The 144,179-nt window shown below is 34.4% G+C and overlaps 6 protein-coding genes across 6 annotated transcripts; 4 read left to right on the top strand and 2 right to left on the bottom strand.

Annotated features, from left to right (window-relative positions):
- The first annotated feature begins 62,725 nt into the window (after positions 1 to 62,725).
- Positions 62,726 to 66,377, top strand: LOC133338773 (isoleucine--tRNA ligase, mitochondrial). Its single transcript, XM_061546878.1, has 13 exons — positions 62,726 to 62,887; positions 62,948 to 63,067; positions 63,138 to 63,297; positions 63,362 to 63,569; positions 63,634 to 63,944; positions 64,002 to 64,174; positions 64,225 to 64,467; positions 64,614 to 64,780; positions 64,834 to 65,136; positions 65,198 to 65,314; positions 65,378 to 65,600; positions 65,660 to 65,894; positions 65,953 to 66,377. The coding sequence occupies exons 1-13, from the start codon at positions 62,726 to 62,728 to the stop codon at positions 66,375 to 66,377; spliced, it is 2,847 nt and encodes a 948-aa protein (XP_061402862.1).
- A 50-nt stretch (positions 66,378 to 66,427) lies between these two features.
- Positions 66,428 to 68,704, bottom strand: LOC133338772 (integrator complex subunit 9). Its single transcript, XM_061546877.1, has 6 exons — positions 68,696 to 68,704; positions 67,793 to 68,636; positions 67,422 to 67,735; positions 67,247 to 67,349; positions 66,982 to 67,181; positions 66,428 to 66,928 (listed from the first exon to the last, which is right to left on the bottom strand). The coding sequence occupies exons 1-6, from the start codon at positions 68,702 to 68,704 to the stop codon at positions 66,428 to 66,430; spliced, it is 1,971 nt and encodes a 656-aa protein (XP_061402861.1).
- Positions 68,705 to 73,910: 5,206 nt separating this feature from the next.
- Positions 73,911 to 75,784, top strand: LOC133338771 (ATP synthase subunit beta, mitochondrial). Its single transcript, XM_061546876.1, has 5 exons — positions 73,911 to 74,039; positions 74,100 to 74,369; positions 74,573 to 75,026; positions 75,086 to 75,372; positions 75,503 to 75,784. Exons 1-5 carry the CDS (start codon positions 73,995 to 73,997, stop codon positions 75,782 to 75,784), a joined length of 1,338 nt encoding a protein of 445 aa, XP_061402860.1. The 5' UTR covers positions 73,911 to 73,994.
- Positions 75,785 to 108,660: 32,876 nt separating this feature from the next.
- Positions 108,661 to 109,771, top strand: LOC133338770 (uncharacterized). Its single transcript, XM_061546875.1, has 2 exons — positions 108,661 to 109,466; positions 109,531 to 109,771. Exons 1-2 carry the CDS (start codon positions 108,661 to 108,663, stop codon positions 109,769 to 109,771), a joined length of 1,047 nt encoding a protein of 348 aa, XP_061402859.1.
- Positions 109,772 to 111,236: 1,465 nt separating this feature from the next.
- Positions 111,237 to 114,625, top strand: LOC133338769 (uncharacterized; the record flags this gene model as incomplete). Its single annotated transcript, XM_061546874.1, has 5 exons — positions 111,237 to 112,042; positions 112,107 to 112,398; positions 113,116 to 113,231; positions 114,439 to 114,516; positions 114,577 to 114,625. Coding segments are annotated over exons 1-5 (1,341 nt in total), but the record flags the coding sequence as incomplete, so codon positions are not given.
- A 954-nt stretch (positions 114,626 to 115,579) lies between these two features.
- LOC133338776 (H(+)/Cl(-) exchange transporter 5) lies at positions 115,580 to 143,165 on the bottom strand. The gene is made up of 11 exons (XM_061546880.1): positions 143,028 to 143,165; positions 139,128 to 139,443; positions 118,037 to 118,380; positions 117,350 to 117,982; positions 117,068 to 117,285; positions 116,786 to 117,000; positions 116,468 to 116,718; positions 116,307 to 116,407; positions 116,086 to 116,249; positions 115,785 to 115,998; positions 115,580 to 115,708 (listed from the first exon to the last, which is right to left on the bottom strand). The coding sequence occupies exons 1-11, from the start codon at positions 143,112 to 143,114 to the stop codon at positions 115,618 to 115,620; spliced, it is 2,634 nt and encodes an 877-aa protein (XP_061402864.1). The 5' UTR covers positions 143,115 to 143,165; the 3' UTR covers positions 115,580 to 115,617.
- Positions 143,166 to 144,179: the final 1,014 nt, after the last annotated feature.

Genomic DNA, 144,179 nt, shown 5'->3' with positions numbered 1-144,179 from the left:
TAATCACACTAGCGTCTAAACGAATTGAGATAGATCGCCAAAATGTTGCATAGAGTCGTCTTTTATCTGCAGGCAGGTCAAGTTCGAAGATGGGCTATATCGGTCCACGTTTAGGCATAGCTCCCATATAAGGGTACCCCCCAATTTTCGGTATTTTGAGGTTCTTGAGCGCGTTTTTCAATCGAATTTGCTGAAATTTGGTACTTTGAGTTCTTATTGGGTACCAAATCTTCGCACTAAAAATTATAAATATAGGTCCATTTTTGCAGGTAGCCCCCATATAAAGATACCCCCAATTTTCGGTATTTTGAGGTTCTTGAGCGCATTTTTCTTCCGAACTCGCTGAAATTTTTTACATTTTGTTCTTATTGGGTGCCAAATATCTCCACTAAAAATTATAAATATAGGCCCAGTCTTTCTTGTAGCCCCCATATAAGGATACCCCCAATTTTCGCTATTTTGAGGTTCTTGAGCACCCTTTTCAACCGAATTCGCTGAAATATGTTATTTTGTAGTCGTATATGGTAACAAATTTCCCTAAAAAACGTATCAATATTCAACCCCTTTTTGGGGTAGTCCCCATATAACCCCCTTTTAAAACCCTTCAACACACTGTGGTACAGGGTATTATGTCTTTGTGCATATGTTTGTAACAGGCAAAAGGAAACGAGGTAGACACATGGTTCCTTTTGAAAATATGCATAGAATCAATTTTTAAGTCGATTTTTGCATGTCCGTCCATGTTAAATTGTAAACAAAGTACAGGTCGCATTTATTATCCGATTTGGATGAAATTTGGCACATCTCACTTGTTTGGCTCAAGGACGAAACCTATTGAAATTGGGAAAATCGGTTCAGATTTAGATATAGCTCCCATATATATTTTCGACCCATTTAATGAAAATGGTGTACCAAAGTCCCCATATATCTTTCGATTTGCATGAAATTGTGCATAGCATAATGAATTAGGTCTAGAATGATGTGTGTTAAGTTTCCTGGAAATCGGTCCAAATTTAGATATAGCTCCCATATATATTTTCGTCTGATTTAATGTAAATGGTCCACCATGTAAATGGTGTACTGAACTAGGTCTAGAATGATGTGTGTTAAGTTTCGTGAAAATCGGTTCAGATTTAGGTATAGCTCCCATATATATTTTCGTCCGATTTAATGTAAATGTTGCACCAAAGTCCCTGTATATCTTTCGATTTGCACGAAATTTGGTATAGCGTAATGAATTAGGTCTAGAATTATGTGTGTTAAGTTTCGTTAAAATCTGTTCAGATTTAGATATGGCTCCTATAAATTTTTTCTTCCGAGTGTATGTAAAGTGTGTACTAAAGACCCAAAGATTGTCTGATTGCCACACAATTTGAACTGTAGTTAATATAAGATAATCTCTGGCAAGTCTCATTGAAATCGGTTCAGATTTTTATATTGCTTCTAAAAGTATATTTTCGTCCGATTTTACACATAATTGACACAAATTTTGCACAACGTACTGAAGTTAGTATAACCTAGAAGTTGGATATAAATGCTTCGTCAAGGTGGGTACAATCGGCACAAAATTTTCACTACGTAAAATAATTTGTGGCAAGTTTAGTTGAAATCGGTTTAGATTTAGATTTATCAAAGAGCCAAAAGTTGGGCCGTTTGCGACAAACTTTTGCACAATGTACTGAATTTAGTATAGCGTACCGTGTGCTATGTATAATAAGAATCGGTTCAGATTTAGATATAGCACCCATATATAGTTTCATCCGATTTTAAATAAATGGTTCACCAAAGACCCAAAGGTAGACCGATTGACACAAAATTTTGCACAACGTACTGAATTTAATATAATCTACCGTGTGGAAAGTTTTGAAATCGGTTCAGATTTGGATAGACCTCCTATATATATTTTCTCCCGATTTTAAGTACATAATGCATATAACTTAACCTTTGACAAGTTTCAATGAAATCGGTTTAGATTTCGAAATCGAAATTTAGTGTAGGTTGCAGAATGACATGTTTATGGATCCATTTTCATGTTAATGGTCCTTCAAAAATTCGACGTCTGTTATGATTCATCTGTTGAATATACCCCAAGTGGTGAAGGGTATCATATAGTCGGCCCCGTCCGACTTTACTACTTTCCTTACTGGTTTATATTAAAATAGTTATGCAATTTGTTCCGCGTTTTGGGTTTTGTTCTAAAACTCTGTTGTAATCATATTACCTGCGGAGGATATTGAGATATAATTAGAACGTAAGGTTCGATAATGAACTATATATGAACTATAACCCGTATTTAGGCCTAGCCCCTGTATGGGAGGTATCGGAAGGAGCGCACTAAACTTTTAAGAGGCAATATCGCTTCGAGCTCCTCCACGTAACACGCGTAACTACATTCCACTTAAACTTCCTTTAGCTAAATCGAATTATGAATTAAATGATCCCTTTCGTGCTATATGTGAGGTTTATAATAAGCTTTATAATTGTATGCCATTTTACGACTCTGTAGATGCAATAAAAAATGCAATCCTTCGTATGTAGTTGATTGTTGTTTTGTCCTTATTCGTAGTAAATACATATATGTCCGGCTGAAAATGTTTATAGCCGGTAGTTTTCCTACCATCATATCCCTCCATAGTCCGGACTATGGGGTGTACTTGCTCCTCTCGTTATGAGGAGGTGGCCCGCAACCAACTAAAAAAAAGATATTCCAGGTCCAACATTATATATATTTGTCTAAAAAAATGTTATTGCTTTATATTTCAAAAAAGTCTAAACTGCGAATAAAAATTACTTGGCGGGTAATGTGGACCTGTATGTGTGGGTAAATAGGATCAGTAAGTTAAAGGTAGGTTGTGGATTGGTTGTGATAAATTTCAATTTATTGCACTCATTGGTAACAATGAATGCAAAAATATATGAGTTCATGTTTTGGAATAGCCCCCATTTAAGGGTACCGCGCCATTTGCGGTATTTTGAAAGTCCTCGCTTCATTATCCAACCGAAGCACCTGCAATTTCGCGTATCGAGTTTTCAGAGGATAGAATACCACCTCGCATAGTAAATGCGCTCATGTTTCCAACTCGTCCTCATGAAAAGGTTCCACTTTTTATAGTGGTCCACATTACCCGACATTGAATATTTTTATTTAAAAATAATTATTGGCTTCAAAAATGAATAAAAATTAAAAATCATCGATTGCAATTACAGCTAAACGTATATTTTTGTGTTCGACTATTTTGCAAAAACGTTCGACTATTGTGCTAAAAATGTTCAAATCACACTTTTGCAATCAGAGCTACATTTTCTACTACTAAAAATTCAACATTGCAATTATTTATTAAAAACCTAGTTTGATGTTTGTTTTCACTATTTAGGAAAACATTTATCAAGGCGGCATGGACATATTTCAAGCATTTTCATAGATATGGGGGTGGTTCACATTAGACGCATAGTCCACATTACCCGATGTTACTATATGTGGGAGCTATATCTAAATCGGAACCAATTTTCACGAAACTTAGCACACCTCATTTTAAACTCAATTCAGTATGATATGATAAATTCCGTGTAAATCGAGAGATATATTGGGACTTTCGTACACCATTTACATTAAATCGGACGAAAATATATATGAGATCTATATCTAAATATGAACCGATTTTCACAAAACTTAACACACACTATTCTAGGCTTTCAGTACGCTATGCCAAATTTCATGCAAATCGAAAGGTATATAGAAACATTGGTGCACCATCTACATTAAATCCAACGAAAATATGTATGTTAACTATATACAAATCTGATCCGATTTTTCCCAATTTCAATGGGGTTCGTCCTTGGGCCAAATAAATGAGCTGTGCCAAATTTCATCCAATTCAAATTATAAATGCGATCTGTACTTTGTTTAAAATTGAACATAGACAGACTGACGGACGGACATGCATAAATCGACTCAGGAAGTGATTCTATGCATATTCCTTTTGTACCACAGTGTGGTGAAATGTATAAAAACATAAATTAAGTCTTCGTAGATAATTTCGAGGTGTTGCAAACGGAATGACAAATTTAATAAAATCTCCATCTTATTTTGAAGGATATAACAAGAAATGAATAACACTGTATGTCTAATAACAAATTTAACCATTACATGAAATCTTCTTAATGCTCTAAGACAGTAAAATGTTTCACAATTTCCAACTTACTTTGAGTTCGTATTTACCAATGTCGCTGGATTCATTGTTTAAACGATTTCAAAAACAAGAAGATAACCTCAAAAACACATTTCCCTTCGCTGGATTTATATAAACACAAAGAAAAATCTGTCAGCAGTTTAAACCTCTAATACATTTTGCCATAGACAGCCTTTTTCGTTTGACGAAGATAACCTTTATGGCGCCCAAGTTCAGGTATAAAGAAATGTTTTAACGTCCCATAAAAAAGAGATACCTTCACGGGAAATAAATTCCAAGTCAAACAAACTCTTTTGTTATTTGAAAATAAAAAAAACGAAAAATATAGCAGGACAATGATATAACAAAGGTTGTAGTAATAATAGCATTGCGTTTTGTCGATCCTATGTCTGCAATAAACGTATATTAGGGTGGTAGCAATGATTAATGCTTAAACTATTATTTTGCTTAAGCAGTAAATTTTAAGCGTCATTTTGGCAATCGTAGTGTTTAATGAAAAACTTACGACAATCGAATATGAACATTATTTTATTATAGAGGGCAGATCGCTATAACCGTAATTATTTATAAGCGTGTTCGATTTAATATATATATTAATATACGTATCGCCTTTTTTGTTAGCATTTGCGTGTTATCGCCGAACACACAAACGCACACACTGTAAAAATCGACCATAAAAAGTAAACACATAAATATCACTGCTAATAACGGCGAATGCCATGCCAAACGGTAATATTGTCTACCACAGCGTATACGTAACGTAACAATCGAAATAACGACAACGACACAATGCCCGACGAACGGGAAATGTGAAAAGAGATAAAACTTGAAACGCCTACAAATCAAAAGGGAGTGAAATAAACTGTATGAACATGAAGACGATGCCAGCCGGATGCTTGGTTGTCCCACACACACACACTCAAAACGACACATAATTTGCAATACCCATTCAGCAGCCGGGACTAGTTTGGTGACGAGGTGTAAATATGTAACATTGCTTTTGATAAGATTTTTTGTTTAAGTGCCCATAAACACATCAGAAATTTGCAACAAAGGTCATCGAAAAAAGGTCCTTCACAATGTGACAAACAACAATAAAAAGCTACAACAGCAACAACAACACAAGTCTAAATACACAATGGAATGTCATCGTACTCACCTTAGGTCTTTGTGCTGTTTGGCCAATCTTGTCGACAACACTTATGTATATTCATGTGGCCGTTGCTCTAGTGCCTCTCCAGATGTTCTCATGCCAGTCATCCGTGGCGCTTGAACCTTCAAGCCTTTAGATCTTTTACTTTTCTTCTCTGTGGCTTGTCAAGAATTTCCAAACAAATTTCATTAGTTTTGAGATTGTACCGATAATGTGGTTGCTTTTGTTGTTGCTGGTATCGATGATGGTATTCTATTGTTGTTATTATTTTGTTCTGTTCCTTCAGTTTTTGGTTGCTTAGCTGTTATTTAAAAAGGGAAAAGAGAAAACAAAAAACAAATTCAAAGTGAAATAAAATTAAATTGTATTCAATTTTATGGGTTTGACAAAAGCAACAGAAACAACAACAAATGCAATGATTCAAGTGTAAATTCTCTCACTGCTCTGAAATGGTATTTAATTTTGTTTGATATACACAGAAACTACAAAACCCAACGAACGAACGAAAAAATGAAGGGAAGAGTAAAGAAATGCCAAACAATTACCCGAGACTATTACATGGGGGAAACTATATACCACTATCACACAGATACATGGCTTCGTGCCGGACTGGGGAGTCGGATATGCGGAGAGGAGGCAAACCAAAAAAAAAAACACAACACTACAAATTATTTGAAAATAATTGAGTATATCGATGACAAAGTGCACAGTGGGAGATCTTAAAAGGGAACTAATTGCAGCTATGATTACAATTGGCTGTATTGCCAGGCTGCAAATGACACTCTTAATGCATGTATGTGGGCTAAAGTGACCAGACACTTCTTCGAAATAATTTGTCGACGAAATCGAACGAAATATAACCTACGATAATTAAATGGATCAAATGTATCCATATACTAAGATGATTGGGCTATATCTTGAAAATGTTTATCATACGTGACATCTTTGGGTCTTGAAAGTGTACAAAAGGTAAAAAATATTCGTGATGTTGTTTTCAATCGCCGCCAAGAACCACTAAATCGGGCTATACTCTCATAGGGAATATTCTGAGTCGCAGACCTTGAAATTAGTTTGAATTGTATTTTTTGGACCATCGGGACCTACCACAGTGTCATGCAGCGTATAACTCATAAACAATGTCTTGTAGACCATACAACATTGTTAATTTTGTGCAGCCTCAAGAGTTTGTAACGCCGCGAAATATTGGTCCAGTGGCCGCAATTATGGCCCAAAATTTTTAACATGGAGAAGGGGATCGGGCCAAAGTATAAGCATGCCTGTTTTCAATATTTAGCGGGTCAAATGGAACCTAACTTTTGTGTGAAAAATGACAAAATTTGTATTCTATGGCATATATATTTAACCCTGAAGGAGAAGTTGATACTATATCCAAGGGGAATAGTTGACCTTTAAATGAACATATATATTATATTGTCGTATGTACTCGGATGTGGGAGTTACACTTAAATATTTACAGGTGCTAACGTCTTCATATATTATTTAGTAGCCCATTAACACACTAGAAGTCGGAAATGGAGCACTGATCGCGTTGAAATTTTTCATGACGATCCAGGTATGGTCAAGTACAACGCCTATAATTTTCGGCGATGATCAGATAATAATATTGGGAAACATATTTTTTGTGTTTTTTTTTCGAGTCGATCTATAGACCACAATTGAAAGCCGAACATCACAACACAACCCACGGTGAAGGAATCTGGACAAGTAATTACTGAATATTAGTAATAATTGTTGACCTCTAGCCGGTCATCAGGGTGCAAATATCGCGAAATATTGCCCAAGCTCAGAATATAGAACTACAGAAAGTTAGATTTTCGTGGAAGTTGTGTAGGGTATCATATGGGCGGTCTCATCCGACTATACTGCTCCGCTCACTGGTTTTGATTTATAAATGCCTTCGTATTAACAAAATGTCCGACAAAATTCTCTTAACAACACTAACCCGTAAAACATTCCACTGTGTAACGCTCGCCAGATGTGTAGACAAATGTCGTCACGAAAACCGCTGACACCCAACAAAGTGTTGATCATTCCAATTGAATACAAATCGCGTGTTTCAAATACATCGGAAATGTTTCTCATTGGGCAATTAAAACAACTGGTGTCAAAGGAAATGTGCAACGGAATCCAGCCATTCAAATCAAATGGTTCATCATTCACATGACTGCATTTTAATTTTTTTTTTTTATTTTTGTAGTACACTCATTTTGTGATTCCGCTTGTAATTAATCAAAATAATTATTTTAGATACCATAAAGGCATATATCAACATACTGGGGCTACCCTGAAACATGGGTTAATATTAATAATTTTGGTATGCAATATAATGAGAAATAGAAAATTACAGCCAATTCGGTTGGAAAACGTGTCAATCCTATATTTGCCAAACATCCTAGGAGTACAGGCAATATCTGCACAAAATTTCACAGCTCTATCTTAAATATTGCGGTCTCTATCGTGATTTCATCAGACGGACAGACATATAGACGGACATACGTAAATCGACATAGAATTTTATTCTGATCAAGAAAATATCTACTTTGTGGGAATGACAAATTTAACCCCTACGGAATGGCAAATTTAACCCTTTGAGAACGATTTTTTCCGCAATCTGGGAACAAATTTCTGTTCATAGATATAATACAACTATCCTAAATAGGATATGTACAAAATTTTACATCGCTACATCCTTGCATTCGGGAGATACAATACATTCTTTCGGAAAAATGAAAGCCCAACATCAAGAAAACCAAATGCAAAATCGACAGAAATATCATTTTAAATAATTGTTTTATATTCATTTTTACAAGAATTAAAAATAATTCTGATGGCAGAATTCGTAAAATTTGAATACGAAGCGATTTCCTCTTTTCTATATTGAAAAGCTCAAAACTTTACCAAAATTTGGAATTTTTTTGATTTTTCTTTTGATATGTGTCGTCCATAATCTATCATCTATCTACCAGCTATATATTAAAGCTCTAAAACATTTTGTTGCCTGTGAGCAACATTGGCCCACAAAGGGTTAATATATTGGTTCTCTTTTTATGATAGCTCTCATGTAATGGTACCCCATTTATTCGGTTATAGGGTATGTTATTTTAACCAAATTGGCTATAATTTGGTTCTCATTGGGTTTCAAATCATCCAATCAATCATTGGCCGTTTCATTGTCCGCCATTTATGAAGAACACGATGGATTATAGGCATTTTAAAAGTCCGCCTAATGGTGGGTTCGGCACGAACGAACTTAACGATGTTTTTACTTGAATGTAGTTCCCTTTGGGTGCAAATTTATCTACGAAAAATTATGAATATCGTTTAATCTTGGTATATTGTCCTTTATAGTTATTGCGTTCCTTAATAGTTATTGCGATTGTTTTAGCAGAATCTTGCAACAGAAGTGACCATATTTCAGGGTCACGAGATGACTGTAAGTAGACATTCCGGAACTTTAGTTGGTAAATAACTTCTTCGCAGGACATATTCAATAGATGTACAACATGTTCGGTATGGTAACGGCTTAGACCAATTTTCCAACCTGGATGTCTGTATAGGAAAATATGAACCCGGGCAGAATATGGTTCCAATAAGTTGATTTTACCATAGCGACGTCGTGGCTAAAACAAATCCCATTCGAATGATCGACATTTTCGTTCGGCAACTCTAGGCTATTTTCTTTGGTTGTACGGCAATTCATTGATCTATCAACAAGCGACGATTTTGGAAAAACTGAGAACCAACGGGAAATACATCCGTTTCGGCTGAAATGTATAGACATAGGAAAATAAGACGCAGTAGTCATATGAACGATGTCGATTTCCATTCGTGAATGTTTTAATTATACTTAAAGTAGACAATAAGGTTTTTGGAAAATCTGGAATAGTTTGTATTTGAGTAAAAATGTCAATTCGTTATTAGAAACCTGTTATGATAAATATGTTTTTATAACCTTCACCACACTGTTTTATGTCTTTGTGCATATGTTTGTAACAGGCCATGTATTTTTGCGAAAAAAGTACAAGTCGCATTATGATCCGAAATTTGGAAATTGTCGGTTCAAATTTAGATTAGCTCCCATATATAGTTTCGTCCGACTTTATGCAAATGGAGCACACTGTCAATATTGGTCCGATTGAGACAAAATATTGCAAAGAATACTGAATTAGGTCTAGATTGTTACATGCCAAGTATTGTTGAAATCAGTTCAGATTTAGATATAGCTGCCAATATTTGTCTGATTTTATGTAAAGAGTAAAATTTAGGCCGATTGTCACAAAATAAATCACAGCGTACTGAATTAGGTCCAAATTTATGTATGCGGAGTTTTCTTGAAATCGGTTCAGATTTAGATATTGCTCCCATATATAGTTTCGTCCAACTTTATTAAATGATGCGCCAAACTCCCAATATTAGTCCGATTTAGACAAAATTTTGCACAGAGTACTGAATTATGTCTAGATAGATGCACGCCAAGTTTTGTTGAAATTGGTTTAGATTTAAATATAGATTTAAATATAGCTCCCATATGTAGTTTCGTCAGTTTTTATGTAAATGGAGGACCTAGATTGATGCATGTCAAATTTTGTATTGGATTTTGTGTCGAGATAAATTGCAGCATAGCAAATGGTGGATGCCACGGTTGCTCAAATACGTCCATGTATACATATAGATCTTTTACATATTTTGTCGATTTTTCATCAATTTCAGATTGGTATGTGTATGGGTTGTTTTAATATCTATGTACTTCACGTTAATTTCGTCCGATTCCATTGCAATGGTCCTCCAAACATGCTATGTCTATTCTATCTAAAGAATATTGTACATATGAGCATCTATTGTATGTACCCAAAGTCGTGAAGAGTATCATATAATCGGCTCCATTCATACAAAATTAAATTTTTTGAAACCGTGAATGGGGGTTCCCCTTAATCTATTCATTGTATTCACATTTACATTGTATTTTACAACATTTGTTAAGGCATATGTTCAAATTTAAGCGTTTTATTAATTATTGTAATTGAATGAATCCAATTACTCACATGAAGAGAATGAATATGCAATGAAATATGCAATTACTTAATAACAGACATACATATCCTAATATTACACGTTTAAATCGAAAGAAAAACCCTTTTTTCTTCCGAAAAATGTACCATCTTTCACAACATTTAAAAAAACTTTACAAAACTGGCCTGTGCCCGACTGAGGCAATCCACTAAAACTAGTGGTAGTAGTTAGTTATTACGTTTAGACTGCGATCAATTGTATAAAGCTCCCATATACTATTTTGAGCTTCACAGAAAAAAAGCGATTAACACAATTTGAATATATACAAGTTATTAATGGCTGTAATATAAATCTTAAGAGTACCTTTATTTGATTTCTTACGTGATACATTTTAAATGCAAATTGGTTTAGTTTGGTAAATTTAGGCTTAGTTAAAATAAGCCCCACATTTAGAGTTTCATGTAATGATAATTCACAATTTGTGATATTTTATTAAATAGTTATCCTCAATTAAAAGAGCAATTTTGTATGTCATTTAATATATTCTGTATCGTTTTTCAATTGGCATAGCATTAAAAATTCACCTTTATAATTTGTGTTTCACCCAAATTATATATCAAATTGAAAAAAACAATTTATTACATACACTTAATTTAATTCATACAGTATTTTGTACAAAATACCATAAACAGCTACATATACATACATATGTAATTCGATGAAGCCAAACATTGACTTACTCCGGTCTATAACCTTTTAAGATTATTTTTTTTCTTCTTATAAATAATGACAAAATAATTCCATTGAAAGACAACATCATTTGTCAGCCGTACTCATTTCACCACAGCAAGAAGAAGAAGAAGAAGATTAATAATAAAGACCTTAAAAACAGATGTTGCTGTCAAGGTTAACAACTAAATATTTTCGGCTGGATGTCTTTGTTGTTTGTGTACAACAATAAATTGTTATACCAACAATAGGGAATTGGTGTTGGTGTTGGACAATTAAAAACACATTCGCCCACTCATGTTTGGGGAGGGCACCACAAAATGGCACCGCAACATGAAAAGAACACAAGAGACATTTTGACGGATGCCACTGTCACTTGGAAATAATTGTCCAACTCCAACATCTGGAAACAAAGTGTTCCGGAATAGCAAACTAACAACAATTCTAAGAAAATTTCTTTAGCATGATTTAGTTGGTTTCTATGAGTTCGTAGGAATGTCTCGCAAAATGCATTCGTCTGTTAACACACCACCAATTATTAGGAATTGTTGTTTTCCTCGCCGCCAAGGCAACTACATTACAGTTACAAATATTGCCAATTGAAGATACACATGTATTTTCTTGGAATTTTAGAGGCGATGTGCGGGGGTTGGTGGTATTCTCTATTCTCAAATGTCGAACTGAATAGAAAAGTTAAACTGAACATGACAGTTGAAACGTAGATACAACTGATGGTACGATTCGAACGAAGCGGTGTGAAAAAATGCAAAACGATGTTCGCTCATGCTGTTACTTCTGGGAAGTCAATGTTATGCAGTAATGTAATTTTGTCTAAATTGATAACTGTGCGGTTTTCTCCTTAGCAATGGAATTGGTTTTTCGCTTTTTTCGCAATCATTTATTCGCAGAAATTGAATAAAAGAGAAATTGGTTAGTTGGAGTTGCGAAAACATTGGTTACGCATCAATAAAAAAAAGTTGCAATAAATATTGAATAGACAATAACTTGCTTTAGGGTTTGGGGTCGGAAATTACACCATAATAATATCAAAAAAGAAAAAAATCAATGGCATGCGATTGGAAGTTTCAGTTTACTCTCATGCTGGCCGAGTGGACCAGTATATCATGAAGAAAATACTTAAATGTGTAAATAAATGAAGATACCAATTTCAATAACAGGAAAGTGTAGTATCTCTGAAATTGGAAAACATGTAAGAAGAAAACCTTCTTAAAATTTAATTTAATCGTAGCAACTGTTTCAGATTGGTCTATCGTCATGATATAACTGGTTTCCGTAAGTCTTATAGAAGGGTACTTTTTTGGAATCATGTCATACATTTAAAGAAGCGGTAGAAACTTTTAATACACAAGAAACAAATTTAATTATAGTTGATTCTAAAAAGTGTGCAACCAACTTAATTTTATTGTACAAATTCGCCGAATGTACACCAACCCGGGGTTCGACATTTGTCACCATAGTCATGGCCTGGAAATGATCTCGGCTATCAGTCTGATTGAAATTCAAATCCTATAAAGGTTTTATTTTGTTTTTATATGCGACTCGATGTTTGACTTTTAAGGCTATATTTTCTAGCGGCGGACGTTGACATCTCAAGGCCACACATACCATCAGAAATAACTTTTTTCTATCGTGTTTTCATCAATAGATCGATCATCGAACCATATTAAAGGATTATTTTTAAAGAAAACCCCAAAAACATTTAACGGAAATAATATAGCACTTTCTGTGTATGGCCGAATGTATCCTACTTTAAAATGCCGATTCCACCCCAAAGGTACTTTCTTTATTTTATTTTTTTTTTTAATTTTTCATCAATCTTCGTAAAACATTATATTTTTAATTATCTTTATAAGAATGCACTTTGTAGTTACTACTTTTCAATAATGCTTCCTTAAAAATTGAAAAGTTTTATACACGAAATACTTACAAAATAGAATGGAAATATTACCAAAACATCTGCAAAAATACAAACAACCGTGTATCTAATAAGTTCATTAGCTAGAGATTTCAAACTTTGCGATTTATTTTGATATTCGATACCCATGGATCAAAGCTAGTGCTGTACAAAAGAGCGTCATACCGAAGACGACATTGCCAAAGGACCTGTCCCAGCCTCCCCTACATCTCTCTGTAATATAAAGTAGACCTTATAGAATAAAAATAGCCATAAAACTACCGAATAGTAGAAATCATTCACATAAAAAATATAAAACCATTTCAGCTCGACTCATGGGATGAATTTCATTTCAAGGTTTTTACTAAAATTTTGGTAAGTATAATAAAGTTTGGAAGATATTTTGCGACTAAGACATGAGTTCACCACCTTGTAGACCTTAGTTATATGCCATGATTCCAGTCATTGAAAAATTTGTGTTTGTATACATTTTTCGATAAATTAAAAATATCCATTTTCGCCATTTTCAAGTCGTTGCATATTTGGGTAATACAGTCGTTCAACAAATCCCACATAGTTGGGAAGATTGGTATTTAAGTTTAGAAGAATTGTTGAAATATAAAAAGAAGGACAAATATTTCTATATCGACTTCAAATTGTCTGAAAAGGATTTGGTCCAAAGTCATTTGGGATTAAAAAAACGATATTTCAATGAGCAAATTTTCGTCGTATTATAGCCTTAAATCAATTCTGTACTTAAAGTAATTTAACTTCTGGGATGTTTGATATTGAAAATGAGATATATCGGCCATTTTTTTACGGTAGCCCCCATAAAGCGGTATCCCAAATTTAAGGCTTTTTTAATTTTTTTTTTTAACTAATCAGCTATAATAAATAAGGTATTTTTGTTTCCCACTGGGTGGAAAAGAACCCTGTGCAACGTTTTATCGCTATCGGAGAAATATTTAATGTCTTTAGTGCAACATTTACATAAAATCGGTTAAAACTGTATATTGGAGCTATATCGAAATCTGAACCAATTTCCACGAAACTTCACACACACATCACTCTAGACTCAATTCAGTACGCTATGTTTATTGCACCATTTACACAAAATCGGACGAAAATATATATGGGTGCTATATCGAAATTCAGTACGCTATGTCAAATTTCGAAGGATATAAAGGGACTTTGGTGCACCATTTATTTATTTATTTATTTTATTTCATACAAAGTAATGCAAAAGCTGTTACCAGCCTAATAATTACATTACAATGAATACTAATATATATAGCAACAATATAAGAAATTCAATCAGTAGCAATAATTAAAAACTTAACAATATTGATAATAGAGTTAGCTGGTTACCCAATTATAATTATTTACAAAAATATTATGTAATAATCAGCTCAAAGCAATGCAAAGAACTACTATCGGGCATGTTCTGGTACTCACGGACCGTTCTTTTCACTTCACCTCAGAACTGCGACAAAAATAAACACCGATGATACTTTGCAGAAATAGTGTTGACATGCAATTACTGTTATTTTTTAGTAATTTCGTAAATTCTAACAATAATTTTATTATTTTTTTTTAATAATTTATTATTTGCAAAATAAAATATATATATGGAAGAATCTTTAATATCATTAATTTGTTGATTGATTTAAGGGGAACATTTGGAAACTGTATCTTGTACGATCGTATTGCAAATCAGCTGTTTGTGTCAAGCGAGAGATTCATTCGGAATAAATGCAACATAAGCCAAAGTATCTCTTTAAAATTTAGTTTTAAAGGCGCTTTATCATAATTTTGTGTTTTTAAACAAATTATTCGCTATAATAACATATTGTTACGAATATAACTTTAGATTTAAGTTAATTTAGATGAATTCCGTTAATTTAAGAATTTGAATTGTAACGTAAATTTCTACTACGCAGTTTATTTGAATAACTTCACAACAACAACTACTGTATAGATTTTTCTACATCCTTCCATTTCCTCTTTCATTGTCTATTTTTTTGTTGACGTACAATTCATGTTAAACGTCATCATTGATGATCGCTTAATTCCTCTTTCTTTGTTACCCCCTCGCCTGTATATGTGTTGTTGTTATTGTTTACTCACTGTAAGGTTGTATGTGTTTGTTGCATTTGTAGATTAATTGTTCGTAATCTAGGTGTTACCAGATCGTCTAGAAACTTCTGTAGCGACAGGCGAGGCTCATATAAATAGGGAAAATGGAAAGGCAGTCAGTGAGTTGTGAATCAGATCGCGAATTGAAACCATCAAATGAAGTAAAGTGCAAAGTAAAGTGTGTCAATAAACTCATTGTAATAATCGTAATCAGAAAGAACCCGCGTTTTATTTAGTACGAACTGTACTGGGGAACAAAACAACGTCTACACGGGATTAAGTAAAATCCAAGAACGTAACAATATTTATCTATCATCAAATCAAAAAAGATTTTATTTTATATAGAAAAACATGAGTCGGTTGTATGACTCTCACTATGAAAATGTAAGTGTAAAGAATACACCTCAAATGGGTATAAAGTGTGTTACAGAACACCTCGGCGTGTGTTCGATACACTTCTGCCGTTGAAGTGAATGCCAGAACATGCCCGTATAATTTGCAATTTAAGCAGCCTTTTGTAAAAAGTAGATCACTCTTGGTTTATAGCAAACGTAATGTACTTATTTTTGAAGATTGTAGCAGGGTACGAAAATATACGCAAAAATTAAAGAAGTCTGTTCCAGAGACGGGCAACTCTAACCGTAAATGATCGTTCAAACATTAAAGAGGTAAAACGAGGAATTAGTAATTGTGTGTTGCGCGTGGAATGAGAAAAAATGAAATTACTAAAATCGGAGGAAAATATGTATGGGAGCTATATCTAAATATGAACCGATCTTTCCCAATTTCAATAGGATTCGTCCTTGGGCCAAATAAATGAGCTGTGCCAAATTTCATCTAATTTGAATCAAAAATTCGACCTGTACTTTGTTCACAAAAATACGTGGACGGATATTTTGATGTCAATATTATTTTTGGTTTCTTATAAAATTCATCTAATAGGTACATATGTAACCTTTAAAATGAATATACATATGACATACTTTAAGCTTGATACATATATTTTATTACTGCTTTAATGGACGAATTCAAAGTGTTCAAAACTGAAAAATTAAAAAATTCAAATCAAAATTTATTAAAACATAAAATGATTTAAAAAAAATTAATATGGTGAAAAATGCAGTTAATTTCGTAATCTTATTATCCTATTTGAAATTATGAGAAATCGAAGCCAAAAGATAAAAACTCCTTTTTTTACTGGAGTTTTTTTTTTGTAGGAAATATATATGAAAGGAAATACATTAGTTATGTTTGAAATGATTGTTGGAAAGCAAAAAAAAAAAAAATTTTAACGAAAGAAAACGGAAACCGAATTCTACCTGCGCCCTTCCAACCAAAAAATTAAGAGTTTACAATGGCACTGCGAAAACATGGTCACTCATTTTGTCGACAAATGAAAAAGCTAGACAAAATGGTTTACACAGATAAAGAACAAGATTGGCATATAAAAAAATTGGTTGCGGGTCGGAAAAAATTTAAAACGACATTTTAACGAGATCCAGTACAATGTACACGTACTATTAATTTCGAATTTCACATACCACTTCACTATGTGTCAAGACTAACGATACTACTTTTTCCAAAAGTTTTATGTTAGATGAATGGAAAACAGTTCGAATAACAATGACGTCTCATTTGACCGGCTTCCACCTTTTTATTTATATTATCGAACTAATTTTGTCTGCAAAATTGTTTTGCAATTTTCGGAATTTCCCACTTACCGGAAATAAACAAACAAGAAATCAAAACCAAATGAAACTATCCCCTAAATTGTCAATTGTTGGTTTCGTTAGTATAGCATCGATTGAGTCTAGGATTTCCCCCATTCGCAATTCCCACATACATCACATACATCACACAAACACACTATAACCAATACTAAACTATTAAACACATACACCCATTCACAGAAAAACAGAAATGTCAGCAGATACAATCGTAGTTGAATTTGGTGTGGGAGTGAGTGGTCAGCTACAGCTGTCACTACTTCTACTTGAGCCACTTTATTTGTGAATCAAATCACAAGTCTTCCTACCAATTTCAGCAAAAACATTTTCGATATGGTCAAATAGAGTTGTGTTGCATCAATTGGCATGACTATACGAAGTGGCTATGGCTCTATAGCACAGCTACAACAAAGTTTTGATTTTCAATTAACAGACTACCATAAAGTTATATGGCAATTTCCTGTTTCGAATTTAATTGCAGATCATATCGAGGATAATCTACTTTTATGGTACTTCCTACAATATTGGCTAACGTAATTATAGTATTGGATTTACAGTTGAGTAAGTTTTTTATACTTCTTTGTCATTTTAAACAAAAATAGGAATTAAAACATCATTTAGTTAGTAAATTCGAGTAATTTTTCTTTGAATATATTGGAATTATAACATGCAAAAATTTTCATTGTGAGAATTTTAAAAAGCAAAACTAGGTATTAATTCTACATTATGCTCTTAGGATTTGTATACCATCAGCCTGATGGCTAATGTGGGTAGGTACACTATGATACGGCACTATTATACCGCATGTTTCTTTAGGCCAAATCCGTTTCAGACAATTTGAAGTAGATTTACAAATGTCCGTCCGTCTGAATCCGAAGATGTTACGCATTGGTCCACATTTTCAATATTTACAAACCGTGGGACCCGTCTGCCCTCACCTCTGGTTCCTCCCCCAAAAGGTCATTATTATACAAACTTGTAAATTTTATTTGAAGCGAATTGAATAACCGATTTGATAAACATTGATCCTAATCCTCTGTGATAAAAACATATACCTTATATAAAACGAATAATAACGAATAATAATGTAAGTTCAAAGACCTCCGCAAACGATAGACTAAGGGTACATATCTGTCGGCCATTATAATTATAATGCCATTAGAACCAAACTTAACATATGCTCTTCTATACTAAATCTTGTTGAATATGCCGAATAGAGTGTGGAAATATGTTTACAAGTGGAAAAATTTGACTCGCGTCATTCTAGACTCAATGTCGTCGATTGTTTATAAATTAAACTAGTGATATGCATGAAATTGGGCGACATTGCAATTTCACACTCTATACAAAATAATATTTTGTCTGCGAAAAAAAATGTGTTAATCGGACGAAATTATATATGGAAGCTAAATCTTCTTCACATTCAACGTTCTAAACTAAATGTTACATTACTTGGACAGTTGAGGTTATTAGAATCTACCTACTATACATAAATTATCGAATTTTTAAATATAATACTAAGTATTAAAAATTCTCTCCAAATTTCTTTATCATTCGAGGTGGCATTCTTGATAGAATACACATCTTACAAACATATGAAATATGTTTAGGATGGTATTTACATATTCTGGATATTATGAGCAGTGATTGATTCCTCATTGTTGTTTATTGAATAGCAAATCAAACAAAATACCTATGTGAAAATCACAGACTATGTGTTCACACTATGATTCATAGCAAAAGATACTTCCGATAAAAATGAATATCCATTGCTATTAAAAAAACATGTATGAACATACAGCGATTTTTTTTAAATTCCATTTTCATTCAAAAGAAAATTTATGTATATATTTTTAACTAAACTTAATTTGCTCGTACACAAATAAACAAACAAATAATAAATAAACAATAGCCATTGAAACTAGGAGGGTATTTTTAACAAATCAATAAAATAGAGGAAACGAACGTTTCATTGTTTTCAAAAGAAAACCAAAGTGGCATTTTCATCGAGGATGAAAAATAGGCGAAATGAGATCGTGTTTCCACCTTCTTGCTGTTTTAGGCTTGACATTTTTGCATAAGGTTTAATTTGGAAAATATTTCATTTATGTAAGAAATGTGAGTGTGTTTACACAAAAGCAAAACACTCCTTCCGGTGCCCCGCTCAAGCTTCGAATATGTATATATTGGTACCGAGCATATAGTTGGCGCTATGTAGTCCATAGCTTCATTCTTTTATGTTCAGAATATTGAAAATAATCAAATCATCAATCAAATTATATTAGGTGCAGAGATGTACAACAAAATGACTCGTTCCAACAAATACACCTCCGCCGACATTGCACATTGTATGACCAAGGACACCTAGTGTTCCCGATAAGGGACGAAACAAGTAAAAAAGTGCCCTTCAGTATTTGGAAATACACACAGGTTTTATTATTTGAGGTATATTCTTTATCAATGAGGTTCCGATTTTATGTTGATCAAATCGGTAATTTACTTCGCTTCAATTTAAATTTACATGCTTTAAAAACATTGACTCTTTGTGGGGGAGGCACCAGAAGGAGGGGACCAATGGATCCATTTTCGGACTTGATGTAAATGTAATAGTTCGGATGATATAAAATTAATTTTTTGCACGATTCTGATAATTTTGTGGGGGAGGAGATACCAGAAGCAGTGGGCCAATATTTCTCATCTTCGAACTTGAAGATGTGCAAAGTGTGGATAAAATCGTTTACTCCCTTCGAGAGTTATGGTGTCATAAGGCTATGAGTAGAAAAAACCTCTATCGATTTAAATTGCTATTTTAAACTTTCAGAAGCGCCAAGACCAACAAACACAGTGATGTATGGTCATCATGCCTCGACTTCCGTAATCACCGGACTTGGCTGTCTGTATTGTCTGTACATATCTGTATTATAACTTAATTTATTAATTAATAAATACTTCAATAAATACGTTTGCATATTCATAGCAAAAACTGCATTTTTAGGATAGCCCACAACCTTCTGTGCAGTTTCAAATATTTTCTTTTTGTAGCCAATTTCACTCCAAAAAGGTTTCTTTCTTAAGGGGACACCCTCCTTTCATGATTTCGGAAAATTTAATTTTAGTTCTCTATTTAATTCGAATCTTGAAGATATAACCGATTTATTGTGTCACCATCAAGCCTCGGTAGATGTGATTCTCAAACTTTAAACGTATTCTTCTCGAAACAATGTTTTTACGAATGACGGACATGAAAACTCAAAAACTAGTAATCCAATCCGTTCCAAATGTTAACACCTTATTCTGTACATCCTTAGTATCACGTGGATAATTGCAATCGGTCAAGATCTTCCATGTTTTCTAACACGATTTGTGGACGAAAGAAGGGGGGTTTTCAAAAATTAAATTTCATATGTCCGCCATATTTTTAATTTGTTTGCAATGTTAATAATCCTAGTTCATACCAGAGGAATTTTTGGAATCGGACGTTCCAGTGATCGAAAATCATGTCCGCCATCGAAGGATATATAGGGACTTTGGTGCACTATTTACCTAAAATCGGACGAAAATATATATGGGAGCTATATCTAAATCTGAACCGATTTTCCCAATTTCAATAGGGTTCGTCCTTGGGCCAAATAAGTGAACTGTACCAAATTTAATTCAAATCGAATCACAAATACGACCTGTACTTTATTAACAAAAATACATGGACGGACGGACAGACGGACATGCATAAATCGACTTAAAAAGTGATTCTATGCATATTATCAAAAGGAACCATGTGTCTATCTCGCTTCCTTTCGCCTGTTACAAACATATGCACAAAGACATAATACCCTGTACCACAGTGTGGTGAAGGGTATAAAAACAAGCATATATATACACTGGTGGCCAAAACTAATGCAACTAAAATTACAAGGATAATAAATCCCGTATAACTTTTTCAAAAATAAACATATCGTGTTGGTTGGTGATATATATTTTTGTCCGATTTGCGGACTTTAGTCCCTGCAAATCATTCGATTTGCACGAATTTTTGCATAGCGTACTGAATTAGGTCTAGAATGATGTGTGTCAAGTTTCGTGAAAATCGGTTCAGATTTAGATATAGCTCCCATATATAGTTTCGCCCGATTTTTTGTAAATGGTGCACCAAAGTCCCTGAAAATCTTTCGATTTGCACGGATTTTGGCATAGCGTACTGAATTATGTCTAGAATGATGTGTGCTAAGTTTCGTGAAAATCGGTTCAGATTCAAATAATCAATGAGTGTCTGATTGAGGTTAAACTATAAACAGTGCAGCATACCTAGTGTTCCCGATAAGGGACGAAACAAGTAAAAAAGTGCCCTTCAGTATTTGGAAATACACACAGGTTTTATTATTTGAGGTATATTCTTTATCAATGAGGTTCCGATTTTATGTTGATCAAATCGGTAATTTACTTCGCTTCAATTTAAATTTACATGCTTTAAAAACATTGACTCTTTGTGGGGGAGGCACCAGAAGGAGGGGACCAATGGATCCATTTTCGGACTTGATGTAAATGTAATAGTTCGGATGATATAAAATTAATTTTTTGCACGATTCTGATAATTTTGTGGGGGAGGAGATACCAGAAGCAGTGGGCCAATATTTCTCATCTTCGAACTTGAAGATGTGCAAAGTGTGGATAAAATCGTTTACTCCCTTCGAGAGTTATGGTGTCATAAGGCTATGAGTAGAAAAAACCTCTATCGATTTAAATTGCTATTTTAAACTTTCAGAAGCGCCAAGACCAACAAACACAGTGATGTATGGTCATCATGCCTCGACTTCCGTAATCACCGGACTTGGCTGTCTGTATTGTCTGTACATATCTGTATTATAACTTAATTTATTAATTAATAAATACTTCAATAAATACGTTTGCATATTCATAGCAAAAACTGCATTTTTAGGATAGCCCACAACCTTCTGTGCAGTTTCAAATATTTTCTTTTTGTAGCCAATTTCACTCCAAAAAGGTTTCTTTCTTAAGGGGACACCCTCCTTTCATGATTTCGGAAAATTTAATTTTAGTTCTCTATTTAATTCGAATCTTGAAGATATAACCGATTTATTGTGTCACCATCAAGCCTCGGTAGATGTGATTCTCAAACTTTAAACGTATTCTTCTCGAAACAATGTTTTTACTAATGACGGACATGAAAACTCAAAAACTTGTAATCCAATCCGTTCCAAATCTTAACACCTTATTCTGTACATCCTTAGTATCACGTGGATAATTGCAATCGGTCAAGATCTTCCATGTTTTCTAACACGATTTGTGGACGAAAGAATGGGGGTTTTCAAAAATTAAATTTCATATGTCCGCCATATTTTTAATTTGTTTGCAATGTTAATAATCCTAGTTCATACCAGAGGAATTTTTGGAATCGGACGTTCCAGTGATCGAAAATCATGTCCGCCATCGAAGGATATATAGGGACTTTGGTGCACTATTTACCTAAAATCGGACGAAAATATATATGGGAGCTATATCTAAATCTGAACCGATTTTCCCAATTTCAATAGGGTTCGTCCTTGGGCCAAATAAGTGAACTGTACCAAATTTAATTCAAATCGAATCACAAATACGACCTGTACTTTATTAACAAAAATACATGGACGGACGGACAGACGGACATGCATAAATCGACTTAAAAAGTGATTCTATGCATATTATCAAAAGGAACCATGTGTCTATCTCGCTTCCTTTCGCCTGTTACAAACATATGCACAAAGACATAATACCCTGTACCACAGTGTGGTGAAGGGTATAAAAACAAGCATATATATACACTGGTGGCCAAAACTAATGCAACTAAAATTACAAGGATAATAAATCCCGTATAACTTTTTCAAAAATAAACATATCGTGTTGGTTGGTGATATATATTTTTGTCCGATTTGCGGACTTTAGTCCCTGCAAATCATTCGATTTGCACGAATTTTTGCATAGCGTACTGAATTAGGTCTAGAATGATGTGTGTCAAGTTTCGTGAAAATCGGTTCAGATTTAGATATAGCTCCCATATATAGTTTCGCCCGATTTTTTGTAAATGGTGCACCAAAGTCCCTGAAAATCTTTCGATTTGCACGGATTTTGGCATAGCGTACTGAATTATGTCTAGAATGATGTGTGCTAAGTTTCGTGAAAATCGGTTCAGATTCAAATAATCAATGAGTGTCTGATTGAGGTTAAACTATAAACAGTGCAGCATACCGAATAGCGTGTGCCAAGTTTGCTTTAAATTAGGTTTACAAAATTTAGCATAGGTTGCAGAATGACATCTGCAGGGATTAATGTTAGTCGGTTCAAATATTGATAAAGATCACATATTTAAGTTCGTTCAACTTCATGTTAATTTTCCTTCGAAAAATCGACGTCTTTTAGGATACATATGTTGAAAATACCCAAATGGTGAAGGGGATTATATAGTCGGCCCAGTCCGACTTTACTACTTTCCTTATTGGTTTTTAGTTTTTAATCGGCCACTTTATTCACTTAAAAAAAAAACAAAAGAGATTTTTGGAAATTCTAATTATTTTTACCGTTACAATTAATAAATTAATGTATTTAATTCTACACATGTCTCGATTTTGACTTCCTACTAAAAAAATATAAAAAAGTCTAGAAACAGGAAAACATCATATTATCAGAGATAATGAAAAAATTTATCACAAGAAATGAGTTTGGAGAAATATTCCATTAATTAATTAGTAATTTCTCAAATTATAAGTCGGTTTTATGCAACTAGATCAGTAGTGACAGTTCATCACGGAGGAAGGCTCCATAAGAACATCACTTCGTACTAGACATCTGCATGAATGCACAAAAACACCACCCATGAGTCACTCACACAAAGTAATGGCTTCTATTCTATAAATTTGTTTGAAATGAAGTCCAATGAGTGAGGGTACAACAAACATGAATTGCTTCAGGTATGAGAGTTTCGAATTTGTTGTGTATTCGTTTGATTCATACAATCCACGTTTCAGACTCGACGAACCGGTATTTATTGTGTATGTTTACTTCGGTATGAATGTATGTTGTAACACGCAAAGTTTGAACAAATGCGGCAAGTTCGTACACGAACATGTTTTACACAATGAGTGTGTCGAATTATACAGTAGTATTCGAATTACCCGAATTAATTGAAGAGATATTAATTATGGTTTTTATTCAATCCACAAAAGTATGAAGGGTATGTTATGTTTTTTTTTGTTTGTAACTCATCGAAATAGTCATTTCCGCCCATATAAAGTATATATTCATAATAAGGGCAACATTTATGAATATCTAGTAATGTATCCACTATATAGCGATACTTCCCTTTTTTAAATATTTAGATGTTTTTAAACGCACTTTTAAACATATAAAAATTCGTTTTGATTTGGGTTTGAATTAAATACCCCATAGTTTGGGGGGATATTCAATACTCTAAATTGTCAGTTTATATCCTATAATATGTTAAGACGATTTACTCATTATTAGTTAGTCCGTCTGCACTTCTGTTGTAATATTACTACCTTCGAGATACAAAACTGAACCGTTACGTTCCAAAATGGCCTTTTTCAGTCCACATTTAAGTATACCCTCCCGAGAAGTAATCAATATTGGCCCCTTTATATGCAAAGCCAATTTTTATACCCTTCACCACACTGTGGTACAGGGTATTATGTCTTTGTGCATATGTTTGTAACAGGCAAAAGGAAACTATATAGACACATGGTTCCTTTAGTATATGCGTAGAATCACTTTCTAAGTCGATTTATACATGTCGTCCATCCGTCTGTCCATGTCAAATTGTAAATAAAGTAAAGGTCACATCTATGATCCGAATTGGATGAAATTTGGCATAGGTCACTTATTTGGTCCAAGGACGAAATCTATTGAAATTGGGAAAAATCGGTCTAGAATGATGTGTGTTAAGTTTCGTGAAAATCGGTTCAGATTCAGATATAGCCTCCATATACATTTTCGTCCGATTTTATGTAAATGGTGTGCCAAAATCCCTATATATCTTTCGATTTGCACGAAATTTGGCATAGCGTACTGAATTAGGTCTAGAATAATGTGTGTTAAGTTTCCTGAAATCGGTTCAGATTTAGATTTAGCCCCCATATATATTTTCGTCCGATTTTAAGTAAATGATGCACCAAGATCTCAAAATGTGGCCGATATGCACAAAACATACTGAAATTAGTATAAATCAACCTGTGTCAAGTTTCGATGAAATCGGTTTAGATTTCGATATAGCTTTTATATATATTTTCGTCCGATTTTAAGTAAATGGTGCACCAAATTCCTCAAGTTTATCAGATATTTATCCAAATAATCAAGGGGTGATATGATTTAGTATAGGTGAAAAATTTATACATGTTTATGGATCCAATTTCATTTTACTGGCCCTTCAAAAATGCGACATCTGTTAGGATTCATCTGTTGAATATACCCAAAAAGGTGAATTTCCAATAGCCTGTATTTTTGATATTTCTCTTGGCAGTTATTTACCATGGCATAAAACCTATATAAAAATACCTATCAATTTAAAAATTTGACTGTCCACGTCACGGCGGTGAGTATAAAAAGGTTTGCCCTGTCGAACTTAAGGACGGTTTACTTATTTTTATTCATATTTTTTAATAAACAATCTCTACTCTACTTAATAATATTAGCATGTAAAAAATCAACAAAAGTACACATTTATACAGAAATTAAGAAATGTATTGAGAGACAATTTGTAAGAAAACATGAAAAACAATTGAAAAGTCTTTAAGTCCCAAAAAGGCCGTATGTATTTCCGCAAATACTTATTTGTACTCATCATATAACTTTGTACTCTAATTTGCAATATTTGGGGAAATTTTCTGCATAGGCCTATTTTTGTATATCCCTCAAGGAAGATACCGCCGTTTTTTCTTACGTTTTCTAGAGCTTTTATTACTTGTATTTTATAGAAAAAAAAAATAAAATACATTATTTCTCACTATTGCTCATTGATAAAGTTTTAAAGAGTGTAAAGCAGGGTTAGCCAACAATACATATGCAAACTGCTATGATTGTGTTGGACACACGCATAGATCCGTTGGGAGAGTAATTTTCGCTCTCTCGGTACAGATCGTCTATGTTAAAGCATTGCAAAGCATACGACATGTTCGATGTCGAGAATAATGTTGAGTTCGAACACAGAACTGTGATTGTATTGGTACTCTCCCAAAGCGCCCACGGGCGCCTGTTTGGTGAACAGTGGTGTAAAGGTAAACATTTGCATGAATGTACCTGTACAATGAATGCGCACCATTAATGTTAAGTCGTTGAATGAAAACAGAGAATACAAAATACAATGCATGATGTTCACTCATTGGACTCATTGATGTTGTATAAGTTGTTCTTGTAAACCATCATACTGAATGTTGTGCTTTCGAGTTTGATCGTTTGATCGGACAAAGCACAACGAAGAACAACACATCTTCGGTGGTTGAATTCATTTGCACTCATTCAATATTGTTGTGTACTCTGAATACGTCTTAACACCCATGAATGCGGATGGACATTCATTGTACGAGTACATTCTTGCAGATGTCTACTTCGTACTAATCAACAAATTATGTGCGTGAAGATAAATTCGAATTTGAGTAGCGAAGGCACACGCCAGTTTGGGTGGTTGTGTACGATATAACAGTTTTGTTATACAGTATAACAGATTGCTTTGATTGCAAATTCGATTTTAGAACACACTTATACTACTATTACCATATATAAATATAATATTATAAAACTAAAATGTATACTAAAGTATATTTTTTTGCACACAAGTATTAATATTAATAAATTAAACTATTTGCTTCAAAGGCAAGATAATTGGTATTGGCCCACTGTGCCAAATTTTGGAGGCAGGTGCCTCTGTGGCTGATGCCGTTTGAAAGGCCATCGACAGAGCTCTTAGAACATGTTTCACTCTTATTTCCAAGTCAACCATAATTCCCAAAATTTGGCCATTTTAAAATACAAAGGGTATTTTTTTTAAATTTGCCCACTGTGCCAAATTTTGGAGGCAGGTGCCTCTATGGCTGATGCCATTTGAAAGGCCATCGACAGAGCTCTTAGAACATGTTTCACTCTTATTCCCAAGTCAACATAACTCCTAAAATTTGGCCATTTTAAAATCCAAAGGGTATTTTTTACTATTGGCCCACTGTGCCAAATTTTGGAGGCAGGTGTCTCTATGGCTGATGCCATTTGAAAGGCCATCGACAGAGCTCTTAGAACATGTGCACAACATAATATTTTTACCACGTCTTTATAAAGTTTGAAGATGGGATTTATTGGTCCACTTTTTCTATTTTAAAAACTTGTAAATATTATATAGTGCGAGCGGAATATCCAATTACTTTTATTCTTTGCACATGGCAATATATTTCGGTACATAGATCAATCTTAAATATTGGACCCGTTTGTCAATTGCTCCTGGTAGCTTCCCCACTTATTTGTAGTATCTGCTATTTAACATCCTTCTTACATGGTCGTGTTGCAGAAGGTACAGATGAGGAAGCATCGACATAAATGCCCACGGATGATATTGAGGATGATGGACGTACGTTTTTTCTTCTGAGGTGCGTGGAACGTAATCAATTCCCGGATTCTGCAACATAATCATTTGTGCAAAATGATTGTGCACAAATGGCGCGAAATGTAAACGCCTCTCTTTTGTTGACAATAAACAAAAACGAATATGGTTCATATGAACGATTCACTGAAAGGAGCTTGTGGAATAGTTCAGAAAATGTCATAAAATAAATATAATAGTAGTTACGTTTCCGAACCCGAATCTGTAACATTTGTTGCAGTTACCGACAAATATCGATGAAGGAAAACACCAATGGTTCATATTAGAATAAAAATGTTTGATGGTATTTTTTATGTGTCGATGGGGCTTTATTTACTAGAGTACATTAATCGTTGACTTACCGAATATATTCGTTAATTAACGAAAATATAAGCAAATAAAAAATTTGATGTTATCGGTTATCCGTAAAGCGGTGTACATACTAGACATTTGGAAGAAATCATAGCCTTTCATTAATTTTTCGTATTTTCAGTTATGTGTTAAAGAGAAGTCAAAGCAGACGTGTACACATTTTTTCAAGGTGTTTTAGTACGCATCCGCGATTAATACGGTTGAATCCAGAATGTCTATAAAACCGGATATGGAGTTATATGGAGTCATCGGTGAATAAATGCCCTCCACTATAAGGTGGAGTGTATATAAAATTTGCCACACAATTAAAACATCGTGTGATTTTTTACTTTACTGCAATTAATTTTAAATATATTTAAAAAATATTAAATATGGTAAATTAACAACCGATAAAATCCTTTACAACTAAAATATAAAAAAAAATCTGTGAAATATATCAAAATTTTTATGCGAAATGGGGAAACCAGCAATAATATAGAAAATAAATAAAATGTCCGAATATACCAGAAACTGCTAGAATTAGTATATGACAATAAATAGTTAATAAAATAAATCAGTATTTTAAATAAAAACTCAAAAGATGGGAATTAACTTAATAGAACGATTCGACTTCGTAAGACTTTATTGAAGAAGGCCGGAATATTTTTGCAGTATGTGAGGAAATATCGATTAATATTAGCATTTATTATATCAAATCGATGGTTCGAGTAGTACTACATATATTTGATCTAAAAATATGTCAGCCACAATAGAATGAATAGAGATAAACGCATATGTTGACCAGTAAAAGTAACACACAGCTAAGACTATGTTGTTCAACTCAAATACTGAATTTTAAAAGGGCCAAATTTTTGGAGTTATGTTTGACATGGGAATAAAAATGAAATATGTTATAAGAGCTCTTTCGATGGCCTTTCAAATGGCGTCAGCCATAGAGGCACCTGCCTCCAAAATTTGGCACAGTGGGCATATTTAAAAAAAAATACTCTTTGAATTGTAAAATAGCCAAATTTTGAGATTTATGGTTGACTTGGGAACAAGAGTGAAACATGTTCTAAGAGCTCTGTCGATGGTCTTTCAAATGGCATCAGCCATGGAGGCACCTGCCTCCAAAATTTGGGACAGTGGGCATATTTTAAAAAAATACCCTTTGGATTTTAAAATGGCCAAATTTTGGGAGTTATGGTTGACTTGGGAATAAAAGTGAAACATGTTCTTAGAGCTCTTTCGATGGCCTTTCAGATGGCATCAGCCATAGAGACACCTGCCTCCAAATTTTGGCACAGTGGGCATATTTTAAAAAAATACCCTTTGTATTTTAAAATGGCCAAATTTTGGGAATTATGGTTGACTTGGGAATAAAAGTGAAACATGTTCTAAGAGCTCTTTCGATGGCCTTTCACATGGCATCAGCCATAGAGGCACCTGCCTCCAAAATTTGGCACAGTGGGCCATTACCAATTATCTTGCCTTTGAAGCAAATAGTTTAATTTATTAATATTAATACTTGTGTGCAAAAAATATACTTTAGTATACATTTGAGTTTTATAATATTATATTTATATATGGTAATAGTAGTATAAGTGTGTTCTAAAATCGAATTTGCAATCAAAGCAATCTGTTATACTGTATAACAAAACTGTTATATCGCACACAACCACCCAAACTGGTGTGTGCCTTCGCTACTCAAATTCGAATTTATCTTCACGCATATCAACAAATTAGCATATCAGTAAAAAAATATCCCTTTAAGAGTTCAGCGGAATTGTTGAGAGGGAACAAAGCTTAGATGAGCTTTGGTAACAGGTCTACATACCCGGAACAGTCAAGAAAACCATTTATTTCCTAAATGGAAATGGAAAGCCATATTGGCTTTCGCAAAAACTCATATCAATTGGAATCCGACTTAGTGGAGAAATATTATGTTCTCGAATGAATAAAAGTTAAATATTTAAGACTCAGACACGAACAATTATATGGTGAGAAGGAATAAAACAGAAAGACTCATGCCTAAGTATTGCAAGGATACTGGGAAGCATGAAGGCGGGTTAATAATGGCATTGGACTGTTTTTTCTTTCTATGGTGTTCGAAATATTTACGAGAATTTTGAAGTAAAGGATCGGATTGTTTATACAAATGTGTTGGGAAATGCAATGATTTTATCGCTGCAGAAAATATACCGCTTGTTTGGGTGTTTCTGCATGACATAAAGGTTCAGGATTTATTTGATTTCATTGATTCAATGCCTCGTAGGTGTGCAGGTGTATCAAAACTAGTGGTTATGATGTCGATTACTAGGAACATTCGCTTATTAGAAAAATCAGAAAGTTGATTTAGTTTTGACCAGCAAAAATTCAGTCAATTTAATTTTTCATGCAACATTTTTTATTTCAAAACAAAATTTTGCGCTTTTACTTTTTTTGGATAAATTATTTGTATATTTCAGAAAACTTTCGCTCTATTTTTTTTATTCTTTTTGAAAAGATAGATGTCATTTATTCAGTTTTCAATTTCAGTTGCTTTAGTTTTAGCCACCAGCGTATAGCTAGAATTGAATTTATTGAGGAGGTTACAAAAATACAACACAATATTTGTTGTAAAAATTCGAAAAATTAATGCAATATTGTAAATTGTAATAATTGTTATTAATATTAATTTATTTAATAATATTTACACATTCTAGACAACAAAATAAACCCATTTAAAAACAGATTGGGCCACCACTTCACCTTTTAGTGTTTATATTTTTTTATAAAATTCCGATATTTTTCAATTTTCCACAACAAATGTATTATTATGAGTAACTTTATTACTGTTATGTTTTTCACAAATAAGAAAATTCTCACCCTCTCTCTCAAAATTTACTTAAAAAATGTTCGTTTCAATTCATCCGATTCTTACTGAAGCACTGTCAACAAATAAGTATGAACCAATGATACCGTCGGCAAGCAAACAACACTAAGCAATGTATTTGTTTTTTTTTTTTAGATGAATTGGCAGTTCCTGGATTCCATAGGTAGCTCTTCGTCCCAGAAATAAGCTTCCCCGTAATAAAGTTGAAAGATTTAATAAAATTGTTCAGCCATAAGTCTTTCCAGGATTAAATACCACACCATACATCATGACATGACTCACACGTGAACTGTCAACAAAACGTCATTGAAAAAAGTATTTCTGATTGTATCGCCCTTTATTATCCATTACTATACTTTTGAAGGACTTAGACCATTTGATTATCTTAAAAAAAAATAAACGCCAACGAAATAATTCACATTCAATTTAAATTTCCATTTTATTATAAGCACAGAACTTTAAAATGAATGACCCCTTACAGGGCCTATTAAAAAAAAAAACACTACACTGAAATCCCAGATTGGTGTTTACCTTTTTTCATAACATAAAAAAATAATAACTTACATAGCGTATATACATACAGCCATATGTGCAAACGTCATCTCTATACACATGCAGATGTGACACTATTATATATTTCTGGATTGTGTATGAACAAACACCATATAGGGTTAATATTCACCATCAGGTGCACGTATGTAAGTACATAGGAGGTTTGTAGTAAGTATATATATAAATATATATGTTTTTATTTGTCGATACACTTATGTGTCACACTCATACACGTTTTGTAGTGTCATTCTCTATCAAAAGCGAGGAAAACGAAAAGAAGAAAATATGCCTTCAACAACACTGGCACCGGCCTATCATCAGCATAAAAATCGATTCTTCTTCTTTTATTTAATTTATATGTATTATTAATTATGTTTAAATGTGTGAATGTGGATAGACGATAGAACAGAACTGAACCACACTCGCACTCACTCATGCACACACACGTACCTATGTGAAAATGTCACATTTGTTGTTGATAAATATTTCTTTCGTTTCAGATTGGTTTGTTTGTTTCTTTCACAATATTATTTTATTTGATTTGATTTTTTTGTTGTGTTTTCTTTTTTCGTTTTTTAATTTAAAAATAGAATTTAGCATCTTTTTGGTTGTTGTGTTGGTTTATTTTTTTCACTGTCGCTTTTTCTGATGAGATTTTAAGATATTCGTTTTTTTTTCTTTGTGAAACAACAAAAGAATTTATGATAATTTTTAATATTTTTTCAAAACGAATCGAATCTTTTTTTAATTCGTAATTCAAAATTAACATTCAATTTATTTTATTTTTATCATAATATTCGATATTTTTCCATAAAAATAATACACTAGTGTTTAATATATTGCAATATTATTTTAGTATTGCACTCAGTTTTGTAATATTGACAGCATTTCGAAACGGAAACGGAAATCAAAACAAATGCGCAACGATAGTATTCAACCCACCGCTTGCGACGTGCAATCAATTTAGTTGTTGTTGTTGTTTTATTCAACTTTAACACTTTTCGATTGACCTGTATTGACCGCAACGAATCGCATTTACACAACACTGTCATTCACCGTTAGAACACTCAACCAGACAGACTGGCCCAAACGTTTGTCATTCATCCGCACCATTGAACTGCAAGTCGGCGACAATGCGAACCCGCCAACGTAAGCGAGAAACTGAATGACGGAATAAAACGACTCTTGACTCTTGAGAAAATTGAAAACAGAACAAACAATTATTCGCGCGCGCCTTCAAGTGTTTGCGACAGACAGGCAAACAGTTTGACTGACAGCATTTGTTTTCTTTTTTGCGCTCAGTGAGCGGTACGAGGGGATAGAAATTTATGCTGCTTGTTAAGATGAATTCTTTCTTCTGTGTACTTATTTATATCCGACCATCGTCAACAACTATCACAGTGCACCACCCGATGTTGCCCACTTTGCGGTGAGCATTTATTTACCACTTGTTTTTTCCGTTTTATTTATTTATTACTTTTTTTTCTACACACCACAAACGTTCCAGCAATCAGCTGGTGTAGCGTCCCGTTCTTTTAATTGGCGTCGTTTCGTTGATTTGCTTTGGGGCAATAGACTTTTGTCCGCTCACTCGTTTCTATTCGTCCGCTACACGTTGGGAATGTTGTGTCGGCAGAAGCACACGAAAAGAATGTTGGCAATCGACTGAAAAATCAAAGTGTTTCCCAGCATGTGCAGAGTGTTTCTTGGCCTAAACGATGCCTGGCAGAAGCAGAATGTTGGAATGATGTGGGCAAAGCAACGCCAACGTTCGGAAAATTGTATTTAGCAACATTTAGTGTCCCACACCATGGCAATAATGTTGCCAACCAGGAAACTTATGAATGATTGTTGCAATGCAGCAACAATGTTGACAAAAAAACAAAAAGATACATTTCCCGGCGACATGTTTAGCGTTTTCCATGTAGATGTATCGCGACAATTCCCAAAGTATCCTGTCAACAATTGTTAAGCTAAAAGGCGGGACTTTAATACGGACATACATCGAAAAGGTTTCCAAGGATATATGACTTAATGTTTCAAAATATCTAAAGCCGCAAAATCTTGTAAACGGCACAAGCGAATACAACTTTCAAATCTGTAACCATTTAATTAAAAAATCACAAATATTAACTGTAGTTTTGATAAATAATTGACAAATTAGCAAATATAAGTAATGTGTTGTCGTAAAAAAACAACTAAATCGATTTCAATAAAACCTAATATATATTATTCTATGCTCAATTTAGTACTCTGTACAAAATATCGTCTCAATCGAACAATTGATTTCGAATAAAACCTAACACTCGTCATTGTATACGTATATATACCCATTCTCGAATTATGCATGTCCGTCTGTCCATGTATTTTTGTGAATAAAATACAGGTCGCATTTATGAGCCGAATTGAATGAAATTTGGCATTGATTGTTGGCCTATTAAAATTCGAGAAAATAGGTACAGATTTATATATAGCTACCTTATAAATGTTCGTCCGATTTCATGTAAATGGAGAACAAAACTCCCAAAGTTTGTCTGGTTTAGACAAAATTTTGCATAGGGTACTGAATTAAGCACAGTTTGACGTACATATGTGAAGTTTTCTTATTTCGGCTCAGATTTTGATATAACTCCCATATATATTTTCAGCAGATCTATGCATTGAGTTAAACATTTTTGAATTAAGTACAGATTGGCATACGTATAGTTATTTAGAAATCGGTCCTGGTTTAGATACAGCTCTCAAATGTATTTTGGTTCGATTTTTGTAAATGGTGTAACAATATTCCAAAGTTTGTCCAATGAAGACGAAATTTTTCGCAGCGTACTGAAATCCGGTTTTATATTTTCCCAAAATCGATAATTCGGATACCCCATGCGTAATGTAAGAAGAAATAATTCCAATTTCTTGTGATGTAAAGTTGTCCTCCCAGCCAGCCTCCCTTATCTACAACAAGAATTCACATTCACAAGAACATCCCAATCGAAATGCGAAAAACTGTGAACTTTCAAAAGACAACATTTTTTATAGAAAAAAATCGATTTTGTTTTTCCACTACTTCGGCGCAAATTTGCCTCCACTGACATAATTCACCCAAAGTCAGACTGACATTCAAACTAAACAAATAAAATACCGAATATAAGAGAATAATAACAACAATGAAGATATACGCATTACACGCTATGATAATGATGGTGATGATGACGATGACGACGATGATTTCCATAAGCAAGGCATTTTATTACTCATTGATTACAATTTAATGTATGTCTGTATGTATGTACGAGTATGTGTTTGTTATTTCTTTCCTCTCTCAACTTTAATTTATCCATTGAACCGACATTGGCTTTCTTTACTGTCTTGCCACCGACTAGGGCGGGGTAACATACGAAAGACATCTGCTCCATGAAAATTATCCCGTCTTGGGTGCCCTCAAGCTATTGTGCGTAATGTTTTGCTTTTATTTCGATTTCGTAGCATAAAATATTTACAACACTAACGAACATTCACGAACAGAAGACGACTTATTAAATTAGACACAATGACTTAAATCCATGTCTACAATCTATTCGGCTACTCCGTTGTGCGGAAGTACAACTGGCGCCATTACATCTCGAGAAGAGTTTAGGTTTGTGAAACATTGCCGACAAGAGGCAAAGTGAAAAGAGGTTTTCGTTATTAATTTAAATGGCATTCATTCAGAATTAGCAGCCAATGAAGATAGTCAGTTTGTGTGAGTGTTTGGGTTTCTTTTCCAACAGCTATGCAGTCGTCAGCTGATATGTTTCTTTGTCATCCACGATAGCATGGAGGGTATATGATATTCGTTTTCCCGCTTGTAACTCATCGAAATAATCATCTCCGACCCTATAAAATATTTATAGTCTTAATCGGGGGAAACTTCTATGACGACCGCGTGTTGGTTGTATTTAGGGCCGAAAAAATATGGACCGATAAACCCAACAAGCATGTATCTAAAATGACGCCTTTATATTTTAAATGGTTTATAGTACACGGTTTTGATATAACACGGTTTGAAAATTGAATATTTTTAATTTTTTTACACGATCTAAGTCTTGATTTAGATTAGGCGACTTTACTTGCGGCAAGTCTTTGTAGAAGAGAGGGGCAAGGGGTATAGAAATGAAAAAAAATTGCTCGTACCGACAATTTTCTGGCAATTCGTTTTGTGTATTTCGTATTTGTTGACATTTTATATATAGGGGAGAGGGGGGCACCTTTGAACGTGGGGCACCTTTGAACAGCGCCCATAAAATCTTGGTTTATTATTTTTCCGACCCGCAACCACATTTTTGTATATGGCAATCTTGTTCTCTATATGCGTAAACCACTTTGGCTTGCTTTTTCAGTTGTCGAAAAATTGTGCATGGGTGACCATGTTTTCTCAGTGTCATTGTAAACTTTTATTCATTTGGTTGTAAGGGCGCAGGAAGAATTATGTGATAGTTTTCTTTCGTCAAGCAAATTTTTTGCATTCCAACAATCATTTCAAACATAACTAATGTAATTTCTGTCATATATATTTATTACAAAAAAAGTTATTTTAAATTTCGTAAAATGCCATGGGTGGGGCACCTTTGAACATGCCCATAAACTCGAGTAAAAAAAGGAGTTTTTAACTTTTGGTTTCGATTTCTCAAAATTTCAAATGGGCTAATAAGATTACGAAATTAACTGTATTTTTCACCATGTTAATTTTTGTTTTTAAGTCATTTTATGTTTTAATAACTTTTGATCTAAATTTTTTAAATTTTGAACATTTTTTATATATTTTTTAATGAATTCATGCATTTCTGATATGTATGAATAAAATACATGCATATTTGAACCTAAACACTGTAAAAAACCATGTCGTTCAAAAATGCCAACCCCTGTTCAAAGCTGCCCCCCTGGGGGGGCAGTTTTGAACACTTTGAGTTCGTCCATTAAAACAGTAATAAAATATATTTATAAAGCTTATAGTATGTCATATGTAAATTCATTTTAAAGGTTACATATGTAACTATTATTTAGAATTTATAAGAAACCAAAAATTATAAAATAAAAAATTTTATAAGGCTTGAAAGCAAAAAGTGTTCAAAGGTGCCCCCCTCTCCCCTATTTAAATGTGAAAAAACAACAAATAAAAAAATATTTTGGAAACCGAATTGCCTTGTATAGACGCATGGAGCAAGTTCAAAAGAGAACGATAAAAATTGCCGCAAGTAAACTCGCCTAATATAAATCAGGACTAATTCCATTTAGCACGATTTGAAATGTTATGCCCTTATTTTTTTTTTTTTTTTTTTTTTGTCAAATGAAATTTTTGCGAAGTATGTTCATATCACAAAAAAGTATTTATGAAAGAAAAAAGTCTGAAACCATCGATAGTATCGATAGTTTGCGAACATTAGTTTAAAGATTTCAGTGAATTCCCCTTTAGCGCATACAAGAAATTTTTACTGGTCAATAGCACTAATTTAGGGGAATTCCCTTTATGTATAAGATCAATGTCTTTTTTACACGGCTTCTTATGGAACCAATCTACCGTGTAAAAACAGACTTAGGTGTATGTTTCTGAAGAGCGTCGTTTCCATATATCCAAAGAGTTAATATACATACGTACAGTGGCGAGCAGAAACGAGTACATGTTTGTATTTTGGACACTTTTTACGTCATAAAAATAAAACTAAAAAAGCTAATTCCAAAAAGTTTGATTGCATTTTATTGAGTGTTTTGTACTTAACAAAACAACCTAAATTTAAAAACCTAACTTTTAAAAATAACTAAGAAGAACTTTTGCACGTCTGATTTTTTTTAATAATGTGCAGAAAAGGAATGTAAAATCACGTTTTTTAAATCTTTTTTTGGTTTTCATTAGTTTTTTAAGAAAATATATAAGTTCTACATCATCCCGTTTACTAAAAAATTGCACGTCTGATTTTTTTTAATAATGTGCAGAAAAGGAATGTAAAATCACGTTTTTTAAATCTTTTTTTGGTTTTCATTAGTTTTTTAAGAAAATATATAAGTTCTACATCATCCCGTTTACTAAAAAATTGTACAAAGTTTTGAACAAAAATCAAATAAATAACTAATAATAATAAATCCTGAAGATATATATATATATAACTATCTGGACCCGTGGCGCTTCGCTGCCCCTACTAAAGTGATTAACATAGGATAGTTCACGTAGAAAACTATTTGTATTTAGTTTAAATGCTAGTATTTATTAATAGGATTGATTGATATAGGTATTATAGTAGCCCCAATTACTGTTCGACTGCATATGTATATTTCGAAGTGTAATGTATCAGTACTAATACCGTAGCAGCTGGTTAATGTATACGCTATTTGAAGCTTGAGCTTGACTTGTCTCAATAGGATTATACACTAACATATTTTCTACAATATTCACATGTTTTGCATTAATCGTTCAAAGACCAATAAAATCCTTCATTCCCATTACCACCTACCTTTATGTCTGTCTTCTCATCTGATTTCCCATTATATGGCTGGGATCCTTTCACATTGTAATATTTTTAACGAACTTAGACTTAGTATTCTTCTTAACTCATGCTTGTATAATGTTCTGAACTGAAATAAATAGTTTGAGTAATATCCGTTTGATCAACTAAACTTAATTTCTCAAGTAATGTACACATTTTGTTTTGAGGTCAGCTATGATGATAACCCGCCACAGATTTCAGATTATTATAACTTGTAATCCATCATCCGCATTTCGCTTCTGCATGTCTCCCAATTATTGCTGATGCATACTTTTATTGAATTCATGTTCGTTTTCTCAAATGGTAGCAAAATTATTAAAATTAAAAAAAAAACGTTCAAAAGCTGAAACATATACATATATTTTTTCAAAATCACAAAATATAAAAATATAATGTCAACAAGCAGTAGACGTTAACCGAATTACTGAACTGGTGGCTATTATAATTACTGATAATAGGACAACAAATTATGAGTCGAAAATTTCTGATTTTGACCAAATTTTACTTCCTGGTCATTTATGATTGGATTTGTACTTATCTGAGTATCATACATAATTTTATGAACATACTTATTCAAGATATTCAGATATATGCATAGACAATTACTATTAGTTCAGAGGTATGATTACGGTTAACGCTATAACTCATCGTCATCGCGGAATTTTGAAAGTTTATTTTGCATATCTTACTTCCATGGGATGGCATGACTGACTGCGAAAATTTCTGCAAAGTCTATTCAACGATTTTTGTGTCTACAACCGAAAGTGTTTCTTTTGTCCATGTATATATATATTAAAATCTATTGTGAGTAAATTCCGTCCATTGTATCGCCCCAATCATATGGATGATGCGTATTTGTAACCAATTTACTCAAGCAAATTTTAAAGTGGGAATTTGTAACGCCCTTTGGAAAATAAACATAGAATACCTATGTCATTTCAGATTTGTGATTACTTTTGATGCTATAACTCCGTCTATGATTTTTCTATCAGGTAGCATGAGGTGCTGTAAAATTCTCAGTAAAATCTGTTGAACGGTTTTTGACTAATCAAACAAAAAATGTTATTTTCGCTGTATGCAAATTATTTCAGTGCAACGGGGAGGGCATTTTCCCCAATCGTACCACGCTCATTTTTTGTATGGATGATGTGTGTTTACACCTACGTTATTCAGACAAATTTTGAAGACGGGAATTCCACAAGGAATTTTAGAAGTTTATATATCCTATGTTACTTTCAGGATACGTCATGACGACATACTGTGTAAATCTCATTAACATCTGTTCAGCGGTTTTTGCGTCTATTGTTAACATACAAACAAACATTTTTTTCTATTTTATATAGATTGTAGAAAATTAAAATATTTTGAGAATTCCCATAATTGACAATTACTTAATGATATACGCTGCCCATTTTCGCCCAAAATATGTCAAAAAAGAACTATGAAGAAATGAAACCATAAAGGTTTGATATAAAATGTGTGGAAATGCTAATATCTTTCAAAATATAATTTGCAACATTTTCGCGGATTTTTCTCAAAATCTTCTTTTATTAAAACCTTCCCACTTCAATTACAGACTACTAACTTTCATAAAAACCTTCCCACTGTAATTACCGACAACTGAAAGAAATGTTGAGTCAAATCGGCCCAGCCGTTCTCAATTGATGCGTTAGTATACATTTTTCTTGCTCCATTTTTATATATATAGATAACCACTGAAGAGGGAGGCCATTCGGAAAAAGCTGAAAAATCTGTTCTACCCTGGAAATTGCAAAGGGACTTAAATTGTGTGAATTATTGGTCATATGGGTACAAAAACGGTGTTCCGTTTTTCCCAAACCTCAAATTAGAGGTCGTACACCCCTTATAAGTTGTGTGGATCCACGTCTAATGATAAGGGAAATGTAATTTGATAAGTTTTAACACCAAAATTTGCTTCGTAAGTACTCGTCAAACCTGTTAGTCATTGAACGGCGTGAAGAGCTCTTCCCGACATTGGATATAGCAGCATTAAAAAAAGACAAAAAACCTGTATTATAGGAAAAAACTGCAAAATAGGGGTACAGACTTTTCAACTGGACCAAAAGTTGAACTGTGATCGACTGGAAACGTGTGATCTGGTCCGACGAATCCAAATTCAAACGTTTTCAATCCGACGATAAGCATTTTTGATGATAAAAACTTATTCAAAGGCCTAAGTGAAGCACGGTTGAGGAATTCTCATGATAGGCGTAGGCTTTAACTTGTGAGTCCTGGACCGAGGTTAAACAATTGACAATATAATAATGAAAGAAGTCCATTTAGATCATGTAGAGTCACATCAGTCAGTTTAGGGAGCTAAGAACGCCCATTCTGTAGAAGAAGTTATTTATGCAGGACGGTGATCAACGATTCGATTCAAAATTCGTGCGAGAATATCTTTGTGATCAAAATTTTTAATTAACACAGTGGTCAGCACAATGTTTCGACATCAAACCGAGCGATAATTTGGGGCCAATCGCAAAGAGAGAGGTGGGACAGTACCAATCAGCCACTAATAATTTAGACGAACTTTGGCAGTAGATCTGAGGTGATTGGAAGAATAATTCCAATGAAATTGTACTAAAATTGGCTGAAAATATACCAAATTTCATAAATTATACATTAAAAATATAAAACTACGGTATAATTAATAAAAATATTCGAATTCTGCAAATTTGTGCAAAAGTGAGTACGTTGGAGTTGATTTTACTTTTCTTTATTTTTACTTTACTTTTCACTGTTTTTTTTCTTAGAAATTAAAGAGTTAAATTCTTTAACTTTAGGTTGATTTGTTAGGAGCGAAATCTATATATATAAAAATGGAGCAAGAAAAATGTATAATAACGCATCAATTGAGAACGGCTGGGCCGATTTGATTCAAATTTTTTTTCAATTGTCGCTAATTACAGTGGGAAAGTTTTTTATGAAAGAATATTTTGAGAAAAATCCGCGGAAATCTTGCAAAAATTATTTTAAAGAAACGGTTGGACCGATTTGACTTAAAATTTCTGTTAGTAGTCTGTAATTGAAGTGGGAAGGTTTTAATAAAAGAAGATTTTGAGAAAAATCCGCGAAAATGTTGCAAATTATATTTTGAAAGATATTAGCATTTCCACACATTTTATATCAAACCTTTATGGTTTCATTTCTTCATAGTTCTTTTTTGACATATTTTGGGCGAAATGGGCAGCGTATATCATTAAGTAATTGTCAATTATGGGAATTCTCAAAATATTTTAATTTTCTACAATCTATATAAAATAGAAAAACATGTTTGTTTGTATGTTAACAATAGACGCAAAAACCCCTGAATAGATGTTAATGAGATTTACACAGTATGTCGTCATGACGTATCCTGAAAGTAACATAGGATATATAAACATCTAAAATTCCTCGTGGAATGCCCGTCTTCAAAATTTGTCTGAATAACGTAGGTGTAAACACACATCATCCATACAAAAATGAGCGTGGTACGATTGGGGAAAATGCCCTCCCCGTTGCACTGAAATAATTGCATACAGCGAAAATAACATTTTTTGTTTGATTAGTCAAAAACCGCTCAACAGATTTTACTGAGAATTTTACAGCACCTCATGCTACCTGATAGAAAAATCATAGACGGAGTTATAGCATCAAAAGTAATCACAAATCTGAAATGACATAGGTATTCTATGTTTATATCCCAAAGGGCGTTACAAATTCCCACTTTAAAATTTGCTTGAGTAAATTGGTTACAAATACGCATCATCCATATGATTGGGGCGATACAATGGACGGAATTTACTCACAATAGATTTTAATATATATATACATGGACAAAAGAAACACTTTCGGTTGTAGACACAAAAATCGTTGAATAGACTTTGCAGAAATTTTCGCAGTCAGTCATGCCATCCCATGGAAGTAAGATATGCAAAATAAACTTTCAAAATTCCGCGATGACGAAGAGTTATAGCATTAACCGTAATCATACCTCTGAACTAATATTAATTGTCTATGCATATATCTGAATATCTTGAATAAATATGTTCATAAAAGTATGTATGATACTCAGATAAGTACAAATCCAATCATAAATGGCCAGGAAGTAAAATTTGGTCAAAATCAGAAATTTTCGACTCATAATTTGTTGTCCTATTATCAGTAATTATAATAGCCACCAGTTCAGTAATTCGGTTAACGTCTACTGCTTGTTGACATTATATTTTTATATTTTGTGATTTTGAAAAAATATATGTATATGTTTCAGCTTTTGAACGTTTTTTTAATTTTAATAATTTTGCTACCATTTGAGAAAACGAACATGAATTCAATAAAAGTATGCATCAGCAATAATTGGGAGACATCCAGAAGCGAAATGCGGATGATGGATTAAAAGTTATAATAATCTGAAATCTGTGGCGGGTTATCATCATAGCTGACCTGAAAACAAAATGTGTACATTACTTGAGAAATTAAGTTTAGTTGATCAAACGGATATTACTCAAACTATTTATTTCAGTTCAGAACATTATACAAGCATGAGTTAAGAAGAATATTAAGTCTAAGTTCGTTAAAAATATTACAATGTGAAAGGATCCCAGCCATATAATGTGAAATCAGATGAGAAGACATACATAAAGGTAGGTGGTAATGGGAATGAAGGATTTTATTGGTCTTTGGACGATTAATGCAAAACATGTGAATATTGTAGAAAATATGTTAGTGTGTAATCCTATTGAGACAAGTGAAAATCTAGCTTCAAATAACGTATACATTAACCAGCTGCTACGGTATTAGTACTGATACATTACACTTCGAAATATACATATGCAGTCGAACAGTAATTGGGGCTACTATAATACCTATATCAATCAATCCTATTAATAAATACTAGCATTTAAACTAAATGCAAATAGTTTTCTACGTGAACTATCCTATGTTAATCACTTTAGTAGGGGCAGCGAAGCGCCACGGGTCCAGCTAGTATGTTATAAAATACATCCAACATTTTTATACCCTTCACCACACTGTGGTACAGGGTATTATGTCTATGTTAATCACTTTAGTAGGGGCAGCGAAGCGCCACGGGTACAGCTAGTATGTTATAAAATACATCCAACATTTTTATACCCTTCACCACACTGTGGTACAGGGTATTATGTCTTTGTGCATATGTTTGTAACAGGCAAAAGGAAACGAGATAGACCCATAGTTCCTTTTGACAATATGCATAGAATCACTTTCTGAGTTCAGATTTATGCATGTCCGTCCGTCTGTCTGTCCATGTTAAATTGTAAACAAAGTACAGGTCGCATTTATAATCCGATTTGGATGAAATTTGGCACAAGTCACTTATTTGGCCCAAGGACGAACCCTATTGAAATAGGGAAAATCGGTTCAGATTTAGATATAGCTCCCATATATATTTTCGTCCGATTTAAGGTAAATGGGACACCAAAGTCCCTCTATATCTTTCGATTTGCATGAAATTTGGCACAGAGTACTGAATTAGGTCCAGAATGATGTGTGACAAGTTTCGAGAAAATCGGTTAGATTTATATAGCTCCCATATATAGTTTCGTCCGATTTAATAAAAGTGTTGCATAGGTACTGAATTTAGTCCAGAATTTTGTGTGTCAAGTTTCGTAAAAATCGGTTGGGATTTAGATATAGCTGATATGAAGTAATTGACGCACCAAGAAACCAATATATGGCTAATAGGAACTAAACGTACCGAAATTAGTATAACTTAACCTGTGATAAGTTTCGTTTAAGTCGTTTCATATTTGGGTATAGCTTCTATATATACTTTCGTCCGATTTTAAGTAAATTGTACATCAAGCTCCTCATGTTTTTCAGATTGACATCAAATTGTGCACAACGTACAAAATTGAGCCTAGAATAACGTAGTTACGTTTTCTAGAAGTACAGACAAAGCCCAACGGATGACCTATTGATATTTGTTTGAAGTCGATTTTCATACTTTTGTCCCAAACGAATGACATGTTTATGGATAGATCTAGTCCGATTCACATTTAGATAAATATCACATATTTTATTTCATCCAATTTCATGTTAATAATGCTATTTAATATACCCATAGTGGTGAAGAGTATCATATAGTCCGACTTTACTACTTTCCTTACTGGTTGAATTTGCTTTTATATTTTTATTTTTATGACGTAAAAAGTGTCCAATGTATAAACATGTACTCATTTCTGCTCGTCACTGTATATTCTGTCCTTACTACTTTATGTTTTTTTTTTCACATATTAACAATTTCTGATGCTATGTCTGTCTAACTGATGATGATGTTTGTGTTGGCAATTAATTGACATTATTTACAACTTTTTCAAAATCCAAAAAAAAAAAAAAACGATTTTAAGGATTGTAAAAGTCGCACAAAACAGACGGTTTATTAGTTGTAGCAAGACATACACATATGTTCATATATATCTTAATCCATACAAAGTAGGAAATTTTCATTTTGTTCACGTATCACACCTAAAATCTCATTTTATTGCTTCAATTACGGAAATTGATGAAATGTTGGATACATCACGTCCTAAATCTGAACATTCATAAACATTCATGAAATAGTTTTATGTTATAATCTTGATTACAACTATAAAAAAAGCTAATGTAATTGCTACAGGATATGCAGATAATCGAGCTAAAATGTACTATTTGATTAAATTTTATTTTCAAATAAAATCAGTGGAAATACGTTAAGTTCGACCGGTCCTAACTTTACATATCCTCATCCATATGTATATATATATATATACAGTGGTGGTCACAGAATTAAAACATTACACAATTCGATATACTGCACTTAAGAGACTTAGTGTGAAAATAGAAAATTATTGCGTGCAATTTTTCCATAAATTACTGCAATTTTGATAGATTTTGCAGATTTTTTTTCCGAAATCATTATCTGTAAATGATTTTATCGGTGCTTAGTTTCCATAATTTACCTAAATTAAAGAGTTTGTTTTAAAAATATGTTCAAAAAAATGCAGTAAAGTAAAAAATCACACAATGTTTTAATTATATGGCCACTTTAAAGTCGATGTATTTTCATAAAAACCGTTATTTATGGAAATATTGCATGCAATAATTTTCTATTTTCACACTAAATCTCTTAAGTGCAGTATATCGAAGTGTACTGAATAAAAAATTTTCACAAATACTTCAAACAAATCGAGGGCCGATCAAAAAATTTATACCACAGTAAATGTTTTAATTCGGTGACCACCAATGTATATATATATATATATGGAATATTGCCAATTTTTTAAACATAGCTGAAGCTGAGGTTCACCCCTTTATAACTCGGGAATTACTTAAGTATATGAAAAAAGTGAAGTTTTGGGTTAATTGATCTGTCGTTGCAAACTGTTCATTATATTGACGTCCAAACTTTATTTTGGTGGAAGCTGTATCTACTTTAATGTAAATGTGCAAAACAGGTTGAGGCGAACCAGTTTTAATACGCAAGCAGGAATTTCTAAAAGTCGATTATAATATTATTGTAGTCGCGAATCTGAGTAATTTAATATGTAGTATGCAAATTTCATTGGGTTCCTATCCAATTATTTTTAAATATTTGTTGTACAATTTGTCTACGTTAGAATTTGTTACTATCCTTAAGTACAGCTTTGTGCTTGAAGGATTGTCAAATTCTAACGAGTTTTTAGCGCCGCTTTGCAGCATATACGCTAGTTACATTGTAACTTGTTCAAAAATACTTCTTGTTCAAATATACTTCTGCAGGGAATTCAATCCAACATATTAGGTTCCTTGATTGCACAAAAAACTGTTTTCGGCTGGGTTCTTACGGGTCCAGTTCCTACGAGTATAGGTCATTCTAACAATATTACAACATTTCTGCAATATTCCCCTGAAGATAGGCTGAATCAGCCTCTCCTTCGTTTCTGGGAACTAGAGGAAGTTCCTAAGCGCAATTTATTGTCTCCTTCGGCCCAATTTTACGAGGATAATTATAAAAGAACCACACATAAGGACTCTAATGGTAGATATGTTGTATATCTTCCAATTAAACAAAATTTTTTGTTGCAAATAGGGTTTGTAGGATTCATGAAAATGTTGGTCAGAGTAATTGGTATAATGTTCGATCTGAAGACAATCCTGCTGAATTAAGCAGTCGAGGGCTTTCGCCTTCAGATATTTCTTCTTCACAAACTTGGTGACATGGGCCATAGTGGCTTCGTAAGGATAGTTCCACATGGGTTATTCAAGACTCGTCTGAACTCGATACAGATATTGAAAAACGCGCTGTAAAGTGTCATGTATCATTCTTTTCGCAGTATCAGGGTTATAGAGGATTTTTTTAACTTAGATAAAGCGTCACGCGTAAACTCATCCAACGACCTCTGAAATAAATATGGTTAGGTTACGACTTGCTATTATAGCGCAGAAGGTTCACTATGCGGAAGAATATGATTGTTTATTGAATGGTAGGTCGATATATTCCAAAAGCTCACTTTATCCTTGAATCCCTTCATAGACAATAAAGAAGTTATGCGACTCAATGGTCGTCTATCTCAATCGCAAACTATGTCTTATACCGAAAAACATCCTATTTTGTTACCTTACAATTGCAAATTGTCTACTCTTTTTGTACAACAGTTGCACAGTATTTCCATTCACGGTGGGATTCAGTTAGTTTTGCGCAAGTTACGCATGCAATATTGTCTACCTCGAGCAACTTCCTTAATTCGCAAAGTTGTAAGACAATGTAAACCATTACACGACCATTCGCCACTACAGGCATAGATTTCGCTGGTCCCTTTGATATAAGTCATTTACAGGTCGATGTTGTAGAATTACAAAGGGCTATGTGTGTGTATTTGCTTTTCTACAAAAGCAGTGCATCTGGAAGCCACCTCGGATTTATCAACGGCAATGTTTTTGGCCGCCTTTAATAGATTTATTTCTCGTCGTGGTTGCCCTAAGACTATATTTTCGGATAATGGTACCAATTTTGTTGGCGCATCCAGAGAGTTAGGGTGTGAGTTAAAAATAGTACTTCGTGAAAGTCAAGATAAGGTTTGTTTCCAATTTGGTTATCACGGACTTTCATGGAAATTTATTCCAGCTGGAGCTCCACATATGGGTGGTCTCTGGGAAGCTGCGGTAAAAAGCTTCAAGCTCCACTTTAGAAAAACGCAACTAGCATTAAATATACATTTGAAGAGTTATCTACGATACTTTCTCGAATTGAAGCGTGCTTAAATTCTAGGCCTCTTTGTCCAATGAATGGTCCCGAAAATATTGTATCGTTGACACAAGATCATTTTTCAATTGGGTCTCCTATCCTTGCTCCTCCAGAGCCAATAATTGATGAATCTCCCTTGCATATCATGAATCGGTATCGTAAAGTTAAAGCTCTTACTCAACAATTCTGCCTACCGTGGTAAGATGAGTATCTTAAAAGTCTGCATAAAAGATATAAATGGAAGTATCCCGAGCGCGATATGCAAAAGGACGATATTGTAGTAATGAGCAATTACCTCCTACAGCGAGGAAGTTAGGTCGTGTAATAAACGTTTATCCCGGTATCGACGGTCGCGTTCGTGATCTATAGGCGGCAGTCAATTGATTTCGCCAGGCTCAAAAGCGACAAAAGGAAGCCCGGCTCGAAAAGTTAGAACAAATCCTGCATTTTGTGTCGACGGTGGCATCCACTACACAAATGCAAGCGCTTCATCGCCATGTCGCTGGGAAAGAAGATGCGCAATAACTGCACAAATTGCCTTTCCACAGAACACAATCTGCGAGAGTGCAAAATAAATTCTAGGTGTAAAGAGTGTAAGCAGCGACACCATACTCTTCTGCACCCCTACCCATCACGGTCTGAATCCCAGCAACAACTCCAAGTCCGTCCGTTTAGATCAAATAGTCGGTCCGCTGTTTCACGTCCGATCGGTCCGCCTGTCACGTGCTGAATCCCAGCAACAACTCCAAGTCCATCCGTTTAGGTCAAATAGTCGGTCCGATCGGTCCGCCTGTACCCATTCACAATCCCACACTTATGCTCGCCATTCAGCCCATTGTGACACTAGAGCCCACTCTAGTTGCACAACTGGTCCTGGGTGAGCGACGCATTCCCATTCCTGCCCTATTGGACAATTGTGCTGGCCATAGTCGCATATGCCAATCGTTCGTTCGATCCCTGCGTCTGAGTCCCATAAATCTGGGACCAGATCAATATTGCCAAATTACTTTGAAGTCAATCTACGACCGGACCCAACGTCTTCTCTTGTCGGCGGCTGAAACCATAAAGGATCACTATGGTGGGATGATGTTAGCTGATCCACAATTTTTCCGATCCGGTCCTGTAATAATGGTACTCGGACCCGATGTATATCCTATAATAATGAAGGCCCAAACTTACTCGAGCCCGGGTTTCCCAAGGGCCCAACTCACCATATTTGGATGGGTAATTTCCGGCTCATGTCCAATATGAGCTTTTGACAACCGCTATACGGTGCACCCGACTTTCACTAACCGTTTTAATTGTTATTGGTCTCGATGGTAATCTTCTATTGCCTTCGCAGCTTTACGAGCGCCAATTATTTTGATTACTAAACTTGAATTGTTCTTTGAAAGAATGAATTAAATATATAGATTGAAATTAATAGTTATCATTTATATTGCATTAAATTTTAATTTAATTTGCCGCCGGCGGCAATGTTTCATTTCAAATTTCATTGGGTTCCTATCCAATTATTTTTAGATATTTGTTGTACAATTTGTCTACGTTAGAATTTGTTACTACCCTTAAGTACAGCTTTGTGCTTGAAGGATTGTCAAATTCTAACGAGTTTTTAGCGCCGTTTGCAGCATATACGCTAGTTACATTGTAACTTGTTCATTCGTTACTTGGATTAGGTCCACACACCACTACAACTAAGGTAAAATATTATTTCCAATAATATTATAAACATTCAATAAAAACCCAATGTCAATATTGACAAAATTTTAAAACCACAATTTGTTTTTATTATTTCTTCTTTTTATTTACGTTACTACGCAAACACACAGCTTCAGAGTAATACTAATCCGAAGGTGAAAATTTTGTGCGATCAAAATTCTAAAAAACCTATTTTCCGGGGCAAATTTTTAGATCTGTTAACTGAATGATATGTGTACCCGCGATTTTACGTTTCAGATGATATAAAATCTTCTTCGTGAAAATCCATCTACTAGAACGGCGGGAATTGATTTTCAAAATATCGTGGATTTAATTGCCTTTTCTGTGGATCAATTCCGCTTTAATAAATGAACTGATACGGATTTCGATCTTTTTCGAAAACAAAACTTTAAAAACTTCAGCCAAAAGAGAGATGTACCCAATTTATCTCAAAAATAGAGTGAGCTGGGCCATCCACGGTTTTTAATGGACCGCATTGAAATATATATAGATCGATGTAATTTTTTAGGGTGCACACCGAAATAGGATGCGCGTTAATGGCATATGGAGTTTTCGGAAATTATTCGCGTTTTACGAGTTTTTGGGTACTTCAATGCAACGTGTAGTAAATCTTAGCCGTCAAATGAAATTTCGCAAAATATACATGGATTAGAAGAAAAACTTCAGCACTTCATGGCAACCGCATGCGCATCAAATGATTTTGAGAATTACGCAATTTAAAATGTATATTTCATACCATTATTTTATTTTAAGATTTATTCCTACTTATAGAATCCGCATGGCGTATACTTATACACAAAAAATGATTATTTTTATATATGTAAATTTTTCGGCGAAATTCGGGTAAAATGGCAGAATATCCCCAACATTTTTTTTTAAATTTCATGTATAAAATTAAAAAAAACAAATATGATTTAATTTACAAACCGCTGCACAAACTTGTGTAATTTTTATATAGTTTAATTCATCATGGTGTTTAGATTATGTACATATTTTTAAATTAATTTTTAGGTTGATACATGTCATAAATATAATGAAAATATTGCCGTAATCTCCTATATTTTTATTATTTTTTTCATATTTTGCAAAGATGTTCCTTTTTTCGCGATTATTATAATATATTCATATTCTTATTTTACGGAGGCAGATATATATCAACGTTATATATATAAGATATATATCAATATAATAAACCGCGTAATTTTAAGATTTGTTTGTTATGCCCAACATTAAAACCTCGATAACTTGTGCGCGCATCAACCAAAAATTTGGTCGCAAACGGTTTCGGAGTCAGAACATTTTTCTCTATATGTGTACCAAAAATCATTGATGTACCACAAGAATAAAAAAATCTGATTTTTTGAAAATGGAATATTAAACCTGTAAAGAAAGTAGTAAAGTCGGACGGGCCCGACTATATGATACCCTTCACCACATTGGGTATATTCAACAGATGGGATCCTAGCAGACGTCGCATTTTTGAAGGACCATTAACATGAAATTAAACATGTCATTCTGCAACCTGTACTAAATTCTGGTCAGATATAGAGTTGCTTCTTACAATGTGACAAAATTATGTAAATAAATTTAAAGCGAAATATCGAAATCTAAATCGATATCATCGAAACTTGTCACATGTCGGCCACATTTTGAGTTCTTCATTTACTTATAAATCCAAATTTCTTGCAATTGGAAGGATATATAGTCACTTTGGTACACATCTAAATCAGAACCGATTTTCACGAAATTTATAACAAATCGATCTAGACTTAATTCAGAACGCAATGCCAAATTTCGTGCAAATTGAAAGATATATAGGGACTTTGGTGCACTATTTACCTTAAATCGGACGAAAATATATATGAGAGCTATTTCTAAATCTGAACCGATTTTCACGAAATTTAACACACAACTTTCTAGACTTAACTCAGTACGCTATCCCATATTTCGTACAAATCGAAAGATATATTGGGACTTTGGTGCACTATTTACCTAAAATCGGACGAAAATATATAGGGGAGCAATATCTAAATATTAATCGATTTTCACGAAATTTAACACACATCTTTCTAGACTTAATTCAGTACGCTATGCCAAGTTTCGTAGAAATCGGAGGATATATAGGGACTTTGGTGCACTAATTACCTAACATCGGACGAAAATATATATGGGAGCTATATATAAATCTGAACCGATTTTCCCGAAATTTAACATACATCGTTCTAGGCTTAATTCAGAATGCTGTGCTAAATTTCGTAGAAATCGAAGGATATAAAGGGACTTTGGTGCACTATTTACCTAAAATCGGACGAAAGTATATAAAGTATTTAATATACATCGTTCTAGGCTTAATTCAGAATGCTGTGCCAGATTTCGTAGAAATCGAAGTATATATAGGTACTTTGGTGCACTATTAACCTAAAATCGGACGATAATATATATGGGAGCTATATCTAAATCTGAACCGATTTTTCCTAATTTCAATAGAGTTCGTCCTTGGGCCAAATAAGTGAACTGTACCAAATTTCATTCAAATCGAATCACAAATACGACCTGTACTTTATTAACAAAAATACATGGACGGACAGACGGACATGCATAAATTGACTTAAAAAGTGATTCTATGCATATTCTCAAAAGGAACCATGTGTCTATCTCGCTTCCTTTTGCCTGTTACAAACATATGTACCCTGTACCACAGTGGGGTGAAGGGTATACAAATTGGCAATATTGCCCATGTATATACTGAATTGACAGTTACATGAAATGAAGTTTGTAACCCAAGATTAATAAGGGGGCTTAAACTTGCTGATATAATGGAATATGTTGTCCAATGTTTTCAACCCCAACCCCAATGGGAACTATATTATACAGCTGCGTATTTCGTTATATAGGGGATATGAAAAAGTTGACCTATGCCGACAATGTTTTTCCAAAACGTTTTAAAACCCGCAATATACAAGAAAATTTGACTTTATCATCGCAAGAAAGAATTAGCCGATTTCACATTGGCACATTGCAATTTCCGTATGCTGTACTTAATGATTTTTGTGTTAAACAAGTCCGCGAGTAGTATAGATGGTTCGGGGCCAACCATACACAACTGCCATTGGTCCTCAATTTTTCTGCGAAACTAATTTGCGTATCGGTGAAAAAAATCCACGGGATAAACACCTTCTGGACACCACTAAACAATATATCAGAATTGGAAAATCTTGTGAACATTTTTGTATAACTCCCATATTCCAGAATATTTTTAAACAAATTTAAAGGTTAACTACTTCTCTTAAATTTGCTAGCAACAGCTTTCCTTTAAAAAAAATGCCATGGAATGGCCTACCATGTATTTTTGAATTAAGCCTTGATTGATATACGCCGGTTCAGATTTAGACATAGCTCCCTTATATTGGTCCGATTGAGACAAAATTTTCCACAGAGCACTGAAATAGGTCTAGATTGATATATGCCAAGTTTTGTTTAAATCGGTACAATATTGGTCCAATTAAGACAAAATTTTGCATAGCGTATTGAAATTACTACAAGTTGGTAGCCATGAAGTTTTGTTGAAATAGGTTCAGATTTTAATATAGGCCACGTATATACTTTAGTCCAATTTTATGTAAATGGCACATCATAGATCCTGTTCTATTTGCACGATATTTTTTGTTAAAATCGGTTCAGATGTAGATATAGCTCACACGTATATTTTTGTCCGATTTTATGTAAATGGAGGAGCCTATGTCTGTTCGCTTTACAGTAAATATAGCATAGCTTGTTCGATTGAAGTCGTTTCAAGTTTAGATCTAGGTGCCAAATATATTTTCATCCGATTTCTTTAAATGGTGTACCAAATATCCGATTAGGACGAATTACAGCATAACGTACCAAATGGAACCAACAATAATGTGTATTGGATTTTGTGTCGAGATAAATGTTGTATAGCGCCTTAGCTACAGAATTCGGCTACTCAATACGTCCATTTATACAGAGCACCATACATATTTTGCTCTATTACATAAAAATAATTGACAATTTTTCATAAATTTCAGAATGGTATGTGTATGGGTTGTTTTAATTTTGTTCAAATATCGATGATCACTTTAGGATTTGGTTGAATTGACCATCGGAAATATATTTATGGTACAGCTCTTCATCTAAACAGCAGTTCTAAGCATTTGGTCAGATTCTCTTCACCGTGTGAAATATGTGATGTTCTGCATATAATAATGACCTCTAGAGTGACTAGAAAATCTGACAAAAAAAGTTTTGGGTTCACCCCGTAAATTTCATCTCAACATCACCGGAAATTATAGGCGTCGTCCTTGGCATTAACTTTATATACGCCCCAGAATACAAATTTTGCCATTTTACACGCTTCATCAAAAAATGTAAAATTGCGGGTCATCATTATGGCCTCTACATATATTAGGCTTTATTGTAAACCATTATGTACACCAAATACAAATTTCAGCAATCTTTAATGCGGATTTTTCTTAAAATGTGAAAACCCCGAGACGTGGACAGATATTGAGAACGCATGGTAGAGTATAACATCCTCAAACTATGCTATTTGGATTGCAAGGTTATTTAAGTCTATACCAAAAGGGAGACCAATATTGATTACATAGTGTAGGAATTAGCGTCTATTTGGGGTTATCATTATATGAGGGCCATGCCTAATTAATGTCCTATATACGTCAATTTCGAACCCAAATTTTAGTTTTGTATCTCAATTCTTTCCTTCAGGAGGTGTTATTATAAGGGGGACATGCCTAAATGTCTGCCGATATATTTCATTATATGGCGGATATCCGAAAAAATAGTCCTGTATTTATAATTTTTTGTGGAGAGATTTGGTACCCATTAAGAACTCAAAATACTAAATTACAGCCAATTAGGTGGAAAAATACAATAAAAACACCCAAAATACTGACAATTAGGAGGTACCATTATATGGGGGCTACCAGAAAAAGTGGACCTATATTTATAATTTTTTATGGAGAGATTCAGAACGCAATAAGAACCCAATGTACCAAATTTCAGCGTATTCCGTTGGAAAACGCGCTGAAGAAATTTGGGGGGTACCCTTATATGGGAGCTATGCCTAAACGTACCTAAACAAAAGACGAATCTAGGCAAAATTTTGGCAATCTATCTCAAGTCGTTTAGAGGCTAGAGTGATTAGAGACGGACAGAAAAAGGGGGTTCTATAGGGACTACCCCAAAAAGGGGGCGTATATTAATAATTGTTGGTTGAGAGGTTTGTTATCATATACGACCTCAAAAATCCAAATTACAGCGAATTCGATTGAAAAACGCTCTCAAGAACCCCAAAATACCGAAAATTGTGGGTACCTTTATATGGGGGCTCTCCGAAAAAGTGGACCTATATTCATAATTTTAAGGGGAGACTTTTGGTACCTATTAAGAACTCAAAATGCTAAATTACAGTCAATTCGGTGGGAAAATATGATCAAACCCCCCGTTATATGGAGGCTACCAGAAAAAGTGGACCTATATTTATATTTTTTGTGGAGAAATTTGGAACCCAATAAGAACCCATTGTAACAAACTTCAACGAATTCGGTTGAAAAACGTGCTGAAAAACCCCAAAATACCAAAAATTGGGGGTACCCTTATATGGCAGCTATGCCTAAACGTGGACCGATATATCCCATCTTCGAGCTTGGCCTGCCTGCAGACAAAAGACAACCCTATGCAAAATTTCAGCACCCTATCTCAATTCCTTCAGAAGATAGCGTGATTACATCAGACAGACGGACATGGCTAGATCGTCATAGAATTTTACCCTGATCAAGAATATATATAATTTACTAGCGGGCCCGGCAAACGTTGTCTTGCATAGCATTATTGTTGATGTATAATTCACAAAAATAATTTAAGATAGCCCAATATTAAGCTACACTCCACGATTTAAGATAGTGCTCTGAAATTTGCACATACATTGCTACTACTCCTACGGTATTTGGTATTGAAAATGTTCAATATTAGTTCACTATTTAAGATATCCCCACCTTCTATATATCCCGGCACCTTCTATATGAGAAGTTGTAACGATTTTTTCAACAGAATTGGTTGTAATTGAGCAGAAAGTGTCCGTACCAAATATTATCAATATTGGCATATGTTTCGGGTTACTGCATATATAATGGTAGCCCTAAACATTCGGTATTTTGAAGATCTTGGATACGGTTTTCAACAGCATTGCTTTTAATTTAATATAAGGGATAGATCTTGAGCAGAAAATCTCTCTACTTAAAATTATCAATATTGGCCCACGTATATTTGGTATTTGCCTGTAATTTTATATTTTGGATGATCATCGAGTAGAAAATGTTTCTAACAAAACTTCCGAAATGCCTCCATATAATGGCACTCCACATTATACGATCCTTTGGGGATTTGGACACATTTTTTAACCTAATCAGCTGTAATTGATTGTTTTATTTGATAGCATGAATCCTACTAAAATTTTCAATATAAGTTCACTCTTCTGTATTTTGGGGGTTTTAGTCACGTGTTAGAACAAAATTGGCTGTCTACTTACAAAAAATTATGCATATTGATCCAAGTTTCCGGGTAGCACCCATATAATGGTATCCCCCACATTTTCTCATGTGGTGTTAAATCTTCATACCAACAATTAATTAAACCCCATTCCCATTGTATGTCTAAATATAATCAAATATGTAATTTCTGGATATTGGGGATGAAAACGTATCTACTTAAGACCACGTTTTGATATAGCATATAAATACAGGTCCCGCCCCATTTTCTGTTCTATAAAGACATTGACCGAATTTTCTCATAGAGTCGGCTATAATTAGGGATAACGGATTCCTGTGAATAAAAAACAACATCCCAGAAATTGTGGACTATAGATTAACGTTTTAGAAATACGTCAGAATTATTTCCTGTTCAATTTTCGGTATGTTGAAGTTCTTATTCCCGTTTTCCAACCTGAGTGTGATATGATATACTTGTCAATTATTTGTTGTATTCTCCTAAAAAAGTTTTAATACAATGTCAATCCAATTGAAAGAAATTTTTCAATAACTGACAAATGTAGGCTTAAGGGAACCCCCCCTCCCCCCCATTCTCGATTTGAATTTTTTAAGATTTTCAATGGGCTGGTAAATCAATACCAATGCTTGTTAAGGTTTGTAACTTTGCACATATATAATTGAAGATTTAAAAAAGAAGAAAAATAATTTACAAAAAATTTTTGTTATTGTTTTGTTGTTGTTTTTTGTAATTAAAGAAAAGTCCTTATTTTTGATGGCGGGCATGATAACTCCTCACTGGAACATCGGAATCCGAAAATTCCAACGGTGTTAGAAAGAGTACATGTCTGGCTCTCGTATGAACTAGGATTATTGACTTCGCTCTAAAATTAACAAAATGGTGGACCCTTGAAAAAATATTTTTGGAAAATCGCCGATTTTTGACCAAAAACCAAATTAAAAAATAAGGAAGATCTTCACCGATTGGCTTTATCCTATTTCATACGAGAGCTATACACTCCCAGAGAAACGATGCAAAATTTGGAACCGATTGGATTATTAGTTTTTGAGTTATCGTGCCCGCCATTCGCAAAAAATGTTTAGAGAAAAACGCGTTTAAAGTTTGAGAAACCCTTTAGCCGTCACTTGATGCTGACACACTAAATCGGATATATCTTCAACAGTTCTTGAGATTTTCACTTGAAATTTTGTAGAGACATTCTTTAATTAGTGTAGATTCGAATTATATCAACAAAAATTTTGACCCCGAGAATGGGGGGGTCCCCTTAAAGGAATGATACGCTACCGATTTTCGCCAAAAATATCTTCAAATAACAACTACGACGTGCTGCAATTTAAAAAGCTCGATACTACATTCGTAAAAATGCAAATATGTTGCAAAATACTTTTTGCAAATTTTTCGCGGTTTTTGACTTTTTTCACCTTTTAAACCTTCCCTGGAGCTCCACGAACATTTCAACATTCAACATTGCCGGCCCGGAAAACGTTGTCTTGCATAGCAATATTGTTGATGTATAATTCACATAACTATAGCCCAATATTAAGTTATCTGTAAGATAGTGTTCTGAAATTTGCACATACATTGAAACTGCGCAGAAAGTGTCCGTATCAAATTATCAATATTGACCCATGTTTCGGTGTACCGCCCGTATAATGGTAGGCCTAAACATTCGGTATTTTGAAGATTTTGGGCACGGTTTTCAACAGAATTGCTTTTAGTTAAATATGAAGGATACTTATTGAACTGAAAATCTCACTTCATAAAATTATCAATATTGGCCGAAGTATCCAGGTAACCCCTTAATATTCGGTATTTGGCTGTAATTTTACATTTTGGATGATCATTGATTAGAAAATGTTCCTAACAAAATTTACCCAAACTTCCGAAAAGCCTCCATATAATGGAACTCCACATTATAGAATGCTTTGGGTATTTGGGCACGTTTTTCAACTTAATAAGATGTAATTAGTTGTTTTATTTTGTGATTCCACAATCTCCTTACAAAGAACTATCAATATTGGTCCAAGTTTGCGGGTTGCACCCATATGGTATCCCCCATAATTTCTCATGGTGTGTAAAATTAATATGTCTCCATTCCCACTGTTGTAGTTAAAAAAGTTCATTCCGGAATAGGGGGGGCGTGGATTGTTGGAGACACATTTTTTCGACAAAGTATCTACTTAGGTTTTTGATATAGCATCTATATAGCATAATACCCCATATATTATAAAGTATTACAAAGACATTGACCGAATTTCCTAATAGAGTTGGCTATAATTAGGCATAACGAATTACTGTGAATAAAAAACCTCATTCCAGGAATTTTGCACTACAGCTTAACGGAGGTTTTCGTAAAACTTTCAAGTCGCTACATCATCGCTAATTTTTATAAAATTGCTGTTTTTTTGTTCTCTTTTCAGCTGAGCTTAATGATAGATTTTTGCAAAGAAGATATCTCGTATATTACACTGTGATAAACATTTTCGGAGTCGCATGTATGCGAGGTGTTTATAAGTTCAAAGATATTGAAAAACGATTAGGCCACCTGATTTGATATTTCCCGTGGAATATCAACATTTCAGGTACTTTAAGGAACAACATTTTCCTATTATTATTATTTTCAAACAAATTAATCAGGGGCATAGATCTTAGAATCAGAATACCCTGAATGGACACGAACTCGATTCAGAATCTCTTCTGATTTTCCATCCTTGAATTAGTCCCAAAATGTACTTGCATTATATGGACAACCTAAGTCAGGTCGTCTTCTCCTCGGCATCTCAAGTTTATTAATTAATGACAAAACAACGCGTTTACTGAACAATTGTGTACCTTTCACAGATTCACTATCTCAAAGGATCACAAAAGTAAAGAAAGTTCTCGCGCACGTATCGGTAATCGAAACTTAATCCTTTCTGAAACTTAATTTGTGACAAAAATTAAAATTTATCAAACTTAAAAAAAACTCTGACAATAAAAGCAAATTGATTTATTTAGAAAACATTTGTATGGGAAATAAAAAAGTCAGCTTTTTAGAGACTTCGCTCTAAAATTAACAAAATGGTGGACCTTTGAAAAAATATTTTTGGAAAATCGCCGATTTTTGACCAAAAACCAAATTAAAAAATAAGGAAGATCTTCACCGATTGCATCGTTTCCTTTCAGAAACTTAATTTGTGACAAAAATTAAAATTTATCAAACTTAAAAAAAACTCTGACAATAAAAGCAAATTGATTTATTTAGAAAACATTTGTATGGGAAATATAAAAGTCAGCTTTTTAGAGATTTCCCGGCATTTATTCGATCTGTTCTCACCTTTTAAACCTTCCCTGAAGCTCCACGAACATTTCAAGACTAAGATAAGAAAAATCCGTTCAGCCGTTCTCGAGTTTTAGCGAGACTAACGAACAGCAATTCATTTTTATATATATAGATAGATAGGATCGAACATGACAATTTATAATATTTTTTGAATAGAATAATGCCCATTTAATCTATTTTAGGATTTTAACTCAATGAATATTTCGATGAGTTACAACCGGAATGACAAAATTAATATACCCTCCATACTATGGTGGAGGGTATAAAAAAGCAACTATGAGTTGGTGGCTTCTTCTGCCAAATATAAAATAAATATATCCAACATGTGGTTGTGTTTATTTTGACATTTTTTCAACACATAACTAAAACGCGAAAAATTTATGAAAGGTTATGATTTCATTCCAAAATCCAGTAGGGAATGTCATGGAATATTTGCTTCGTCCATAACAAAGTAATTACCTTCAGACGGACGCGTTAAAAAATGAGTTTCATTTCAATTAAATTAGAATATATTACAATTTATTTGGCACAGTATTCAAAACAAACAATACACACACATACACAAAATATGCATTTTGATTTGATGGAACAATCCACCTTGAGAAAAAATTGTAATCAGTAGGAAGCTGTGCCTTGTCTTGTAATAATTATGTGTACCATGTTTTTCCAAATTCAACTCTTTATTTTTTTTTTGCTTTTTCAAATTTGGCCTTTTATGTGGCAGAAACCCAAGAAAAATTTTCCCTCCTTTTCATCTTATCACCAAAATTGTTCGACATTGATTTGTGTCTGCTTTATTATCCATCCAAACCTATTACGCTCACACAGTTTTGTATTCTTGTACACGTTACGATGGTCACGCCAAGATCCATTTAGCGCAGCTGATGTCTTGATTAACTGTCAAAGTGGGTAATTTCTACATGAATTCGATGTGCAGTGTTGCCAACCATGTTAAATATTATATGGAAAAAATTGACAGATGGTCCATTTAGCGCATCTGAAGTCTCGATTAACTGTCAAAGTGGTTAATTTTACTTGAATTCGATGTGCAAATTTGCCAAGCATGTGAAATATTATGTGGAAGAATTTGACAGATGGTGAGACGAAATCCAGAAATACACCCTAATTATTTACACATAAATTTATTCATGATCTAAATGCCGATCAGCTGATGTTTGTTAGTATACAAATTACTAATTTGTTTGCAATTTGAAAATAATGAAAAAAAGAATTACAAGAATTAAAATGTTTTTACGATGCTGTGATCGTTTGGAAAATAAAAACAAACACATAAAAACGAAAAATTCTATAAATAATTTTTATTTTCCTTTGATCTTTCATTTTTGTATTTGGCAACCGTTAAATTAAAAAACAAACAACATATGAAAACAGTTGCAAATTTTGGTATATTGTGAGAGAGTTGTATTTTTTCGTACAAAAACGATAGTATTGCTTTTCATTACTATCATGATTTCGATCATAATTAAAAAAACCACGCCGCACGATGATTTTACACAAAGCAGAACTTTGGTTATAACGTTCACCTTGTGATATGTCGATTAGCAAAACCCTACTAACTCAACGTAAAACAGCTGTGGTTCATGATTACTCTGGGTAATCGACCAACCCTAGTTGTCGGTATACGACAAAAAGAGCCAAAAAAAAAAAAAATAAAAAAAAACCCTGCCGCACGATGATTTAAATTTGGACAGTTCCCATACTGCAAGAATCTACAACTTCTTCTTAATGGTACGTTCTGATTAATAGTACGTTTACATTTATCCGGATTTCGTTAACCCAGTGTCAATTCCTTTGCATATATGTCAAATAAACCCTCATAAAGTAGGTTAACCCGGTAAAAAGTTCTAATGTATATGCCGTTTAAGAAAATAAACCCTTATTCAGCCTTTAATCATGATTACATGTTATATGTAAATCCGTTTTTAACCATGCTTTTAACCAATGCCTTCTAAATCGACTCGATTTGAAAATCGAGATATGAAATTCTAACTGTTTAGACATGGTATAATAATAAAAGGTAACAGCAAGTGTTGTTGTACAAAAAACGATACAACAACCACATGGAAATTTGTTGTTGTAAGTTCTACTAGTGTCAACTCATTTGACAGAAAAATGTAAACAAACAAACAAATTATCATCAAATTATTTTTATTTTGGAAATAGAATATTTTCGAATCCTCAAAATAAAAATTGAAAAACATGAATGAAAATCTATCAAATTTATATTTCTATCGCTTCCACATCTTTCCTTTAATTGAGCTATTGCCATATATATGTGTAACACATATGACAATGCTGGGAATAGCGAGTTATTCCTTCAAGAATGATTTGCTTCCTCAAACTTTCCCAGCAGGCAGATTGAGTAAATTGAATACGGGAGCACATTAATAAAGAACAATTTCAAATTGTATGCGTTCCCAATTTTCCTGTTGGGTGATTTTTAAAAACATAATTTGTCAAATTTATATTGACACTAGTATTACGTTGGAATCAAATCAGCTGGGATTTGCTGTTACCTTTTATAATTGTACCATGCTGTTTAGACTAGCAAATTAAATGAAGTGGATTTGTCAGCTGTTATTTGTAACGCATATATTAACATTTCACTGATTTCCTGATTTTTTCATTATTACTTTTATAATTTTGCATAACAACATTTATTATGCTTAATTATGAATATTACGAAGAAGAAATAATGTTTCAGTATCTTACATATTTTTTAAGCAGTTATTTTTTACTATTAACTAATTTTAAAGCATACTTTAAGGAGAAATTATTACTTTTGGGACAAAAACATGGTTGTATTTGATATTATCTCGATTTAGCCATGATGCAATAATAAGGTGATGTATCACAACAACAACCTTTGTTTTTGGCTCGATTATCTGTCAAATTTTTCCATATAATATTTCAAATGGTTGGCAACACTACACAACGAACTCAAGTAGAAATTACCCTATTTGACAGTTAATCAAGACATCAGCTGCGCTAAATGGACTACCTATTCATTGTGCCATGGATTTAGCATAGCATTTTGGCCAAATCGAGATATTGGGCGGATTTAATTCTATATGGTAAATCGAGGTAAATTCAGTTCGATTTAACAATTTAATCGAGATAATGCACTTTATCACGATAAAAGCTATAGCCTAAAAGCGCCTTTATACACACACATTCACAGATTGAGTAATTGTTTGACAGAACAGGCGCAGAAATTGTAATCAGCAGTAACAACTAACCTACCTTATTGTACCATGCAATATCTAAATCATATTCCCAATTCGATTTGAAAAGAAATCCTGACATTCCATTCATTGTTCGCCTTTTTTGGTAAAATGTAAAAATATGTCAAATGAACAGAACAAATTGTTGCTAGAGATGTATTTTCTCTTTGATGATTGTACCATGGTGCATGCTATCATTTTGGAATGTTGACAACAATCATGAATATTGTGGTGGTTGCCTTATAAATTACGGACATAAACGGCCACACTATCAAAAAAGCAGACATTGGGCCAAACCGTCATCCAAAGATAATATTGTGTACACCGCTTCGTGAGAAAATTGGTCTGTTCCCGTACTGCACGAATCTACTCGATTTTACTATTTTTTTTCGATATCATAAAGGAAAAAAGTGTTATCGGAGTAAAAAATAGTAGATTCTTGCAGTACGGGAACAGACCAAATATGTTCGATAGATATTTTATGGTAACATTTACTGGTAGCATGGCCTATAAATAAGGTCACCAAGGGAGACCAGCTGATAATGGATACTTCTCAAGTTTGCTGTCAAAATGCATTATTGTGAATTGACTTTCATTATGAAAATGTAAACAAAGTCGAAATATTTGACATTAGACTTGAGAAAAAACAGCTGTTTTCCTATTTCGATTGCTATCTTGGTGACATTATTAATAGATCTTGACTGTAGTTGAATGTTATTTTAAATAATCGATGATTTTTCGATTATTTTTTTAATTTCTGAACAAATATCGAATCGAAAAGTTATTTGTTTTATTTTCTACTTGCTAAATTACATAAAATCGCTGTTCAAATTAGCTAAATATAACATAAAATAATGTTAAGATTCTTTCGTACTTCTAGTAGTCGGCTCTATTCCATTAAACATGCCCCAAAAGATACTGTCAGGTACACAAACACTGTAAATTTGCCAAAAACTCGGTTTCCGTCTCGATTGTCGGCAAACAAAAGAGCGGAACTGGAAAGGACTCTAGTCGAGGTATTCAATCAAATTTGGCTGTGTCATTAATGAAATATTCATTTTATTATTTTTTTTCAGACAACATTTGCAAAGGCATATAATTACCAACTCGAACATAACAAGGAACCCCAATATATATTGCATGATGGTCCACCATATGCAAATGGTGATTTGCATATGGGCCATGCCGTTAATAAAGTACCTACATTTATATTTAATTTTAATGGAAACATTCGACTGCATGTGTTAAATTACCTAATTGTTCCAGATCCTTAAGGACATTACCATTCGGTACCAAATGATGAAAGGACACAAAGTTGATTATAGACCGGGCTGGGATTGTCATGGATTGCCAATTGAATTAAAAGCATTGGCATCGACCGGCAAAAAGACGGGAATAGATGACCCCATTGTGGTGCGACAAAAATGTAAGCTAGTATTGTGACGTGTGATTAAGAGATTTTAATTTTGCAAATTAAATTACACTTCAAGCGCGAGAATTTGCCGTAGATGCTATAGGAAGACAAAAGGAGGAGTTTCGTTCATGGGGCATATTATCGAATTGGCAAGATAGTAACGGATTATATTGTACTTTTAATCCGGATTTCATATGTAATCAGCTGCAGCTATTTCTTGATTTATATGAAAAAGGTTTAGTGTATCGTGATTTGAAACCGGTCTATTGGTCACCCTCTTCCAAGTATGTTATATTCATCGAAAACGTATATTGAGCGCGCGTTGAACTTATTCATTTCAATTATTAGAACAGCGTTGGCTGAGGCAGAATTGGAATACGACAATAACTTCGTTAGTCCATCGGTATATGTGCGTTTTCCTTTGGAGAATTTGCCACCCACGCTTCAGATTGACAACTCTCAAAAGTTATATGCATTGATTTGGACCACTACACCCTGGACCTTGCCCAGCAATCAAGCCATATGTTTTAATTCGAATTTAAAATATTCCTTGTTGCAGCTGAAATCGGAGAAGAACTTGTATATAATCGCGTCAAATTTGGTGGACGATTTTGTAAAAACATCAAAAATTGAGTGTGAAGTAAAAGGAAATATTGATGGTGAGAAATAAGTCTCAACGGTAATGAAATAATTAATACAAGGTATGTGTATTCTAGGTATCGACTTGATGGATTGTACATATAAACATCCACTTTATCCCGATCAACCTCCTTTGCCATTTTTCAATGCTACTCATGTTCAGGACACTAAGGGCACGGGCTTGGTACATACAGCCCCAGCACATGGGCCGGATGATTTCCTAATTTGTTTAGAGAAAAAAGTTGCTGTCGTAAGTGGATTCTGAATACGTTATCAAAAAAGCTATTGATGTTTTCTTAGAAATCCTTAGTCGACGAAGAAGGGCTCTACAATAAAAATGCTCCAGGTTTTTTACAAGGCAAAAGTGTGTTGAAAGAAGGCAACGACATTGTTTTGAACCATTTGAAAGATGAAATTGTCTACGAGGATAAATTGACACACAGTTACCCCTTGGATTGGCGAACCAAGGAGCCCATCATATTAAGAGCCAGTGAACAATGGTTTATAAACACATCTCTGTTAAAGGATAAAGCCGTTCGAGAGGTAAATATATGCAGACCATTCTGAGCTCTACTAATAATCTTTAAGACGAGCTATTATCATTGAGTCTTTGGACCAAATGCATTGATTTGCATTGTTGTCGCGAAGAGATAAAATAATCCGAACTGTTCTCATTTTTATTTTTAAAGATTGAAAATGTTAAAATTTATCCACGAGTTAACGCCGAGACCAGCAAAGCAACGTTAACAAAACAAGTTATGAAACGTCCCTACTGGTGTATATCCCGCCAAAGAGCATGGGGTGTCCCTATACCTGTGTTCTATGACAAAAATACAGGGAACGTGATATGCAATAGGTAAACAAATATTTTATTTCTCCTATTAAAAGATTAATTATGTTGTTCTTCAGAGACATATTAACGCATATTTGTAATATGGTATCTAAAGAAGGTACTATTGATTTCTGGTGGTCCAAATCTGTTCCTGAACTACTGCCCAAATCGTTGCTAAAATATTTCAATGTGACTATTGACGATGTAGCAAAAGGTTTAGATATTTTTGATATATGGTTTGACTCGGGCAGTACTTGGTCACAAGTATTGAAAGACCAACATATTGCAGATTTATATCTAGAAGGTTATGACCAATTTACTGGCTGGTTCCAATCATCATTGCTGACTAGTGTAGCTGCAAGAGACTGTGCTCCGTACAAGTAGGTGAATCAGTTTAGCTTTAGAATTAACAGTATGTGTATTAATTCGTCTATTACATAGATCTATTTTCGTTCATGGTTTTACGGTAGATGATAAAGGCCATAAAATGTCCAAGTCATTGGGCAATGTTATTTCACCCAAAGATATAACGAAGAAGTATGGCGTTGATGCATTAAGGTAAGGAAAATATATTTTTCTCTCTAACACAACGTAACGTTGTTGTTATTGCACAATTCTCAGGTGGTGGGTGGCTTCCCATGGTACACAGCATATGGCTATAACAGTAAGTGATAAGCTGCTACAACAAGCGGCGGATCATTTATCCAAAATCCGTTTGACATTGCGTTATCTTAATGGTGTCATTGATTCTCGGATTGATCAGAACACCCCCATTGGTGATGTTAAAGCACTTAAGTATTTGAATCGATACTTATTGAGTAAATTAGTTGATTTCGATAAAGAGGTAAACTATACGTTTGAACTAACAAAGCCTATTTGACCAATGCATCTTCCCCTATGTAGATTAATAATTTATACGAATCCCATGAATACAACAGGGCTGTGGTACTTATTCAAAACTTTGTTGCAAACCAAATATCTGCTATTTACGTACATTTGATTAAAGATCGCTTATATTGTGGATCTCAAGAGGAAATACAAAGTGTGAGCTTTACGTTGGAGAAGTGTTACTTTATTTTAAATAAGGCCTTGTGGCCAATAGCTCCATTTTTGGTTGAAGAAAGTTGGAGTTATTATGGTAAGCAGCAACAGTGACCTATGATTGTTCCAAATTAATAGCAATTAACTCTATTTAGATGCCAATTCACATTTTCATCAACAATCGGTTGTGTGTGAGGATGAGTGGAAGAACAACTTTTTAGAAGATGTTGTGGAAACTGCACTTGAAGTCAAGCGGCTATTAAATCAAAAGGCTGATTCGTCGAAGCCTTCATGGTTTTTGGAAGTAACTATCAAATGTGGCAATGACCACATATTTAACGTTTTGCAAAATCTACATCTCAGTGTTGGTGACGGAAATGACTCTAATACCGAACTATGCGAATTGTTGCAAGTACAATCAGTGAAGGTATTGAAGTCGGACAATTTATGTAAGGATTTTGATATTGACATATATGAAACGGAACATTCGTCGTTATGCCCACGCTGTCGACGTTATGCGGTGGCATCAGAAAATGACATTTGTCAACGGTGTAGTAAGGTGCTGAAAAATCAAAAATAAAATGTTCTCTTATCATTAAAAATATTTATTAATTGTCATTCTTTTCTTATCTAGAAGGACTGAAGACATTTCAGTAGGGAATCTCTTAGTTTTAAGCGTAGTGATTGTTTGCCACCACAAACGATATGGGTTTCATTGTCTTCGAATTTTATAATGGTATCTTCATTTACTAAGTGCAGGGTCAGCACATTGCCCTGACGTTCCATTTTAATGTTAGTTATACCATCTTGACTGAGGCGCTTTACAAGCGAGTCCACGTCAGGGCTTCCATACTCATACTTAACATTTTTCAATACATCTTCTCTGGAGGGAGGAGGTTGTTTTTTACTTCCACTGGGCATGTCACTAACAGTATCTGCACATGGCTTTATGTTATGTACTTTATCCTTGACTTGCAGTATTCCAGTTATAGTGGAAATTGTAACACCATTGCCAACATCTCGGGGAACAATCTTCTGAGCCATTTCAGATGTGAGGTATACTCGATCTAGTTTCCTCTTCAGTGGTAGCCGTATTATGTCACCACATTTAAAAGTTATAATTTTCTTATCCTGGAAAAGAAAATTAGTAAGATGAAAAAAAAAACAACGAAGTGTAAACTTACGGGTTGTTCGATGAAAAGATTTGGCGCACTCGGGTGTGGTTTTGTGTAGGCTTCTGGAATTACTAATACACTCGGTTTTAGCTCTTTGATCAATTTGTTGGCTTGCTGGTAATTCAGAGATGTATCAATGGGACAGTAAAAGGCTTTCATAGCCAATGGTTGGAAGGGAGCTAATACTTGTAAATAGGGAAAATCTGGTTCTGGAAAATAAAAATAGATATACTGATTGATTTTTCTATTTTCAGAAGACAAATGAGATATTTACCAGTAAATATAATTGAGTTATTAGGATTATTACCCCACATTTCTATGAAATGTACAGCATCGCCGAATCGCAGACTTGGATGCCCGCAGAATACTACACAAGGCTGTCAAAAATAGATATTTCATTGTTATTATTTCATCGTTCATGTTTCTTCAAATGATTTTGAATTCCATACCTGACGAAAATCTTTGCTGAAGCCATCGGAAAATACATGTTTGTAATGCTTCAATTTTGAATTGCGCAAGTAGAAGGCATGCGGGAATGGATCATCTGGCAGATAAACTTTGTTCTGTTTGGCTGAACTCAACCATTCGGCTAAAATATTGGAATAGGCGAGGGAACTGTCGGCCACGGGCGAAATGAAGAACATCGGAACATTGTTCAGTCCAGCGTTTTCCAGATTTTGCGTTAAACACTCAAATAAATCGTACACAACCCCTGACGGATAGCAGGGTATTAGCGCAGATCCATTGTTGCGTATGGTTAATGCTTCAAATTGTTTCTTTTAGTAAGGGATAATCATTTGAGGAAGACTTGTGTACTTACCAACGTTCATACAAAGCTCTCCCAATTTTGTATCTGGGTTAACAGTGGGTGCTTGGGTAAGACCCGTCATAATAAGAACGTCAGCATGTTTAAGTGCTGACTGATTTATAGGTCGCGGATGCGTTGTCAGTGTAGAAGAACCGCTAACATAGCAAATTTTTTCATGAGCCGTACTAAGTACCCAGTTGCTGGAACCCAGACAGTATCCCGAACTTACAGGCGTTGCAATAAAAGCTCCTAATATATCTAATTTCTCGTCGTACCCCATAATTGTCACTCTTGAAAGACTATTGTGTACGTCTTTCAGGCTGAAAATAGTCCTCCATTTCTTCGGGCGAAAAGCCTCACTTAGTGGTGAAGGTAATATGTGTAACATATCCTTCCATAATTGGGCGGTGCTGGCTTTCGGTGCAACCTCTATATACTCGACCAGTTCCTCTAAGAAGAACCTGCCGATTTGCAATGTGGGTTCGGTGGCATATACTTTGCCTTTGAATCCCGTGTTTTCCGTAATGTACGGCAACGCCAACATATTCAAATAGTTGGATATTAGTATAACATCGATTTCACTGAAATCCATCATCTTGTCCATGGGCAGAGTAAATTCTGGGGAAGAGTCTACAAAGACTCGCCCACAGCACTCCTTCAGTTCGCCGTCCATTTGGGGATCGTGTTCTCGGCTTGGAATAAAGTTTGGTAAATTTGAGAGTTTCATACTTTGGACAAATGGCAAAGGGAGGAAGTTAAGAACCGTCTGTTCTGTCAGACCGCAATCCAGCATTATCCGCAGTCCCTTAAAAGTGATAACGTAACATGGTTTGGCCAAGTCATTGCTGAGGCAGTACTACAGAAAGGAATAAATATTCATCAACTTAATTTCAAAGTACGTAAATTATGCCATACCAGTCTCATTTTTGTTTATTATGATACTGCTAAAGCTGATGTTACACGCCACAGCCATCAATGTCGTATGTACTGTCAAATTTTAAATCAGCTGTTTTGTCAGCTTGGAAAAAGAAAATACATATATTTCATTATGAATAACAATTAAAATAGAAATTCATATATAGATGTGGACACAAAAGCACCAATTTTAACATACATGAAAATCTCATATGTGTTCAGACAGTGCATATGACATTGATAGCTCATGTAGCAACCATGGCACAATGAATAGGTAGTCCATTTAGCGCAGCTGATGTCTTGATTAACTGTGAAAGTGGGTAATTTCTACTTGACATGGCCTATAAATAAGGTCACCAAGGGAGACCAGCTGATTATCGATACCTCTCAAGTTTGCTGTCCAAGATCTATTAATAAGGTCACCAACAAGATCTATTAATAAGGTCACCAAGATAGCAATCGAAATCGGAAAACAGCTGTTTTTTCTCAGGTCTAATGTCAAAAATTTCGACTTTGTATACGTTTTCATAATGGAAGTCAATTCACAATAATGCATTTTGACAGCAAACTTGAGAGGTATCGATAATCAGCTAGTCTCCCTTGGTGACCTTATTTATAGGCCATGGTCACCAAGATAGCAATCAAAATCGGAAAACAGCTGGTTCAAGATGTATTAATAAAGTCACCAAGATAGCAATCGAAATCGGAAAACAGCTGTTTTTTCTCAAGTCTAATGTCAAAAATTTCGACTTTGTTTACGTTTTCATAATGGAAGTCAATTCACAATAATGCATTTTGACAGCAAACTTGAGAGGTATCGATAATCAGCTGGTCTCCCTTGGTAACCTTATTTATAGGCCATGAGCTGGTTTTTCTCAAGTCTAATGTCAAAAATTTCGACTTTGTTTACGTTTTCATAATGGAAGTCAATTCACAATAATGCATTTTGACAGCAAACTTGAGAGGTATCGATAATCAGCTGGTCTCCCTTGGTGACCTTATTTATAGGCCATGTTCCTGTCAAAATGCATTATTGTGATTTTATTGTCTCTCAGAATTGACTTTTGTGAGAACAAAAAGTGTGATATAAATTATATACATAGTAATGAATACTGATATCAGGTCATCGGAACTGTAATGGACATTTTAATAATAAATCGAACACCTTTTGCATTGGCCAATCAAATTCCCTCCATATATTTGTTTAAAACTTCATATCTTTGTTGTAAAAACTGAAATTACTGTAGTACCACGAAATATTGGTCCTAGATCCACGTTTTAGTCATACCTTAATTTGCTGAATCGATCTAGCTATATATGCCCGGTCGGTCTGTACATTATAATAAAAGTTATGAACCAATATCGCAATATTTGTTATGCTCGTTCGGTTCTGGTCGAAGGCAACATCAATAGGCTTGGTCAAAGACAACATCATTATTTGGAAGGACCTGGTATTTTTAGCGGCTCAAATATGAGGGAATTGTACAATTTTGAGCATAATCTGGATTCAGCTCCGCAAAATTTAGTTCAGTATCATAATGTGCGCCCGTTCGACTGTACTGTTTTTTTTAAATATTTCATAACATTTATTCAACAAAAAATATGTTTATTCGAACCAAAATATACGTGCACATTACTATCATTACGTTTTTGAAAGATATTTTGAAATATATTTTGAGTTTGTATCCTGTTCTGGTTTGAATTTCGCTATTAAAATGTTGACAGTAAGAGAAGACTAAGGCATGTATTCCCTGTTAATCTTATGAATAAACTTTGGAATAAACCTTGATAAATTCCATAAAATGTTATATATGTCGATTGACAAGTTTTCAAAAAATTAAACAATTTATAAATTTTTCTATACGTCTATAAGTTCAATATAGTTCAACACAAAGTGCATAAGATTATCAATCTATACTTATGCAAATATATATATATATATATATATATATATATATTTAACCGATTTAATGTAAAGGGTCCCTATATATCTTTCGATTTGCAGGAAATTTGGTACAGCCTAATCATTTAGGTCTAGAATGATGTCTGCCAAGTTTCGTGAAAATCGGTCAAGATTTAGATATAGCTCCCATATATAGTTTCGTCCGATTTCATGTAAATGGTGCCCCAAAGTCCCTATATATCCTTCGATTTGCACGAAATTTGGCATAACGTACTGAATTGAGCTTAGAGTGAAGTTTCGAGAAAATCGGTCCTAATTTAGATATAGCTCCCATATATAGTTTCGTTCGATTTTATGTAAATGGTGCACCAAAGTCCCTATATATCCTTCGATTTGCACTAAATTTGGCACAACGTACTGAATTGAGTCTAGAGTGATGTCTGCCTTATTTCGTGAAAATCGGTTCTGATTTAGATATAACTCCCATATATAGTTTCGTCCGATTTCATGTAAATGGCGCACCAAAGTCCCTATATATCCATCGATTTGCAGGAAATTTGGCATAACGTACTGAATTGAGCCTAGAGTGATGTCTACCAAGTTTTGAGAAAATCGGTCCTGATTTAGATAAAGCTCCCATATATAGTTTCGTCCGATTTCATGTAAATGGTGCACCAAAGTCCCTATATATCCTTCGATTTGCACGAAATTTGGCATAACGTACTGAATTGAGCCTAGGGTGATATCTGCCTTGTTTCGTGAAAATCGGCCTAGATTTAGATATAGCTCCCTTTTATTATAGATTGATTTTAAGTAATTGACGCACGAAGGAACCAATAGGAACAAAACGTTCTGAAATTAGTATAACCTAACCTGTAACAAGTTTGTTTGAAATCGCTTAATATTTGGATAAAGCTTCCATATATATTTTCGCCCGATTTCAAGTAAATTGGGCATCAAACTGCTCATGTTAGTCAGATTGACATCAAATTTTGCACAACTTACAAAATTGAGCATATAATTACGTAGTTGCGTTTTCTAGAAATACAGATATAACCCAACGGATGACCTATTTATATTTGTTTGAAGTCGATTTACATACTTTTGTCCCATTGTAACAAACGAATGACATGTTTATGGATAGATCTAGGTAGATTCACATATTTTATTTCATCCAATTTCATGTTAATAGTCCTGTTTAATATACCCATAGTGGTGAAGGGTATCATATAGTCGGCCCCGTCCGACTTTACTACTTTCCTTACTGGTTTTTATTATATAATAATGTCTACACATGACAACATTTAATTTTTGTATGGAGATGTTGTTAAAACTCATAGCCTTTGTTTTTCATCCTTGTGATTCATGGTAGACTCTCGTAGAGTACAAATGTTTCAAATAGTAATGAGATTTTGTCTTGTGCTGGCTTTTTTCATGCAGACTCAAGGTATACCACATTACCTGCACTTGTGTTTACTGAATAAACGCATAGTTTTTTCCTAAGTTGATGAATATGTGGTCAATCGAATATTATTTGATTTTTAGTATTTACTAATTATTTTAATGCTTTAATAACAAAAATTAAAATACATCTGTTAAAAAATATTTTTAAACTTTTTGTTATTTGAATTTTGCCTTGTAAGGGCAGTGATCATTTGAAAGTAATTTTAAGTGGTTATTTATACTCTTTCGAGTCGAGCTTGATGATCTAAGTTTTGCAATGAAAAGGAAAGCCAGGAGAAGAACCTACGTACCCACCATTATGCGACGCGTTTCGCCGTTGGTTAAGCGGCTCATCAGGCATATTGGGCTATGTGGCTTTACAAATGTCGTACGTTGATAACTTGTATTTATTCCACCCTGACACGAGTGTGGATTAATTATCCATCTCTACAACAAAAATCTGCTTTGAAAAGGACTGTTCCTAGAATGAAGACAAATGTCGAACTTTGACAAATTTGAATTTAATTCGCATATGCAAGTTTCGCATCAGGGTGGAATAAATACAAGTTATCAACGTACGACATTTGTAAAGCCACATAGCCCAATATGCCTGATGAGCCGCTTAACCAACGGCGAAACGCGTCGCATAATGGTGGGTACGTAGGTTCTTCTCCTGGCTTTCCTTTTCATTGCAAAACTTAGATCATCAAGCTCGACTCGAAAGAGTATAAATAACCACTTAAAATATTTTTAAACTTCAACCGAAAAAGTCAATTTCATGACAAATTTAATTTTTGCTACTGATTCTCAACCTGAGTTAAATAAATTAAACAGATCATTGCTATCTTATTTTTTGAGAACAGCAAACTATAGAACATGTTTCAGTTATTCTAAAATTTTCAGTTTACAAAAAAGTGGCTATACCACATTAACAACCTATACCACATTTGCATCACCTCCTCTACATTTTATAATTGACGATTGAATATGGCTGGTTGTCCTAGCCATATATTCCTACGAAAGGGGCTATAATTTGCCTATTGACATGTAATCAATAGTTAGATAACCTTCCAATTATAGATATTTTGAAGGACGTAACCTCAGTTTTTCGGTAGTTAATTGCTCTGCCATATTTTCCTTCGAAAGGGGCTATAATTTGCCTATTGACATGTAATCAATATTTGGATAACCTTCCATTAATAGATATTTTGAAGGACGTAACTTCAGTTTTTTTTGGTAGTTAATTGGTCTGTTCTTGTAGTATTTTTTACTACGATACAAATTCGAAAAAAATTGTAATATAAGTAGATTATTGCAGTACGGGAACAGACAAAATATAAAAACTCATCCTCACGGAAATTCTGATTTTATCCACTTGCTTCTATTTATAAATTCACTTCAAATTAGGAAGTCATGGATTATTTGACATTCCATAAATATCTTTTTTCCAAAAATATAAAAATGAGCTTTATAAAGAAATTAGTGGAAATTGGTGCAATAAAATACCGTAAGATTTTTTTAAATAGCAAGCTCCATGACAAATTCCACATTTTTTTCCTTAATATAGAAACGGGAGTTTTCGGACATGTGTCACTGTTGCCTAACAAAAAGGAACTTCCAATGCTCAAGAGAAGTTATCGCAAGTTTGACATCCTTATGAAAGATAAAAAGGATAATGGTAATAATAATTTATATATTTGCCGTTATTTATTATACATGATCTTTAAATCTGTAGATTGCGAATGTGTACTAGAAGATTTTAATACATGTGCAGACGATCATGAGGAAATCAGGTCTAAATCTAAAGCAGTCTGTACACAGGAAGATGAGACAAAGGATACTAAATCATGTAAAGATCAGCCATCTCAGCCAAGAGTAGGCCAGATCCATGCTGTTATTGGTCCGGTTGTAGATGTGTTCTTTGAAGACGAAATACCCGAGATATTGAATGCAATGGAAGTTTCCGATTATAAAGGCGGCAGTCGTTTGGTTTTAGAGGTGAATATTCCCTTCGAATTACCGAACTGAAGTTTCTTTAACTACAGTTGATTTTTCAAGGTGTTTCATCATTTGAGCAATAATATTGTGCGATCTGTAGCCATGGACAGCACTGAAGGTCTACGACGTGGCCAAAAAGTCACAGATACTGGGCATCCAATTCGTGTTCCTGTCGGTAGGGCTACTTTGGGCCGAATTCTAAATGTTACTGGTGATCCCATTGATGAAAGAGGTCCCATAAAGTCAGAATTTTATTCCTTCATACACGCCGAAGCTCCAGAAATGACTGATTTGTCGGTAAATCCCGTTTTATTGCAAACAGGAATAAAGGTAATATCTACATATACATTGGTAAAAGTTTAGCTGTAGTCCAATTTTAAGTAACATTTTGTATATTTGTATCCTGGTCTGAATGTGATTATTGATTTGAGGTTGAGGGAGGTTGCATTTTTTACTATTTTCAATAGAAATTCTCGCTCGAATATAAAACACTTTCTATGTTATAGAATACAACATATGTATTTCGTTTTTAGGTAATCGATTTATTGGCTCCCTATGTTAAAGGTGGGAAAATTGGATTATTCGGCGGAGCTGGAGTCGGTAAAACCGTATTAATTATGGAATTGATAAACAATATTGCAAAAGCCCACGGTGGATATTCAGTGTTTGTGGGTGCCGGGGAAAGAACACGAGAGGGAAACGATCTGTATATGGAAATGATTGAATCCAAAGTAATTTCTTTAGACGATGACACTTCGAAAGTAACTCTGGTGTACGGCCAAATGAATGAACCCCCAGGTGCACGATCTCGAGTTGTACTGACGGGCCTAACCATAGCAGAATATTTTCGTGATATGGAAGGTCAGGATGTGTTACTTTTCATTGATAATATATTTCGATTCACTCAAGCTGGGTCTGAGGTATCCGCTTTACTAGGACGTATTCCGTCTGCAGTTGGTTATCAACCAACCTTGGGAACCGACATGGGTATGTATGAAATAATGTGTGTCTTCTTAGTTTTAGCTAAAACATTGAAATACATGTAGGTACCATGCAAGAACGGATTACAAGCACTAAAAACGGCTCTATTACATCGGTGCAGGCTGTTTATGTACCAGCAGATGATTTGACAGATCCAGCGCCGCAGACAACTTTTTCGCACTTAGATGCTACCACAGTTTTGTCAAGACCAATTGCAGAGTTGGGCATTTATCCAGCTGTTGATCCCTTGGACTCATCATCGCGCATAATGGATCCAATGATAGTGGGAGATGAACATTATACTGTAGCCAGATCAGTTCAAAAAACATTGCAGAGTTATAAATCACTCCAGGTAATTTTCAAATCTGATGAAACATTATCAAATTAGTTCCAGTTTGTTATGTCAGCACACATTTGACGAAATTCGATAAGAGTTTCTGCATAATATTCTACATACAAAATGTAACCACCTTGTCATACAGGATATTATTGCCATATTAGGCATGGACGAACTGTCCGAAGATGACAAACTAACTGTGGCAAGGGCAAGGAAAATACAACGATTTCTTTCGCAGCCATTCCAAGTTGCCGAAGTATTTACAGGACACGCTGGGAAAATGGTCCCCTTACCGAAGACTATAGAGGGTTTCAAACGACTATTGAATGGAGATATGGATGATATACCTGAAATAGCTTTCTATATGGTTGGTGACATTGAGGAAGCAATTGCCAAAGCCAAGGATATAGTATTGAAAATGAATTGAATATATAATTGTTATTATTATTATTATGTTTACTCATCTAACATGTCAATTTTGTTTCTAATTCAATTATTGATATTAAACATACAAATGTCAGGATATTAAAACATTTAATATTATTACCTACTCCATTTTGAGGTGAAATCCACTCGTAGAGTAACTTCGGGTAATGTGGACTATGCGTCTAATGTGGACCACCCCCATATCAAAGAAAATGCTGGAATATGTCAATGTCGCCTTGATAAATGTTTTCCTAATTAGTGAAAACAAACATTAAACTTGGTTTTTAATAAATAATTGCAATGTTGAAAATCTAGTAGTAGAAAATGTAGCTCTGATTGTAAAAGAGTGACTTGGAAATTTTTTAGCACAATATTCGAATGTTTTTGCAAAATAGTCAAACGCTTGGTTTTTATCGAATATAAAGAAGATATGTGGTTTTCTAGTTTTCTTTAACAAAAATATACGTTTAGCGGTAATTATAATAGGTGATTTTTAATTTGTATTCATTTTTGAATCCGATAGTTATTTTTAAATAAAAATATTCAATGTCGGGTAATGTGGACCACCATAAAAAAGTGCGATCTTTTCATGAGGACAAGTTCGAAACATGGGCGCACTAAATATGCGAGGAGGTATTTTATCATATGAAAACTCGATATGCAATATTAAAGACACTTCGGTTGGATAATGAGGCAAGAACCTTCAAAATACCGCAAATGGAGCGGTACCCTTAAATGGCTGCTATTCCAAAACATAAACCCATATTTGTTTGCATTCATTGTTACCCAAGAGTGCAATAAATTGAAATTAATCACAACCAATCCACTACTTACCTTTAACCTACCCAGTAGCTCAAGTAACTGGTGATGAACTAGATATTTTACTAATTACTTGTAAGTACCACTAGTTACCACTTCATGCCCTAGACTGGTGAATTTAACATGGGTATGTCATTGGGGAAGTCAATTATCCCCTGCCTGCCTTAGGAGTAACCAGCCATTTCAGTAGTCAGAAATCATAGTGCATTAGCTAGTGAGTTATAGTCTATTAATTAGCTAGATACCACTGCTTAGTAAAATTCCTAGTTACTTATATATAGCAAATTACTATTATAACAGTTTGGAAAATATTTTGTATAAATTTTTTTAAATTCTATTTATTCGGTATTTTTAATAAATTACATAATATTGCAATGACATTTTTTAACCTAATATATAGTTAAGAAACGCCGCCTTCGAATCTTCTTTACATAGAATACCCGTAGACCTTCGATATGTGGGCAGCTCTTCCATTCGAGACTTTTGATAGACGTCAAACCATAGAAAATCTGTGAAAATATAATTCTGTATAAGACCGAGGTTGTCTTTATTGTGCCACAATTTTAAAACTTACGTAACGTACAGAATATGCAATCCAATTTTCTTTACATTTATTCAATATGTATACATTATTCTTTTGAATAAAACGGAATTCAAACTGACAATTGTATTGAAAATTCAGTAAATTCCTAAAAAGTCTAAACAAAATGGTTGATGTTATCCAATAATGCAAAGATTTGTAATCTGACGGATCTAGCCACTACCGAATTTTATATATTTGTATATATATATATATATATATATGGGAGCTATATCTAAATCTGAACCGATTTTTCCCAATTTCAATAGGGTTCGTCCTTGGGCCAAACAAATGAGCTGTGCCAAATTTCATCCAATTCGGATCATAAATGCGACCTGTACTTTGCTCACAAAAATACATGGGCAGACAGACAGACGGACGGACATGCATAAATCGACTTAGAAAGTGATTCTATGCATATTCTCAAAAGGAACCATGTGTCTATCTCGTTTCCTTTTGCCTGTTATAAACATATGCACAAAGACATAATACCCTGTACCACAGTGTGGTGAAGGGTATAAATAAAGATCCACTAAACGTATCCGTTAAAATCTTAACAGACATAAATATCGAACTAATTCGCATTCATTAAAAACAATAAATTATATAAGACATCAATTGGAAGTGAGTAGTGCGAAAGGAGTTACGTCGCTTCATGCTGCGCTAGCACGTCTCCCAGTGTGTCTCAAGAGTCGTCGTCCGATTCATCATCCGAATCGTCATCGTCGGACCACATATTGCTGTTCCGCGCCTTGAAAGTGCATCGTTTTTGCAGTTTAACTGTGACGGTCTTCGCAACAAAATCAGCGAAGTTGTAGAATTTATGAGTCGGAAGAGAATAATGGTCGGTGCGATCCAAGAAACCAAGCTAACTGAGAACTGTAGCTTACAGAGTTGCGATGGTTACAACGTTGTGCGGAAGGACCGTACCAGAAGCGGAGGTGGGGGACTCGCATTCTTATTACACCATTCTGTCCAGTACAGACCTATCTCGCTTGAGCTAGACTCTAGTGACCCATACATGGAATGTATGGGGGTAGCAGTCAAGTGTGGAACTGCCGAGGTAGAGGTGCTCAATGTTTATATACCGCCGATGAATAGCTGTACACCGCGTTATTTACCGGATATCAGTCCGCTTTTAGAAGGTAATAACCGCCTGGTACTAGGGGATTTCAATGCCCACCATGAATTATGGCATTCCGTCCTAGGTAATGACCAGAGGGGTACAGCTGAGCAAATTGATAGCTCAACATTTTGAACGGTTAATGAGGATGCCCCCACGAGGATAAGAGGAGATTGCCACAGCTCGCCAGACATCACCATTGTGGCACCGGGTCTGATACATGACGTAACTTGGCAACCCGTCGTTTCACTACGCTCAGACCACCTTCCGATCATCGTCTCCGTAAACAGACCACCAGACTTCATAACCTCTGAAAGCCGTACCTTCCTGAACCATGGGAAAGCTGATTGGCCTGGCTTCAGAGAGTTTACCAATCACCGCTTCAGAGAGCTGCCCACTCCCTCAGATCTACGGGTAGCTGAGAGGAATTTCCGTAAAATCATCGCTACTGCTGCCGCTCGCTTCATACCTGCTGGTCGAATACCCGAAGTAAAACCTAACTTCCCAGCAGAAGCAACGGTATTGGCTAATGAGCGTGATGAGCTCCGTCGTACTACTCCTGAAGCCCCAGGGGTGCGAGAGCTTACTCTTGAAGTCAACAGATTAGTATGCGAGCACAAAAGGAAAAAGTGGCTAGACCACCTGAAGCAATGCAACATTGCCACCGAAACAAGTAAATTGTGGGCAAAGGTCAAGTCACTCTCGAATCCTGGAAGGAAAGATGACAGGACGGCTGTTACATTTAACGACGTAACTGTAACAGACCCGAAGAGGTGCGCGAGTAATTTTAACCGGCAGTTCATAAAGCACCCCGAGAGTGACAGGGCGAAAAGGAGTGTGCTACGTCGCATAAGGGCACTCCGAGCTGAGGAGGAACCACCACAATTTAGGAAGGAGGATGTTGCAGATGTCATTAATAACGCTAAGTCATCCAAAGCGTTGGGCCCGGACGGAATTTCCATGGTAATGCTAAAGCAGCTGGATGAACCTGGAGTTGAGTACCTAACATCAGCCCTCAACTTGTCGTTAACCACCCACATAGTTCCTGAAGCCTGGAAAATAGGCAGGGTGGTCCCGCTACTGAAGCCAGGCAAGGATGCCAGCAGGGGTGAATCGTACAGGCCGATTTCACTCCTGTCGCCGGTAGCGAAGACACTTGAGGCGCTACTCCTCCCATCGCTGAGAAGCAGTTTTCCAGTTGCCCAATACCAACATGGATTCGGTAAGATGCATAGTACAACAACAGCATTACACGCCATTTCCACACATATTAGCAGAGGACTCAACCAGAACAGGCCGTGCAACCGAACAGTTATGGTGGCACTTGACCTATCGAAGGCCTTCGATACCGTCAACCATGCCAAGCTGTTCGAGGATATAGAGAGGACAAATCTCCGACCGTGTTTGAAACGTTGGATAATCAACTATATGTGTGGACGCCAGTCGTATGTGGAATTCAGAAACAGGAAATCTAAACCCCGTAGAGTGAAACAGGGAGTTCCCCAAGGAGGTGTGATATCTCCGGAACTGTTTCTGAATTCCGGAACTGTGGAATTCAGAAACAGGAAGTCTAAACCCCGTAGAGTGAAACAGGGAGTTCCCCAAGGAGGGGTGATATCTCCGGAACTGTTTAACCTCTACCTTTCTGATATTCCACAACCACCGGACGGCATAGAGATCGTAATGTATGCGGATGATTGCACGATCATGGCGTCGGGTCCTATTATTGATGATATATGTGAGAGGCTAAACGTCTACATAGCTGATATTGTTAACTACTCCCAACTGAGGAATATGAAAATATCCACCACCAAATCAATAGCCACACTGTTCACCACATGGACGGCTGAAATGAAGCTCCCACTGAACATAATGGTCGATGGAGAATTGATTCCGACCACCAATTACCCCAAGATATTGGGAGTAACGTTCGACAGCCTTTTCAAGTCGTCCACGCATGCCACTGCTTTATGCGATAATCTGAGAAGTAGGAACAAGGTCCTCAAGTCGCTAGCCGGCAGCACTTGGGGCGCTGACAAAGAAACCTTGTTGACCCCTTATAAAGCAATAGGCCGGTCAGTGGTAAGCTATGCGGCGCCAGTGTGGTTCGCGAATGTCAGTGATACGCAGTGGAAGAATATTCAGACCTGCCAGAACGCTGCCCTGAGAACTGCAACAGGGTGTCTCCTTATGACTCCAGTGGACCATCTTCATGAGGAGACGAAGATCTTACCCGTCCATCGTCACAACTATATGTTGTCGATGCAGTACCTGTTTGGGTGTTATTGTCAGGAACATCCCTGCCATAGCCTTATGGACAGGACTCCCCCACCCAGGCACGTCAGGAAAGATCTTCATGATCTAGAGAGAGAGGTCCAAAGGTACAAGCGTGAACCCCTAGATCAAGAAGCCTATCAAGCAGGTCTGAATGGTATTCACACGGATGCAGTCGCTCTGGCAGTAGAGCAATATAGAGTGAGTACCATAATTGGAGACCACCCCCCATCCATCGCAGCTGAGGAGAAGCAGCTGCCAAGGCAAACACGAGTAGTCTTAGCTCAACTAAGATCAGGATGGTGCAACCGCCTCAATTCATATTGGGCAAGAATTGACGGCTCGATACCTAACACATGCCCGGCATGTGGACTAGGACCACACGACACGTTGCACCTCTTCAATTGCCCAGCTAAGCCTACTCACCTATCGCCGAATTCTCTTTGGACGCAACCCGCTGAAGTTGCAGCATTCCTGAATTTGGAGGTAAAAGACGATGCATGACAAAACGACATGTATTCTGTTGCTACAACAACAACAACAGGGTATTACCAGTTTGTCTTTCCGAATTGGATGAAATTTGGCATAGGTCACTTATTTGGCCCAAGGACGAACCCTATTGAAATTGAGAAAAATCGGTAAACAAAGTACAGGTCGCATTTATGATCCGAATTGGATGAAATTTGGCATAGGTCACTTATTTGGCACAAGGACGAACCCTATTGAAATTGAGAAAAATCGGTTCAGATTTAGATATAGCTCCCATATATATTTTCGTCCAATTTGATGTAAATGGTGTACCAAAGTCCCTAAATATCTTTCGATTTGCACGAAATTTGGCACTGCGGACTGAATTTGTTCTAGAATGATGTGTGTTAAGTTTCCTGAAAATCGGTCCTCGTTCAGATATAGCTCACATATATATTTTCGTCCGATTTTATGTAAATGGTGTACCAATGTCCCTATATACATTTCGATTTCCACGAAATTTGGCATAGCGTAACGAATTATGTCTAGACTGATATGCGTCATGGTTCCTGAAAATCGGTCCAGATTTAGATATATTTAATGTAAATAGTGCACCAAAGTCAATATATATCTTTCGGTTTGCACGAAATTTGGTATAGTGTACTGAATAAAGTCTAGAATGATGTGTGTTATGTTTCCTGAAGATTGATTCTGATTTAGATATATACGGCGTTTACATTTAACCGGATTTCGTTAACCCAGTGGGTTTAAATTATCAATTCCATTGTATTTATGTCAAATAAATCTTTATAGAGTAGGTTAACCCGGTAAAAATTTATAATGTAAACGCCGTAATAGATCCCATATATATTTTTCTCCGATTTTATGTAAATGGTGCACCAAAGTCAATAAATATCTTTCGATTTTCACGGTATATCGTAATGAATTAAGTCTAGAGTGATGTGTGTTAAGTTTCGTGAAAATCGGTTCAGACTTAGATGTAGCTACTATATATCTTTTCTTCCGATTTTATGTAAATTGTGCACAAGTGACCCACAGAGTGTCCGATGGCCACACAATTTGGTACAAAGAACTGTAGTTAATATAAGTTAATCTCTGGCAAGTATCATTGAAATCGGTTCAGATTTTGATATATATATATATATATATATATATTCTTTAAATTGATTAAAATAATTTTGTCCCATTGTAAGAAGCAACCCTATATCTGACCAAATGACATGTTTATTGATCCATTTTCGTTTTAATGGTCCTTCAACGTCTGTTAGGATTCATCTGTTGAATATACCCAAAGTGGTGAAGGGTATCTTATAGTCGGCCCCGTCCGACTTTACTACTTTCCTTACTGGTTTTAAAATCACGTTTAATGGAATTTCAAATATTTTCTCAAATATCTCTTAAATTGTTAGAATAACATTATTTTCAAATTGATATATGGAAAGATAACACATGTAGCATGTTAAGTGTAAAATTTCAATAAAAAATAAAAATTTGGCAATCTAAAAACAAATGGGTATACTACATTTGCATCACCTCCTATAATGGAATTAAATTAAAATACTTGCAAAATAAATATATATTCAATAATGAAATGTAAATTTTCTTTCAAAACAATCAATTTCCAAATGTGTATTGAAAAAAATAAAAAAAAAATATATGGGCAATATTGTGAATTTTTTAACATAGCTGAAGCTGAAGGTGCACACCGAAATCGGATGCGCGTTAAAGGCATATGGATTTTTCGGAAATTTTTCGCGTTTTACAAGTTTTTGGGTACTTCAATGCAACATGTAGTACATCGAAGAGGTCAAATCAAATTTCGCAAAATATACATGGATTGGAAGATAACCTTCAGTACTTCCTGGAAACCGCATCAAATGATTGCGCGATTTAGACGCAATTAAAAATATATATTTAGATTTATTCCTACTTAGAGAACTCCAAGATTTATCGGAATGGTCTTGCTATAATCCGCAAGGTGTATACTTATACACAACAAGTGATTATTTTTATATATGTCAACTTTTCGGTGATTTCTTTTCTGAAATGTCTTGTATAAAATTAATGAGTCGATTATGGATAGCAACCAAACTCCAGTTGGGATGTCAACTGGCAACGCCACTGAAATAAAATTTAACATTATGAATATCAACTTTTCTCAGTTGCTGTCGATAATACTGTTTTCACACTTCTGCAACTAGAAATATTGCAAACAAACAAAAAATTGAATTCAATATTCCAGAAAAACTAATTATATGTGATGATATGATCAGTGGAACTATTTTTTGATAATGAAAATTATGTCCAAGATGTGCCTTAAATCCTGATATCCGAATAGCCCGGCGGTCAACAGCAATTCCTCCTCTCTTGAAAATGTGTGCAGCTCTGATGTTTTTTGTGGAGGGAAGTTTTCAAAAGTCCCATAGCAATGACATCAACCTTGGCATGGCTCAACCCACAATGTCGGTGGGTTTCGCCGAAGTTATCCGGCTATTAGAGGAAAAACTGTGTAAAATTTGGATTGTATCAAAATTAACGGAGGAGGAAAAAGAGAAGAATAATTTTTTTATTCGAAAACAAAGTTCCAGGTTGTTGTCGGAATGGACCCAAAATAAGATGTTCCCTACTGTTAACGCCAAGGTTAACTATGCTGGTCACTCTATTTTCCATTTTCCTTATTTGCCTAAATTTGCCTCTCTCTCTCTTGGTACTAAATGCAAATGTTTTCTGTTTTCCACTGGTGTTTTCTTTTTTCTTATTGTCAATAAAAACACTTATATTCTAACCAGCACCAGCAAACACAACTGTCATTGGTAAGATTCGTTTCCAAATTCTATACCGAATTTTGTTCAATAAAATTCCACCATTTGGAAAATTCGTATTCTAAAATCCTTGTTTTTCTTTCTTTGGTTTTTTCATAATTATTCCGAGGAGAAATTATTCCTGCTCAAGAGAATATTATTTCCTCATTTCGGCAGCAGTTAACCACATCCCAGCATTTCCAGGAAATCCAGTTTGGCATTTTCATTTTGGCCTATTCGCACCGGATAATTGGATAGCTGTTGCAAAATTCTATAAATAAAATTCGTTTACTCCAAACAATTTCATCAAAAAACAAGGTATGTTTGTGCTTTACACTCCTAAAGTGAACAATAGTGCATAATTCAGTGTGGTGTTAAAGTGCGTTTTGCCGACGGCAATTTGTTTTTATTTTTTTCAAGCGCACAGTGTTTCACAACTGCAGTAAAATGTCTGTTCTTTTCTTTTTCCAATAACACCACACTTTCGTAATTTTATTCAGTAAAATTTTTGGTGGAATATTCGATAACAACATTTACAAATTATTCTTTTCATTCTTTAGCTCCATTTATATATATTTTTTTCTATTTATATTAATTTCAAAGTGCTTCAAAATAACACAATTTATTTTTTTTCTATTCGCGTCAGTGTGTTTGCTCCAATTATTCTTTTCCTTTTTTTCTTTTCTACCGCGAGAATTGGTACTAATTCTTTGTATACGTGTTTGTTGGTGTGTTATTTTCTTCTTTACGATCGTTACATCTTCTTACCACAGTAGTTGTTGTTGTAAGAGATCTTCTTACATTCGTCTCTTTAGAACAATAACTACTCGTTCTCATATAACACACCGTCATACGTATATTTCTTTTATTTTTCCTTGTTGGGCTGTTCGTTTGTTCGGTCATCCAACGACTAGCGTTCATTACCGCACTGCTTGTTCTCACACAACACACATTCATACATACATTACTTCTCCTGTTGGTTGGTGGCCGCTGTTGGTTTGTTTGTTCGTGCGTTCAGTCAGCCACCAGCGTTCTCTTACGTGTGTTTTCACTCAACAGTAGTAAAGCTATTCTCTTTACATGTGCGTGCACCCTACCGTCGTTCCTTTCATATGGTCGCACTGTAACTTGTTTGCGACATTCATATATAAATATATTATTCGAACATATATCGAGGTAGTTGGTGCTGTAATTTCTTCTTGTTCATTTTTTAGTTCACATTAGGGCCGCTAGAGGGCGCTTTCCATATAAAGAAATTCGTAGAAAAACTAGATTTTTTCAAGATTTATCCAAATATTTCTGATTGTTCTTGGATATTTACATATTGTAATTCTGTTTTTCGACTGTGCTAAGGTGTAGTACATTATTCCACCACTAGAGGGCGCTCTACAAGTTCAAAACCACTTCGAAAACTTCAACTTTTTAATAATTTTTCAACATTTCCTGGGTTTATCTTAATCTTTTGAGCATTTATCAACTGCACATTTGTTCAGACTGTGTAATTGTTCGTAGTTTGCTCCATTGTCACCAAGGGGCGCTTTAAATGGTTAAAAATACCTCGAAAATTATAATATTTTCAATATTATTTCTTTCGGATTTTCCTGAGATTTTCGTAGACATTCACCTACTACATTTATTTTATTTTGCTGTTTTACCAATTGTTCATTCCTTCACCACTAGGTGGCGCTGTACAAAGAAGAAAATACAAAAAAGACGCATTTTCCAACAAGTTCTTATATCTTCCAACCAAATTTGTTTGAGAAATTATCATATTTCCTTCCGTTCTTATTGTTCTTCTATTCTTTACTAGTTTCTTGTTCTAAATCAATTTTCATTCATTTTTACTGATCAATCATGTCTTTGGAAGCCTTCATTCGTCAAGCCGATCGTCTGGTCACCTTCAATGTCGAAGTAGTCGGTGGTAAAGGGAACATTACCACGTCTGCCCAATTCGTAAAAATTCACATTTCTGATGTTAAGTCCTTATGGGCAGGCATCAAATCAGCGTATGTCCAATTTATGTCCGATCGAGCTAGCGAAGAACAGAACGAGGAGGATGATGAACAGGAAGAAGATGCAGAAGCCGCTTCAGAGCTTGAGACATTCCAAGCCAAGTATAATAGTGCCTATATCACTTATTGCGAGTGCTTGGCTCGCCTTACACAGTTGTGTGAGGATCTCTAAACAGTTCCTAAAGAACCGTCTGTTTCACTTCCAAACCCTTCGCCTCAGAGTCCTAATTCTATGGTTCATAATGATCACGGTTCAAATTATTCTTTCAATCTGCCTCCATGCGATACCGAAGTCTTCAACGGGGATTATATGTCATGGCCTACCTTCCTAGATATATTCACAGTCGTGTACATAAAAAAAATTCTAGGCTCAGTCCAGTCGAGCGATTGTTTCATTTGACCCAGAAGACTAAAGGCGAAGCTAGAGATATTGTTCAACGCGCACCTTTGCCAAATCAAGGTTTTCAACTTGCTTGGAAAGGTTTGTGCGATCGTTTCGAAAATAAGCGAATTCTTGTTAATGGTCAGTTAAAAGTTCTACTCAATCTTCCTGTCATTTATTCCGAGTCAGCGAGTGCAATTAAGTCATTGCAACGCGACATAAATTCTTGTATTGATGCGTTATCTCTGTACGATATCGACGTCAGAAGTTGGGATCCAATATTTGTTTTTCTTTGTTCGAATCGTCTTCCTGACTCAACTCTGACGCTTTGGGAACAAGGTTTGGCTGACAAGACTGACAAGGCTCCAAATTGTCCTTTGTGCACAAATTCCGCTCATATAATTCGAAAATGGCCTAGATTCATTGCTATGGATGTTGAACAACGAGTGGCTGAGATCAAGAAACAAGGTCTATGTCTGAATTGTTTCTCGAAAACTCACCAAATAAAAAATTGTACGAGAAAAATAATTGTTTCGAATGTCAGAGGCGGCACAACACTATGCTCCATGATCATTCAAATTCACCTACGAGCTCTACCAATTTAAGCCCACACTCCACTCCATTTTCTCCCAATTCAATACAGTCCACTAGTCCAGGTGGTGGAATAATTCAAACATGTTTTATATCCAACTCTTGGGGATTTTTGTTAGGGACTGCGTTGGTGAATGTGGTCCACTTAGGTGTAACGTATCACGCTCGTGTACTTCTAGATTCGGGTTCTCAAGGAACATTCATATCAGAACGATTCTTCAACAAACTCAAACTTCCGTATCAGCGTACCAACGTTCAAGTTTCTGGTCTTAATAATTCGACAGCTGCCTCCGTTCGAAAATTATGTTCTGTTGCGCTGTCCTCTCGATTTGATGATTCCGTTCAGTTTTCCGTGCAAGCCACACATTACCATCATCCGTGCTTCCCACACATTACCATCATCTTTGTTCTCTCGACTTCCTTCAATTAATCTAGTTGAACCACACTTCTTCAAAAGTTCAAGCATCGATATCCTTATAGGCGGTGACTTTCTTCCTAACATCATGCGTGCTGGGGTAATGCGAGATATTTGCGACTCCTTAATGGGACAAGAAACCATCTTCGGATGGATTTTAACTGGCCCCGTTCCGGATTTCTCTCCACCAGCCACTCTTATTTCCAATTTCTGCGAGGTCTCCTTAACACTAGAACGCCGAAGGCGGTCATTTTGACCGCTTTCCAATTTCAAGTACAAGAGCAACTGTGCATTTAATGACACTTTTTTTTTTAAAATATGGTGACTTTTTGTACCTCATAGAATTACGTTTATTATAAAAAATTCACCAAATTTAAAAAAAAGTGTCATTAAATGCACAGTTGCTTTTGTACTTGAAATTGGAAAGCGGTCAAAATGACTGCCTTCGGCGTTCTAGTGTTAATCAAAGAGATTTGTCGTTCCTACGAAGTTGAGAACCTTCCTCAGAAAAAAATTCCCGGAGAGCTCGACCACCAAGGTTCGGCTGTTATTTAATGCTCCTTCCGAAACGTCCAATGGCCACAGCCTGAACGATGTTTTGCACGCTGGTCCGGTGTTGCAATCTGACTTGACCACTTTACTTCTCAAATGGCGTTTCTTCCGAATTGTATTCAATGCGGACATCGAGAATATGTACCGCCATATTCTTATTCATCCAGATCATACTCCATTCCAACGTATTATATTCCGTAACCACCCAGGTGAGAACATTCATGATTTCGAGTTACAAACTGTCACTTTCTGTGTCAACTGTGCTCCGTACTTGGCTATTCGCACTCTTCTCCAACTTGTTGACGATGTTCAAGATTTATATCCGATTGCAAGCGAGATTTTTCGTAATTTCATGCACGTCGATGATGTGATTTTCGGATCCCATTCCGTTTCGACCGCCATTCAATCCACAGCCGAACTCAAATCTGTACTATATTCCGCTGGATTTTGCCTTTGAAAATGGACAACTAATTCGAGAGACATGCTTGCAGATTTTCCTAATGATCATTTATTTCATGTAGCCTTATCATGTTCTTACACAAAAAAGGAGCTCCCCAAATTATTCGATCCTGCCGGTTGGCTTTCACCATGCATTGTTGTCGCGAAAGTTTTTATGCAGAAGATATGGTCCGATTATGCAGAAAATATGATCCGATATATTAGTCCCTCCACATTGTCCGAATGTGAAATATTCCAGTTAAACTACTCAGTTCTTGATCGAGTTCGAATTCCGATGTGGATCAATTTTACTCCTTCGGCTGGCATTCAGTTCCATGGCTTTTGCGATGCATCCAGAAAGGCATACGCAGCCGTTTTTTCCGTGGGAATAGCTATAGGTACGTCCGTATTCACTCACCTAGTGTATTCCAAGATAAGAGTTGCTCCAGTGAACACACTAGTCGCTATTCATGTCGATTATATTCCACCAATTAATGCACTATTGTTTTTCCTCCTTCCCAAAAAGCACAAACTTTCCTTTTCAGCAGATTTCCAGTGGCTACGGACATATATATTCCGCTGGTGTTCACTCTGAAGGAAGACTGCATCCTGGTACCATCCCGTTCACAATTCTATATACATATATTTAAATGCTTTCAATTTGTTGGAAACAAGAGATATAGTGCTAGATTTCGGTTCATTTCTTTAGTTGCAGTTCCTGCAAGGGGGCCGGTAATGTTAACGCCAAGGTTAACTATGCTGGTCACTCTATTTTCCATTTTCCTTATTTGCCTAAATGTGCCTCTCTCTCTTGGTACTAAATGCAAATGTTTTCTGTTTTCCACTGGTTGTTTTCTTTTTTCTTATTGTCAATAAAAACACTTATATTCTAACCAGCAAACACAACTGTCATTGGTAAGATTCGTTTCCAAATTCTATACCGAATTTTGTTCAATAAAATTCCACCATTTGGAAAATTCGTATTCTAAAACCCTTGTTTTTCTTTCTTTGGTTTTTTATAATTATTCCGAGGAGAAATTATTCCTGCTCAAGAGAATATTATTTCCTCATTTCGGCAGCAGTTAACCACATCCCAGCATTTCCAGGAAATCCAGTTTGGCATTTTCACCTACATTCTGCCATTCATTTCTTCGAACCAAAAACAAATAATTTTTCTCAATAGCTTTTTGACGGTGTAATTTGCAAACCGCTACAGAGACTTGTGTGATTTTGATATCATTTGATTTATCGTGGTGTTTAGACTATGTAGATATTTTTAAATTTCTACATAGTCTAATTTTTAGGTGGATACATGTCATTAATATAATGAAAATAATAACGCAATCTCCTATATTTTTCTCATATTTCTCGAAAATGTGCAATTTTTTCGCAATGGTTATAATACAGGGATGCTCGGCCATATACGCTACCGTAACTGAGTGTCGATGGTTAAACACGAATTCTCTTTTTTCTCTTTTGGTCAGTCGTTTTTAATGATGATTTCTCAGTTACGCTCACCCACACTTTTGCTCAATTTTGTTATGCCCACCACTGTTATAATATATCTACATTCATATTTCACGATGGAAGGAATGACAATTTTGCCCATATACAGTAGTGGACATTCGTTTGAGCGCATATGATGTTTTCATGGTATAATAATCAGCGTTCGAAAATAAACATTATGGTACCGTTCCATAGTGTTCTGTACAGTACCAAGGTGGATAGGTACACTAAAATAACGTACTGTACCGGTACACAAACACTAAAAATATTTTTAGCGTTACTGTTCCGGAGCACAACGAAAATCTTAGCGTACCAGCTGCGGTACATTAAAAAATCGTAGTGTGCCGATAACGGTACACTAACAAATCGTACCGCTGTCGGTATACTAACAAATCTAAATCTAAAAATCGTAGTGTACCGACTGCGGTACATTAAAAATCGTTGTGTTCCACTGTTCGGAACACTAAAAATGTTAGTGTTCCACTGTTCGGAACACTAAAAATGTTAGTGTTCCACTGGTCGGAACACTAAAAATGTTAATGTTCCACTGTTCGGAACACTAAAAAACGTAGTGTTCCACTGGTCGGAACAATACAAATCGTAGTGTCCCACTTACTTGAACTGTACTGGTAGTGTACCATACACGTCTGTTTTGTTTTTTGAGGTAAAATGAGATTAAATAATAACAAGTAAAAAAGCGTTAAGTTCGGCCGGGCCGAACTTTGGATACCCTTCACCATAGAAATACTGACAAATTTTTGAAATTAAAACATAGGGAACATACATATAACGACAATTCTTCCAATCGATTGTTGTAAACCAAATAGAAAATTCAGCATATCAAATGTTGACATATATTAACAAATGGTACGGTGAAACATGTGTATAAAATCCTGAAAATACTCCAATTTAGAGGGCAATATTATATATGATGATCATTCTCAAACCTCAAGTTTTAGTTTTTATGTCGATATCTTCCGAGAGAAAAATTATTACAACATATGTCTAAATCGACTAAATCGTTTTAGAATTCCATACTATGTGGGGTATGAACTGAAAATTTCGTCCATCGAATATTCCCCCTACTATGGTGGAATACAGCTATATGGGAACGGAAAAAATCAGCTAAAAATCAGCTTTCAGGACTACCCCTAAAAGGGGGGAATATTAATAATTTTTGGTAGGGAGATTTGTTACCATATACGACTACAAAATCGTGCTCAAGAACCCAAAAATACCGAAAATTGGAGGGTGTCCTTATATGAGGGCTACCCGAAAAAATGGACCTATATTTATAATTTTTTGTGGAGAGATTTGATACCCAATAAGAACTCAAAGTACTAAATTTCAGCCAATTCGGTGAAAAAAATCCGGTCAAAACCCCCCAAAATTGAGAGGTACCGTCCTATGGGGGCTGCCAGAAAAAGTGAACCTATATTTATAATTTTTAGTGGAGAAATGTGGTATCCAAAAAGAACCGATTTTACCAAATTTCAGCGAATTCGGTTGAAAAACGCGCTCAAGAACCCCAAAATACCGAAAATTGGAGGGTGTCCTTATATGAGGGCTACCCGAAAAAATGGACCTATATTTATAATTTTTAGTGGAGAGATTTGCTGCGCAATAAGAACTCAAAGTACCAAATTTCAGCGAATTCGGTTGAAAAACTGGCTCAAGAACCCCAAAATACCGAAAATTGGGGTACCCTTATTGAGGGCCACCCGAAAAAATGGACCTATATTTATAATTTTTTGTGATGAGATTTGATACCCAATAAGAACTCAAAGTACTAAATTTCAGCCAATTCGGTGAAAAAAATCCGGTCAAAACCCCCCAAAATTGAGAGGTACCGTCCTATGGGGGCTGCCAGAAAAAGTGGACCTATATTTATAATTTTTAGTGGAGAAATGTGGTATCCAAAAAGAACCGATTTTACCAAATTTCAGCGAATTCGGTTGAAAAACGCGCTCAAGAACCCCGAAATACTGAAAATTTGGGGGTACCCTTATATGGGAGCTATGCCTAAACGTGGACCGATATAGCTCATCATCGAACTTGACCTGCCTGCAGACAAAAGACGACTCTATGCAAAATTTTGGCGTTCTATCTCAATTCGTTTAGACGCTAGAGTGATTACAACAGACAGACGGACATGCTTAGATCGTCATAGAATTTTACGCTGATCAAGAATATATATATTTTATAGGGTCAGAAATGATTATTTCGATGCGTTACAAACGGAAAAACAAAAAAAAAATAATAAAAATGAATATAACTTTATTTGCAATTACAAAAGTTAGGTATTTTGGCCAGTTTTTGTGACAAAATTATATAGCTTGTGATAAAATTTTTATTAATTTACACAACGAACATGATTTTCCCATAATATTTGGAGATCTCCTTGTAAAATGTTAGTATGAATTTTTTTTTCTTTAAAAAAATTATACGTGCATCCATCTATAATTCATACTTTTAGGAAATTTTAGCAAAAATATTCAAAATTTGGTGATTGTCACACAATCAACATAATTATTACCTGCTTATTCATGAAAAGAAGTGTACAAATTACGCGTATATGAAAAAAGTAGTTTTATGATTTTGGATAAATATTACAAAACCTCATATATCCATTATTGGAATATTCGCAGCCAAAATGCAATCCAATGGAATTTTCACTTATAAATATAAACAAATACAAATTTAAAAATGTATTATATTTATTAAATCTATTAAAAAAAATAAAAATATAAACTTTATTCATACGAAAAATAAAAGATAAATACATCTTTTTGTTTTCCGACAAATGGAACACTACGATATTTAGTATTCCGCCAAATGGAACACTACGATTTTTTGTGTTCCCACCGCGGTACGCTACGATTTTTTAGTGTTCCGGCCGCGGTACACTACGATTTTTAGTGCTCCGACCGCGGTACACTACGATTTTTAGTGCTCCGACAGCGGTACACTACGAATTTCGTTGTGCTCCGGAACAGTACCACTAAAATATTTTTTAATGTTTGTGTACCGGAACACTAACACTAAAAATTTTAGTGTTCCACTGGTCGGAACACTAAAAATCTTAGTGTTCCACTTGCCGGAACACTAAAAATCGTAGTTTTTCCGATCAGCACAATCGATTATTAGCCAAAATGCAATCCAATGGAATTTTCAGTTGGCATCAGATTGAATTTTCACTAGACGAACTTTTTTAGTTATAAAATATTTATTATTTTAAACTGTTGATGCTAATATAAAATTACTAATTTTTAATAAAATATAAACAAATACAAATTTAAAAAGTTATTATATTGTTACGAAAATAACTTTAGATGTAAGTTAATTTAGATGAATTCCGTAAATTTAAGAATTTGAATTGTAACGTAAATTTCTACTACGCAGTTTATTCGAATAACTTCACAACAACAACTACTGTATAGATTTTTCTACATCCTTCCATTTCCTCTTCCATTTCTATTTTGTTGTTGACGCACAATTCTTGTTAAACATCATCATTGATGCTCGCTTAATTCCTCTTTCTTTGTTACTCCCTCGTCTGTATATGTGTTGTTGTTATTGTTCACTCAATGTAAGTTTGTATGTGTTTGTTGCATTGGTAGATTGTTCGAAATCTAGGTGTTACCAGATCGTCTAGAAACTTCTGTAGCGACAGGCAGGGCTCATATAAATAGGGGGAATGGCAAGGCAGTTAGTCAGTTGTGAATCAGATCGCGAATTGAAACAGTCAAGTAACGTAAAGTGCAAAGTAAAGTTGTGTCAATAAAATCATTGTAATATTCGTAATCAGAAAGAACCCGCGTTTTTTTTTTTTGGTACGAACTGTACTGGGAAATAAAACAACGTCTACACGGGATTAAGTAAAATCCAAGAACGTAACAATTGGTGTCGGAAGTGAGATTACGATAATACTACGATGAAGTTTAAGGATCTACGAGTGGAAGACTTGAAGAAGGAGCTCAATAAATTGGAATTGTCCTCTACTGGCAACAAGGCTGAGCTACAAAAACGTCTTTTGGATGAGTTCGAGCGCCATGGTATGAACATCGATACATATGAGTTTGACAGTAAGGATGAAGTGGATTTATCGAAAATGGGCGAATCCAACGGTGGGGAAGTCTCGTCAGTAGCTGCCAGGGGTGACGATTTAAGAGAAATGCTGGCTAAAATGTTTGAGGAAAATTCCAGAAGGAGCGAAGAGAATTTCAGAAAGTTAGAAGAAAATTCGAGAATAATGAACGAGAAACTCGAGAACTTTACAGAATTTATTGGAAGGAGAGTGGAAACCGTGGAGGCCCAAATTAAAGAGTTGGATAAGAAAGTGCAGTCGGTTGACGAGAAGATTCTGTCTGTGGATGAGAAATTTCTGGTCCACGACCACATGTTTACGAATCTGGGGAAGAAAATGTCGGAACTGGAAATTAAAGGTGGTCCGGTGCGAGTTCCTGATAACACACTAAAAATCAAACCTCCTGTATTCGACGGCTCTACGTCATTCAATGTTTTCAAGTTACAGTTCGAGACAGTGGCTTCTAGAAATTCGTGGAACGACAGCGACAAAGCGGTTGCACTACTTCTGGCATTGAAGGGTAGTGCTGCTGATGTTATACAGAGTATTCCTGTCGCTTCTAGGAACAACTATGAAGATGTTATTGCTGCACTGGAACGTAAGTACGGTGGCGAACATAAACAAAACATCTACCTTATGGAACTAAGGGGAAGAGTACAGAGGGCAAACGAGACGTTACAAGACTTTGCAGCGGAGGTGGAACGTTTGGTGCTAATGACATATCCAGGAAAGAATCACCCATTGCTGGACCGTATGAAAATCGAAACCTTTGTGAATGGCATACGTGACCCTGAGATTAAATGTGCAACATATGCGTCACCAAAAGCGTCATTTGCCGAAACAGTGTCGTTTGCCCCTGCCCAAGAGACGGCAAGAATAATTGTTAAGCCCCAGGTCCACAAGATTCGCCAACTGGAGACCGAATGTTGCGAACCCAAATCTCTCGTTAACAGGCAGGTCATATTGCGCGCGAATGCAGAGCTAAGCGCAAACGATCCAGGTCATCGTCACCACCTCCAACGAAAGATGGTAGAAGAATGGCTCAACAGTCCACCAATGAGTCACCGTTAAACTAAATCGAGCCAGTCCAGCGGGGCATGAACTGGCTCCCATCGACGATGGCCCCACAATCTCCATAGCAATAGTACAACAGAAAAGTCACAACCTAACAACAACTGGGTACGTCAATGGTGACAAGCGAGTTCTGACGTTAGATACTGGCGCATCAAAGTCCATCATAAGATCAGATCTGGTAAAAATAACGCAACTTAATAGAGTCAGACTGCGCAAAGCAACGGGGGAGCCCGCGGCTGAGACTAACTATTGCCAATAAATCGGAGAATTACGAGTTTATAGTTGCCGATATCGTAGACGAAGTGATAATATGATTGCCTTTGGTATCAATCTGGATATGAAAGAGCGTGTGATGACCTGGTCTAACGTCGAAATTCCGTTAAACGTGGGCTACGATGAAAGTACACACATTAGACGTCTGATTACGGACCATCCAGAGATAATACCGCCCTGTGCCGAAGCAATAATATGGGTACCAATGAATGGAGATTGTGGAGCCGAGAAGTTGTGGGTGGTGGAACCAGCAGTAAACATAAACAGTAACATCCTAATAGCGAATGCCCTGGTGAAAAGCAACAAGGACGGATTGATTCCTGTTAGAGTTTTAAACTTGTCAAACAAGCAAGAGCAAATTTGCCAATTTTCCGATGTTGGACAATGCACACCAGCTGAAGCTGTAATTAATTTGGAAACTAGCACCGAAAAGCCATGGAGAAGACGCACCTTGACGGCTACATAAAAGAGTGGACACACCAATTATCACCTTCCGAGAGGAACAAGGCTAAGCAGCTATTATGGAAATATGCCTGCGTTGACAAAAGAGCACCAAGGAAGAACATCAGTGGTGAAGCATGAAATCCATACAGCAGACGCGAGACCCATTAAACAGCCTCCAAGAAGTGTTCCCCTGGTAAAAAGAGACGAGGTCCAGAAGCTGATAAGTGAAATGGAAAAGAGTGGTGTAATAGAACCATAGTCAAGTCCATGGTGCTCCCCAGTGGTCTTGGTCAAGAAGAAAGACGGAAGCACCCGATTTTGTGTGGACTACCGAAAGTTGAATGATGTCACCAAGAAAGACAGCTATCCGCTCCCAAGAATCGACGACACATTGGACACATTAGCCGGGACGTCATGGTTCTCCACCCTCGACCTGCAGAGTGGTACTGGCAAGTAGAGACTATGCACCTATTACCGTCTATTTGTCCCAAATTTTGCCAACATCGCCGCCTGTCTACTCCGCATGACGCAAAAAGGCCAGAGGTTTCAGTGGGGCAACGACCAAGAGGAGGCATTCAAGAAGCTCAAAGACATGCTATGCAGAGCCCCCATTTTGGCATACCCTATACCTGGCGGCAAGTTTGTTCTGGACACAGACGCAAGTGCGTGCGGCATCGGTGGCGTCCTTTCCCAGGAAATCGACGGACAGGAAAAAGTCATCGGGTACTACAGCCGGACATTGTCGAAGCCTGACAGGAATTACTGTGTGACGAGGAGAGAGCTGCTTGCTGTCCTTGAGAGTGTTAAACACTACCACGAATACTTATATGGCCAGCATTTCCTGCTGAGGACCGACCACGCTGCTCTCCAATGGTTGCTGCAGTTTAAGAATCTGGAAGGTCAACTAGCCCGTTGGATTGAGAGGCTCTAGAGTTATGACTTCAGAATCGAGCACAGAAAAGGCGGAAAACACGGTAATGCTGATGCCCTGTCTCGTCGGCCATGCAAGGTAGAATGCAGGCATTGCTCAAAGGCTGAGTGTAAAGAGAATATCGTTGATGTCCGATTATTGCAGTCTGAGTCGGGTGAAGATTGGTCGACGGAACAACGAGGGGATCCCATTCTGGGCAAAATAATTTCGGCCATAGAAACGGCCAAGCGACCTACTCGCAAAGAAATTGCCTCCGAAAGTCCTCTTTTAAAATCCTATTGGGCCCAGTGGGACAGTCTACTTATAATAGATGGTTGCCTATATCGCAAATGGGAAAGTGAGGACGGTAAATCTCACCGGAACTTGATCGTCGTCCCAGACTCCAAAATAAGAGATGTCTTGTCGGAGTTTCACGATGGGCCAAGCGGAGGACATCTTGGCATAGCAAAAACCGCTGAAAAGGTAAAGCAGAGATTCTACTGGGTCGGCTGTCAAAAATCCATTGCCGACTGGATCGCCAATTGTGAAAGGTGCATAAGAGCTAAAGGTCCAAAACGGAAGAGTCGAGGCTACATGCAGCAGTATAATTCAGGAGTCACTTTTCAAAAAAATTGCAATGGATGTAGCTGGACCGTTCCCAATAAGCGACTCTGGAAACCGGTATGTCTTAGATTACTTCAGCAAATGGCCAGAGGTTTATGCTATCCCAAATCAAGAAGCCAGGACAATTGTGGATGTGTTCAGCAAAAATTGGATTTGTCGCTATGGTGTTCCATCTGAGGTTCACTCCGATCAAGGTAGGAATTTTGAATCGGCGATCTTCAAGGAAATGTGTGACTCCTACGGAATCAAGAAAACCAGAACGACGCCCCTACATCCACAATCAGATGGCATGGTGGAACGATTCAATCGCACCCTGGAAGAACATCTACGGAAAGTGGTGGACAGTGGCCAACGAGACTGGGATGAGCATATTCCAAAGTTTTTACTGGCTTATAGATCGGCCATTCATGATTCCACTTCCCGACCCCAGCCAAAGTTCTGTTCGGAAATGAATTAAAGCTACCTGGCGATTTGATATTCGGTGCTACCCCAAACGACGATCTGAACCAAGATGAAGACAGTCAAAACTCTTTTAGTAAAGTCCACGATGCAGTTCGCCATCGAATAAAAATGGTTAGCAACCGTATGAAGGCAAGGTACGATCGAGCGGCAAATACCGATGGGTTTCAAGAAGGGCAACTGGTACTATTGTTCAACCCACAACTAAAGAAAGGACTATGCCCCAAATTGCAAATGCACTGGGAAGGACCCTACAAGATTGTCACGAAAATAAATGATGTGGTTTATCGCATCAAGAGGAGCGACAGTCCCAGGTCGAAGATTAAAGTTGTACATCTGGAGCGGCTGGCCCCCTACGGAACGGGAACTGTGCCTATTCGGGACGAACAGGCTTAAGCGGGGGGCAATGTTACGAATATAACTTTAGATTTAATTTAATTTAGATGAATTCCGTTAATTTAAGAATTTGAATTGTAACGTAAATTTCTACTACGCAGTTTATTCGAATAACTTCACAACAACAACTACTGTATAGATTTTTCTACATCCTTCCATTTCCTCTTTCATTTTCTATTTTGTTGTTGACGCACAATTCTTGTTAAACATCATCATTGATGCTCGCTTAATTCCTCTTTCTTTGTTACTCCCTCGCCTGTATATGTGTTGTTGTTATTGTTCACTCAATGTAAGTTTGTATGTGTTTGTTGCATTGGTAGATTGTTCGAAATCTAGGTGTTACCAGATCGTCTAGAAACTTCTGTAGCGACAGACAGGGCTCATATAAATAGGGGGAATTTTTTTTATTTGAATCAATGGAAACAAACTAGTAACTGGCGCAGTCGGTAGTCCTGCCTAACGCGTATAGGACTCGATAAAAAAGGAAAAGTTATAAAAAAAAAACCCAAAAACAAAATGAACATTTTGATAAAAATAAATGACAAAAGTGAAAAGAGAAAAAGTTACAAAAAAAAAAAAACATTTTGATAAAAATAAATGACAAAAGTGAAAAGTGAAAAGAGCAAAAGTTACATTCAAAATCTAAAAAAACCCTTTTGATAAAAATAAATAAATGAAGAAGTGAAAAAGGATAATTCAAAAATCGATAAGGAAAATGCTAAAAAAACTATAAAAACTTTAAAAACAAATGGAAGTGGAAAACTGAAAAGGATATACGTCGTAGCGTTTCAACGCCTCATAGGCAGATAACATCGTAATCATCATGGTTCACATCTATTTCTGGGTATGGCTGTAAGTACAAGAACACTTTTCGTAATTAAATTAAATAAAGAATAAAAATTAAATTAAATAATTAAATAAAGAAAATAATCCTTTAAAACTATGAATGAACATTATAGTTAGGATTTAGAAAAAAGGAAGATAAAACATCTATGAAGGAATATCATAGATAATCTTCACACTTAAAATAATAATAAAATAAATAATAAAAGATATAAAAATATAAAAGAAATATTAAAAAAAAGATATATTTGAAAAAGAAGATGAAGATATTTATGAAATATAAAATGAAAAGAAAATAATATAGAAAATATATAAGAAATATAAAAAAGAGAAGATATATTTGAAAAATAAGATATTTATGGAAAATAAAAAGGAAATATAATATATATAATATATATATATATTATATATATAAACCAAAGAAAATAATGAAAAGAAAATAATATAGAAAAATATATAAGAAATATAAAAAAATATATTAAAAACAAAAAAGAAGATATATATTGAAAAAGAAGATATTTATGGAAAATATAAAGGAAATATAAAATATAAAGAAGAAAGGAATGAAAAGGAAATAATATATACACTGAATATATATAAAAAATCAAAGTAAACCATATATAAAAAAGAAAGAGGAAAAGGATTCTAGCGATTGAAAATTAAATGCCGAAAACTGAAAAAAGTTCAATAAAATACTTGCCCTATAAAATACCGACTTCTGATAATACATCCATAATGAATACTCCAAGTGCAAATAGTGTGGACGTTTTCAATTCTTTGCGTATACCCGACGCTATTAAAGACCTTCCACGATTCGATGGAAACCATAGGCTTCTATATGAATTCATTAATAATGTCGAAGAAATTTTATTACATCTTAGGGATATTGATGGCACACCTTGTGCTAAAATTTTGTTAAGAGCTATAAGAAATAAAATAGAAGGAGAAGCAAACGAAGTACTTAATATGCACGGAACACCGTTAGTCTGGGATGAAATAAAAGAACATTTGATCTTACATTATTCGGACAAGAGAACAGAAACTTCCCTTATTAAGGGAATTGTAGAAATACAATCAACACTCCACAACAATGTATTGATTAATGAAAAAGATCAAAGCGTTATAAAAGCAAAAAAAAAACCTCTATGGAGGAATATGTTTGAACACATTCCTCACCGGATTAAAAGAACCATTAGGAGAAAAAATTAGAGCAATGAGACCCGACTCTTTGCCCTCAGCTTTGTCACTTTGTCTAAAAGAACAAAATATTTTCTATCAAAAAAGAGACACTTTTGGGCCTAACTTCAGGAAAACAGACAATCTTCAACAACTCTATAATAATGGATATTTTAAACAACAAAGGTACTCTTACCAAAATCAAAATTACAATAATTCAGGAGCTAACTTCCTAAATTACAGACCAAATTATAATAATATCATAAATATCAAAATTCAGATTCAAACTCTAGAATGAGTAGATTTTCACATTGAAGTAGAGCTGAACCAATGGATGTCGATTCGGGACACACTAACTTCAGATCTACAACAACTAGGAACAGCAATACAACTTTCCGCGCGCAAAATCCAAAATTCTCTCAGCCGAAAAACAAAGAAATATACAACATAAACTCTCAAAACGATCATGAAGAAATACATAGTAACAATGACGATATGATAGACGACTCACAAAATTTTTTACATTAGCCTCCCAAAATCCACCGGATACGTAGAAATAAACAAACTTGGAAACACATTACCAAATATTAATATATCTTCTCCGTATGGGAAATCACTAAAATTTTTAATTGATACTGGTGCGTCAGCATCTTTTATAAATCCAGAATATACGGAACAAAAATCATTAATCGATTGCCAACCAATCACAATTACTACAGTTCTAAACAAATATAAAATAACCAAAAAGGCTATTATTCCCATATTCAAGGAATTTAAGAAATCTGGGAACTTAACGTTTCTAGTATTTAGATTCCATAACTATTTTGACGGACTACTCGGGATAGACGCTCTAATACAACTAAAAGCTAACCTAGATTTACACAACTTAACTTTAACAACACCGGAGACTACCTGTGTTCTAAAAATAAAACCTAATTTTACTTCAGACAAAAGTCATTATTAAACTCCCCGTAGATATCCAAGACGGTGACATATACATAAACTCTACAATGTTAACACCGCACCTACTTGTTTCCGAAGGCCTTTATACTTCCAAAAACTGGTTTAGCGAAGTAGAAATCCAAAATAATTCAAACACAGAACACATATTATTCCTAGACAAACCCATTAAAGTAGCACAATATAAATCGGACGACTTTGTTGAAATAAATAATTGGAATTTGGAGAGTCCTTCATTCAGCATCTTGTTTTAGGACCATTGCCGAATCAATTCGAATAAATCACTTAAATTTAGAAAAAAAATTATGAAATTATGCAAACAATATAACCACATATTTTTTTATAGAAGACCAGTATCACAACTACAGACAACAAGCATTTCTCAAATAATAAATTATTCAAGGTGATACATTGCACAGTAAAATTGACCGACGTAAGACATGACGACGAATAGGAAAACCTCATCAGAGAATACGACATATTCAAAACAATTAACCATTGTGAAAAATGCCAGACACTTAAATACAATAGAAGTCCTCCAAAGATTAAATATGAAATACCAGAAACACCCAAAAAACCACTTGACATAATACATATTGATCTTTATTCTATAAACAATTGCCATGTTCTTACAATATTAGATAAGTTTTCCAAATTTGCCGCCGCATACTCGATTCCCAATAGAACAAGATCACGAACGCTATTCACTCTGCAACTAATCTTACACATTACGAACTTTTTCATGGAAGAATTTATAAATTTGACAGGGATGTTCGATTCAATAACGAACATGACTACTTACGTAAACTTAATGAGTTTCAGGAAACACTTTACCCTTATATTAAAGAAAAACTCAGAATCGATTTGAAAAACTAAATAAAGACAGACATGAACCCGAAAATTTTGAAATCGACGAAGACATTTACAGAAAAGAATGCAGGAGAAATAAAATGACACCAAGATTTTCAAAACACAAAATTCAAAATAACAATAATTACAACAAGAAATCAAAAAATACATAAATCTAGATTAAAAACTAAAAAGAAAACTTATAGAAATACTACCTATCAGACCGGACCAAGCGATAGTGCAGGTAAATCTCGGACAAGCAAGAAAAATCGAATCATATTTACCACATTTATCACAAGAGACTTCAAACAAAATTCATAAGGAAGAAAGCATCCTACACGAAATGAAATATTTGGAAGAAATAAATTACAATATCGACTTGTTTAGCGACCATTTAATTAACCTAGCAGAAGTTTTAGCCAAATTAAATGTCATTTCTAAATTTATTCTTGACCAAAATGATTTACACGATTTATTTACACAGCAGTCTATTGAGATTATCTCAGACGAACATGTCTATGAACTTCTTGGGCTTCAAGCTTATTATAATCATAGCAGCATAATATTCAACGTTAGAATACCTGTCCTTTCGGAAATGACATACCAATTCAGTCACATTATTCCTTTACCAATTAACTTTACCAAAATAATCGTGACACAACCATACATAGCCCACAACGAAAAGAGTGTTCAATACTTTACAAAAGCCTGTTCCAGGATTGAAAGCTCCTTTTATTGTCGCTCCCCGCTGTATAAAGAAGACGTAAACAACTCATCTTGTGTTACGAAATTTCTTTTATTTTCTGTAATTTTTATACAACTTAACTTCAAATTGAACTTTGCAAAATAAAAAATGTTTTGAATAATTTTTGTGTTTGGTCATAAAACAGCTGATCCCAAAATGGCTGAGTTTGCAAAATCTTACTGCATAAACTTCTTTCAGTAAACTCCAGTAAGTTTGTTGTTGTTCAACTGTCAAACTTGACTCTCTTTTACTGGATTATCAAATATCGAGTAAACAGACAGCTATTATGAATATCAACTTTTCTCGGTTGCCGTCGATAATACTGTTTTGACACAGTTCTGCAACTAGAAATATTAGAAATATTGTAAACAAACAAAAATTCAATAGAATATTTCAGAAAAACTAATTTTAAGTGATGATATGCTCAGTGGAACTAGTTTTTTATGATAAAAATAATGTGCAAGGCGTGGCATCTATTAGAAGGCATTTAAGAGATAAATCCAATCCATTAGAACTACCATCCGTTCTATAAGTAGATGTTTATGTTTAGAGAAATGTTCAATCAACTGCTCACTTTAGCTTTAAGGCGTATTTTCGGCTACCAAAAGATGCCGTTGTGTGCTTATTTGAAGAATTAAACCCCGGTTTCCGAAAAGTCCGACGGTCAACAGCAATTCCTCTTCTCATCAAAGTGTGTGCAGCTCTGAGGGAAGTTTTCACAAGTCCCATGGCAATGACTTCAACCTTGGCATGGCTCAACTGTGTAAAAATTTGGATCGTTTCCAAACTAACCGATGGGGAAAAGGGGAAGAATATTTTTTTTTTATTCGAAAACAAAGTTCCCGAGTGTATAGATGGCATACACGTACATATCATGGTCCCAAAAGAAGATGTTCGGCATTTATATTTAAATAGGAAAGGCTACTTTAGTTTAAACGTTTAGTAGTAATTTTAACCATTATGGTAAGCCCACAAATTTCAGTTCTTATTGCAAAACACGACTAAACAACAACCAGAAATAAATGATTGCCGGAAAATTCTATTCGAAGCAACGCCACTAAACTATGGTTACCATCCGTAATCGACCCATTAAACTATTTAAAAAATCACTAAATTATTAAAAATTCAAACCAATTTAAAAACCTCGATATGCGGAAAAAATTACTATCCGGATTGGTGTCAGTAATCGGATTAGTAAGATTTCATAGACTGTGAGCCCATAGTGCACACAGTCTATATTTGAAATTTGGGAATTTTGAGCTTTACACCAGTAAAACTTTTTTTAAATCTTGGGTAACGGTTTACAAATGACATGAGGTCAAAGTCAAAATTTCATATTTTTGTGAATATAATTTATCTTTGCAAATTGTCATATAAAATTGACATGCGTCAAAGTAATAACATGAAACAAACCTCGATATGCGGAAAAAATTACTATCCGGATTGGTGTCAGTAATCGGATTAGTAAGATTTCATAGACTGTGAGCCCATAGTGCACACAGTCTATATTTGAAATTTGGGAATTTTGAGCTTTACACCAGTAAAACTTTTATTAAATCTTGGGTAACGGTTTACAAATGACATGAGGTCAAAGTCAAAATTTCATATTTTTGTGAATATAATTTATCTTTGCAAATTGTCATATAAAATTGACATGCGTCAAAGTAATAACATGAAACAACGGTCAATTAAACAGAAGGGGCTGCCGATTAAAACGAAACTGAAAATTATCAGTAAGTTGAAGATAAAAATAAAAAAATCGTACATAAAACTCATAAATATATATATATATATTTTTTTAAAAAAATCGAGTTTCAGAACCTTGGCACTAGGTTCTGAATGGTTATAGCTGTTCTCCGTCCAATATTTTGCGATCGTCTGCAATTGTTCATAAACCTAAGAGTTATTGTCGATAATATAAAATTAGTAATTGAAAATTGCCTTTAAAAAATTAATAAAAAAATTAAAATTGACTTTTACTAACAAAGCATGCTGATGACCTCACTTTTAACCAACTTCGCTGTTATTTGTTTTTTTTTTTTTGTTTTTTTGATTTTCAAAATCTGACTTCACATTTGTAATTAGTAACCATGGTACAATAATACAATGTAGGGCAGCTTGAGGTGAATTACAAAAAAGGAACTATGCAGGTGTGGCTTCTTCTGCCAAAAATAAAATAATTATACGCAACAAGTATTTGTGTTTACAAAAGTAGAAACACGAAAAATTCATGAAAGGTTAAGATTTCTTCCCAAAATCCAGTAGGGAATACCATCAAATGTTTGTTTCATCCATAACAAAGTAATAACTTCCAGACGAACATGTTAAAAACATAATTTTTATTTCAATATATTTTGAATTTATTTGACATAGTATTCAAAACATTACACACACACACAAAATATGTATTTTGATTTGATGGAAAATTATGACAAATAAAATAGGATCTCTGGTGAGTATATAAGTAATTCGAAAAGTTCTGGAACGAAAAGCTAGTAAATTTTTCAAAATTATTTGACAAAATCAACGCAACAGCCATTCTTGGTTACCATTTTTACACGGCCAAATTTCGGAAGTAAGAAAATAACAAAGAGAAAGGCATCATAATTTGGGCTCTCTCAAATTTGTTTGAACGTTTTACTAGTTTTATGCGTACAGTAACGCGTTTTAATAAAAAGTTGGAAAACTGGCAAAAGTAGAAGAGTAGAAGAAAATTTGATATCGTAGTAAAAAATAATAGATTCTTGAAGCACGGGAACAGACCATAGGAACGAACGAATTCGAATCATTTAGGGAATATTTGGTAACAATTGTTACCAAATGTTGCTAAATGTTGTCTGTTTACCCAAAAATCCAGTAAAAGAGAGTCAAGTGAGAGAGCAAGTTTGACAGTTGAACAACAACGAACTTACTGGAGTTTACTGAAAGAATTTTATTCAGTAAGATTTTGCAAACTCAGCCAATTTCGGATCAGCTGTTTTATGACCAAACACAAAAATTATTCAAAACATTTGTTTAATTTGCAAAGTTCAATTTCAAGTTAAGTTGTATAAAAATTACAGAAAATGAAAGAAAGTCATGATTTAGATTAGGCGAGTTTACTTGCGGCAAGTCTTTGTAGGAGAGAGGGGCAAGGGGAATACAAATAAAAAACCAGTAAGGAAAGTAGTAAAGTCGGACGGGGCCGACTTTATGATACCCTTCACCACTTTGGGTGTATTCAACAGGACCATTAAAATCAAATTGGATGAACTAAAATAGTTGATATTTATTTAAATGTGAATCTACCTAGATATATCCATAAAGTATGTAAATCGACTTCAAACAAATATAAATAGGTCATCCGTTGGGCTATGTCTGTACTTCTAGAAAACGCAACTACGTAATTCTATGCTAAATTTTGTAAGTTGTGCAAAATTTGATGTCAATCTGACTAACATGAGGAGTTTGATGCCCAATTTACTTGAAACCGGGGGAAAATATATATGGAAGCTCTATCCAAATATTAAGCGTTAGGTTGTTCACAGGATAGGTTGTTCTAATTTCAGAAAGTTTTGTTCCTATCAGCCTATTGGTTCCTTGGTGCGTCAATTACTTAAAATCAATCTATAATAAAAGGGAGCTATATATAAATCTGGACCGATTTTCACGAAAAAAACAGACATAACTCTAGGCTCAATTCAGTACGTTATGCCACATTTCGTGCAAATCGAAAGGTATATAGCGACTTTGGTGCACCATTTACATGAAATCGGACGAAACTATATATGGGAGCTATATAGAAATCTGGACCGATTTTCTCGAAACTTGGCAGATATCACTCTAGGCTCATTTCAGTACGTTATGGCAAATCTCTTGCAAATCGAAGGATATATAGGGACTTTGGTGCACCATTTACATGAAGTCGGACGAAACTATATATGGGAGCTATATATAAATCTGGACCGATTTTCTTGAAACTTGGCAGACATCACTCTATGCTTAATTCAGTACGTTATGCTAAATCTCTTGCATATCGAAGGATATATAGGGACTTTGGTGCACCATTTACATTAAATCGGACGAAACTATATATGGGAGGTATATCTAAATCTGAACCGATTTTCTCAAAACTTGGCAGACATGACTCTAGGCTCAACTCAGTACGTTATGCCAAATTTCGTGCAAATCGAAAGGTATATAGCGACTTTGGTGCACCAGTTACATGAAATCGGACGAAACTATATATGGGAGCTATATAGAAATCTGGACCGATTTTCTCGAAACTTGGCAGATATAACTCTAGGCTTAATTCAGTAGGTTATGCCAAATTTCGTGCAAATCGAAAAATATATAGGGACTTTGGGGCACCATTTACATTAAATCGGACGAAACTATATATGGGAGGTATATCTAAATCTGAACCGATTTTCTCAAAACTTGGCAGACATGACTCTAGGCTCAACTCAGTACGTTATGCCAAATTTCGTGGAAATCGAAAGGTATATAGCGACTTTGGTGCACCAGTTACATGAAATCGGACGAAACTATATATGGGAGCTATATATAAATCTGGACCGATTTTCACGAAACTTGGCAAACATAATTCTAGGCTCAATTCAGTACGTTATGCCAAATTTGGTGCAAATCGAAGGATATATAGGGACTTTGGTGCACCATTTACATGAAATCGGACGAAAATATATATGGGAGCTATATATAAATCTGGACCGATTTTCACGAAACTTGGCAGACATAATTCTAGGCTCAATTCAGTACGTTATGCCAAATTTGGTGCAAATCGAAGGATATATAGGGATTTTGGTGCACCATTTACATGAAATCGGACGAAACTATATATGGGAGCTATATCTAAATCTGGACCGATTTTCACGAAAATTGGCAGACATCATTCTAGACCTAAATGATTAGGCTGTACCAAATTTCGTGCAAATCGAAAGATATATAGGGATCGTTTACATTAAATCGGTTAAATATATATATGGGAGCTATATCTAAATCTGAACCGATTTTTCCCAATTTCAATAGGGTTCGTCCTTGGGCCGAATAAGTGACCTATACCAATTTTCATCCAATTCGGATAATAAATGCGGCCTGTACTTTGTTTACAATTTAACATGGACAGACAGACGGACAGACGGACAGACGGACGGACGGACGGACGGACATGCATAAATCGACTTAGAAAGTGATTCTATGCATATTCTCAAAAGGAACCATGTGTCTATCTCGATTATTTTTGCCTGTTACAAACATATGCACAAAGACATAATACCCTGTACCACAGTGTGGTGAAGGGTATAAAAATTGCTTGTACCGACAATTTTCTGGCAATTCGTTTTGTGTATTTCGTATTTGTTGACATTTTATATACATATATTTAAATGTGAAAAAACAACAAATAGAAAAATATTTTGGATACCGAATTGCCTTGTATAGACGCATGAAGCAAGTTCAAAATAGAACGACAAGAATTGCCGCCAGTAAACTCGCCTAATCTAAATCAAGACAAAGTTCGTAAGTAATGCAAAGTTTCATTAAATTAGAAATTAATTATTTATATCGTTAGCTAAAATTCAAAAAGGCGCAACTAACAAAAAATTGTATTGTATACATGTGTTGACATTCAAAAAGTCAATTTTCAATTTTTTCTCAATTACGCCTTTTTGCATTTTAGCTAATTCCGTAATATTTTGCAAAATCATACTGGATGCTGCCTGTTTACTTTTCTTAGTATTATTGCAAAAGAAAATATAACGCCTTACTCTCTGAAAAATAACTTACTGAGTAAATTTTTGTGGAGAAGTAACTAGACACAGCTATATCATTCATATTTGTTTTTAACCAAAGATTATTTGTTCACATAAACAGGGGTTGTTGGTAGGTCAGGTGAACTCTTGTCAGCAGATATTTAATTTAAACTATGCCTAACCTGTCCAATACTAATCCAAATTACTACCCTTAAATTGGTAACCATGACAATAGAATAAAATACCATATCCGTTTTAATGTAATACCAGGATAATGTTCAATTGAAATAGGACAACTCCGCAGAATGGACGATTTGTCCGAATACTCGTCACCGGTTATTGAATTCAGAGCAACACATGACGATGAAAAGCAAATGAAGTTAATGGATAAAAATACGGGAACCGATCCCCTACCTCCGAAAATCGATACGTCCACCGAAACGCATCCGACATTTAGTAAGGAAACACAAACCTACGCAAATAAGGAATTCCTAAAAAATATCGATGAACGGAAACTGGCCATTTGGTTACGTCAAATACTTCCAACTGTCGAAAAGGAACTACTCAAAGGCTGTACACCAGACTTCAATTCCAATGCCACAGCTGTTGTTGAATTTCCTGAAATACAGCCTTATCAGAGGCTTCAGTTGGAAACATCCGAAAACTCGCAGGGAATTGGAATTTGGTTGGCGGTACATACCAACAATGCTCCCATTTTAGTCATCAGTACAATATCACCTCATGACGATGATTGGTGCGAACACGTCGACCAATACTTTTTGGTGTATGTCCCAATGCGCGAACTTACCTCTAATTTTATTGTCTGGACAGAAGTTAAGCGTGTATCCGTTAAGGCCTGCTTGCGCAGTCTGTGTACAAATTCGTTTAACAAATGCACCTTTGCCGGCTCCACTATGGATGGTGACATTTACATTTGGAACTGTGATCAAAAAATCAAATCAGTGGCCATAACTGAATTGTTCAATGCAACATCAATACATGGGTATGCCCTTGCAATGGATTGGTCTAGCGAACAAACTCTACTAACAGCGCACAGTAACGGTTACGTGGTACAATGGGGTTTGGGTACTGAATTAATATCAGAAGCAGAGTAAGTCTTCAATACGAAAAGTTAAATTTCAAAGTTAAGATCATAATTTCCAATGTTGTCTCAGATATTTTATTAAACCAGCACCATCGAGTGGCTCAAAGGAAGCATCCATTTCGTGTTTACTGGCTTTAAGTGGAAATGATTTTGTTGTTGGCTGTGATGATGGATCCATTTATCGTTGTTGGATTTCCAGTTCTGCGACTATAATGAAGTTTCATGTGGACATAATTCCATTGAAGAAACATCTATTTATGACATCATCATTGTTAAAGACACGAACAAATGGTCATAGCATTGTGATATAATTATGACAAATAAAATAGGATCTCTGGTGAGTATATAAGTAATTCGAAAAGTTCTGGAACGAAAAGCTAGTAAATTTTTCAAAATTATTTGACAAAATCAACGCAACAGCCATTCTTGGTTACCATTTTTACACGGCCAAATTTCGGAAGTAAGAAAATAACAAAGAGAAAGGCATCATAATTTGGGCTCTCTCAAATTTGTTTGAACGTTTTACTAGTTTTATGCGTACAGTAACGCGTTTTAATAAAAAGTTGGAAAACTGGCAAAAGTAGAAGAGTAGAAGAAAATTTGATATCGTAGTAAAAAATAATAGATTCTTGAAGCACGGGAACAGACCATAGGAACGAACGAATTCGAATCATTTATAACCTGTGTCTGTTTACTCGATATTTGGTAACAATTGTTACCAAATGTTGCTAAATGTTGTCTGTTTACCCAAAAATCCAGTAAAAGAGAGTCAAGTGAGAGAGCAAGTTTGACAGTTGAACAACAACGAACTTACTGGAGTTTACTGAAAGAATTTTATTCAGTAAGATTTTGCAAACTCAGCCAATTTCGGATCAGCTGTTTTATGACCAAACACAAAAATTATTCAAAACATTTGTTTAATTTGCAAAGTTTAATTTGCAAAGAAAGTCATGATTTAGATTAGGCGAGTTTACTTGCGGCAAGTCTTTGTAGGAGAGAGGGGCAAGGGGAATACAAATGAAAAAAAATTGCTTGTACCGACAATTTTCTGGCAATTCGTTTTGTGTATTTCGTATTTGTTGACATTTTATATACATATATTTAAATGTGAAAAAACAACAAATAGAAAAATATTTTGGATACCGAATTGCCTTGTATAGACGCATGAAGCAAGTTCAAAATAGAACGACAAGAATTGCCGCCAGTAAACTCGCCTAATCTAAATCAAGACAAAGTTCGTAAGTAATGCAAAGTTTCATTAAATTAGAAATTAATTATTTATATCGTTAGCTAAAATTCAAAAAGGCGCAACTAACAAAAAATTGTATTGTATACATGTGTTGACATTCAAAAAGTCAATTTTCAATTTTTTCTCAGTTACGCCTTTTTGCATTTTAGCTAATTCCGTAATATTTTGCAAAATCATACTGGATGCTGCCTGTTTACTTTTCTTAGTATTATTGCAAAAGAAAATATAACGCCTTACTCTCTGAAAAATAACTTACTGAGTAAATTTTTCTGGAGAAGTAACTAGACACAGCTATATCATTCATATTTGTTTTTAACCAAAGATTATTTGTTCACATAAACAGGGGTTGTTGGTAGGTCAGGTGAACTCTTGTCAGCCGATATTTAATTTAAACTATGCCTAACCTGTCCAATACTAATACAAATTACTACCCTTAAATTGGTAACCATGACAATAGAATAAAATACCATATCCGTTTTAATGTAATACCAGGATAATGTTCAATTGAAATAGGACAACTCCGCAGAATGGACGATTTGTCCGAATACTCGTCACCGGTTATTGAATTCAGAGCAACACATGACGATGAAAAGCAAATGAAGTTAATGGATAAAAATACGGGAACCGATCCCCTACCTCCGAAAATCGATACGTCCACCGAAACGCATCCGACATTTAGTAAGGAAACACAAACCTACGCAAATAAGGAATTCCTAAAAAATATCGATGAACGGAAACTGGCCATTTGGTTACGTCAAATACTTCCAACTGTCGAAAAGGAACTACTCAAAGGCTGTACACCAGACTTCAATTCCAATGCCACAGCTGTTGTTGAATTTCCTGAAATACAGCCTTATCAGAGGCTTCAGTTGGAAACATCCGAAAACTCGCAGGGAATTGGAATTTGGTTGGCGGTACATACCAACAATGCTCCCATTTTAGTCATCAGTACAATATCACCTCATGACGATGATTGGTGCGAACACGTCGACCAATACTTTTTGGTGTATGTCCCAATGCGCGAACTTACCTCTAATTTTATTGTCTGGACAGAAGTTAAGCGTGTATCCGTTAAGGCCTGCTTGCGCAGTCTGTGTACAAATTCGTTTAACAAATGCACCTTTGCCGGCTCCACTATGGATGGTGACATTTACATTTGGAACTGTGATCAAAAAATCAAATCAGTGGCCATAACTGAATTGTTCAATGCAACATCAATACATGGGTATGCCCTTGCAATGGATTGGTCTAGCGAACAAACTCTACTAACAGCGCACAGTAACGGTTACGTGGTACAATGGGGTTTGGGTACTGAATTAATATCAGAAGCAGAGTAAGTCTTCAATACGAAAAGTTAAATTTCAAAGTTAAGATCATAATTTCCAATGTTGTCTCAGATATTTTATTAAACCAGCACCATCGAGTGGCTCAAAGGAAGCATCCATTTCGTGTTTACTGGCTTTAAGTGGAAATGATTTTGTTGTTGGCTGTGATGATGGATCCATTTATCGTTGTTGGATTTCCAGTTCTGCGACTATAATGAAGTTTCATGTGGACATAATTCCATTGAAGAAACATCTATTTATGACATCATCATTGTTAAAGACACGAACAAATGGTCATAGCATTGTGATAAGCTGTGATCTGAGTGGCGAAGTTTATTTTCACGACTTACGAAATTCCAGAGATGTAAGTACACATATAATGGCAAAAATAAGATTAAGTAGAAAACATTAATTCGCTTACAAATTGTCCCCGTCCAGAACCTGCCAGAATATAAAATTTTTTTACTTACTTAAAACGTCGTTGATGTACTTTAATGTATCTACTTTAATCATATGCTCTATTTTTGGAGCATTCAATCACAGATTGTTCGGAGGCTATCATTAATAAACAGACGGAGACTTAAATATTTACATTGATATTGTCTAATATTAATATTATAGCACTTTAAAATATCGCGCCGATCGCTATGAGACAGCATCATTCCTTGTAACATGATATTCGATGCGGCTAACCAAGGTTTATTCATAAAGGGCCCCATACACTATACATCATGCCGTACAGCATTTATCATAGTATGAGTTATTTTTTGAAAGTTTATTTATGTATGTGTGACACACACAATGCATGAAGAAAATCAAAATAGTTTTGATTTTGAAAATGATCCCCTATCAATCTGGTGAATAATATTCATTTTGAAAGTTGTCAGTTAATAATTTTGTGTACAAAAATAATAAAATTGTGACGGAATAAAAAACAACTGAATTTACGACTCAAAATGCAATTTTTGGGACAAAAGTCGATTTTTTGGAATAGTGATTGAAGAGTTTCCCAAATAACGGCAACGCTACTGATTAAGGGAAAACACCATTCATGCATGTTTTCTTTTTAAATTTATTTCAGGAAACTGACACAGTTATAGCTAAAATACCACTACCTTTCACAAATATTCTTGCGTGTTCTCATGATGGCAATATGGTCTTTGCGCCTGGCGATGATGGATCTCTTGACTGTTACAGGTAATTATTTTTGAATATAATTATAACCCCATATTTATTATTCTTTCTACAGTATACGTCTGTAAACATATTACTAAAAATAGAGAACAATGAATGTTATGTCAGGCTTTCTCCCAAAATCAAGCTGGGATTTTATATATATGGCGGGTTATGTCATAAAATATGTGCTATGCAATGATAATTCAAAATACCAAAAATTGAGCCGAAAATACCTAAAATATTGAGGTTCTTTTATATTCAGTAAAAATTGAACCAACATTGATCATTTTTGGTACGAACAAGTTTACCTAATGTGAATTCAAAATAACAAACTACAGCTAATTCGCTACCCAGCTACCCATATTCTCCAAAATACAGAAATTTGGAAGAAACCGTTATGTACCCACATCCTAAATATGGACCAATATTGATAATTTTTGGTATTACCCTATGAGAACCCAACATACAGCCAATTCGGTTGAAAAACGTTCCAAAAAACCTAATATAGGGGCTATACATAAACGTGGACATTTTCAATACCAACTATCGTAGGAGTAATAATAACGTATGTACAAAATTTCAAAGTTCTAACGTGGCTTCGATAGACAGAAGGACATGCATAAATCGACATATTCTGCTCAAATAAAATATTCTTTGAAAGTGCACTCAAACCGTAGCCATGCGTTAAAGATTACTGGTAATTATAGTGCTATGTAGTCCACTTTGAATTATGAAAACTTCTTCAATACATCGCGCATCAATCTTAGGTTGTTGGTATTTTTCCTCCATTAGCACCGTTACTTAATCAGATGTCGATGTGTTTGGTGGGAATAAGGAGTCGTCTCTATCTACCATGGGTTTTGATAGACGTCATTTACGCTATATACCTGATCACAGAAAATTTGCCAGGAGTTTCGATTAGCGTTGTTTCATTTTGTTGTATTCTTTCCGCTTAGCGTGGATGTTGGCCCAGTATTCTGTAGATTTCTTCTGGTTAGCTCTGTTGTAAAGTCTTCAGATCTGTTTTCCTTTATTCCGAATCTCCCCCAGTCATCCACACCTTTGCGTTCGATTTCCTTCCTCGAAGTGGACAACGTTCTTCGAATGACTTTACAATTATATCCATAAAATTATTGACATTTCTGTCTATGTCGTTAGTGTTTACGCTGCCATATTTAACTTCCCCTCTAAGGCCGTGCTACACAACTTTCAACTTGTACTTTTACAGATTATTTGATGGTGTTCATGCAACGATTAAGGGAGACTTACGAGGCAAAGGAAATTTCATAAAATCAAGTGACAATGGGTAAGAGATTTTAAATAAATTTACCAATAATTTTTGTTCAATAACGTAATTACTTTTCAGCTGCTGGATTATTACCGGTCTTTACGAGAAAGAATTTCAAATATTTGCCTTAGAAATTTAAGAAAAAAATTATTTTGTTTCTCTTTTTTAAATGTATCTTTATTTATCGAATAAAATTTGTAATGATTGTTTAAATAATTAACTATATACAAAAACAAACTAAATTATTATGCCTAATAATATGTATATATACTTTGCACTTATACACGATTGATTTATATTTTACCAAATGTAAAAATAATATACAATTATAATAAAAAATAATCAAACATAATGGAAGAGTAAAAATAAATATATGTTGAAGAAGATACAAAAGAAAAAAAATCGAATAAAGGAGCATTTCCTGTATTCGAATAAAAGGGGAATATTAAATATCAACAACAAACATCATCACATACACTATCAAAGGTCTGTCCACCTTTCATACATCGAAGGAGCTATTAAGAAACGATTTGTTAAAGTTAACTATGAGAATACGAATTTTTGCTATTGTATACAATTTTATGCTATATAATACCGAAAGGGAAGGGCCTGCACATACATGTGGTATATAGTTTATGTATTTGATGAGTTTTTTCAATGTGAAGTGATAAGAAGTGAGCATTTATCGAATTATTGTGGAATTGTGACTGGCACTGAGTGTAGTGACGCCAAAGGATATACAGTTAATATTGTAACAACGGAGAGAGAAGAATGTGTGTAGCGTCTATGATCACATTCGATCTAAACATACACCATAGTATATTCATTCATATCTGAAATAAACTATTCACGTCACAAATCTCTATCACACGTGTATCATTCGTGCCATCTGCTGTCGCTAAAACAACAGGAATAAAGTTATGTTGTCTAACAATACATCGTTTAGTACTTTTATTTTGCATTTCAATTATAGACCGCCACGACGATACACTGAATTTGATTGGCTTTCGCTACCTTAATTCCTCTAAAAGGCAAAAAATGACATGACTGAATGAAGTGCTTTCACATGCTTTTCCTAAATTTGATTAATATAATATTAAATTTTGTATGCCTGCCGATTTAATTAAATAAAACAGTGTTCGGGTCCTCATTATCCATTTGCTTCACGTGCCGCAATACATCCTTTTTTGTTATAACTCCCAACAGGCGTCTTAAATAAAAATAAAAAGGAATGTAATATTAGAACGCCAGTGTGGTGGGAATATGATGTATATGAATTGACTTACCCATTGTGAGTGACCAGAGTTTGCCTTAAACCTAATTTTCTAAACATATCAACAACAGTCTCCATGGGCGTCTGATCGGTGACGGTAATTGGTGCCATGTCAAGAATCTTCTTCAATTTTAATGGTGGTGGTCCCAAGTTTTGTGCAGGTGCTGTCGATGTAAACAACACTACCGACTGTCCATTTATACCTTCTAAGAAACGTTTTGCATTTCCTGTAAATGTCATCAAATTTTGTTTAATTACAATCAATCCAAAAAATGTTGATGTTTATAAACACAAAACTAGTGGAACGAGCTTACCTAAGGCCAGGTTAAGATCTCTGCGCAATACAAAACCAACCAGGTATTGGTTCTCTCTAGACACCACTACTGGATAGCCGTTGTGTTCCGTTTCCTTCAACAGTGTTTCAATGTCGTCCACGGTCATAGAATCCTGTGTTATAACATTCAACGTTTCATTTCGCCTGTAAAGACCTTAATGAATATATGGACATGTTTGGAAGAAATTAAAAGTTAATTACTTGGGTTGCATTACGTCCGCAGCTAGCGTTGTATGTGCAAACTCTTCCTTGCTGTCTAGGAATGGATACCCGTTCAGAGCAATATGAGCATCATATATACCCTAAAATAAATTATATTCGTTTAACAATCATTTAAAATATTGGATGTTGTGTTGAATTACCTGTCTTCCCAATGCGTCGCCCACCCACTTTGAAGCCATGGCTGCTGCCATTAATGGTACTATATAACCCACACCGCCGGTCAATTCGAACATTATAACTACTAAGGATACCGTCATGCGGGTTACACCGCCCAGTGTAGCTGCAGCTCCTACCATTGCATATAAGCCAGGTGTTATGAGATTATTGCCTTGTACACATTCTCCGGTGAAAAACCACACATTCGGATAACTATATGCAAATTGTTCTACGGCTGTATAAAATCGAAATTCGATGTAAAATATTAAAAACCCGAAAAACTAAAATCACACTGAACTTACCAATACCAACAATTCTGCCCATAATGGCTCCAAGCAGGAGTGATGGTATAAAAAGACCGGCAGGTACTTTCATACCAAAAGTAAAAACGGTTAAAGCCAACTTCAAGAAGAATGTCAATATCAAAAGACCAATTGCCCGATAGACACCAGGACCCAACTGTGTTACCTCTATCGACGAAGATGCTCCGCTTGTTATGTTCATGCGTGTGTAATCGCTGTGAATTAAATAGCATTAGGATTGTTACGCTAATCCCTAATTCTGAATAAAACATTTATATTTACCACAGAGGATTTGATACATCTCCTGGCGAACATTGACTAAAGAGAAGATATATTAGTTCATTCATGTTCATGCGGGTGAACGGATTCGGATAACAAATTATGCCAGTGACTAGAGTAACAACTAGAACTTCCATTACTGGATATTGTCCCAATTTGCTAAATTTTCTAAAACGACACCACCACAAATTGGCCTTTATGAAAAGTGTGCCAATTATACCCTGTAAATCAAGCGGAAGCCATGAGTTAAACAAAAATAACAATTTTTAGACTGGATTTACCTACCCCCATAATACCCAGAAACACAAAGGGTATTAATTCAAAGAAAATCCATGGTTGATTATATTCGACAAAGAATAGAACTGAATGTTCGTTGCCAAATGGTGTGAGGGATCTCAAAACGAAAGCAGCTATCAAGGCGCAGAAAAACGAACGCCACAATGTCTTCAGGGGGAAATAATAGGAGACTTCCTCCAAGGAAAACAGTACGCCTCCAATGGGTGCTCCAAAGGCAACAGAAACGCCTGCTGCTGCAGCTGCTGATAAAATTTCTCGCTTTTTTGCCTCATTGCGACCGTATTTGGGGAACAAATGTGAAAAGATGTTTCCTATACAACTGGCAATGTGAACCATGGGACCCTCTTTGCCCAAAGTTAAACCGGCTGATACCGAAAGCATGAGACCCACCGATTTTATAAGCAGGGTCCATTTTCCCAAGTAGCCTCTTATAATAAAACCAGACAGAATTGTTTTTATTTCAGGTATACCAGATCCACAGGCATAGGGAGCAAACATTCGAACCAATGAAGCACTGAGTGCAGCAAATAGTAGGGCCCAGAGAACATACCAAATGTACGACACAATGTAAGCTCCAGTTCCTTCTCTACTTAAACCAAAAACTTGTGGCCAGGTTTTCCACTGAAATTAAATTATTTTAGAAATTCTCAGATTCTACAATGACTAAAAACTTACAGTTGAACAGTTTCCTTCTTCGAACACCGACTGCTTTGAGGGCCAACAACACTGCTCACGATTAAACCAAAAGGCTTGTGGGCATATCCCATGCTTCAAGTCTGACATCCAACTAGCTCCAATGTCAACCATGCCGGCTACACAACCGGCAGCAATTCCCACTAACAGAACGCACAACCATCCCGACCATGCGTCATGGGCTCCTTTCACTAAATCCCACAAGGAATCTTGACGTTTCTTAACAATATAACGATGTCGCATGCGATCTCGTGCTATATCGCGTTGCCAGTCTATTGTATGAAAATCATCATATTGCCCAATGCCGGGTATATCATCATGTGGTTCTGTAAGTGTGCACATAAACAGTGTAAATGATAATGTAACAACAACAAGAAGTACGTGTTAAAATGTATACCTGTAGATCCATAGAATGATAATCCTATTGAGAGAAAAAAGCAGAACATATAAAACAAATGGTTAGTAAAAACAGAACGAACGAAACATAACATTATTTCATATAAATTGTAGTATTTCTTTTGCAGAAAATTTATTTCATTTTAGTCAAATAGGCGAGCGAACAAAGTACAAGAATGCGAATTAACTCAAAAATATATAATTTTTGTATGATGTTTTTTTGCGTCTTCGGTTAACAAAAGCATGAAAAACTGTTGAAATCAAAGGCAATTATTTTCGAAAATTGTGTGTGATTATTAAATTTAATTCATTGAATCTAATTTTTGTCTTTGTTATTGGATACTCAATTCTCAATTGCATTATCGATTTTAAATGTAGGTTTAAATGTTGGATCGTCAACTTTATGTTTCAGAGAGTAAGTCGTTTTTATTCTCTTTTACAATAAAATAAAAAATCAAATCTCCTGTTATATGAAATAAACATTTAAAAATATTTTATCAACGTCTCTTTAGTTTCTCGCGAGATATTGGCAGGAAATTAGGTTCGTTCCGCAGTCTTGTTTTGAGGAGCGATTTTTTTTACATTTTATTTTGGAGTAGTATTCAACGTAAATATTTGTACTGTGGCATTATGAAACATAGGGCATTGTTCCAATGCAAAGCACAGTGGGAAAAAATGCAGATCTAGCGCGCAGAAAATAAAAGTAGATGTTTTACTGTATGTTTATCGATATTTTGGATACGAATAGATTTAGATGGACAATTTTAATTATTTTATGAAAAAAATTGGCAATTTTTTTATTAGTGGGTTAATCGGCGATTTTTTTAGAAAAAACTTAAATTTTTAGTTGAAAATTACTATTTTGAAGCTTTTTAAACATTTTTTAATAAGCAACATTTTTCGTTGCAACTAATAGTACTCCTAAAATGGGAGCTTCTTTTAAAAATTCCGAAACATTTGGAGGGTAAAAAGTGAGTTAAGGGCAAACACTATTGTTATTATATGTATCATTATTGTTAATATTATATATCTAAAAAATTAAACTGTATATATTTTATAAAATTTAGGCATTACTTATTAAATACTAATCACTATATCGATGGTTAAGGGATGTACTACGAGACAAACTTGATATTATTGGATCAGAAGAAAATATCAACCTATTGAAAAGATCCCTGATTATTTCCACACGACTAATTTTTCTGGTGTACAGTAGTTCCGAATGTCCTTATTTCTGGATTCCATGGCTTCTTCGGACAACATTCCTATGGGCAAAGCTGCACATTTAATTATATCAGCTCCATGCACTAATATTTTTTGTATGCTTGAAGTCATATAGAACCAAGCATACAATTTCACGAAAAGAATAAATGTTTCCTCAGTAAGTTTTTTTTTAAATGACTCTGCGTTAATAGCATATCCACAGGCCATGATTGAATGGATGATACTAACATTTTTAATTAATTTTTCGTCAACACCAGTTATCGACGATGCCAAGCCAGGGTTATTGTTCCGGATACTGACTTAGGTGTGTCAACAATAATGTGTATTTCTTCCTTCTAATCATTATTGATACGTGCCTTCCTTTCTTCGAAAAGTGGCCGATCGGAGCTATTATTTTTCCACATTACATTCTAAACATCAAATCCTTGCATGTAAGGTAGACAGGCCGTATTCGTACAAGTTGGGATTTGGTGTTAGTGACAAAATTTTGTTGTAATTTGCATATAGCGAAAACCATAAATGTAGGTAAAACCGTGTATATATGAATGTTACACCAATGATATTTTCTCAGGGTTCATAAAGTAGACCCTTTACCTGCGGTATTTGAGAATACTCTTACAACTGATTTCATTGTAATTTCAAATTTTATTTAGAATAAATGTATATTCAGTGCATGTGTTTATAATCAATGTTTAGAGCAGCGTACTTAAATACCCTCATTTTCATACTCACACCCATTACTCTGGAACCTTAGGACGGACATTTTGAACTTGTTTTTTTATATGTTATTCTGTGATCTATTCCAAGTCATATTCGATCAATTATATCAACAAAATTCACAAATTTTTAATTTTATTTGAACAAAACCTTAAAAAAGCTTCCTACACCAAATTAGCATTTTTTCAAAAAATTGTCGCAGGAAGTCGCAGGAAAAAATTTAGTATGATGTTCTAGACAGACACACAAAAAAAAAAATAAAAAACAGTAAGGAAAGTAGTAAAGTCGTACGGGGTATATTCAACTAACAGACGTCGCATTTTTGAAGGACCATTAACATTAAATTAAACATTTCATTCCGCATCCTATACTAAATTTTGGTCAGATATAGAGTTGCTCCTTACAATGGGACAAAATTATGTAAACAAATTTTAAGCAAAATATCGAAATCTAAACCGATTTCATGGAAACTTGTCACATGTTAGGTTACACTTATTTCAGTATGCTTTTTGCATTCGGCCACATTTTGAACTCTTCATTTACATATAAATCCAAATTTCGTGCAATTCGAAGGATATTAGGGACTTGGGTGCACTATTTACCTAAAATCATACGAAAATATATATGGGAGCTATATCTAAATCTGTACCGATTTTCACGAAATTTAACACACATCGTTCTAGAATTAATTCAGTGCCCTATTTACATAAAATCGGACGAAAATTATATGGGAGCTATATCTAAATCTGAACCGATTTTCACGAAACTTAACACACATAACTCCAGACCAGTGTTGCCAAAACTCTGTTGAGAAAAAATGCTAGATTTTGTTGAAAAAAATGCTAGAAAGTGCTAGAAAATTTAAAAAAGTGCCAGAAAAAAGTGCTAAAAATTAAATGAATAAAATTGTTAATATGTAATAATGAAATATTCATAGCCATGTCCATTCGATTGAGGTCGCAATATTGAAAACAGAGCTTTGGAATTTTGCCCATATATTGCACTACTCCTAGGACATTTGGTATTGGAAATTAAATATATTGGTCTTTTTTGTGTATACCATACCCAATATTTGATTTTTTTAAGGTTTTGGGCACATTTTAAAACCTAATATGCGGTTTTGTATTTCGGATTCTCCCTGTGTAGAAAGTCTTCTTACTAAAAATTATCAACATTGGTCCACTTTTAAACGTAGCCCTCATAAACACGTTTTAAAATCGAATTGGCTTTAATTTGATATTTCAAATTGAGTAAAAAATCTCCTTATCAGAAATTATTAATATATGTACATATTTAGGGGTTGCTGGTTAACGGCAGCACCCCATTATCCCAAAGTAACTGTAATTTCATATTTCGGGATTTTGGAGGTTAGCAAATCGAAGGATATAAAGGGACTTTGGTGCACTATTTACCTAAAATCGGCTATATCTAAATCTGAACCGATATTCATGAATTTTAACATAGATCTTTCTGAAATTTTGCAGTACCATATGCAAAATTTCAAGCCAATCGTAGAATATATAGGGACTTTGGTGCACCATTTACATAAAATCGCACGACAATTTATATGGGAGCTACATATATCGAAATCTGGACCGATTTTCTCGAAACTCACCACCCATCATTGCAAACTTAATTCAATACTCTATGCCAAATTTCGTGGAAATCGAAAGATATATAGGGACTTTGGTGCACCATTTACATTAAATCGGACGGAAATATATATGGGAGCTATATCTAAATCTTAACCGATTTTCACGAAATTTAACACACGTCTTTCTAGGCTTAATCACTATGCACAAATTTCGTGCAAATCGAAAGGATATATAGGGCCTTACCTTAAATCGGACGAAAATATATATGGAATCTATATCTACATCTGAACCTATTTCCACAAATAAATGAGCTGTGCCAAATTTAATCCAATTCGAATAAAAAATGCGAGTTGTACTTTGTTTACAATTTAACATGGACAGACGGACGGACATGCATAAATCGGCTTAAAAAGTGATTCAATGCATATTCTCAAAAAGAACCGTGTGTCTATCTCGTTTCCTTTTGCCTGTTACAAACATATGCACAAATAAATAAGACCCTGACCCTAGTGTGGTGAAGGGTATAAAAATATATGTTTGTCGACATTTTTCTATTTTGGTCCTGTTCGGTACTCTTACGTGGTTTTAACTTGGCATTCAGGATGGTCGGTGCATTAAAAAACTTATTTTCAGAAAATTTCAATGGACCGCTTTATTTGGTTTTTTCAAATAAACAATCTACTAGCAGACAATGTCATAGTCACCATATGAAGTACCTGCTTACAAATCTACTGTCACTTTTTTAACATTGGAAAATCAAATTCAACGCGTGAAACATAGGGAAATTTCAATGCGTCAATATGAAATCGAAAAACGGGAAAATTTGTTGGGATGAAACAAAAATTATAAAAAATTACTGAAAAATAAAAAATGCTAAAAAAAGTGCTAGGTGCTAGATCACTTTTTTTGGTGCTAAACGAGTTTAAAAAGTGCTAAATCTAGCACTAAAAGTGCTAAATTGGCAACACTGCTCCAGACTTAATTTAGTACGCTATCCCAAATTACGTGCAAATCGAAAGATATATAGGGACTTTGGTCCACTACATACCTAAAATCGGACGAAAATATATATGGGAGCTATATCTAAAACTGAACCGATTTTCACGAAATTTAACACACATCGTTCTAGAATTAATTCAGTACGCTGTGCCAAATTTCGTGCAAATCGAAGGATATATAGGGACTTTGGTGCACTATTTACCTAAAGTCGGACGAAAATATATATGGGAGCTATATCTAAATTTGAAAAGATTTTTCCCAATTTCAATAGGGTACGTCCTAGGGCCAAATAAGTGTACTGTGCCAAATTTCATCCAAATCGGATCACGACATGTACTTTGTTAACAAAAATACATGAACGGACGGACGGGCATGCATAAATCGACATAAAAAGTGATTCTATGCATATTCGCAAAAGAATTTAAAAAACGGACCTTACATATATTTAGCCCGAAACACCTAAATTAAAATAACTTATGGGTTATATAACTATTCCATTTAATTAAATACCAATACCATATATCAAAAATTGACAAAATTCTATATTAATATATTCACAAAATGCACACGACCATCGCAATTTTATAGCTAAAAAATACCATTTATAGCTAAAAATAATATAATATAATATTCCATTCCATTCTAACTTATTAATTCGGATTATTTTATGCGGACTTAAGTACACTCAACAATCTACTTTAAAACTGCATTAATGTTTTAAAATTTCCTTCAAGTTCATTTTTTTATTTTCTGCGCGCTAGATCGGTATTTTTCCCCACTTTGCAAAGCAGCTATCATTTTGGAAGTCTTTACATTTCAGATCAACGGTATATAGGATAATAAAAGAGAAAGAGACGATAACCTGACAAAAATCAAAATATAACAGAAAAGTTGTTTTTAACACTTGGAAATTTGCGTAAAGAACTACTTGACGTTTTTCGTAGAGTTCGTTCACAGTTGAATGTATACCGATCAATGAGACTAAATTACAAATTTAACATCTGCAGATTTAAATGACATAAGGATGCAGCGGTAAAAATGTTTTGAACAAACCTCGGTTAGTTTATAGAGATTTTACTTAGATACAGTAAAATCTCTATAATTCGAATTATATCCGGATTGTGAAGATAAATCAGTTTTAGGATTATGATCATTGAATGTTTCCCTTATCATTGTATTTTGGCACGACGTCTATAGTAAAACGGTCCCACCTATTTTAGTGAAAATTTACCTATTATAATAAATATAAATATACAAATTTAAAACAATTTAAAAAAATATGTAATCCGAATCGGCGTCTACAATCAATTGCGCGCATTAACGAGTTTTGACTGTACTAAAGTTTTAGTATGAAGGTAGGAAATTATTGCATCCAATTTTTCTATAAATAACTGTTCTTATGAAAAACTACAAATTTGAAGTGGTCATATATTTAAAACATCGTGCGATTTTTTACAAAACTGCTTAATGGAAGATTTTTTTCCATAATGCGAAATCCGGATCATTTAACCGAAATTCAATTGAGCGAAACTTTTTTGGTTTAATAAATCTGGTATTGAAATGTCAGGAATAAATCCAACTTTTTTTTTTTTAATTTGAATGAAAATAGCCACTTTTCAATTTCGGCTCCCTCAGCAACAATTTTTTTTTGGAAATTCTGAATTAACGACATCATATTTGCTGGCAAAAATACAAAGTTTAAACAAAAGAAGAAATTTTCTTCCAAATAGCTTTTAACTTGGAATCCAGCTCCACCACTTTATTTTTGTCCATATATGGTCAGAATATTTTTTTTACCTATTTGATTTTATATTATAATTCAGTTAAACTTCTGGAACAATTAGACAAATAAAAAAAAAACACACAAAATTGAAATGGAATATCTTGTTTTTTATTTCTTTTCTTTCTTGAACTTGTCACTTCAATGATTTGAAAAACGAATGAAAAATATAATTACAATCAGCTCAATATTGTAATACAGAAAAACTAAACCTCAAAGCACATGTGATGAATCAAAAATATTTAGATAAATTCAAAATAATTGAAACAAAGTAAATGCACTGGTCGACATATTTTTGAATAGTAAATTCAAATTTACATGTTTTTCAACACGCCGCCTCAAAAATATGTCGATCCTTTAAATAGTATTTAATAAAAAAAAATTGACAAGTTGTTATATCTGGGTAAAAATATTTATGGTCCAACATTTGTTGCAAGGACTAGGGAAAACCCAAAAACCTAATCAGACCAAAAAAAACTTATATTTAGTGTTCTAAATTCTTTAATCCAACTTGTGTTCTTAGTTCCATGAATCGTGGAGTTGACAAGGGTTTGGTCAACAAATCAGCCAGTTGCTTGCCTGTGGGAATATATTCAATTTTAATCAGATTATTTTCCACTTGCTCTCTTGAAAAATGATACTTGATGTCAATGTGCTTAGATCTCTTGTGACATGAGGGATTATTTGCAATACTTATGCAGCTCTGATTGTCCTCATAAATTAAGATTGGATTTTCGAATACAAAACCTAAACTTGTTAACAATGACTTTAGCCACAACGCTTCTCTTACAGCCTCAAATAATGCCATATATTCAGCTTCTGTAGAGGATGCTGCAACAGAGTTTTGTTTTCTTGTATTCCAGCAAACTATATTTGATTCAAACATCATAAACAGAAAACCAGTAGTACTCTTTCTATCATCTTTGCTTCCTCCCCAATCAGCATCAGCATACCCCGAAAATATAGCTTCTCTACAAGATTGTTTTGTATAAACTAATTTCAAATCAATAGTGCCTTTTAAATATCGAAGAACCCTCTTCAGGCATTGCCACAATTCTTTATTACTTTTACTACTGTATCTACTCAGGATATTTATCGATGTGCTTAGATCAGGTCGTGTACAAAGCATTATGTACATTAAACATCCAATTAAATTACGACATGGGGCGTTATAATTTTCATCTGAATTCAGTGCAGTATAATCAACGTTTGTTGGAAGTGGATTCCCAATTGGCTTACAGTCATTCATTTCGAATTTTCTAAGTACTTTCTCAATGTAAGCAGATTGGCTTAGAGTAATTGTATCATTATGTCTTTCAACTCTCATTCCTATAAAAAACTTAATATCAAAAAGGTCCGTCATTTTAAATCTGCTCTTCAAGTACTCTTTGAAATTATCAATAGTTTTATTATTTGAACAAGCTATTACTAGGTCATCAACATAAAGCAATACATACAAATTTTTCAGTACATCACCCTTATCAATTAAATAAATACAACGGTCAACAGGTGAGCTAACAAATCCCATGTCCTTCAGGGCCTCCTCAAAAACTTCAAACCAACATCTTGCGGCTTGCTTGAGACCATAAATTGCCTTGTTCAACTTGCAAACTTTACCATCTTCACATGTCAAACCCTGGGGAATTCTCATATATATTTCCTCTTTTAGCACCCCATTCAAAAAAGCTGTTTTTACATCCATATGATGTACCAATAAACCAAACTGATTTGAAATAGATATTAAAATCCGAAAGCTAGAGACTCTGGCCACTGGTGCAAATGTCTCATTGTAATCAAATATTCTTGTGTAAATCCCCTTGCTACAAGTCTAGCTTTATATCTTACCGGATTACCGAACTCATCATGTTTCAAACTAAAAACCCACTTACAGTCTATAATATTTCTGTCTTCTGGCTTTGGCACAATTGACCAGGTTTCATTTGAAAAATGAGAATCAAGTTCCTCCTCAATAGCTTTTTTCCAATATGTGCTGTCATCCCTATATAGAAGTTCTTCAAATGAGTTCGGTACATTATCAACAAATGCGTTTGCAATCATAATACAATTATCTAAATACGTTTCATTCTCATTGTATGATACATGTGGCTTAGCTTTTAAGCGATCACTCTTCCTTATCAAATTACCTTCATTTTGAATAAATTTGTCATTCTGCAATTGACTTTTACTTTGCTCAACATTTCTACATTTTACTGGCAATGCATGCTCTTGATAATGACTCTCCCTACTTTCATTCGGGACATTTTTTTCCGTGCTCTCATTCTGGAAAATTTTTACAGCACTAGAATGAAGTGATTCGTTATTTAACATTTTCCTACTTTCATTCGGAATAACAGTTTCCGTACTCTCTTTCCGGAAATTTCTTACATCACTCGAGTACAATGGTTCCTTCATTAAATAATCCTTACTGTCATTCAGGATTACATTTTCCGTACTCTCTTTCCGGAATTCGTTAACATTATCAGGTTTACTACGGTCTGTGTCTTTTAGATCTCTAGAATACTGCATATTTCTCTCATCAACAATTACATCACGAGCCATAACAAAACGTCCATTGTCCACATCCCACAGTTTATAGCCATTCGACTCATATCCAACAAGTACAGCCTTCCATGATTTCTCATCGAATTTTCTTTTTCTCAATTTATCATGTACATATACCGTGGACCCAAAAACTCTCAAAAACTTTAAAATAGGCTTTTTCCCATGCCACATCTCAAACGGGGGTTTCAAATTATCTTTTAACGCCTTACTAGGACTTCTATTTATTAAATATGTTGCTGTTAGAACAGCTTCACCCCAAAAAGTTTTGTCTAATTTTGCTCCACTTATCATGGCACGCGCTTTCTCTGTTATAGTTCTTATCATTCGTTCAGAAACGCCATTCAATTGTGGGGTATATGGCACAGTCAAGTGATAACTTATGCCTTTATTTATACAGTAATCCCTCATTTCATTTGATAAATACTCCCGTCCATTGTCAATATACAAGTTAACAACTTTCAAGTTAAATAGAGCCTCACTTTTAGCAACAAAATCCTTAAATACAGAAAAAACTTCTGATTTAAAGGTAATTAAGTAGGTCACACAGTAGTGAGTGAATTCATCGACAAAGATCACGTAATAATTTTTCTCATCAATTGTGGGCGGAGTTATCGGTCCACAGACATCGGAATGTATTACAAACAATGGCCTCCTTATGTGTCCCTTGTCTTTAAATTTACCAAAACTTAATCGGGATTGTTTTCCATTTATGCAAGCTTCGCATAACTCTTCATTGGGACGCACATTGTCTAGAAGTTGACTATCACAAAACATTTCCTTACTCTTTATCTCCATAAATTTACTCTTACTAATGTGTCCTAATCTCTCATGCCACAATTGATAACTATTGCATTTCGCAGCACTTGCTGCATACAAGCTTTTATATGATTTAAAACAAATTATCGGAACATTATTTTTACATTTACCTTGAATGATTACATGGATTTTGTTTCGTACAATGACACCTTCGGAGTTAAACTCAATAGACAATCCAGCATCTTGCATCTTTCTTATTGAGAGCAAATTCTGTGGAACTTCTTGACAAAACAAAACATTCTCAAGTGTAATCTGGTATTGGTTTCTACTCCATAGTTTAACTTTTCCTTGTTTTGTAGCATGAATATATTCACCACATTTTGCAACTGCTATTTTAATTGGCGATTCAAGGTTGACGTAATCAAAAAATAAGTTTTCATCATTAATAATGTGATCCGAAGCTCCAGAGTCTAACAAAAAAGAAATTCCATCTTCTCTGCTTACATAAGCTTCCCGACAAATCATGAAAGCAAATCCTTTCTCGGATTGAACTGCTGCATGAACTGTTTTTACATCTCCATGGTTTTTCGTATCCAATGTTTTCTTGAACAGGAAACAATTCTTCTTCACATGGCCATTTTTATGACAATAATGACACTTTATGGACGGGTCAAAATGTTTCGTGGTCTTCAACCTTTTTTTATGCTTGAAGTCATGTGATATTGGTTTATTAAATGGGCGCCGACGGTATTTTATTGCTTGTAGTACTTTCATACTGGTGTCTTTTCCGTCATTCTTGATTTTAATTTCATGATCAAGTAAACGTGTCTTCACAAAAGCCAACGTCAAATTGTCTTCAGATAGTGTTTCGATTGCCGTAATTACACCATCATAAGATGTTGGGAGTGTCAGCAATAAATGTGAGACTTTATCCATTTCGCCGATATTTGCTCCAGCCGCTACCAACTCAGATATTAAATCGTCATACACATGAAAATGATTTAATAATGATGTTTCTCCTTCCAATTTTAATGATAGCAACCTCTTTCTTAAGGCCAGTTGTGATGCAATGCTCTTTCTTTCATAAATGGCATCCAAATTTGCGAAAATTTGTTTGGCACTGCAGTCATTATTTGCAAATCCTAAGAACGAATCGCTCAGATACTCGATTATAATACCCTTGGCATTCCTTTCGCATTTTATCCAATTTTCAGTAATTTCCGTTGGCACTTCTTCATCAATAACTTTAAGCACATCATTTTCGGCAAGAATTGATCTAACACGGAATTTCCAAATTGAATATTTTGCACCGTTAAACGGTTCTATGTTTCTTTTCATCTTGTCCATATTCACAATTTTATTTATAGGGCGTTATCTGGGCCCATAACCTATTAGATTTTATATTATAATTCAGTTAAACTTCTGGAACAATTAGACAAATAAAAAAAAAACACACAAAATTGAAATGGAATATCTTGTTTTTTATTTCTTTTCTTTCTTGAACTTGTCACTTCAATGATTTGAAAAACGAATGAAAAATATAATTACAATCAGCTCAATATTGTAATACAGAAAAACTAAACCTCAAAGCACATGTGATGAATCAAAAATATTTAGATAAATTCAAAATAATTGAAACAAAGTAAATGCACTGGTCGACATATTTTTGAATAGTAAATTTAAATTTACATGTTTTTCAACATTATCGAACGTTCCCGCGCCTCACTTTCCCACCCCTCCCGACCGAGGGGGCGACCTCCCCTTTCGTAGGGATCGCGAACACACCATAATCCGCATCATGGTGGAATGTGAGAAGGGAATAGAAAACCAGCTACAGAATCTACTCCAACAGCCAGTTTATTATTAAGTTGCACTACTCATTTAAAAATACAATTATATTAGATTTTATAAGTTCAACATTCTTGCTAAAATCTACATTAGAGTACACAGAATTAAAATCAAGACAAATTTTACTGAGTGGATCTCCCATAGAATAATTTGTGCGATGAAAATCTACATATAATAGTTGATAATATCTACTAGATCGAAAAGGAACATTTATTCTAATAGATGAAATTAGGAAATCAGAGGATATATTACCATTTAATATTTTTAGTACTATCATAGTGTTCAACATAATACGTCTACTTTTTAATGTAGGTAACCGAATTAATTTTAACCTGCTAGTGTAAGAAGGCAACACAAAATCACTATTCCAATGTAAACCTCTCAGTGCAAAAAGTAAGAATTGTTTCTGCACTGATTCGATTTTATCGGAATATATTGCATATTGAGGATCCCATACAACAGAACCATATTCTAATATAGGTCTAACAAGAGACGTGTATAGTTGTTTTGTTATGTAAGGATCCGAGAATTCTTTGGCCCGCCGTTTTAGAAAACTTAATACACCATATGCTTTATTTACCATAGAAATAACATGATTGTTAAAGTTTAACTTTGGATCCATTAAAATACCAAGATCCACGAATGTTTCAACTGTTGATAAAACCGAACCGTTAATATTGTATTGCCTCATCAATGAAGAATTTCTAGAAAAACACATATGTTTACATTTGTTCAAATTTAAATCCATACAATTTAATCTGCACCACTGAAAAAGGTTATTTAAATCATTTAGGAGTAAATTGGCTTGTTTCTCAGAATTATGGGTCATGAATAACTTGACATCATCTGCATACATTAACAATTTAGAATTTACTACAGAAGTTGGCAAATCATTTATAAACAATAGAAAAAGAACCGGCCCGAGGTGACTTCCTTGTGGAACACCTGAAGGTACGTTAATCGATTTTGAGAGACATCCTTTAAATAAAACTAGCTGTGATCTATTTTGTAAGTAAGATGATATCCATTTGACTAAGTTTATACTGAAGCCCATATTATCTAATTTATATAATAAGAGTTCATGGTTAACCCTATCAAAAGCTTTACTAAAATCTGTATAAATGGTATCAGTTTGATTTCGCTAAACAAATCCCTTTATTACAATTGAAGTAAACTCTATAAGAATTGTTATAGTTGAAAGACCACTACGAAAGCCATGAGAAATAACAGCAGTAATTAATTTTTCAAACAATTTTGGGATATCACTTAATTTTGCAATTCCTCTGTAGTTTGAGACGTTTGATAGACTACTAGACTTGTGCAACGGTACTATAAAAGATTTCTTCCATATAGTGGGAAAATAACCAAAATTTAAGGAATGATTAAATAGCAACGTAAGAGGCGTTGCTAAAGTGTCAACAATATTTGAGAATTATGCTAGGTATACCATCTGGACCTGGAAGTTTAATTGGTTTTAGAGTATGTAAATTTTTAGCAACATCTTGACTTTGTAAAAAGGCATATATATTTGATCTATTTTGGATAGCTCATAAGGATATGAGCTTAAATTTGGACAAACTGCAGATGAATAAGTAGAGGCGAAAAAATTTGCAAAACATTCTGCTATTTCAGAGTTTTTTTACAAACTCCTTATTGTTGCATTTCAAAATTGTGGGTTTTGAGGAGACTTTTCTTTTTAAGTTAACAAACTCATAAAATGACTTCGGATTAGTTTTAAAATTATTTTTGATCTTGTTGAGGTAATTATTACCGTAGTCTATAGATGAGCCTGACTTCTTATATTTTCGAAAAAGTTTATTTTTTAAATTTTTTATATTTGATAACTCACTCGAAATCCATGGATATCTGTCAGAATTTTTAATTCTAACAGTTGGAACACATTCAGAAATAAATTTATTTAGAGTATTATAAAATTTATCTATTATAAATTCAAAATCGGAGTGATTCTTACATTGACATGCAGTTGTCCAGTTTTGAGATGAAATAACAGAATTAAGCTTTCGAAAATTTGCTTTTTTATAGTTAAGAATATTTTTAAATGAGTCACACGAACTTTCTTTAATTGTAGAATTATGGCTCATGGTTATATATAATGTTGGATGATGATTATCCTCTGGAGTACATATAGCAGGAATTCGAATTAATTCAAAAAATTGTGTAAAATTTACAAATACTTAATCAAGGATTCTATCATTACAATTTAAAATATTATTTATTTGAAGGAGATTAATTTCAAAAAATCGATTAACAATATCAAATGTATATTAGTTTACATTTGCTTCAGATGTCAACGGCGTTAAACTTTCTGAGTCGGGCAATGAGAGCCTCTTTACAGATGGTATATTAAAATCGCCAATAACTAAAATTCTATCGGAATCATTCATAATATTAATAATTGAGTTTAGTGCTGCTAAATGCTGATTATAAACATCAAGATGTGATGAAGGAGGTATATATGAGCACTTAAAAGTTTAAATTTACCCAATTCAATTGATATGCAGATAAATTCTATATCAGAAAAACAATTTAACTTAATTAAATTAGTGGAGAATTTGGCATCAACTGCAATAAGGACGCCGCCACCTTTTTTACCAGTACGATCTTTTCTAAATATTTGATTTTTTGACCACATAATTTCACTATTTAACACAGACGTTTTGAGCCCCTTACATTCTGATAGCAAGTGGTAAATAGGTTATCTAGTTTTTTGATACTGGTTCAGATCTCTGAGGTAAATGAGCTAAACTATCTGATCTTTCTAGAAATTCTTTAACAAACGCTATAGCAGGCCAAAAATCTTTCGATATCAAACTTGGAAATATATCATATAATATTTTAAATGATGATCTACTTTCAGAATATGCCGATCGAAGCTTGTATCATCTTAGAAAATAATTACCATTTATTTTTGATTTGATATAGTAATTTATATCCTCAGCCGAGGTATCAGGCGCAAACCTAGACACAAAAAACATTTTCATGACAGGGGCCATTGATAATGGTCTTTGGGTAGGTAGTGGGGAATTGCCAGCTACAACATCGGAAGACGCACCAAATGAAGGAACTGACAACACCTGTGTACTATGAGTAGATTTGACGGTCTCCTCAAGACTACTGTTATCAATACTCATAGCGTTATGAGGTATTGTCACTTCCAATACATCCTTGCTAGCCTCCATGGTTGCATGAGACGCGACACTGGCATAAGTCTGATCATTAACAGCATCAGCTTTATCAATATTATCTGACGCTGTTCGTGATGCAGTATTCCCAGCAGAAACAGAGGCTTTACGAATAGGCATCACTTTAGTTGGTGCCTTCTTCGAAGACCGCTTTCGTTTCTGCCCAGAAACGGACGTCGACGATACAAATTCATCGAGTTCTTGGTACTTATTAAACAAATTCGAAAAATTTTCAAAACGACTTGTTAATGATGTAAAGTCTCTCTTAATGGACACAAGCTCCGAATGCAAGTCTTTTACAAAATTATAAAAATCGGCAGAAAGTTTTCTACAGTGAACACAGTACCAACGAACGCCAACATTGTCTCTAATAGTATCAACTACTTTCGCGTTGATATGAGCACACTTAACATGCCACTGATTTAAACAAAACCAACATGTAACGCACAATTCATCTTCGTTAGAGATGTTACACAATTCATACGGACAGACCATTTTAAAAAATGTTTAATTCAAATATTTGAAAAAAAGATAAAATTCAAAAAAGTAGCTGGAATTCGTAGTCCTTTGATTTCTACAAAATAAGTCTTATTGGCAACTCTGTTTTGAGAAGATAATAAGAAAATAAACAAGAATAATAGGTTCGTTCGTTTACTTTCCCAGTAATATTTACTCAGTAAGAATTTGCAGAGAGTAAATACGAATTTTTCCTTCTCAAGAGAGAAAACTGCAAAAAGGAAACGAACAACATCCAGTAAAAAGATTGTTTCGACACAGCTGATTAAAACAACAAACAAATTGGCGCAAACTAAAAAACAGCATTTTTATTAGAAAAATGGATAACAAGCGGAAAATGTATGTTGTTTACCAATACTTGCGTTTTCTTCATCAATTTTAATGTTTAATAATACAAAATCAATATAAAATTCACAAAACAATCAATTTGGTTGAGGACAATTTTGTCGTTTGTTTACAAAATATAGCAAAACAGCTGATTTAATATCAGCTGATGGTACAAGAAAATTCTTACTGAGTAAATTTTCCTTGTAAGAATTTGCAAATACTCAGTAACACAACTGTCAAATCTGCTCTCTCAATTCACTCTCTTTTACTGGACTTTTGGGTAAACGAACAACATTTTGTAATAATTTGTACAAATTCGTACAAATTATTGAGTAAACGAACGAACCTAATGTTACAACAAACAAATGAAGAAATGTAACAAGGGAAACAAACAGGGAATGGAATACAGAATACCAATTAGAAAACAAATTGATTTTTATTATTTATCAAAAAACTCACAACACCAATGAGCACAGACAAATCAAAAATAGATTATAAACACTGTTAACACTTTTTAAGATTCACAAACGGGTTAAAAAAAAAACACAAAATAAATATTTTTAATCAAAAACAGGAGCACGACAAAAATTTATCAACAACCACGACAGGGTTGCCAAACGGTTTTCCTAAAATTAGTCACCACGTAAAACTGATGTTGCCTTTCAGAAGTAATTTCTTTTTATTTATTTTAACGAAGTATTAAACGGTGCAATTTGTGTGAAATGTTTAAAGAATTAATAGGTTCTAACATTTTTTTACAATTAACTGAAGTTTTCAATTAAACGGTTTGCAATTGAGCGGATTCGACTGTATTTTAATAAATGCAATTCAAAGCCTCCATACCGTGAAACAATAAATTCTTAATGATATCTTAAAAGGTATTATTCTTAAAAAAAAATATTTTTTAATGTTTGTCAAATGACTAACTCAAGTACATTCAAGTACATGTACATATACAGTAAAACATCGATAATCCAGACTGCATTTCACAACTTATTGTTCTTTTTGACTCTATAACCCGGATTGCGAAGCTACATTATTTTTATACCCTACGCAACTATATATTGTCAAAAGATCGGTCAATATTTAGCGGGTCAAGTGGACCCTGACTTTTGTGTGAAAAATTCCAAAATTTGTATTCCCGAGAAGTTGATAGTATACTCAAAGGGAATGGTTGACCTTTAAATTGGCATACATATTATATTGTCGTATGTACTCGGATGTGGGAGTCCACTTAAATATTTACAGGTGCCTACGTATTCATATATCATTTAGTAATGGTATTTTTACACGATATGTATTTTACATATGTGCTGTCACTTATTTCATCCATATGTGTCAAAATTAGCGGCGTACACAAAACATTTATTTTTGTGTTCAAATCGGCATATGTATTTTACATATGACATAACCTATAAACAAAAAAAAAACACTTTTATTTTTTCAAACAAACGAAATAATAATTTGTATATGTTGCCTTTTCATCCTTTTCTTTGACTTGCAATTGAAATATTTTCTTCCAACAATAGGTTCGTTCGTTTACTCAATAATTTGTACGAATTTGTACAAATTATTACAAAATGTTGTTCGTTTACCCAAAACTCCAGTAAAAGAGAGTGAATTGAGAGAGCAGATTTGACAGTTGTGTTACTGAGTATTTGCAAATTCTTACAAGGAAAATTTACTCAGTAAGAATTTTCTTGTACCATCAGCTGATATTTAATCAGCTGTTTTGCTATATTTTGTAAACAAACAAAAAAATTGTCTTCAACCAAATTGATTGTTTTGTGAATTTTATATTGATTTTGTATTATTAAAATTGATGAAGAAAACGCAAGTATTGGTAAACAACATACATTTTCCGCTTGTTATCCATTTTTCTAATAAAAATGCTGTTTTTTAGTTTGCGCCAATTTGTTTGTTGTTTTAATCAGCTGTGTCGAAACAATCTTTTTACTGGATGTTGTTCGTTTACTTTTTGCAGTTTTCTCTCTTGAGAAGGAAAAATTCGTATTTACTCTCTGCAAATTCTTACTGAGTAAATATTACTGGGAAAGTAAACGAACGAACCTAATGTGTTTCATTCAAACAGCTGATTTCCTTATGTTTCACATACGAAAATAGAGCGCGTCCTATTCGGAAAAAATACATATGTAATTGCATATCGTTTTGACACATTGAAATTTCCGTATGTTTCACATGACGAGTTCGATTTCCATATGCAAAAAAGTGACAGCACATATGTAAAATACATATCGTGTAAAAACACCATAACTCATTACCACACTAGAGGGCGAAAATAAAGCACTGATCGCTTTGAAATTTTCCATGCGGATCCAGGCATGGTCAAAAACAACGCCTATAATTTTCGATGATGATCAGATAATACTATTGGGATGAAGTGGACCGAATACTTAATTTAATTAATTTTTTGTTTTTTTTTCGAGTCGATCTATAGGCCACAATTGACTTATTGTCATTTTAAAGGCATTTCTCTATCATTTCTTCTACTTTATGGACATTTTCGACGACCGGCCTACCGGGCGAGGTGCATCTTTAACATCAAAAATTCCTGAACGGAATGTATGAAACCAAAATTACACATAATTGGCTGTTACAGTATCGGAACCATAAACACCATTCACAATTTTAGCCGCTTGCCTTGCATTTTCGCCTTTGTCAATGAAAAACTCTAAAATGTACCGAATTTTCTCTTTGTTCACTTCCATTTTTAACACCCTGTAACCCACTACTGAAAGCACCAAACAAAAAACAGCAACATATTTTTTTACTGCGAAATGTCACACTTCCAACGAGCATAAATCTGAAATTGATTGGTCGATACTTTACGAGAAATCTGTCAGTACAACCAGTAATGGATTTCTTTTTCCCCAAACTAATATATATATATATATATACAGTGGTGGTCACAGAATTAAAACATTTACTGTGGTAAACATTTTTTGACCAGCCTTCGATTCGTTTGAAGTATTTTTGAAATTTTTTTATTTCAGAACACTTCGATATACTGCACTTAAGAGATTTAGTGTGAAAATAGAAAATTATTCCATGCAATTTTTCCATAAATAATGGTTTTTATGAAAATATATCGACTTTAAAGTGGCCATATAATTAAAACATTGTGTGATTTTTAAATTGACTGCATTTTTTGAAAATATTTTTAGAAAAGCTCCTTACTTTAGTTAAATTATGTGAACTAAGCACCGATAAAATCATTTACAGATAAAAAATTTTGAAAAAAGTCAGTAAAATCTATCAAAATTGTCAAAAAATTGTACAGTACACCTTACATTCAGAAAATCACCCTTATTATAAAAAATAAAGGTCCGGATGCACCAGAAATTTCTAGAATTAGTAGAAAACAATAAATAATTCGCAAAATAAATAAGTATTTGAAATAAAAACTCAAAAATGGGAATTAACCTAAAGGAACGATTCAATTTCAATAGCCTTTACTGAAGAAGGCCGAAATATTTTTGCAGTATGTGAGAAAATATCGATTGATATTTGTATTTATTATATCAAATCGATTGTTCGAGTAGTACAGAATATATTTTATCAAAAAATATATCAGTCACAACAGAACGAACAGAGATCAACGCCTATGTTGACGAGTAAAAGTTTCTAGCACACAGCAGCATGTTTGATGGTGAACTCTTGACCCTTAAAATCTATTGAACATGACAATATTTTTCCAAAATAATATTTTTTGAATCGAATATCTTCCATCGAATATCTTCCATCTATTTTAGTATCAAGGAATGAAAAATTTTACAATTTGACAAATATTTGAAGTATTGTGTTGAACATCAAAAATGCTGCTGTGTGCCAGAAACTTTTACTCGTCAACATAGGCGTTGATCTCTGTTCGTTCTGTTGTGACTGATATATTTTTTGATAAAATATATTCTGTACTACTCGAACAATCGATTTGATATAATAAATACCAATATCAATCGATATTTTCTCACATACTGCAAAAATATTCCGGCCTTCTTCAGTAAAGGCTATTGAAATTGAATCGTTCTTTTAGGTTAATTCCCATTTTTTGAGTTTTTATTTCAAATACTTATTTATTTTGCGAATTATTTACTGTTTTCTACTAATTCTTGAAATTTCTGGTGCATCCGGACCTTTATTTTTTATAATAAGGGTGATTTTCTGAATGTAAGGTGTACTGTACAATTTTTTGACAATTTTGATAGATTTTACTGACTTTTTTCAAAATTTTTTATCTGTAAATGATTTTATCGGTGCTTAGTTTACATAATTTAACTAAAGTAAAGAGCTTTTCTAAAAATATTTTCAAAAAAATGCAGTCAATTTAAAAATCACACAATGTTTTAATTATATGGCCACTTCAAAGTCGATATATTTTCATAAAAACCATTATTTATGGAAAAATTGCATGGAATAGTTTTCTATTTTCACACTAAATCTCTTAAGTGCAGTATATCGAAGTGTTCTGAAATAAAAAATTTTCAAAAATACTTCAAACGGATCGAGGGCTGACCAAAAAATGTTTACCTCAGTAAATGTTTTAATTCTGTGACCACCACTGTATATATATTGACGACTGAAAACAACGAATATGTATTTGCAATTTTTCAGCTTTTCATAATTTTTATATTTGTATGTTAGGCTAACCATATCGACGAACATAGTTGTCCTAAGCTAAGCTAAGCTTTTACAATGTGTTTCCACTCGATGGCGCTGTTTAATATTATTATTCACAATTTTTTTATTATATTTTAGCAAGTCATAAATTTTGTTTTCAACTGAAAAATTTATTACTCGTTTTATTAGTGATTCGTCAAATTTTTGATTTTCTAGACCGTTAACATAAATCCATCACCAATGATTTATGATTACGATTAGAAATATAATATCTTTTTTTATAAAATATGAGATATAATAAATATGTTATCTACGACAGTTTACACTTAACAAATCCATACTAATTGTTAGGTAAACTTCACAAATGTACACACAATCGTCATTGCCGACGGAAGAAAGGTGTTTTCAAAATTATAGCAACACTTATTTGCATACAAATCACGTGCCATGTTTTAACTAATTAACAATGAAACCAGATAAGCTATTCAAAATTGTTCTTGATATACTCTTACCATCCAATGAATCTCCAAAAGCACTGTGTGTTGGCACATGTTGATGTGTACGTTGATTTTGATGACTACTACTAGTGGATTGTTGTTGGTGGAGATAATCTCCGCGTTCTCTTTCCATATCGGAATTGTCTGCAGTACTCGTACGACTATATGAGTTAAAATGATTAGTAACGTCGCCGGGACTTGATCTCGGAGTAATGTCAATCATTTCATCATCATCTTCAGGTGTAGTAAGCGATGTTGTTGCTGCACTGTTTGATGGAGCTGCTAATGGATGGTCTGAATTACTAGTATCGCCAGCGGTATGACCGTTCGACTGAAATTAAATAAAAAGATAAATATGTGTACGATTATAAACGAAACGTTAGTGAATTGGGTAGGTATCTATGTACATATGAAATCTCTTAATTAGTCATGAAAGGCTTCGAGAGCTTTAATATTATAAACGATAAAGATCTTGTTTATTTCTTATATCAAAATACACGTTTTCCTACAAGAGGTGCAAATTTGAATTACCCGATATTTCGGCTGTTGTCACTTAAAATGGAACGCATTAAAATTCACCACAGTACGTAAACAAAATCATTTAGCCTTGATAATAACAAAAATATTAAGAAATTTTAAGTGATTAATACACTTTCGAGTCGAGCTTGATGATCTAAGTTTTGCAATGAAAAGGAAAGCCAGAAGAAGAACCTACGTACCCAAGTATGCAAGTTTCGCATCAGGGCGGAATAAATACAAGTTATCAACGTACGACCTTTGTAAAGCCACATAGCCCAATATGCCTGATGAGCCGCTTAACCAACGGCGAAACGCGTCGCATAATGGTGGGTACGTAGGTTCTTCTCCTGGCTTTCCTTTTCATTACAAAACTTAGATCATCAAGGTTTACCCAGGTTTATACATTTCTAAAAAAAAACACTATTCCAATGTATTTCTCATAAAGTTTGTCGTGAGTATATCGACGGCATATGGCAGTCACTTTGCAATTGGTTACGTAAATTTTCATGAAAAACGGGCTTGCGGTGGTTCGTTTATATCGTTTTTTTATTATTATATATAACGGCATATCTTCCTATTTAACATTAAATAAACACCCAATCATTGATCTCGAAAATGTCATGCTTATTCGAATACATCTTATTGCTTTCGGTTTATTGAAACAAAAAAGGTGTATTTTACAGAAAAAATACTCCGTAAGTTCTTTTCTGAGAGTAAGAGATATTGTTACAAAATATCGAGTATGCAGACTGACATATTAAACCAGTAAGGAATGTAGTAAAGTCGGACGGGGCCGACTATATGATACCCTTCACCACTATGGGTATATTAAACAGGACTATTAACATGAAATTGGATGAAATAAAATACGTGTTATTTATCTAAATGTGAATCTACCTAGATCTATCCATAAACATGTCATTCATTTGTTACAATGGCACAGAAGTATGTAAATTGACTTCAAACAAATATCAATAGTTCATCCGTTGGGCTATGTCTGTACTTCTAGAAAACGAAACTACGTAATTCTATGCTCAATTTTGTACGTTGTGCAAAATCTGATGTCAATCTGACTAACATGAGGAGTTTGATGCCAAATTTACCTAAAATTGGGCGAAAAAATTTATCCAAATATGAACCGATTTCAACGAAACTTGTCACAGGTTAGGTTATACTAATTTCAGTACGTTAGGTTATACTAATTTCAGTACGTTAGGTTATACTAATTTCAGTACGTTCCTATCAGCCATATATTGGTTCATAAAAACCAATTTATAATATAAGGGAGCTATATCTAAATCTGGACCGATTTTCACAAAACATGGCACACATCATTCTAGGCTTAATTCAGTATGTTATGTCAAATTCCGTGCAAATCGAAAGATATATGTGGACTATAGTGCACCATTTACATGAAATCTAAATCTGGACCGATTTTCACGAAACTTGGCAGACAAAATTCCAGGCTTAATTCAGTACGTTGTACCAAATTTCGTGCAAATCGAAAGATATATAGGGACTTTGGTGCAACATTTACATGAAATCGGACGAAGCTATATCTAAATCTGGACCGATTTTCACGAAACTTGGTATACGTCATTCTAGGCTCAATTCAGTATGTTATACCAAATTTCGTGCAAATCGACAGATATATAGGGTCTTTGGTGCACCATTTACCTTAAACCGGACGAAAATATATATGGGAGCTATATCTAAATCTGAACCGATTTTTCCCAATTTCAATAGGGTTCATCCTTGGGCCAAACAAATGAGCTATGCCAAATTTCATCCAAATCGGTTCATAAATGCGACCTGTACTTTGTTTACAATTTAACACCAACAGACGGACAGACGGACGGACATGCATAAATCGACTCAGAATGTGATTCTATGAATATTCTCAAAAGGAACTATGGGCCTGTCTCGTTTCCTTTTGCCTGTTACAAACATATGCACAAAGACATAATACCCTGTACCACAGTGTGGTGAAGGGTACAAAAAGGTAGGAGAAGTTTTTCGATATAGTTGTTAAGGCACTTGAATAGGGTTTTTATCGATATACGTTCCACTTACGCTAATTTCAATATGAAAATAAATTTTTCAAAGTCGCTAATTTTTTTATTTTTATAATATATTTTATTTGTTCGCACTCATCTGAAAATGTTGAACGTATTCAAAATCTGAAATCATAACTACAGACGTTACAATTAAATATCGATGTAATTATATAGAAAAGGAAATGCGTTCCTAAATTCTATACACATTTTTTTTTAAATCGGCTCAAAAATCATATAAAAAATTGTAAAAGTCCAACGTCTAATTATGGGAGAAGATCATTATAATGTAACCATAATTTGTAAAAATGAGTATAACTTGTTGTACATCAATGAGTGGAAATGTAATATAACTCAAAATATCGACTTAAAATAAATTGTTTTAATTGTCCTCGTTGTTTAGACATGCAATATTTCGCTCATTTGCTGCAAGAGAGGCATAACCCGATTTTCGTGTTAATGAAGCACGATTGTTAAAACGGATTTTCTGCAAAATTAATTTTTTTTTTTTTTTTTTTTTTTTTGAGTTATGCCTGTCTTGCAGCAAGTGATCTATTTGTAAGCAACTCTACCAAGTTCTTAGGGTATCTATTTAACCATGTAATTTAAAATATTTCAATTGTAAGTCGAGAATTACAATTTAAATTCATCACAATCAATTTGAAAGACTTGAATTGCAATTCAAAATATATTACCAATTGTAATTCACATTTTTTTCAATTGTAATTCACAACATAAAAGAATTTCAAAGGAAAATTGAAAGAATTGTTTAACCCTTTAATTATTGGCTTCTTCTTTTTGGCTGAAAAAAAAAACTCAAGGCGATCGATTTCAAGCTCAGAATGAAGGAAAAATTATTAAAAAATAAATTGTTATGTATACATTTATTAAATAAAATTAAAAACAACAAACACGGTAATGCAAAATTCTACAATACCAATTTTTTTTAATTAAAACTTTTTCTGAAATCGATTTTAAAGTAACAGGAAAATGTGTTAGAAACCTTTCTAATTCTTTTTTATCTTTCATCACAAAAAAAAAATCGAAATCGCTTTTAATCGCAGATTTTACTAATAAGGACAACTGCGGACTTTAACCACGTTATAAATAGGAAATACGATTTTCCTAGTTAGGTTTTCGTCATTGTGGCATTAATCATTAATTCATTAATCAATCATGTTGATTAATGCTTAAAAAACACCGTCTCAAAACAATATTCAGACATATTTTGCGATCTGACGTACATGTGTTTTATCTACTTAGAATAGAATAACTTATTAGAGAATTTCTATCAATGGAATTTATCAAAATTAATTAATTAATCAATACAACAAACACTTACCTTTTTTAACACAGACTGATATGCCGTTATATAGCTATTTCCCTCTGCAGCAATTTCACGATTACCCTTCAAAGGAAACTTTTCCATAACGATTGGAATCAATCAATGCATATCTGTAAAAATAAAAGTGGGCGGATGTAAAAGACGTCGTCTATTGGCATACACACTACTCGGTCGAGTGTTTGTTTTGTTTGCAGCGGAAATATTTTTTTCTGTATTCGTGATAACACTACTAACAGACGGACATATGTTTGCTTCTTTCTTTGACTTAATGATTCAATCGCAGTATTTAATTTATATTAATTCAATAAACAATCGACGGGGACATTACACCCATACACACACACATTCCTACATACTAAGTATGTGCAAATGAAAGGTCTGTCGAGAGTTTGCTGCTGCTATTGTTCATTCTATTACTGCAACAAAAGAAATGTACTTCCACTGATTTCATGTAGATACGAAATGCACTGTTCAATTGTGGGCTTTCCTCAAGTCCTGACGTACAACTTTGTTTATAATACCAAAGCCAAAAATCACACTTATAACGTACACATAATAAAGTCGAACAAAACAATTGTCTTATATTTGTTTGTGGTATTTCTTTTGCAAAAAATTGTAATTCTACCGAAAGAATTGTATGACGTGCTAAAAATGTAAAAAAGTTAGTAGAACAAAAAAAGTTGTCAAAAGAACGTCAAAATATTCACTAGTTACTGCTTTAACGTATCGTAACGTACATAGCTTTTATTGTACACTCATGTGATCCGTACGATATGTTGTACGATGTCTTGAACGAAACTGTCAAAAGGTGTGTCCGGTTACTTTTCCAGTAACATTTATTCAGTAAGTTCTAGTTCGGAGAGTAAGCCGTTTTTAGTCTCTTTTGCTCTTTTACTGAGAAAAGTAAACAGACAACATTTGGTAAGATTTAGTAAATAAACAGCTGTTTCAAGAAAACATTTGATTTGCGCCAAAATAAACAAAGGACGAACACAATTATTTGTATTGCATTTAATATTAAAAATATAATGAATAATAAAAGAAAAATTGATTTGGTATGTTCCCCGGGAATATTTAAGCTTCCTGCATCAATACATTACCCTCTATCTGGAACTTGCATAAAAATATATAAGGAATTAGTTTCTAATT

This window comes from Musca vetustissima, unplaced genomic scaffold (assembly GCF_032173495.1).
Source record: "Musca vetustissima isolate MV318-11 ecotype Yass unplaced genomic scaffold, APGP_CSIRO_Mvet_v1 utg14384, whole genome shotgun sequence".
Classification (NCBI taxonomy): domain Eukaryota; kingdom Metazoa; phylum Arthropoda; class Insecta; order Diptera; family Muscidae; genus Musca; species Musca vetustissima.
This window is presented reverse-complemented; position numbering and strand designations above follow the sequence as displayed.

Bases quoted from the DNA above. Each gene is read 5' to 3' on its own strand.
- LOC133338773 (XM_061546878.1), top strand. From the start codon at position 62,726: ATGTTAAGATTCTTTCGTACTTCTAGTAGTCGGCTCTATTCCATTAAA. The intron at 62,888-62,947 runs GTATTCAATCAA...ATTTTTTTTCAG, and splicing joins TGGAAAGGACTCTAGTCGAG to ACAACATTTGCAAAGGCATA. The intron at 63,570-63,633 runs GTATGTTATATT...TTCAATTATTAG, and splicing joins TATTGGTCACCCTCTTCCAA to AACAGCGTTGGCTGAGGCAG.
- LOC133338772 (XM_061546877.1), bottom strand. The intron at 67,736-67,792 runs GTAAGTACACAA...AACAATTTGAAG, and splicing joins AGAGCTTTGTATGAACGTTG to CATTAACCATACGCAACAAT. The intron at 67,182-67,246 runs GTAAATATCTCA...TTTATTTTCCAG, and splicing joins TAACTCAATTATATTTACTG to AACCAGATTTTCCCTATTTA.
- LOC133338771 (XM_061546876.1), top strand. From the start codon at position 73,995: ATGGAAGTTTCCGATTATAAAGGCGGCAGTCGTTTGGTTTTAGAG. The intron at 74,370-74,572 runs GTAATATCTACA...TTTCGTTTTTAG, and splicing joins TATTGCAAACAGGAATAAAG to GTAATCGATTTATTGGCTCC. The intron at 75,373-75,502 runs GTAATTTTCAAA...CTTGTCATACAG, and splicing joins AGAGTTATAAATCACTCCAG to GATATTATTGCCATATTAGG.
- LOC133338770 (XM_061546875.1), top strand. From the start codon at position 108,661: ATGGACGATTTGTCCGAATACTCGTCACCGGTTATTGAATTCAGAGCA. The intron at 109,467-109,530 runs GTAAGTCTTCAA...ATGTTGTCTCAG, and splicing joins GAATTAATATCAGAAGCAGA to ATATTTTATTAAACCAGCAC.
- LOC133338776 (XM_061546880.1), bottom strand. From the start codon at position 143,114: ATGGAAAAGTTTCCTTTGAAGGGTAATCGTGAAATTGCTGCAGAGGGA. The intron at 116,250-116,306 runs GTAATTAACTTT...AGGTCTTTACAG, and splicing joins GCGGACGTAATGCAACCCAA to GCGAAATGAAACGTTGAATG. The intron at 115,999-116,085 runs GTAAGCTCGTTC...TGACATTTACAG, and splicing joins AGATCTTAACCTGGCCTTAG to GAAATGCAAAACGTTTCTTA.